The sequence below is a fragment of the Scomber japonicus genome, chromosome 12 (assembly GCF_027409825.1).
Source record: "Scomber japonicus isolate fScoJap1 chromosome 12, fScoJap1.pri, whole genome shotgun sequence".
In the NCBI taxonomy this organism is placed as follows: Eukaryota; Metazoa; Chordata; class Actinopteri; order Scombriformes; family Scombridae; genus Scomber; species Scomber japonicus.
In genome coordinates this window covers 33,381,916-33,506,783 of record NC_070589.1, presented here as the reverse complement: position 1 = coordinate 33,506,783, position 124,868 = coordinate 33,381,916, and the positions used below count along the sequence as shown (strand labels likewise).

The following is a 124,868-nucleotide window of genomic DNA, read 5'->3' as shown; positions in this document are numbered from 1 at the left end:
AGTAGTATAAACTAGCTCCACCTCCAGCAGCTACAACAGTAACATGCTGCTCTAACACTGATGCTTCACTATTAATAATCTAATGATGTCATATATAATAATATATCACTACTTTTACTGTAATACTGCATACTACATCACTATAATACTGCAGTACTTTTACTGTAATACTGCATACTACATCACTATAATACTGCAGTACTTTTATTGTAATACTGCATACTACATCACTATAATACTGCAGTACTTTTACTGTAATACTGCATACTACATCACTCATAATACTGCAGTACTTTTACTGTAATACTGCATACTACATCACTATAATACTGCAGTACTTTAATGTTTGGTGTGTTTATTATTGAAGCTATTTAGAAGCAGAGGGTTACGAGCACTGAGCTGTCTGCAGGACTTTGACCTTTGACCCAGTGATGTGACCCAGTTTTTATTTCTTCTTGTTAATATTTGATGTTTTTTATTGATAGTTTGATCTTCAGTGTGTTTGGTGCTCTCCTTTACTTTATCAGCTTAATTACAATGTTTCAATATTTAAGAGTAGCAGTATAATAATAATAATAAAGTGTATTATTTCCTTATGTTAATATTTGCATTTGGTAGCTACAGTAGAGCTTCTGTCTATTGTGTTCTTCATACTGTGTAATTAATGTCTCTTCATTTTTCATTTCAGTGTTTCAGACCACAAACAATCCTGTACAATAGTTATTAATAAAGAGTTGTTGTATGAAGCCATTAACCAGCTCATATGTACAGTGACCTCATGTTTATATAATTACACTACATCTTTATGTACAGTTCTGATGTGGGAGAGGTGGACGTCACTTTTTCTGTTTATTAGATTTGGAATTAAACTTCACAGTCCACCAGTTTTTAGCTCTCCAAATCATAAAAGTGAGACAAGAACATACAACATACACAAGCAGTAACATATTAAACTGAGACAATGAGGAAGTCTATGTTCCCTTAACTACTCTGGTTGAACTGATTATTAGGCACAGTAAAACTTGATATTTTAAGTCCACCAAATATTTTAGTTGAACTGACTTTGGAAAATGAGCTGAGGTAAAACCTCAAATCATTTTTACAGTGCACAAACTGAATGCTGTTTCCCTTTCTGCACATTTCAAACGTCATCATTATACACAGACTGTTCACACCATTTATTGCCAGTGGTGTTAATAACACTGTTATAAGTAGACAGCGTTACAATGGCTTTACTTTTTTGAGTAACGAGTAATCAAATTAATTAAAGTTTACCCCGTTACAACACTGTTACCATTACTGCCAAAACAATATTACTGCAGACCTCACTGAAGCAGTTTTCCCCTGAACAGGCGCTTCTCTCTCTCTCTCTGTCTTCCTGCCAAAGAGTGGCTGCACTTAGGGGCATAACCAAAGACAGAGTAGTGCTTGTTCAACACACACACTCCCCCCCCTGATTAACTAGGTTGTAATCATAGACTGTATGTAAGAAAGGTTATGTAGTGTATTTTCTGCTACATATCTATGTATTTCTAATATTGTATTTCTAGCCAAGAGTTCTGCTTCTTTATAGGCCTTAAGTATGAACCTCCGTTCACAACAGCCATAGACTGGGGATGACAGCTGGTACCATCCTGTATAATGGTCATTAATATTTGGAGGTTGTCAAACAGTAAAGGCATTAAAATTTGGAATATAAACAAGTATAGCTTTGTGTCCTTTTAAGGATGAAAAGCAGAGTGCTCATGCTTGGGATAATGTATACATTTGTGGGGCGTAAACTTAGTATAAAAGATTGTACACGCAGGCAGACTAGAGAGACAGAAGGAAGGCTCCATTGGACAGGGACACCTTAGCAGCCTCAAATTGATAAAGTTCTGTCTCCACTGATTGGTAATAAAGAAAACTCAAAAGAGCGTCGACTTGGTCCTTAATTCGTTCTTCATTCACTCAGAAGCGGTATAACAAGCGATATACTACATTACATAACAGACATCCCAACTCTCCCGGAAGTTCCAGGAGTCTCCCCCATATTGATAGCGGCTCCTTGACTCCCCGGAAATGACACAATAGAGAGCGCGTGAGAGAGCAAAGTGTCCTGATAGCTCTGTGTTGCTGGTTAATAGACCAATCTTTATCTCTCTGAAACATCTGCAGCCACAGTGCTCTCACACACAGTCATGAATATCTTGATCAGAACTCTTCAATAACACGAGTGCTGATCATGTTTAAGCTCTCTCCTCATTTTTCTTTCACTTCACTAAGATCATGTTGACCTGAATGAGTTTAGAGACCCTGCAGCTCTAATCTGGAAAAACAACAATAAAACAGAATCAGTGTATTTACAGCAGAAAGGTTTGTGATGCTCTGAGAGCGCTCTGTGCTTTCTATTTCTAAGAGGTTAACTAATATATTGATTATAAATGTGATCAGGTTCTAGTGAAGAGGTTAACTAATATATTGATTATAAATGCATATGAACCCAAATATGGGAGATTATTAGTGAGGAAGTTAATGCTGTTAGTAAAACCACAAATATGAACACAGGTGGAAAACATCCATCCTGTGTGTATTCTGTCATTGTGTGTCCGTCTCCTCGTCTCCATGGTAACAGCCGGTTAATAACTGTCCTTCAACTTATTATTTATAGACACAGTTACTGTCAGCAACATTACCGTCAGGTTTGGTGAATCACAATGCGTGTGCTAAAATAACTAATTAGCATTTCCTCCTCTCTGTATTTTACACACTGAGGTTAAAACACCTCATAATACATATTTATTATTAACGTATTAAATAAACAGTGTGTTTTATCTTTTTGCACATTTAAAAGACTCAAACCTCAGAGCGCTGCGTTAGTAGATCAGGTGCACATTATTTTGCAGGTGATGTCACGTTTACACGTTTTACACACAGACCTTTAATAAATCAGACCCAAAGAGTATAAACTGAAGTCCAGACTAGCTGCTCGTCACTGTCTGGGTTCCTTGTGCCTTTAAGTTCCTGCATTTGTGTTCATGTTGAGCAGATTCAATGTTTTGCATCTAATATCCCAAAAAGATATGAAATAGATTTTAATAAATACATTTTGTAGAGAAATTCCTGAATCCTCAGACTTTTCTTCTGCTACCAAGTTTGTACTTATTCAGTAAAATATCTCAACAACTGTTTGATGGCTTGTCAAGAAATGACTTTCACACATTCATGTTTCCCTCAGAATAATGAGTTTGATCCTCTGACGTTTCATAGTGACATCATCTGGTTACATTTTTAATGTGTCCAATACTTTGATTTATGACCAAATACTTGTAAAACTAATGAATTGACACCAGCAGTAGTTTAAAGTAACTAAGTACATTTAAACAGAAAACAGTGAAAGATCTCCATCATACTCTAGTATCCCAGAGCACAAAGTGACATCATCAAATGTTTTGTTTTATTCAACAAAGAGTCTAAAACTCAAAGATATTCAGCATTAATGCACCAACACAACCCATCTGCTGCAAAGTGATCAAAATAAATCATCTACAAACATGTAAATCATTACGGTTGGGAGACAATGCTGCAGCTGCTTCCTGTTTCTTTCCTGTCTCTAAACTTTAAATGTGTGTGTGAACTTTATATTCTCTCTGAGGGACAAACTCCATTCTTCCTGTTTATTCATGGACAGGACGGAGTAGCTGCTGGAGAGAACTGGAGGGATTTCCCAGAAATGGTGTGACTACAGACCACAGATGCCTGTGTGAGGGGAGACTGGGGACAGTTGAAACACTTTTTGCATTTCTCCCACTTACTCAGAGACTATTTGGACTAGACCAACCATGTTTTAATATATTTAACTTACATATGTCTACTAAATACCCATTTCATTTAAAGATGATTACTTGTGACATATCATTCATAATATTTATTTAAAATTAAGAAGTCAGACCTGGAAGGAAGAATGGAATGATTTGCAATGCAGTAAACCTTTATTAAACATGTATGCATTGTACAAAACTGCAAATGATGTAAAAACAGATTGTTGTTATAGTCCAGTGAATGTGAACTGCAACACTGGGTGATGTCATTGTGTCTCCGTCTCCTCGTCTCCATGGTAACAGCCGGTTAATAACTGTCCTTCAACTTATTATTTATAGACACAGTTACTGTCAGCAACATTACCGTCAGGTTTGGTGAATCACAATGCGTGTGCTAAAATAACTAATTAGCATTTCCTCCTCTCTGTATTTTACACACTGAGGTTAAAACACCTCATAATACATATTTATTATTAACGTATTAAATAAACAGTGTGTTTTATCTTTTTGCACATATGAAAGACTCAAACCTCAGAGCGCTGCGTTAGTAGATCAGCTGCACATTATTTTGCAGGTGATGTCACGTTTACACGTTTTACACACAGACCTTTAATAAATCAGACCCAAAGAGTATAAACTGAAGTCCAGACTAGCTGCTCGTCACTGTCTGGGTTCCTTGTGCCTTTAAGTTCCTGCATTTGTGTTCATGTTGAGCAGATTCAATGTTTTGCATCTAATATCCCAAAAAGATATGAAATAGATTTTAATAAATACATTTTGTAGAGAAATTCCTGAATCCTCAGACTTCTCTTCTGCTACCAAGTTTGTACTTATTCAGTAAAATATCTCAACAACTGTTTGATGGCTTGTCAAGAAATGACTTTCACACATTCATGTTTCCCTCAGAATAATGAGTTTGATCCTCTGACGTTTCATAGTGACATCATCTGGTTACATTTTTAATGTGTCCAATACTTTGATTTATGACCAAATACTTGTAAAACTAATGTTTTTACACCAGCAGTAGTTTAAAGTAACTAAGAACATTTAAACAGAAAACAGTGAAAGATCTCCATCATACTCTAGTATCCCAGAGCACAAAGTGACATCATCAAATGTTTTGTTTTATTCAACAAAGAGTCCAAAACTCAAAGATATTCAGCATTAATGCACCAACACAACCCATCTGCTGCAAAGTGATCAAAATAAATCATCTACAAACATGTAAATCATTAAGGTGGGGAGAAAATGCTGCAGCTGCTTCCTGTTTCTTTCCTGTCTCTAAACTTTAAGTGTGTGTGTGTGTGTGTGTGTGTGTGTGTGTGTGTGTGTGTGTGTGTGTCCGTGTGTGTCCGTGTGTGTCCGTGTGTGTGTGTCGAACCTGAGCCCCACCCTGAGCCCCACTCTCAGTGAAACTGAGGACAGAAACAGCAAAACACCACAATATTCTGTATTTTACAGCTGATTCCAATTTAATTAAATAACATGATTCCATCCATGTTTTCTACAAAGTGGAAATCATAAAGCCCGACACTGTCACACTATGAACTTCTCCAGATATAGACAGGCAGATAGATAAAGTACTTTAATAATCCCAAAGAGAAATTAAGGTGTTAAAGCAGCCACTGAACATAACTCAAAGAAAAACTATGAGGTTGTAACAAATACAGCAAACTAACAACATGCACAATTTAATGTACAATACCGACATAGTTCAACTCAAATAAATAAATAACTATAATTAATAACATTAGAACATAGACAAGACACATAAACACAACTAGAATATTAGAATAATAAAGTGTAGACTGAAAGCGGTTGATATGACACAGCCCCACCCAAAAACATTTACACCAGCTGACACAACCAAAACATTTCAGTTAAATATCCTTCTCTTAAATTAGAGATAAATTATATATAATTAAGATTGATTACAAAACTCTGAGTATTATTTAATTATTGATTATAAATATCCAACTGAAATCATCAATACATCTGCAGCCACAGTGCTCTCACACACAGTCATGAATATCTTGATCAGAACTCATCAATAACACGAGTGCTGATCATGTTTAAGCTCTCTCCTCATTTTTCTTTCACTTCACAAAGATCATGTTGACCTGAATGAGTTTAGAGACCCTGCAGCTCTAATCTGGAAAAACAACAATAAAACAGAATCAGTGTACTTAAGCAGAAAGGTTTGTGATGCTCTGAGAGCGCTCTGTGCTTTCTAACTTTATATTCTCTCTGAGAGACAAACTCCATTCTTCCTGTTTATTCATGGACAGGACGGAGTAGCTGCTGGAGAGAACTGGAGTGATTTCCCAGAAATGGTGTGACTACAGACCACAGCTGCCTGTGTGAGGGGAGACTGGGGACAGTTGAAACACTTTTTGGACTAGACCAACCATGTTTTAATATATTTAACTTACATATGTCTACTAAATACCCATTTCATTTAAAGATGATTACTTGTGGCATATCATTCATAATATTTATTTAAAATTAAGAAGTCAGACCTGGAAGGAAGAATGGAATGATTTGCAATGCAGTAAACCTTTATTAAACATGTATGCATTGTACAAAACTGCAAATGATGTAAAAACAGATTGTTGTTATAGTCCAGTGAATGTGAACTGCAACACTGGGTGATGTCATTGTGTCTCCGTCTCCTCGTCTCCATGGTAACAGCCGGTTAATAACTGTCCTTCAACTTATTATTTATAGACACAGTTACTGTCAGCAACATTACCGTCAGGTTTGGTGAATCACAATGCGTGTGCTAAAATAACTAATTAGCATTTCCTCCTCTCTGTATTTTACACACTGAGGTTAAAACACCTCATAATACATATTTATTATTAACGTATTAAATAAACAGTGTGTTTTATCTTTTTGCACATATGAAAGACTCAAACCTCAGAGCGCTGCGTTAGTAGATCAGCTGCACATTATTTTGCAGGTGATGTCACGTTTACACGTTTTACACACAGACCTTTAATAAATCAGACCCAAAGAGTATAAACTGAAGTCCAGACTAGCTGCTCGTCACTGTCTGGGTTCCTTGTGCCTTTAAGTTCCTGCATTTGTGTTCATGTTGAGCAGATTCAATGTTTTGCATCTAATATCCCAAAAAGATATGAAATAGATTTTAATAAATACATTTTGTAGAGAAATTCCTGAATCCTCAGACTTTTCTTCTGCTACCAAGTTTGTACTTATTCAGTAAAATATCTCAACAACTGTTTGATGGCTTGTCAAGAAATGACTTTCACACATTCATGTTTCCCTCAGAATAATGAGTTTGATCCTCTGACGTTTCATAGTGACATCATCTGGTTACATTTTTAATGTGTCCAATACTTTGATTTATGACCAAATACTTGTAAAACTAATGATTTTACACCAGCAGTAGTTTAAAGTAACTAAGTACATTTAAACAGAAAACAGTGAAAGATCTCCATCATACTCTAGTATCCCAGAGCACAAAGTGACATCATCAAATGTTTTGTTTTATTCAACAAAGAGTCTAAAACTCAAAGATATTCAGCATTAAAACCACTTGAGGAAAGTGAGACCAACTTAATTGACATACAGTATCTCACAAAAGTGAGTACACCCCTCACTTTTTTGCAAATATTTTATTATATCTTTTCATGGGACTACATTATAGAAATGAAACTTTGTTATGCGTGTACAGCTTGTATAGCTTATAGATTTACTGTTAAATTGTATCAAAGTTTCATTTCTATAGTGTTGTCCCAAGAAAAGATATATTAGAATATTTGCAAAAATGTGAGGGGTGTACTCACTTCTGTGAGATACTGTATTTATTGACATGTACAAAAAAAAGGATAATAGGAAACTTGTCTCAAAGTTGTACTCCTGTATCCAATCTAATAAAATACACTCAACAGATAAGATTAGATTAAAATGGGAGAAAGAATCTCAAACTGTCATCACAGAAGAAGAGTGGTTGAATATTTGCTCTGTACAGTCAACCTCCACCAGTTCTGGTCTGTGGAGAGATTTCTGCTGGCGGAACCTGGTCAGATATTTCATAACCCCTAAGTTAAGATGTGTGCAAACAGGGGAGACGGCCAGGGGACTGTGTTGGAGGAACTGTGGTGAACAGCTAGCAGACCATTTTCACATATTTTGGGGCTGCCCAGCTGTTCAGCCATACTGGCAAAAGATTACACAGGTAATACAAAACATTTTTGGTGATGGAATTAACAGTTCTTTTTCCACAATCTACCTGGGTAATATTGCACCCCATATATTGGGGCCAGACAAATATCTTCTAAAAATACTGTTAGCAGCCAGTAAAAAAACTATAACTCGAAGTTGGCTGCAGGCCACACCTCCGGCAGAGTCCGACTGGATCAACATTGTGACCAACATTCAGAACATGGAACGAATGACTTTTTCGCTAAATCTACAGTTTGAGAAATATCTGCACTTTTGGGAAAAATGGATTGTGTATATGTCCACAAGAGATGCTCACTGAGCCGTCATTGTATTTGTAACTCCAGTATAAGGTATAATGTCTGAATGGATGTATAGGTGACCAACTGTTTGTTCTATGTATTTCTGTATATTGTCTATGTTCTTTCTATAAAAATAAAGTACAAGTGATCAAAATAAATCATCTACAAACATGTAAATCATTAAGGTGGGGAGAAAATGCTGCAGCTGCTTCCTGTTTCTTTCCTGTCTCTAAACTTTAAGTGTGTGTGTGTGTGTGTGTGTGTGTGTGTGTGTGTGTCCGTGTGTGTCCGTGTCCGTGTGTGTGTGTCGAACCTGAGCCCCACCCTGAGCCCCACTCTCAGTGAAACTGAGGACAGAAACAGCAAAACGCCACAATATTCTGTATTTTACAGCTGATTCCAATTTAATTAAATAACATGATTCCATCCATGTTTTCTACAAAGTGGAAATCATAAAGCCCGACACTGTCACACTATGAACTTCTCTAGATATAGACAGGTGGATAGATAAAGTACTTTAATAATCCCAAAGAGAAATTAAAGTGTTAAAGCAGCCACTGAACATAACTCAAAGGAAAACTATGAGGTTGTAACAAATACAGCAAACTAACAACATGCACAATTTAATGTACAATACCTACATAGTTCAACTCAAATAAATAAATAACTATAATTAATAACATTAGAACATAGACAAGAGACATAAACACAACTAGAATATTAGAATAATAATAAAGTGTAGACTGAAAGTGGTTGATATGACACAGCCCCACCCAAAAACATTTACACCAGCTGACACAACCAAAACATTTCAGTTAAATATCCTTCTCTTAAATTAGAGATAAATTATATATAATTAAGATTGATTACAAAACTCTGAGTATTATTTAATTATTGATTATAAATATCCAGCTGAAATCATCAAAACATCTGCAGCCACAGTGCTCTCACACACAGTCATGAATATCTTGATCAGAACTCATCAATAACACGAGTGCTGATCATGTTTAAGCTCTCTCCTCATTTTTCTTTCACTTCACTAAGATCATGTTGACCTGAATGAGTTTAGAGACCCTGCATCTCTAATCTGGAAAAACAACAATAAAACAGAATCAGTGTACTTAAGCAGAAAGGTTTGTGATGCTCTGAGAGCGCTCTGTGCTTTCTATCTTTATATTCTCTCTGAGAGACAAACTCCATTCTTCCTGTTTATTCATGGACAGGACGGAGTAGCTGCTGGAGAGAACTGGAGTGATTTCCCAGAAATGGTGTGACTACAGACCACAGCTGCCTGTGTGAGGGGAGACTGGGGACAGTTGAAACACTTTTTGGACTAGACCAACCATGTTTTAATATATTTAACTTACATATGTCTACTAAATACCCATTTCATTTAAAGATGATTACTTGTGACATATCATTCATAATATTTATTTAAAATTAAGAAGTCAGACCTGGAAGGAAGAATGGAATGATTTGTAGTGCAGTAAACCTTTATTAAACATGTATGCATTGTACAAAACTGCAAATGATGTAAAACAGATTGTTGTTATAGTCCAGTGAATGTGAACTGCAACACTGGGTTTCCTGAACAGTGCACAGACATCCCAGAATGACTCAGGTAGTGAGCAAAACCCCCTTCATGGAACTGAATTGATGTTCCCCTGTCACATTTAGAAAGCAGAGCAGGTGGACCCAAACATGGCTGAGTGATTAGTCTTTATTTAAGGCTCCAAACAAAAACAGGAAGACATCAAACAGATAACCAAGGCTCTAATACACAGGTGATTACAAACAGGTCACAGGTGAGTCAAATCACACACAGGTGAAACACATGAAGAATCAATGCAGGAGAACACAGGAAGTAAAAACAGAAAACACACACAAGGAGAAAACCTTTCAAAATAAAACAGGAACTAAAAAATAACAGCTGCTACAGACAGGATGTGACAACCCAAACTTTTTGGCAAGAAGCAGAGCAGGGGCTGTTTGCTTGTGTTCATCAGCTAGGTAAGCCCATAGACATATAAAGAATAGACGCCGCAGCGACCGCTACTGCCTATAGAGAATGTGAAGGTACGTCACGCCCCTTTGCATTATGGGGCGTCGGCGCCATCTTTGGAGGATCGCGGTTGTAAACACATTCCCATCGACTTGTCTCCCTAAAAAATCCTCAAAGTCGCTTAAACGTAACCATGGTGGGACAGTACTGCTGCATAAAAAAATGCCACAGTAGATCACATGATAGATCTGGCAAAAAACTGGACAATGGCGTTCGCTTTTTCTCCTTTCCCAAGTGGAAAAAAAACGAAGGACCACAAGTTGAGGAGCTGACCAAAAGACGGCGAATGGCGTGGACAGCAGCTGTAAGGAGAAAAGATGTAACATTTACCAACATCCCTGAACATATGAGAGTGTGTTCTCTTCATTTTCAGTCAGGTGAGTTCTGCTCTGCTTTTGCTGGTACAATCTGGTGTATATCTTTGGCCTAAAATGTGTGTGTTTTGACGCCTACGTTACCTATGTTCCCTGATCGCGGCTAACTTGGTTGCTAGCTCGGCGGCTAACTCAGCTAACTGGTTATGTTCCAAATTGTCTTTAGTCTTTGTTTCTATCTTAATGCTTGTGAACTCATGTTAGTATTTGCATTATTGGGTATAATTTATACAATTTCTGTATTCACAGGACAACCAGCATATGAAATGTTGGAAACTCATCATGATTGGACACCGTCTTTGCTCTTGGGGCACAACGAGGTGAAAGTTCCTGACAAAGACAGATTTGCACGTCACTTGAAGAGACATAAAAACCAAGCTGAGAAGACGGTGGAAAGGGCAGGGGACCAAGTGGACAGAATAGAGGAGAGCTCGCTAGAAGAGGAGGGGATGGTACAACTTCAAGTGGAGGACAGAGCACAACAAGAAGTGGAGGACAGTCATCACCAAGGAAAAGACAACACACAAGAAGAAGAGGACAGGGCACAACAGGAAGCAGGCACAGTGCTACATCCTGATGACCAGTGTGAAGAGGAGTGTGTGCAGTGCAAGCCTAGGTGCGACGAAATCAACCGTCTACTGGAGGAAAATAGGAATTTGAAGCGTAAACATGCCGAAAAAGAATTTACAGAGGAGTTTCTGAAGCGTGATGATAGCAGAGTAAAATATTACACTGGACTTCCAAATTATGAAACTTTTAATGTTTTGTTGTCCCATGTAACCCCCTTTCTGCCACAGGGAACAAAAAAGCTTACTCCATTTCAAATGATACTGGTCACTCTCATGTGTCTGAGATTGGATCTGCCATTGCAGCACATCGGTCACCTATTTGATGTGCACAGAGGAACAGTGAGTGCTGCATTTCACAAAACTCTTAATGTTCTGTATGCACGCCTGGCTCCAATAGTGCATTGGCCTGACAGAGACAGTTTACAAGTCAGTATGCCACACCAGTTTAGTGAGACATTTGGGAATCGCGTAGCTGCCATTATTGACTGTTTTGAAGTGTTCATTAAAAGACCATCAAACCTTCAGGCAAGGGCACAAACATTTTCACATTACAAGCACAGCCACACACTCAAATACCTCATTGGTATAACTCCTCAAGGAGTAATTTCATTCATTTCCAAAGGGTGGGGTGGACGCACGTGTGTGTATTCTGTCATTGTGTCTCCGTCTCCTCGTCTCCATGGTAACAGCCGGTTAATAACTGTCCTTCAACTTATTATTTATAGACACAGTTACTGTCAGCAACATTACCGTCAGGTTTGGTGAATCACAATGCGTGTGCTAAAATAACTAATTAGCATTTCCTCCTCTCTGTATTTTACACACTGAGGTTAAAACACCTCATAATACATATTTATTATTAACGTATTAAATAAACAGTGTGTTTTATCTTTTTGCACATATGAAAGACTCAAACCTCAGAGCGCTGCGTTAGATCAGCTGGACATTATTTTGCAGGTGATGTCACGTTTACACGTTTTACACACAGACCTTTAATAAATCAGACCCAAAGAGTATAAACTGAAGTCCAGACTAGCTGCTCGTTACTGTCTGGGTTCCTTGTGCCTTTAAGTTCCTGCATTTGTGTTCATGTTGAGCAGATTCAATGTTTTGCATCTAATATCCCAAAAAGATATGAAATAGATTTTAATAAATACATTTTGTAGAGAAATTCCTGAATCCTCAGACTTTTCTTCTGCTACCAAGTTTGTACTTATTCAGTAAAATATCTCAACAACTGTTTGATGGCTTGTCAAGAAATGACTTTCACACATTCATGTTTCCCTCAGAATAATGAGTTTGATCCTCTGACGTTTCATAGTGACATCATCTGGTTACATTTTTAATGTGTCCAATACTTTGATTTATGACCAAATACTTGTAAAACTAATGATTTTACACCAGCAGTAGTTTAAAGTAACTAAGTACATTTAAACAGAAAACAGTGAAAGATCTCCATCATACTCTAGTATCCCAGAGCACAAAGTGACATCATCAAATGTTTTGTTTTATTCAACAAAGAGTCCAAAACTCAAAGATATTCAGCATTAATGCACCAACACAACCCATCTGCTGCAAAGTGATCAAAATAAATCATCTACAAACATGTAAATCATTAAGGTGGGGAGAAAATGCTGCAGCTGCTTCCTGTTTCTTTCCTGTCTCTAAACTTTAAATGTGTGTGTGTGTGTGTGTGTGTGTGTGTGTGTGTGTGTGTGTGTGTGTGTGTGTGTGTGTGTGTGTGTGTGTGTGTCCGTGTGTGTCCGTGTGTGTCCGTGTGTGTCCGTGTGTGTCCGTGTGTGTGTGTCGAACCTGAGCCCCACCCTGAGCCCCACTCTCAGTGAAACTGAGGACAGAAACAGCAAAACACCACAATATTCTGTATTTTACAGCTGATTCCAATATAATTAAATAACATGATTCCATCCATGTTTTCTACAAAGTGGAAATCATAAAGCCCGACACTGTCACACTATGAACTTCTCCAGATATAGACAGGCAGATAGATAAAGTACTTTAATAATCCCAAAGAGAAATTAAAGTGTTAAAGCAGCCACTGAACATAACTCAAAGAAAAACTATGAGGTTGTAACAAATACAGCAAACTAACAACATGCACAATTTAATGTACAATACCGACATAGTTCAACTCAAATAAATAAATAACTATAATTAATAACATTAGAACATAGACAAGAGACATAAACACAACTAGAATATTAGAATAATAATAAAGTGTAGACTGAAAGTGGTTGATATGACACAGCCCCACCCAAAAACATTTACACCAGCTGACACAACCAAAACATTTCAGTTAAATATCCTTCTCTTAAATTAGAGATAAATTATATATAATTAAGATTGATTACAAAACTCTGAGTATTATTTAATTATTGATTATAAATATCCAACTGAAATCATCAATACATCTGCAGCCACAGTGCTCTCACACACAGTCATGAATATCTTGATCAGAACTCATCAATAACACGAGTGCTGAAAGTGTATTATTTCCTTATGTTAATATTTGCATTTGGTAGCTACAGTAGAGCTTCTGTCTATTGTGTTCTTCATACTGTGTAATTAATGTCTCTTCTTTTTTCATTTCAGTGTTTCAGATCACAAACAATCCTGTACAATAGTTATTAATAAAGAGTTATTGTATGAAGCCATTAACCAGCTCATATGTACAGTGACCTCATGTTTATATAATTACACTACATCTTTATGTACAGTTCTGATGTGGGAGAGGTGGATGTCACTTTTTCTGTTTATTAGATTTGGAATTAAACTTCACAGTCCACCAGTTTTTAGCTCTCTGAATCATAAAAGTGAGACAAGAACATACAACATACACAAGCAGTAACATATTAAACTGAGACAATGAGGAAGTCTATGTTCCCTGAACTACTCTGATTGAACTGATTATTAGGCACAGTAAAACTTGATATTTTAAGTCCACCAAAAATTTTAGTTGAACTGACTTTGGAAAATGAGCTGAGGTAAAACCTCAAATCATGTTTACAGTGCACAAACTGAATGCTGTTTCCCTTTCTGCACATTTCAAACGTCATCATTATACACAGACTGTTCACACCATTTATGGCCAGTGGTGTTAATAACACTGTTATAAGTAGACAGCGTTACAATGGCTTTACTTTTTTCAGTAACGAGTAATCAAATTAATTAAAGTTTACCCCGTTACAACACTGTTACCATTACTGCCAAAACAATATTACTGCAGACCTCACTGAAGCAGTTTTCCCCTGAACAGGCGCTTCTCTCTCTCTCTCTGTCTTCCTGCCAAAGAGTGGCTGCACTTAGGGGCATAACCAAAGACAGAGTAGTGCTTGTTCAACACACACACTCCCCCCTCTGATTAACTAGGTTGTAATCATAGACTGTATGTAAGAAAGGATGTAGTGTATTTTCTGCTACATATCTATGTATTTCTAATATTGTATTTCTAGCCAAGAGTTCTGCTTCTTTATAGGCCTTAAGTATGAACCTCCGTTCACAACAGCCATAGACTGGGGATGACAGCTGGTTCCATCCTGCATAATGGTCATTAATATTTGGAGGTTGTCAAACAGTAAAGGCATTAAAATTTGGAATATAAACAAGTATAGCTTTGTGTCCTTTTAAGGATGAAAAGCAGAGTGCTCATGCTTGGGATAATGTATACATTTGTGGGGCGTAAACTTAGTATAAAAGATTGTACACGCAGGCAGACTAGAGAGACAGAAGGAAGGCTCCATTGGACAGGGACACCTTAGCAGCCTCAAATTGATAAAGTTCTGTCTCCACTGATTGGTAATAAAGAAAACTCAAAAGAGCGTCGACTTGGTCCTTAATTCGTTCTTCATTCACTCAGAAGCGGTATAACAAGCGATATACTACATTACATAACAGACATCCCAACTCTCCCGGAAGTTCCAGGAGTCTCCCGCATATTGATAGCGGCTCCTTGACACCCTGTGATGGCCACAGCCACACAAGGGTAAAATTTAATCCACTCACACTCCACTTTAGTTTGATTTCCTAATATAGGTTCATTTAATTTGCAGCCAACTACACCAAACTAACATTACATAATATCACATCACACAGTTGTTTTGATTTAGAAGTTTGTTTATTTTGTATTAATACTTTCTTTCTTGTGTTTGAGTTACTGTGGCTGTGAGGCCTCTTCCTGGTGGACCAGAAGGCGGAGCTAAGGGGAGTGCTCAAGGGTGGCCAAGCTAATTAGGCTGGACTACTTCCTGCTGTGCCATGGGGGGATTTGGGGTTTGGTTAGGTTGCTCTGTATTTAGTTGCAGTTGGCATCCATTTTGGTTTCCCCTTTTTTGTATTATTTGGTTTGGCTAAGCCACTATATATGTGTTCCCTTATGTTGTTTTGGTAGGTCTGTTCTGTTGAGTTAACACCTCAGTTCTTTGTTGTTATATTGAGTTAAGTTATCTTTTGTTGACCTCTTTTATAGTTTGCCTTGGTTTTTGTACAAGATTTCATTTTTGGGGGTAAATAAAACCCTATTCTTTTGAATTTATATTCCTGTGTCCTCATTTCTCACTGCTCGATCCCTGACACACCCGGAAATGACACAATAGAGAGTGCGTGAGAGAGCAAAGCGTCCTGATAGCTCTGTGTTGCTGGTTAATAGACCAATCTTTATCTCTCTGAAACATCTGCAGCCACAGTGCTCTCACACACAGTCATGAATATCTTGATCAGAACTCATCAATAACACGAGTGCTGATCATGTTTAAGCTCTCTCCTCATTTTTCTTTCACTTCACTAAGATCATGTTGACCTGAATGAGTTTAGAGACCCTGCAGCTCTAATCTGGAAAAACAACAATAAAACAGAATCAGTGTACTTACAGCAGAAAGGTTTGTGATGCTCTGAGAGCGCTCTGTGCTTTCTATTTCTAAGAGGTTAACTAATATATTGATTATAAATGTGATCAGGTTCTAGTGAAGAGGTTAACTAATATATTGATTATAAATGTGATCAGGTTCTAGAGGTTAACTAATATATTGATTATAAATGTGATCAGGTTCTAGAGGTTAACTAATATATTGATTATAAATGTGATCAGGTTCTAGTGAAGAGGTTAACTAATATATTGATTATAAATGCATATAAACCCAAATATGGGAGATTATTAGTGAGGAAGTTAATGCTGTTAGTAAAACCACAAATATTAACACAGGTGGAAAACATCCATCCTGTGTGTATTCTGTCATTGTGTCTCCGTCTCCTCGTCTCCATGGTAACAGCCGGTTAATAACTGTCCTTCAACTTATTATTTATAGACACAGTTACTGTCAGCAACATTACCGTCAGGTTTGGTGAATCACAATGTGTGTGCTAAAATAACTAATTAGCATTTCCTCCTCTCTGTATTTTACACACTGAGGTTAAAACACCTCATAATACATATTTATTATTAACGTATTAAATAAACAGTGTGTTTTATCTTTTTGCACATATGAAAGACTCAAACCTCAGTGCGCTGCGTTAGATCAGCTGGACATTATTTTGCAGGTGATGTCACGTTTACACGTTTTACACACAGACCTTTAATAAATCAGACCCAAAGAGTATAAACTGAAGTCCAGACTAGCTGCTCGTCACTGTCTGGGTTCCTTGTGCCTTTAAGTTCCTGCATTTGTGTTCATGTTGAGCAGATTCAATGTTTTGCATCTAATATCCCAAAAAGATATGAAATAGATTTTAATAAATACATTTTGTAGAGAAATTCCTGAATCCTCAGACTTTTCTTCTGCTACCAAGTTTGTACTTATTCAGTAAAATATCTCAACAACTGTTTGATGGCTTGTCAAGAAATGACTTTCACACATTCATGTTTCCCTCAGAATAATGAGTTTGATCCTCTGACATTTCATAGTGACATCATCTGGTTACATTTTTAATGTGTCCAATACTTTGATTTATGACCAAATACTTGTAAAACTAATGATTTTACACCAGCAGTAGTTTAAAGTAACTAAGTACATTTAAACAGAAAACAGTGAAAGATCTCCATCATACTCTAGTATCCCAGAGCACAAAGTGACATCATCAAATGTTTTGTTTTATTCAACAAAGAGTCTAAAACTCAAAGATATTCAGCATTAATGCACCAACACAACCCATCTGCTGCAAAGTGATCAAAATAAATCATCTACAAACATGTAAATCATTAAGGTGGGGAGACAATGCTGCAGCTGCTTCCTGTTTCTTTCCTGTCTCTAAACTTTAAGTGTGTGTGTGTGTGTGTGTGTGTGTGTGTGTGTGTGTGTGTGTGTGTGTGTGTGTGTGTCCGTGTGTGTCCGTGTGTGTCCGTGTGTGTGTGTCGAACCTGAGCCCCACCCTGAGCCCCACTCTCAGTGAAACTGAGGACAGAAACAGCAAAACACCACAATATTCTGTATTTTACAGCTGATTCCAATTTAATTAAATAACATGATTCCATCCATGTTTTCTACAAAGTGGAAATCATAAAGCCCGACACTGTCACACTATGAACTTCTCCAGATATAGACAGGCAGATAGATAAAGTACTTTAATAATCCCAAAGAGAAATTAAAGTGTTAAAGCAGCCACTGAACATAACTCAAAGAAAAACTATGAGGTTGTAACAAATACAGCAAACAAACAACATGCACAATTTAATGTACAATACCGACATAGTTCAACTCAAATAAATAAATAACTATAATTAATAACATTAGAACATAGACAAGAGACATAAACACAACTAGAATATTAGAATAATAAAGTGTAGACTGAAAGTGGTTGATATGACACAGCCCCACCCAAAAACATTTACACCAGCTGACACAACCAAAACATTTCAGTTAAATATCCTTCTCTTAAATTAGAGATAAATTATATATAATTAAGATTGATTACAAAACTCTGAGTATTATTTAATTATTGATTATAAATATCCAACTGAAATCATCAATACATCTGCAGCCACAGTGCTCTCACACACAGTCATGAATATCTTGATCAGAACTCATCAATAACACGAGTGCTGATCATGTTTAAGCTCTCTCCTCATTTTTCTTTCACTTCACTAAGATCATGTTGACCTGAATGAGTTTAGAGACCCTGCAGCTCTAATCTGGAAAAACAACAATAAAACAGAATCAGTGTACTTAAGCAGAAAGGTTTGTGATGCTCTGAGAGCGCTCTGTGCTTTCTAACTTTATATTCTCTCTGAGAGACAAACTCCATTCTTCCTGTTTATTCATGGACAGGACGGAGTAGCTGCTGGAGAGAACTGGAGTGATTTCCCAGAAATGGTGTGACTACAGACCACAGCTGCCTGTGTGAGGGGAGACTGGGGACAGTTGAAACACTTTTTGGACTAGACCAACCATGTTTTAACATATTAAACTTACATATGTCTACTAAATACCCATTTCATTTAAAGATGATTACTTGTGGCATATCATTCATAATATTTATTTAAAATTAAGAAGTCAGACCTGGAAGGAAGAATGGAATGATTTGCAATGCAGTAAACCTTTATTAAACATGTATGCATTGTACAAAACTGCAAATGATGTAAAAACAGATTGTTGTTATAGTCCAGTGAATGTGAACTGCAACACTGGGTGATGTCATTGTGTCTCCGTCTCCTCGTCTCCATGGTAACAGCCGGTTAATAACTGTCCTTCAACTTATTATTTATAGACACAGTTACTGTCAGCAACATTACCGTCAGGTTTGGTGAATCACAATGCGTGTGCTAAAATAACTAATTAGCATTTCCTCCTCTCTGTATTTTACACACTGAGGTTAAAACACCTCATAATACATATTTATTATTAACGTATTAAATAAACAGTGTGTTTTATATTTTTGCACATATGAAAGACTCAAACCTCAGAGCGCTGCGTTAGTAGATCAGCTGCACATTATTTTGCAGGTGATGTCACGTTTACACGTTTTACACACAGACCTTTAATAAATCAGACCCAAAGAGTATAAACTGAAGTCCAGACTAGCTGCTCGTCACTGTCTGGGTTCCTTGTGCCTTTAAGTTCCTGCATTTGTGTTCATGTTGAGCAGATTCAATGTTTTGCATCTAATATCCCAAAAAGATATGAAATAGATTTTAATAAATACATTTTGTAGAGAAATTCCTGAATCCTCAGACTTTTCTTCTGCTACCAAGTTTGTACTTATTCAGTAAAATATCTCAACAACTGTTTGATGGCTTGTCAAGAAATGACTTTCACACATTCATGTTTCCCTCAGAATAATGAGTTTGATCCTCTGACGTTTCATAGTGACATCATCTGGTTACATTTTTAATGTGTCCAATACTTTGATTTATGACCAAATACTTGTAAAACTAATGATTTTACACCAGCAGTAGTTTAAAGTAACTAAGTACATTTAAACAGAAAACAGTGAAAGATCTCCATCATACTCTAGTATCCCAGAGCACAAAGTGACATCATCAAATGTTTTGTTTTATTCAACAAAGAGTCTAAAACTCAAAGATATTCAGCATTAAAACCACTTGAGGAAAGTGAGACCAACTTAATTGACATATTTATTGACATGTACAAAAAAAAGGATAATAGGAAACTTGTCTCAAAGTTGTACTCCTGTATCCAATCTAATAAAATACACTCAACAGATAAGATTAGATTAAAATGGGAGAAAGAATCTCAAACTGTCATCACAGAAGAAGAGTGGTTGAATATTTGCTCTGTACAGTCAACCTCCACCAGTTCTGGTCTGTGGAGAGATTTCTGCTGGCGGAACCTGGTCAGATATTTCATAACCCCTAAGTTAAGATGTGTGCAAACAGGGGAGACGGCCAGGGGACTGTGTTGGAGGAACTGTGGTGAACAGCTAGCAGACCATTTTCACATATTTTGGGGCTGCCCAGCTGTTCAGCCATACTGGCAAAAGATTACACAGGTAATACAAAACATTTTTGGTGATGGAATTAACAGTTCTTTTTCCACAATCTACCTGGGTAATATTGCACCCCATATATTGGGGCCAGACAAATATCTTCTAAAAATACTGTTAGCAGCCAGTAAAAAAACTATAACTCGAAGTTGGCTGCAGGCCACACCTCCGGCACAGTCCGACTGGATCAACATTGTGACCAACATTCAGAACATGGAACGAATGACTTTTTCGCTAAATCTACAGTTTGAGAAATATCTGCACTTTTGGGAAAAATGGATTGTGTATATGTCCACAAGAGATGCTCACTGAGCCGTCATTGTATTTGTAACTCCAGTATAAGGTATAATGTCTGAATGGATGTATAGGTGACCAACTGTTTGTTCTATGTATTTCTGTATATTGTCTATGTTCTTTCTATAAAAATAAAGTACAAAAAAAAAAAAAAAAAGATATTCAGCATTAATGCACCAACACAACCCATCTGCTGCAAAGTGATCAAAATAAATCATCTACAAACATGTAAATCATTAAGGTGGGGAGAAAATGCTGCAGCTGCTTCCTGTTTCTTTCCTGTCTCTAAACTTTAAGTGTGTGTGTGTGTGTGTGTGTGTGTGTGTGTGTGTGTGTGTGTGTGTGTGTGTGTGTGTCCGTGTGTGTCCGTGTGTGTGTGTCGAACCTGAGCCCCACCCTGAGCCCCACCCTGAGCCCCACTCTCAGTGAAACTGAGGACAGAAACAGCAAAACACCACAATATTCTGTATTTTACAGCTGATTCCAATTTAATTAAATAACATGATTCCATCCATGTTTTCTACAAAGTGGAAATCATAAAGCCCGACACTGTCACACTATGAACTTCTCCAGATATAGACAGGCAGATAGATAAAGTACTTTAATAATCCCAAAGAGAAATTAAAGTGTTAAATCAGCCACTGAACATAACTCAAAGGAAAACTATGAGGTTGTAACAAATACAGCAAACTAACAACATGCACAATTTAATGTACAATACCGACATAGTTCAACTCAAATAAATAAATAACTATAATTAATAACATTAGAACATAGACAAGAGACATAAACACAACTAGAATATTAGAATAATAAAGTGTAGACTGAAAGCGGTTGATATGACACAGCCCCACCCAAAAACATTTACACCAGCTGACACAACCAAAACATTTCAGTTAAATATCCTTCTCTTAAATTAGAGATAAATTATATATAATTAAGATTGATTACAAAACTCTGAGTATTATTTAATTATTGATTATAAATATCCAACTGAAATCATCAATACATCTGCAGCCACAGTGCTCTCACACACAGTCATGAATATCTTGATCAGAACTCATCAATAACACGAGTGCTGATCATGTTTAAGCTCTCTCCTCTTTTTTCTTTCACTTCACTAAGATCATGTTGACCTGAATGAGTTTAGAGACCCTGCAGCTCTAATCTGGAAAAACAACAATAAAACAGAATCAGTGTACTTAAGCAGAAAGGTTTGTGATGCTCTGAGAGCGCTCTGTGCTTTCTATCTTTATATTCTCTCTGAGAGACAAACTCCATTCTTCCTGTTTATTCATGGACAGGACGGAGTAGCTGCTGGAGAGAACTGGAGTGATTTCCCAGAAATGGTGTGACTACAGACCACAGCTGCCTGTGTGAGGGGAGACTGGGGACAGTTGAAACACTTTTTGGACTAGACCAACCATGTTTTAATATATTTAACTTACATATGTCTACTAAATACCCATTTCATTTAAAGATGATTACTTGTGACATATCATTCATAATATTTATTTAAAATTAAGAAGTCAGACCTGGAAGGAAGAATGGAATGATTTGTAGTGCAGTAAACCTTTATTAAACATGTATGCATTGTACAAAACTGCAAATGATGTAAAACAGATTGTTGTTATAGTCCAGTGAATGTGAACTGCAACACTGGGTTTCCTGAACAGTGCACAGACATCCCAGAATGACTCAGGTAGTGAGCAAAACCCCCTTCATGGAACTGAACTAATGTTCCCCTGTCACATTTAGAAAGCAGAGCAGGTGGACCCAAACATGGCTGAGTGATTAGTCTTTATTTAAGGCTCCAAACAACAACAGGAAGAAGTCAAACAGATAACCAAGGCTTTAATACACAGGTGATTACAAACAGGTCACAGGTGAGTCAAATAAGACACAGGTGAAACACATGAAGAATCAATGCAGGACAACACAGGAAGTAAAAACAGAAAACACACACAAGGAGAAAACCTTTCAAAATAAAACAGGAACTAAAAAATAACAGCTGCTACAGACAGGATGTGACAACCCAAACTTTTTGGCAAGAAGCAGAGCAGGGGCTGTTTGCTTGTGTTCATCAGCTAGGTAAGTCCATAGACATATAAAGAATAGACGCCGCAGCGACCGCTACTGCCTATAGAGAATGTGAAGGTACGTCACGCCCCTTTGCATTATGGGGCGTCGGCGCCATCTTTGGAGGATCGCGGTTGTAAACACATTCCCATCGACTTGTCTCCCTAAAAAATCCTCAAAGTCGCTTAAACGTAACCATGGTGGGACAGTACTGCTGCGTAAAAAAATGCCACAGTAGATCACATGATAGATCTGGCAAAAAACTGGACAATGGCGTTCGCTTTTTCTCCTTTCCCAAGTGGAAAAAAAACGAAGGACCACAAGTTGAGGAGCTGACCAAAAGACGGCGAATGGCGTGGACAGCAGCTGTAAGGAGAAAAGATGTAACATTTACCAACATCCCTGAACATATGAGAGTGTGTTCTCTTCATTTTCAGTCAGGTGAGTTCTGCTCTGCTTTTGCTGGTACAATCTGGTGTATATCTTTGGCCTAAAATGTGTGTGTTTTGACACCTACGTTACCTATGTTCCCTGATCGCGGCTAACTTGGTTGCTAGCTCGGCGGCTAACTCAGCTAACTGGTTATGTTCCAAATTGTCTTTAGTCTTTGTTTCTATCTTAATGCTTGTGAACTCATGTTAGTATTTGCATTATTGGGTATAATTTATACAATTTCTGTATTCACAGGACAACCAGCATATGAAATGTTGGAAACTCATCATGATTGGACACCGTCTTTGCTCTTGGGGCACAACGAGGTGAAAGTTCCTGACAAAGACAGATTTGCACGTCACTTGAAGAGACATAAAAACCAAGCTGAGAAGACGGGGGATAGGGCAGGGTACCAAGTGGACAGAATAGAGGAGAGCTCGCTAGAAGAGGAGGGGATGGTACAACTTCAAGTGGAGGACAGAGCACAACAAGAAGTGGAGGACAGTCATCACCAAGGAAAAGACAACACACAAGAAGAAGAGGACAGGGCACAACAGGAAGCAGGCACAGTGCTACATCCTGATGACCAGTGTGAAGAGGAGTGTGTGCAGTGCAAGCCTAGGTGCGACGAAATCAACCATCTACTGGAGGAAAATAGGAATTTGAAGCGTAAACATGCCGAAAAAGAATTTACAGAGGAGTTTCTGAAGCGTGATGATAGCAGAGTAAAATATTACACTGGACTTCCAAATTATGAAACTTTTAATGTTTTGTTGTCCCATGTAACCCCCTTTCTGCCACAGGGAACAAAAAAGCTTACTCCATTTCAAATGATACTGGTCACTCTCATGTGTCTGAGATTGGATCTGCCATTGCAGCACATCGGTCACCTATTTGATGTGCACAGAGGAACAGTGAGTCCTGCATTTCACAAAACTCTTAATGTTCTGTATGCACGCCTGGCTCCAATAGTGCATTGGCCTGACAGAGACAGTTTACAAGTCAGTATGCCACACCAGTTTAGTGAGACATTTGGGAATCGCGTAGCTGCCATTATTGACTGTTTTGAAGTGTTCATTAAAAGACCATCAAACCTTCAGGCAAGGGCACAAACATTTTCACATTACAAGCACAGCCACACACTCAAATACCTCATTGGTATAACTCCTCAAGGAGTAATTTCATTCATTTCCAAAGGGTGGGGTGGACGCACGTGTGTGTATTCTGTCATTGTGTGTCCGTCTCCTCGTCTCCATGGTAACAGCCGGTTAATAACTGTCCTTCAACTTATTATTTATAGACACAGTTACTGTCAGCAACATTACCGTCAGGTTTGGTGAATCACAATGCGTGTGCTAAAATAACTAATTAGCATTTCCTCCTCTCTGTATTTTACACACTGAGGTTAAAACACCTCATAATACATATTTATTATTAACGTATTAAATAAACAGTGTGTTTTATCTTTTTGCACATATGAAAGACTCAAACCTCAGTGCGCTGCGTTAGATCAGCTGCACATTATTTTGCAGGTGATGTCACGTTTACACGTTTTACACACAGACCTTTAATAAATCAGACCCAAAGAGTATAAACTGAAGTCCAGACTAGCTGCTCGTTACTGTCTGGGTTCCTTGTGCCTTTAAGTTCCTGCATTTGTGTTCATGTTGAGCAGATTCAATGTTTTGCATCTAATATCCCAAAAAGATATGAAATAGATTTTAATAAATACATTTTGTAGAGAAATTCCTGAATCCTCAGACTTTTCTTCTGCTACCAAGTTTGTACTTATTCAGTAAAATATCTCAACAACTGTTTGATGGCTTGTCAAGAAATGACTTTCACACATTCATGTTTCCCTCTGAATAATAAGTTTGATCCTCTGACGTTTCATAGTGACATCATCTGGTTACATTTTTAATGTGTCCAATACTTTGATTTATGACCAAATACTTGTAAAACTAATGATTTTACACCAGCAGTAGTTTAAAGTAACTAAGTACATTTAAACAGAAAACAGTGAAAGATCTCCATCATACTCTAGTATCCCAGAGCACAAAGTGACATCATCAAATGTTTTGTTTTATTCAACAAAGAGTCCAAAACTCAAAGATATTCAGCATTAATGCACCAACACAACCCATCTGCTGCAAAGTGATCAAAATAAATCATCTACAAACATGTAAATCATTACGGTGGGGAGACAATGCTGCAGCTGCTTCCTGTTTCTTTCCTGTCTCTAAACTTTAAATGTGTGTGTGTGTGTGTGTGTGTGTGTGTGTGTGTGTGTGTCCGTGTGTGTCCGTGTGTGTCCGTGTGTGTCCGTGTGTGTGTGTCGAACCTGAGCCCCACCCTGAGCCCCACTCTCAGTGAAACTGAGGACAGAAACAGCAAAACACCACAATATTCTGTATTTTACAGCTGATTCCAATTTTAATTAAATAACATGATTCCATCCATGTTTTCTACAAAGTGGAAAGTCCGACACTGTCACACTATGAACTTCTCCAGATATAGACAGGCAGATAGATAAAGTACTTTAATAATCCCAAAGAGAAATTAAAGTGTTAAAGCAGCCACTGAACATAACTCAAAGAAAAACTATGAGGTTGTAACAAATACAGCAAACTAACAACATGCACAATTTAATGTACAATACCTACATAGTTCAACTCAAATAAATAAATAACTATAATTAATAACATTAGAACATAGACAAGAGACATAAACACAACTAGAATATTAGAATAATAAAGTGTAGACTGAAAGTGGTTGATATGACACAGCCCCACCCAAAAACATTTACACCAGCTGACACAACCAAAACATTTCAGTTAAATATCCTTCTCTTAAATTAGAGATAAATTATATATAATTAAGATTGATTACAAAACTCTGAGTATTATTTAATTATTGATTATAAATATCCAACTGAAATCATCAATACATCTGCAGCCACAGTGCTCTCACACACAGTCATGAATATCTTGATCAGAACTCTTCAATAACACGAGTGCTGAAAGTGTATTATTTCCTTATGTTAATATTTGCATTTGGTAGCTACAGTAGAGCTTCTGTCTATTGTGTTCTTCATACTGTGTAATTAATGTCTCTTCTTTTTTCATTTCAGTGTTTCAGACCACAAACAATCCTGTACAATAGTTATTAATAAAGAGTTATTGTATGAAGCCATTAACCGTTTGCCTTGGTTTTTGTACAAGATTTCATTTTTGGGGGTAAATAAAACCCTATTCTTTTGAATTTATATTCCTGTGTCCTCATTTCTCACTGCTCGATCCCTGACACACCCGGAAATGACACAATAGAGAGTGCGTGAGGGAGCAAAGCGTCCTGATAGCTCTGTGTTGCTGGTTAATAGACCAATCTTTATCTCTCTGAAACATCTGCAGCCACAGTGCTCTCACACACAGTCATGAATATCTTAATCAGAACTCTTCAATAACACGAGTGCTGATCATGTTTAAGCTCTTTCCTCATTTTTCTTTCACTTCACTAAGATCATGTTGACCTGAATGAGTTTAGAGACCCTGCAGCTCTAATCTGGAAAAGCAACAATAAAACAGAATCAGTGTACTTACAGCAGAAAGGTTTGTGATGCTCTGAGAGCGCTCTGTGCTTTCTATTTCTAAGAGGTTAACTAATATATTGATTATAAATGTGATCAGGTTCTAGTGAAGAGGTTAACTAATGTATTGATTATAAATGCATATAAACCCAAATATGGGAGATTATTAGTGAGGAAGTTAATGCTGTTAGTAAAACCACAAATATTAACACAGGTGGAAAACATCCATCCTGTGTGTATTCTGTCATTGTGTGTCCGTCTCCTCGTCTCCATGGTAACAGCCGGTTAATAACTGTCCTTCAACTTATTATTTATAGACACAGTTACTGTCAGCAACATTACCGTCAGGTTTGGTGAATCACAATGCGTGTGCTAAAATAACTAATTAGCATTTCCTCCTCTCTGTATTTTACACACTGAGGTTAAAACACCTCATAATACATATTTATTATTAACGTATTAAATAAACAGTGTGTTTTATCTTTTTGCACATATGAAAGACTCAAACCTCAGAGCGCTGCGTTAGATCAGCTGCACATTATTTTGCAGGTGATGTCACGTTTGCACGTTTTACACACAGACCTTTAATAAATCAGACCCAAAGAGTATAAACTGAAGTCCAGACTAGCTGCTCGTCACTGTCTGGGTTCCTTGTGCCTTTAAGTTCCTGCATTTGTGTTCATGTTGAGCAGATTCAATGTTTTGCAGCTAATATCCCAAAAAGATATGAAATAGATTTTAATAAATACATTTTGTAGAGAAATTCCTGAATCCTCAGACTTTTCTTCTGCTACCAAGTTTGTACTTATTCAGTAAAATATCTCAACAACTGTTTGATGGCTTGTCAAGAAATGACTTTCACACATTCATGTTTCCCTCTGAATAATAAGTTTGATCCTCTGACGTTTCATAGTGCCATCATCTGGTTACATTTTTAATGTGTCCAATACTTTGATTTATGACCAAATACTTGTAAAACTAATGATTTTACACCAGCAGTAGTTTAAAGTAACTAAGTACATTTAAACAGAAAACAGTGAAAGATCTCCATCATACTCTAGTATCCCAGAGCACAAAGTGACATCATCAAATGTTTTGTTTTATTCAACAAAGAGTCCAAAACTCAAAGATATTCAGCATTAATGCACCAACACAACCCATCTGCTGCAAAGTGATCAAAATAAATCATCTACAAACATGTAAATCATTAAGGTGGGGAGACAATGCTGCAGCTGCTTCCTGTTTCTTTCCTGTCTCTAAACTTTAAGTGTGTGTGTGTGTGTGTGTGTGTGTGTGTGTGTGTGTGTGTGTGTGTGTGTGTGTGTGTCGAACCTGAGCCCCACCCTGAGCCCCACTCTCAGTGAAACTGAGGACAGAAACAGCAAAACACCACAATATTCTGTATTTTACAGCTGATTCCAATTTAATTAAATAACATGATTCCATCCATGTTTTCTACAAAGTGGAAATCATAAAGCCCGACACTGTCACACTATGAACTTCTCTAGATATAGACAGGTGGATAGATAAAGTACTTTAATAATCCCAAAGAGAAATTAAAGTGTTAAATCAGCCACTGAACATAACTCAAAGAAAAACTATGAGGTTGTAACAAATACAGCAAACTAACAACATGCACAATTTAATGTACAATACCGACATAGTTCAACTCAAATAAATAAATAACTATAATTAATAACATTAGAACATAGACAAGAGACATAAACACAACTAGAATATTAGAATAATAATAAAGTGTAGACTGAAAGCGGTTGATATGACACAGCCCCACCCAAAAACATTTACACCAGCTGACACAACCAAAACATTTCAGTTAAATATCCTTCTCTTAAATTAGAGATAAATTATATATAATTAAGATTGATTACAAAACTCTGAGTATTATTTAATTATTGATTATAAATATCCAACTGAAATCATCAATACATCTGCAGCCACAGTGCTCTCACACACAGTCATGAATATCTTGATCAGAACTCTTCAATAACACGAGTGCTGATCATGTTTAAGCTCTCTCCTCTTTTTTCTTTCACTTCACTAAGATCATGTTGACCTGAATGAGTTTAGAGAGCCTGCAGCTCTAATCTGGAAAAACAACAATAAAACAGAATCAGTGTACTTGAGCAGAAAGGTTTGTGATGCTCTGAGAGCGCTCTGTGCTTTCTAACTTTATATTCTCTCTGAGAGACAAACTCCATTCTTCCTGTTTATTCATGGACAGGACGGAGTAGCTGCTGGAGAGAACTGGAGTGATTTCCCAGAAATGGTGTGACTACAGACCACAGCTGCCTGTGTGAGGGGAGACTGGGGACAGTTGAAACACTTTTTGGACTAGACCAACCATGTTTTAATATATTTAACTTACATATGTCTACTAAATACCCATTTCATTTAAAGATGATTACTTGTGACATATCATTCATAATATTTATTTAAAATTAAGAAGTCAGACCTGGAAGGAAGAATGGAATGATTTGTAGTGCAGTAAACCTTTATTAAACATGTATGCATTGTACAAAACTGCAAATGATGTAAAACAGATTGTTGTTATAGTCCAGTGAATGTGAACTGCAACACTGGGTTTCCTGAACAGTGCACAGACATCCCAGAATGACTCAGGTAGTGAGCAAAACCCCCTTCATGGAACTGAACTAATGTTCCCCTGTCACATTTAGAAAGCAGAGCAGGTGGACCCAAACATGGCTGAGTGATTAGTCTTTATTTAAGGCTCCAAACAACAACAGGAAGACATCAAACAGATAACCAAGGCTTTAATACACAGGTGATTACAAACAGGTCACAGGTGAGTCAAATCACACACAGGTGAAACACATGAGGAATCAATGCAGGACAACACAGGAAGTAAAAACAGAAAACACACACAAGGAGAAAAACTTTCAAAATAAAACAGGAACTAAAAAATAACAGCTGCTACAGACAGGATGTGACAACCCAAACTTTTTGGCAAGAAGCAGAGCAGGGGCTGTTTGCTTGTGTTCATCAGCTAGGTAAGCCTACTTGGTTTTGTTCATTTTCTTCTGCTGATTTGTGACGGACAAATCTTCTCTGTAGTATTGATGATGAAACAGGAAGGTAGGTCACAGACAGATGGAGATTTAGAGTGGGCAGACAGGTGTGACCTGTTGACTCGTGATCAGGACACTTTGAATGTTTGCTTTGTAAAATTAAGGATTACTTTTATTGGCTGAAATTCCAGCAGTGCAGTTCACAACATGTACATTGCTTGTTTTGGATTGAGAATGCACCGGTTATTAACAAAAACACAGATGAAGAGTTGGTTTTGAGTTTTAGAGAATGAATTGATAAATATGTAATATGTGAGTTACCATCACAAGATCAGACATTATTGGATTACATTTTCTAAAGCAGGCATCCACTCAGACATTATCACTGTAATAATCACTGGTGAGTTTAAAGTTGAGATTTAAATGAATTAACTGATGTGCACTGTTGAATAGTCTGAGCCTAACTTTTCCCAAATTGAGGAAAAGTTAAGATAAAACATAAGTAATAATATTTATTGGATGATTCTGTTTTTGTACCACTTACACATATGAACAGCTGTTACACATCAAAGCAAAACTCTTAACACTGTTTAAACCCACTTTCAGGTTTATGTGGATTGTTGAGGATGATTATATTGTTTTCACTGCTGGCTCTGACAACAAAGCAGTGAAATCTCCTTTTCTATGTTTATTTTACAAAGTTAAAATGTAAGTAAATGTTCAAAAAACTGAATCTTTAAAATGAAGACACAATTTATGTCAAAGGTCAGCAGGTTCAACAATGGTCCAGTTTTTCTCAGCTCTGCTTACTGAGGGAGTCGATGTTGTACAGACAGTGAAAACATCCAAATATGTTGTTAACATGTTTTATTTCTTTATTTGTTTGAATTCATTCAGTAATAAAAAGGAAAGGTTAATAAAACAGTTTCAGGTTGTATTTGAGGGAATTTTTCATAATCACAAAATACAAAGAAAACAAAGATAATGAAATATACAGTAGAAAACAAATATAGAAAGTCTTCTTTAAATTCATATTTACTCTTCAATCTCCTCATTTATAATAAAAATGCACTTCAATTCACAAAATCCAAGTTACAAAATGTTTCAAATAAACAAAAAAATCGTAAAATATATTTTTTAACAGAGAACAAATAAAAAACAACTTGATGAGAAAAAATAAATTCAATATAAGAAAAGGGCAAGAGCAAACAACACATATTTAAATGAGATAAAATCAATTCAATGAAAATCAAAACTCAAATAAAATCAAGAAAAACTGATAAAAGATTAAAAGAGATCACTGAGTCAGCCGACCTGATCTCATCATTGGTTGTGCTGTTTCCAAACTGTCAGGTTAAACTTCAGGAAATAAGTTTAAAATAATGAAGAAGACATCTAAACGTTCTCTATTTAATATAATGGTGCAACCATAAAAACACAGAGTCAGTGTGAACATTGACATTTTAACAATGTAAAGTCAATGTAAATGTGCTCAATAGTTAATTTGCACCTGCAGTCCTGACACGACTAAAACGAGACAAACAGATAAAACACTTCATACATAATAGAGCTGCAATCAATATAAGAGGAAAAGAACAACTGGAGAAAATGTATCACAACTCTTTGTCCTTAAACAATCTTCAACAATCAATACAATCAAACAGGAATAAAACTGAGAGTCAATCTATAAAAACATCATTCATGAGTACATATCATATATAGCTGCTTATATAACTTCATGCACAATATATATGTGATACTGTCAGATTAAGAACTAGTTTAAATCATCAACTATTTAATGTAGCAGAACATGTCAAAGCAACAAGGTGATTTAATATTTCAGATATGAAGCATGAGAAACCAGCAGGTGTAGTTGTGACTGTTCATCTGGTGTTGTGTGTGTGTGTATATGTGAGATGTATCATTGAATCAAAACTGAGCTTTTCTGAGACGTTCTCCAGACTGTTTGAATCTAAAACAGCAGCTTGGTGTTTCAGTGTGTACGAGGAAAGTACATGTTCTTCTTCTATACTATACAAGAAAGTCAATGCATTAACTTAATTGGTTTAATTAGATACTAAGACAGTGTAAATATATTATTAAATGCACAGCAATGATGATGATTTAGGGATTATGAACTGAAAGGCTACATATATTTGAATTATAGGCTACATGATATATCAAAATTAAATTTATAATATTTTTATGCAGCTACAGTTTGACAAATGCTTATCTCTGAATAAAAGTAAAACATAAAAACATTAAAAAATGAGTATGTGACGCAGCTCAGAAGGCAGCCATCTTGAATTTGGTAATAAGAGACCTCTGCTTCCTGTATTGCCCTCCTGTTGACTTGGGTCCTTTGGCAGATTATTTTAAGCCAACAGTCTCAAACTTGGGTTTTAAGATGGACAGTGATTTTAAATTGGATCGGCAAATTAGTGCTGTGGTGAAGTCCAGCCTTTTTCACATTAGACAGCTGGCAAAAGTAAAGCCCTTCCTCACACTACAGCACTTTAAAACAGTAATCCATGCCTTCATCACATCCCGGCTGGATTACTGCAATGCACTTTATCTTGGAGTCAGTCAGTCCTCCCTCGCCTCATCCAACGTCTCCAGTTGGTGCAAAATGCAGCCGCTCGCCTCTTAACTGGAGTACGTAAGAGGGAGCACATAACACCCATCCTGGCCTCCCTCCACTGGCTACCTGTGCACTTTAGAGTCCATTTTAAGATTCTTTTATTTGTTTTTAAATCTTTAAATGGTCTGGCCCCGCTCTACCTCTCTGAGCTCCTTCACCCCCACGCTCCTGCTGGGTGCCTCAGGTCAGCTGATCTGCTGCTCCTGGAGGTACCGAGGTCAAAGCGGAAGCTCAGAGGGGATAGAGCATTTTTTGTTGCTGCTCCTAAATTATGGAACGAGCTTCCTTTAAATATTAGACAAGCCTCCTCACTGTCTGTTTTTAAAACTCGTCTTAAAACCCATTTTTATTCCTTGGCTTTCAACCGAGCATGAGACTCTGCTCCTGTTTTAGTGTTTTATGGTTTTATGATTTGTTTGTTTTATTGTTTTTAATTTGTTTTAAAAACAATAAACAATTATCTAAGTATTTATTTCCTGTTAATAGTTTTACGTTTCCTGTGTTGTTTTTATGTATTTATGTACAGCACTTAGTTTCAGCTGTGGTTGTTTTAAAGTGCTTTATAAATAAAGTTGAGTTGAGTTGAGTTGAGTAAAGTTAACTCTGAACCGGTGAGAATTATATAAACTCTGGGATAGTGTTGAATTTAACACTATGGGAGTTGAAATAACTGATGATGGTTTCTGGGAAATGGTCTCTTATCATCAGCCCAGTCTCACTCCCTGTTTGTCTTTCAGAACATAACACTTCATGTTGTGTTTCTGAGGCAAAGAAGGGGAACAACATGAACAACTCAACTCCTCCATGTGGCCTATATGGATGTTTTTGTATTTTGTATCATAATTTAACATAAGCTTTTAACTTATTGTTGATTATGGCACACTCATTAACAAGAAAATGAAAACTGGCACTCTATAAAAAAGTTGCCTACTTCTGCTTTAAGGTTTCCAGGAAATGGTCTCTTATCATCAGCCCAGTCTCACTCCCTGTTTGTCTTTCAGATCATAACATTAGCAAAACAGCTCTAAACATAGGTGGAGTACAACTGCCAACAACTGTTTTTCACGTCTTGTATATTGTGTTAATCATTTCTGGGAAATCAGGCTGCTTCTCTTCAGTACTGCCTCCTACTCATGGAATAAGATCAGGGGATGTTTCTGTGTCAGAGTGGATATAAAGACTGAAACTGCAGCACTGCCTCAGAGGATCACACACATCTCTACTGTGAGTACACTGATGTTCTTTTTCTTCATGTATAAACTCTGCTGTGTATCTTTACATGTGTCATCTGAGTCCTGCAGTTTCTGGATGTTTCACCATAGACTGTTCACTTTAAAAGTCATGCTACTGGTCTACAAATCACTGAATGGTTTAGGTCCAGAATACATGAATGAATGTTAGTAGAATATAAACCCAGTAGAGCTCTGAGATCTACTGACTCAGGTCAGATAGTTGAGCCCAGAGTTCAAACTAAACATGGTGAAGCAGCTTTTACACAACTGGAACAAACTACCAGCAGAACTGAAATCAGCCCCAACTGTGAACACTTTTAAATCCAGGTTAAAAACATTTCTCTTCTCCTGAGCTTATGATTGAGCTGTTTTAAAGCACTTTACATTTTAATCTTTCATTTTCACTCCATGTCCTTTTAATGATTTTAAAGCTAATTTATTATTTTATGCTGCAATCTTATATTTAATGCTCTATTCTAGCATTTTATTTATGTCTTTCTATTTTTCTGTACTTTGGTGTACAGGTGCTAGTTATCTTATTAAACAACACTGTATTTAATCATTGCATGTTGAATATTGTCTTTGGTATCTGTTTTTAATACATCCACTGACATCATTATCATAAGTTTTTTCATCCTGTATATTGTGTTGATCATTTCTGGGAAATCAGGCTGCTTCTCTTCAGTACTGCCTCCTACTCATGAAATAAGATCAGGGGGGCGTTTCTCTCTCAGAGAGGATATAAAGACTGAAACTGCAGCACTGCCTCAGAGGATCACACACATCTCTACTGTGAGTACACTGATGTTCTTTTTCTTTATGTATAAACTCTGCTGTGTATCTTTACATGTGACATCTGGGTCCTGCAGTTTCTGGATGTTTCACCATAGACTGTGTTCACTTAAAAGTGAACAGTCATGAAATGATGAAGTAATGTAATCCATTTTTAGAAAACATTTGACTGTACAGACAGAAGTTTTCTATGTGTATGGGAGTGAAATAGTGCTTTATTAACACTGTTTATCTTCATATGTCAGTGTTGGTTAGTCAGTCAGTCTGTCAGACATATATCTATAAATACTGAATGTGACACAGCAGTGCTGAGAGCTGACTGCAAAGGTCAGCATGCTAACATGACCAATGTCAGTTTTAACTTGTTGATGTTTATCAGATCAAATATTTACCATCATATTTCATCATGTCAGCATGATAAACTATACTAATCACAAACACACAGTGCAGCTGAGGATGATGATGGGAATGTCAGTTTTGCAGGTGTTTGGTATTTACAGTTTTTTCTGAATGTTTAAACACTAATAGTGATTCTTGAAGCACTATGTGTGAAACCATTAACACCTGAAGCCATGCATTTACCACATGTGCCAAACTGAACACACGTTCTCTGCTTTATACTCAGTTTGTAATATTATAACACACTTCTAATAAAACTAACACTGGTCTCTACATGCTACACTATTTTACCAGTTGCCTTTCCACATCCACACATGTGGAAACACTTTTTAAAAATCAGTTCACTCATAAATCAGAGTTTAAGCTCTATGCTGATGTGGATGAAGTCTTACAGTAAGACCCACAATGAAAGTGATATTTAACATCATTTTTTTGTCCTTTTTTTCCTAAAACAAATATTTTAGTTTTCTCCTACGATGCATTTGATGTTTGAGGAGTGTTCCAACATTGAAAAAAACATGAGAAAAAAAACCAACTTTTTCCTCCTCTTTGTATTGCTAGTTTATTTTCAGAAAACACATTCATACTTTACACATGTGGATAAATGTGTGTATGTGTGTTTACTACATGTAGGACAAACTGCTGCCCTGCACACAGAAAAGTCTTCATTTATACTGTCAGTGTGTAGTCGGTGCTTCGTGTGCTTATTCAAATGATGCTTTGTGTGACTGTATTGATGCAAAAAGTCATTTTTAAAAGAGTTTGAAGAGTTTTGTGAGAACAGTTTGTTTTTGCATGAGCTGTTTAAGGTTTGCTGGTTCGGTGCAAGGTTTTATGGTTAATGTTTAGTAAAACAGCTACAGTTTCAAAGTTCAATAGTACATCACTTTCCACAGAAATATAAAACTAGAAAATCATTAAATCATCAGTAACTTCAGAGGCAGAAAAAAACAATTTTGGTCGATTCAAACACCAGCTGTGACTGAAAAGCATTTTAACTCCATTATATGGTACTAATAAAAAACCAAACCAAACAATTAATGAGAGATAATATGATCCCCTGCTGTGTTTGCAGATTTTTGCTGTTTACACCAAATAGAAGAAATCTTCATTTAGACAGAACTTCCACAGTGATGTGTTCCTCTGCAGTGACTATGACTCATCACATATAAGGTAAATAACAAATGGTTTCATGTTTCCTATGTATTCATGATCTGTATAATAGTCATAAAGATGAATTCAGTTTTGAGATAGAATTACTGATCAGTATTGTTTTTCTAAAGCACTTCATTCATTTTGTATTGTAGGAGTTTTGGAGATAACAGTTTAAAACCTGAGCAGCTGTTGGATCCTGAGCCAGACGACTGGACTGAGAACAGCCAGCAGAGGTTTGTTGTTTTAATTCATCTCCAGCAGCTGTTTAGATGATGTAATATTAGTATTTTTACTAGAATGATTAGGAGCTGTAATCAGGAACACAATTCTTCACTGTAGCTGCTAAACTGATCCAAAACTGATCATATCAGAAAATCAAAATATAGGATTTCTCTCACTGCAGTGAGACTGAGACTCATAGTTGAATTCTCTCCTCAAATCACACTTAGACATCCCCAATAATGTCATTGTCAAGTTGTTCCGTTTTGTTTGGTTTGTCTGGATTATCCTCTGTACATTTTTCCCCAACTTGAAATGGATGACACTGATGGAGCTTAAGGCACTGGAATTTACTCAAAGACTTGGGACAAGACAACTTTGTTCCGTTTTAGTTTCTCCTTTTTATTTAGTTCAAGGTACAAGTCCAAGGAAATTGAAGACAGTTAGTACCAGGAAACAGAGCAGGAGTCTTTTGTCCCTTGGTTAGCTAGCAGTAGGTAAAAACCTGAAGGGAGATATGGCAGAATGAGGAACATGACAAATTAATCAGGCAGTAATGTGCAATGGTTTGTGCAAAATGCAAAATATGTAATGTGCAAAAAATGCTTAATATAAATATGCCATAAAAAATAAACATTTGTAATATAAGTTAGACATAAATATAAGCGTCTGCAGCATTCAAACAGTATTAAACACAAATGTCAAGCGTTAGTAACATCACGCCAACTTGGGCCTGGCCATTAACCTTACAAAGTTATAAGGGGTGAAACAAAAGAAGAAACTATTTACTTCCCCAGTGCGAAGACCAATGCTACCACATAATGCACTGTCACGAGACAAACAGTTTAAATTATGTCTCACTACAAACAACCAGTACTACCGCAATGTAAAACAAAAACCACAAGTGCTTACCGGCTGCCTCTCCAAATTTCAGTGTCATGCAAAGGATGTCCAAGATATCCAAGTCACACACAGCAAGCTTTTGTGTGTGACTCTCACCAGTGTTTTTCCCAACTGAGACACAAACCACCTAATTAAAACACCTGTGTGCCAATCAGCTTGATTGGGGACAGCTGACACTGATTAGTCGGCTCACGCTTCTCTTAATTAGCTTGCGTTTACCATGGCAAAGGCAACACCCATTTTTTCTACTGTTTTTCCCTTTTTTCCCCGTGTGCTTTTTCCAGTGAAACTAAAATCAGCTGCAGACCTAGTGTGACGCGACAGTCATTACATTTGTATTTCATTATTAGTATTTTAGTTATTACAAATTAAAAAACTGTGAGTGTGTTTGATTGACAGCAGGGTTAGGGTCAGACTGTATAAACAGAGACAAAGTAAATAAACTGCTGTAGATACAAACCATGAACAGACACTGTGTTGTGGTATTAAAGAGCAACAACCAAAGCAGCATATAATGGATCCAAAGTGATATTTGATATTAACTATGGACTTTTCCCTGTTCAGTGTTTGTTTGGTGGTTTGTTCAACAAGCTAAGCTGCAGGTGTGTTCATGTTTGTAAGTTAGATAAGAAGTTCAGACCTGTTGTACGTATCATGAATAGATCATCTCTGCCTCTCTTCACAAGAGGAAAAACACTTTGACTTACAGTTATAATGTCATAATCTGAATTCATTTGGAGTTTAAATATCCTACTGAAGTTAACAAAAGAATAACTATATAACACAAACATATATTTAAAGGAATATTAATATTCTGTTAACCATATTATCATTATCATGTCTGTTTCACTGAAAGGTTTTTTAGATTTTATGATATTTGTTGTTGGCATATTTTGGTGCAGCAGCTTTTACATTTCAGCAAATTTCTGTCACTCTGACAGCTGCAGTTCTCTGTCCAGTGTCATGATGTTATATCAAATTATATTACAACCTTTTTGGATATCAGCAGAGTCACAGGAGTGAACCAACATGCTTTTTTCCTGTTTTAGACTTTGAGATGGATCCTGAAGCAATGGAGATGGCAGCACTCGGCCGGCCATTCAGCCTCGGGATGCTGTATGACTGCCGCCAAGACTCACTCATCCCTGGTAAGAGGTCACATGTAAAGCATGTACATTCACTAAATCAACCTGTACAATTTTGTGTCGAGACCTGAACAATTTTTGCACTAACTGTTAAACTAGACATCATATACATTAATTGAATGAAGATTATGAAAATAAAATGCTCACTAGCAATGTCATCAAATCAATTTGAATGCAGAAACTATCTTAAAATATTACGTTTTACACTCAGAATAAAATGAATGGCAGCCATTTTGTTTGTTATTGCAGACAAAAACTTGAAAGTCACATGATTTGCCAATGTGAAGCCCAGAGACACATAATGTCAGCTTTAACACATCTCTTATTTCAGTCAGGGCCACTTTAGTTTTGTTGTCATTTATAGTACTTAGATTTAGTGGCATGGCTCTGGTCTGGAAGCAGCAAAGGTTTCACATACTGGGAACAATGACAACAGAAATGACATTTTTAAGTTAGACACAGCATGTGAGGAGGAGCTGCAGTGGAGGAGGGATGCCAGTCACTACCAGAGAAAGCAAGCGTCCTTAGACTGAAGCAGCTTAAATAAGGCACCATTTATGAGATTTGCCAATTGAGCCGTCAGGTGATGTGATCTGGGTTTGTGAGCTGAGCTTGACTTTGTGACCTGAACTAACACTGTGCTCAGTTTGTATCTAGATAACTTCTTCTCTTCTTTCTTGCAGGCATGACAATATGGGACAAACATGATCTGGAAAAAGAATTGAGAGAATGTCCAAAACCTAACAGTGAGTTTGAGATAGTTGCATCTGAATCAATTGAGGATAAATCTTCAGCATTAAATGTTGATGCATCCCTAAAGGCAAGTTTCCTGTGTGGACTGGTAAAGGTTGAAGGATCAGCTAAATACCTGAATGATCATAAGACATCCAAAAATCAGGCCAGACTAACACTGAACTACAAAACTACTACAAAGTTCCAAGAATTGTCAATGAGCCATCTTGGAAGAGGTAATGTGAAACATCCGTATGTCTTTGATAAAGGAATAGCAACACATGTAGTCACAGGAATCCTTTATGGGGCACAAGCCTTCTTTGTCTTTGACCGTGAGGTGTCTGATGAAGAAAGTCATCAAGACATTCAGGGAAACTTGAAGGTGATGATTAAAAAAATCCCCTGCCTCTCAATAGAGGGGGAAGGTTCCTTGAAAATGGAAGATGCGGACTTAGCAAAGGTTGAGAAATTCTCCTGCAAATTTCATGGAGACTTTTTACTCAAGAAACCACCGACTACCTTTCAGGATGCTGTACAAGTCTACCAAAGCCTGCCACAACTGCTGGGAACCAATGGAGAAAATGCTGTACCAGTGAAAGTCTGGCTGCTGCCACTTGTGACTTTAGATTCAAAAGCTGCACAACTTGTACGTCAGATAAGTATAAGATTAGTGCAGGAATGTCAGAGTGTCCTGGAGGACTTCACTGAGCTGGAAATGAGATGCAATGATGCAATAAGAACCACCACTGCACAGCAGTTCCCACAGATTGGTAAAAAACTTAAAACTTTTAAAGAATTTTGCTCCGAGTTCAAACTAGACTTCCAACAAACCTTGGCAAAGAAACTTCCATCAATCCGAGGAGGAGGGGAAGAGGAGGCTGTGCTGGCAGAGATCCTGAAGAAGAGATGCTCTTCTCCTTTCAACAACACAAGCCTGAACAAGTGGATGGACTGTAAAGAGAGAGAAAACTGCATCTTAAAATCATACACCAAAATGATGAAAAACACTAAGATTGTCCCATCTCAAGGTCAACTTAATGAGGAAACTCTGAGTGCGGAACATGCTGTGTGTTTTTTTTTCACCTCACTGGGAAGTGCTGAACCATACCTCTCAGCTTTATCAAACTACTTAAAACAAAAACCCAAACCAGACGACCCTCAAGATCCACGTTGTCATGACATAGAGAAGGAACAATGGTACGCCTCTAAAGAAGTATCAGATGCAATGAGGATCAAAGCAAAGCTGTTCAGTGATTTTGCGGAGGCCAACAAAGAGAATAAGAACATAAAGTTCCTGACAGTGGGTTTAACAAATGAGACACAGAAAGGTTCAAGCATCCACGTTCATAAAGACGGCTTTACTGACAGTGAGAACTTTGAGCCGCCTTCAAAGCCTGAAACAGTGACAGCAGGTGATGTAGCCCACAACAGTGTGACACTGAAGATCTCTCCACCAAGATTTGGAGCAGAGAACATCACCTCCTACTGTGTAGAGTACTGTGTCAGTGGAAAGGATGGATGGAAACAAACAACAGCAGCAGCAAAAGCTGAAGAAGTCACAGTGAGCGGTTTGACTCCTAACACAGAGTATATGTTCAGATGCAGAGCAGTGACCTCAGTAGGTGTTGGACCAGCTGGTGAAGTCAGTGGTCCTATTAAAACTTTACCTTGTAGCCCTCCTGGAAAACCTCAAGTTGAAACAAACTCAAGTGAATTTAAACGTCTTGCTTAATTCATGCAACATATTAGCAAGAGTATAAATTCTGGATCTCCCTCAATTTACAAACTGCCTCTGAAAGAAGAAGACATGGACATAGATGGTTGCCAGAGGTATAACTTTGGGAAAGAAAACATTAGACAGAATCGTACCCTAATACTTCTTGGAGCGACCGGATCAGGAAAGTCCACTCTCATCAATGGAATGATCAACTACATTGTTGGTGTAGAGTGGAAGGATGATTTCAGATTTAAATTAGTTGATGAGGATCAGTCCAAATCACAAGCTGAAAGCCAGACCTCTGAAATCACTGTGTACAAAATCAACCACCAAGAGGGGTTTCAAACCCCCTTCTCTCTGACTATTGTGGACACTCCTGGCTTTGGAGATACAAGAGGAGTTAAAAGAGACAAAGAAATCACAGAGCAAATCCGGAGGCTTTTCACCTCTAAGAATGGAGTCAGTGAGATTAATGCATTGTGTTTTGTTACTCAGGCCTCTCTTGCACGACTAACAGCAACACAGCGATATGTGTTCGATTCAGTGCTCTCCATTTTTGGTAAAGATGTGGCAGAGAACATTCAGATGCTGGTGACTTTCGCAGATAATAAGCAGCCACCGGTTCTTGAGGCAATAAACGTCTCTGGGGTTCCATGCCCAAAAAATGACATGGGGCTTCCAGTTCACTTCAAATTCAACAACTCTGCATTGTTTGCAGACAACAGATGCAGCAGTGACAAGACCTGTGGTGAAGATTCTGATGAGGATGATGACAACTTTGATGAAATGTTTTGGAACATGGGTGCCAAAAGCATGGCGAGGTTCTTCACTGCTTTGGGTCAAATGAAAACAAAAGCTTGCTGATGACCCAGGAGGTCCTTGAAGCAGCTGTTGAAGGTTTGCAACCCCAAGTTAAAGCTGGATTAGCAAAACTTGGAGAAATTAAGACAACAAAAGAAAAATTTAGAGCATGAAACAGTCATGACTTGAGTTTGAGGTGGATATTATTAAGTCAGTCCAAAAAAAGCTCACAAAGAAAGGAGAGTTCATTACCAACTGCCAGAAATGTTCAATGACATGCCACTACCCATGTGCAATAGCAGATAATCATGCAAAACGTGGCTGTGCATCAATGGATGGAACAGGAATGTGCACTGTCTGCCCTGGAAAATGCGTTTGGAGTGTGCATTTCAACCAGACATACAAGTGGGAGTATGTTCCAGTAAAAGAGAAGAGGACAGTGAAGGAGTTAAAAGACAAGTATGAAAATGCTACGAAAGAAAAGCTGACGATTCAAGAACTGATTGAGAAGCAAGAAGAAGAGATTGTTTACCTTCAAGAGACGATAGTGTCCCTCATGGATCAGTCAGCTCACTCTATAACTTGTCTACAAGAGATCGCCCTCAGGCCTAACCCTCTGACCACTCCAGAGTACATTGACATGATGATTGAAGAAGAAAAGTCAGAGGCCAAAGAGGGTTACAAGGCCCGAATTCAGTCTCTAAAGGCCATGAAGGACAGAGCAAAAATCATCTCCAAAATACCCAAATGAGCTGAGCTTACAAAAACAGAAGAGGAATTGTCAGATGAGATACAGAAGAAGCAAGAAAAGAAAACTTAAATAACTAAAATTGGAAATTTATTTGGATCTTAGGGAAGAACAAGACAACAGGTCTGCATTGTGAGGTTGTAATTCCTGTTACAACCAGAACAAAACTGATGGGTTAGGGTTACCACTAACACTTCAGGTTAGTATGGTAACTGGAAATCTGTCTTAACTTCTTGACATTAACAAGCTCTGTTGGCTAATTGGAAATGCTAACTAGCTGGTGGAGGTTAGATTAATTATTTAGGGATCATGAATATATCAAACATCATGGCCATCCATACAACAGTTTTATAATTGAACAAGAAACACACTGACCTGCATGTTGTGTAAGAATGAATATTTAGTTAAATATTGTAAAATGTTTCTTATCTATGTTTGTTTATTCAGTTCATTTAATAAAGTCAATCAGCAGGAGCCTTGGTGCCATCAGTTGTTGACACACAGATGTTTGGAGCAAAATAACGGTGAAAGTAGAATATGCTTATACAAATTGGCACCATTCATACTAAAGGTTTATCATTTAAAACATTGTTTTGTGTTTTGTAGTCTCTGTAATTTTTTTCATTTTTATGATGTTTGTACATACAAATACTTACTGCTTATTTTACATGAATAATTTCTTGATTTGGTTTAATTTGATCAAAGTGCAGAACAGATGGCAGACCTTCAGGTTTGCACTTTATGAAGTTTCATTGCTTTGTTTAGATGGCAAAGGTAATATTAACCAGGACAATGAGCTCCAGTAATTAACATTTTTCTCTCAGTAGATAATGAGGAGCATCTCTAACCACTTGCATAAAGAAACTGTCCATTTCTCGCCAATGATTAATACAGTTATGGTTAATAGTCCTAAAGAATCTGAAAGCAATCACATTATGATCAATGGTCATTTGTTATATTTTATGGCATTTTGTTTCTAACAGATCTCTCTTTTCTCTTGTTCAGTGTGTACATTCAGTGTTTATATGTGTGATGAGCTGCAGGTGGTGTCCTGTGATTGGATCATTTGAAGGAACAGCTGACATTAACTTTCCCTTCCACTCTTCCTTCTTCGAAAATGGAGGCTGTTCCTCTGCTGTTTGGATTTCTGTGTTTATTGATTGATTGTAAGTAGAACCAGCATGTGTTCATACTATAGGAGCTTATTGTAGATTTATGTTAAGTCTTCTTTTCATCTAAAATATGAAAGTAATACATTTCATGGACACAGTCATTTTAAAATGTAAATATTTAAAACTATTAGTAGCAGTTGATAGGAGTGAGAAGCCCTTTTCTTTTATAATCATTTTCTCCTGTTTTCAGTTAGGAGGTTAGGTCAGAGCTTTGTCATTTATTTCAATTTTGGTTTTTGTAAGGAAGTTTAAGGTTTGGACTTAGTAATGTTTTGTTTGTTGTTTTGGGCGTTTCTCATCTCTGAAGCTTTGTTAAAATACATAAACTGCTACTATGCTATTAAATATTTTATGATTGTATTTTAACTGTGACATATTTTGTGGTATTTGTCTCCCTTTATTGCTTTTTGTTGCCCAGTTGAACCTTCAATACAAGAGATGACATATAAATAATCATATTGAAATTTGATTTTTAAGATGTCAGTACTAGTGAAATATTGAAATATGAAAATATTATGTGTGAAATATTATGTGACTGAGATGTGATAATAAATCAGTTCTGTTGGACATGGATTGTTTTCTCTCCTTTTTTCTTATTGGCTCACACTGTTTACTGCAGGTCATGTTGATATTTTCATGTAAAGGTTTCATATGAGTTTAGGTTTCACATATCAGGTGCATCTTTAAAGTCTGAATATTTAGGTTCTTTCCTATGACAGAGTGTTAGGGCCAAACAAACAAACAGAAGAAAAAAAGAAAAAGAGAATGAAATGAACTGTGGAGGCTTGACCACAGCACCACAGGATCAAACCAAGTTAGTAGAGCGACTGACTGCCAGCAGCTGGAGTATGAAGGTGGTTTTCTGAAGTGGTGCATTCTCTCTTTTTTTCCTTTTTTTTTTGGCTTGGCCCTAATACTCTGTCGTACATGCCTGTATAGTTTGTTTTAAACGACTCTGCATTCAGTTATATGTTATATGTAAGATTAATTCTATAAGCTGTAAAAAAAGATAATGAATGTTTGTGTATCTTCATACTCAGACTTGATAAGTCCTATTTAAAGTGTTTTTTTAAGAAAGCAGGGTCTGTAGAAACAGAGGTTGGACATTCAACTTCTCTAATCAGTTTCTTTGAAGGTGATAAGAGCTTTACATAATTACAAACGTCTCATCATGTTAAACCTCACTGTGACATTTTTATATTTTTACTTCTTTCACTGACACATTTAGTTTTCTTGCTTTGACTCATTTCTATAAAACACTTCTGCAGCTCTGCTCTGCTGTTACTTTAGTGATGTAGAAATAAAGTTCACCAAGAAAGTCAGACTTTATCATGTAGCACGTTTATTGCTTCACACAACATTTAATCATTCATACATGAAGACATGCTCATGTTACATGGTGACATGTTGTAATTAAGCACATTAACCACAAAGAAAACCAAGCTAATTAAATATACAGGAGAAAAAAATAAAAAGTAAAAAGTCTAACTTAAAAAAATGTAAACACCTTTGTTTCCAAACTGTCAGGTTAAATTTCAGGAAATAAGTTTAAAATAATGAAGAAGACATCTAAACTTTCTCTATTTAATATAATGGTGCAGCCATAAAAACACAGAGTCAGTGTGAACATTGACATTTTAACAATGTAAAGTCAATGTAAATGTGCTCAATAGTTAATTTGCACCTGCAGTCCTGACACGACTAAAACAAGACAAACAGATAAAACACTTCATACATAATAGAGCTGCAATCAATATAAGAGGAAAAGAACAACTGGAGAAAATGTATCACAACTCTTTGTCCTTAAACAATCTTCAACAATCAATACAATCAAACAGGAATAAAACTGAGAGTCAATCTATAAAAACATCATTCATGAGTACATATCATATATAGCTGCTTATATAACTTCATGCACAATATATATATGTGATACTGTCAGATTAAGAACTAGTTTAAATCATCAGCTATTTAATGTAACAGAACATGTCAAAGCAACAAGGTGATTTAATATTTCAGATATGAAGCATGAGAAACCAGCAGGTGTAGTTGTGACTGTTCATCTGGTGTTGTGTGTGTATATATGTGAGATGTATCATTGAATCAGAGTACGTCCACACTGCGTTGCTTCATTTGTAAACACATCTTTTTCTCTGTGTTTCAGCCCTCAGTCCAGACTAAAACTGCATTTTCTCACCCAAAACTGAGCTTTTCTGAGACGTTCTCGTTTGAATCTAAAACAGCAGCTTGGTGTTTCAGTGTGTACGAGGAAAGTACACGTTCTTCTTCTATACTAAACAAGAGAGTCAATCTATTCATCAATAACATAACTCCACTGTAAAGAGATGAGATTTTAATCTTTAATTGGTTTAATTTGATACTAAAACAGTGAAATTACCTGAAATACAAACTGTATCGTATTTGATTCAAACATTTTCAACATTATAAACAAAATGAATTACACAATGTTGTTATGCTGCTTTAATTCAGCAAATGTTCATCTTAGAATAAAAGTAAAAACTGAGTATATGAAAAAAGACTAGTTTGGTAAGTCATGTGACGCAGCTCAGAAGGCAGCCATCTTGAATTTGGTAAATAAGGGACCTCCGCCTCCTGCATGGTTCTGATGATCCACTAGAAGGCAGCTAACATGAGCCTGATTAGATACAATACGTCTGTCAGATTATCATTGGTCTTGTTGATGATGTAGAGGTCTCCGATACAAATGGTGTTTTAGGCTATATTGTCTGATGCAAAGATTATTTATTTTATGGACTCTGGAGGAATGTCTCTCCTCTCACTACTTTAGCCATGATCTCTGCTTTTTCTCTCATGTCCATCAGGGCCCTAACTCGTTTCTTCCATCCTGGTCTGCCCTCAGATTTCTCTCCCTCTATAAGCATGTCAATGTACTCTGGAGTAGAGAGAGGATTTGGCTTCAGTGCTATCTCTTTGAGTCTGTTTAAACATTTTGTAGACCTCGTCATCAATTTCACCACCTCCGTCTGCGCATGATAATATTCAGCCTGAAATTTTTCAATCAAATCCTGAACAGGTTTCTTAGCCTCTGAGGCTTTTAGGTACTTTTCTTTCAGCTCTTTAACTGTTCGCTTTTCTTTAACCTCCTTATACTCCCATCTGTACTTCTGATTAAAATGTACAGACCAGTGACATCTGCCAGGGCACTCAGTACAGTTTCCATCTGATCCCATTACAGTGCATTTATATTTATCTGAATCATTTGCAATGGGACAAGAATAGTGGCAGGTTTGGTGACACTGCTGACAGTTGGTAAGGAATCCATTACCAGAATTATCTACTTGAACAGGCTTTTTGATTGTGACTTCAAACTCAAAATTCTCAGTCCTGCTGATCTCTGCCTCATGCTCTTTCAGTTGTTCAGATTTCTCTTTTATCTCCTCAAGCTTGGCTAACCCCACTTTAACCTGCTTCTGCAAATTTTCAACTAAATTTTCGAGCTACTGTCTTTCCTTCGTCATTGTCAAGGTACTCCACAATGTAGCAGGAGGGCTGCAAGGTAAAGTTTTAATGGGACCACTGACTTCACCAGCTGGTCCAACACCTACTGAGGTCACTGCTCTGCATCTGAACTTATACTCTGTGTTAGGAGTCAGACCGCTCACTGTGACTTCTTCAGCTTTTGCTGCTGTTGTCTGTTCCCATCCTTCCTCTCCACTGACACAGTACTCTACACAGTAGGAGGTGATGGTCTCTGCTCCAAATGTTGGTGGAGAGATCTTCAGTGTCACACTGTTGTGGGTTACATCACCTGCTGTCACTGTTTCAGGCTTTGAAGGAAGCTCAAAGTTCTCGCTGACAGTAAAGATGTCTTCAGATGCTTGAACCTTTCTGTGTCTCATTTGTTAAACCCACTGTCAGGAACTTTATGTTCTTATTCTCCTTGTTGGCTTCTGCAAAATCACTGAACAGCATTACTTTGATCCTCATTGCATCTGATACTTCTTTAGAGGCAAACCATTGTTCCTTCTCTATGTCATGACAACGTGGATCTTGAGGGTTGTCTGGTTTGGGTTTTTCTTTTAAGTAGTTTGATAAAGCTGAGAGGTACGGTTCAGCACTTCCCAGTGACATGAAAACAAAACACACAGCATGTTCTGCACTCAGAGTTTCCTCATCAAGTTGACATTGAGATGGGACAATCTTAGTGTTTTTCATCTTGTTGGTGAAAGACTGTAAAGTGTAGATTTCTCTCTCTTTACAGTCCATCCACTTGTTCAGGCTTGTGTTGTTGAAAGGAGAAGAACGTCTCTTCTTCAGGATCTCTGCCAGCACAGCCTCCTCTTCCCCTCCTCCCCGGATTGATGGAAGTATCTTTGCCAAGTTTTGTTGGAATTCCAGTTTGAACTCAGAGCAAAGTTCTTTAAAGGTTTTAAGTTTTTTACCAATCTGTGGGAACTGCTGTGCAGTGGCGGTTCTTATTGCATCATTGCATCTCATTTCCAGCTCAGTGAAGTCCTCCAGGACACTCTGGCATTCCTGCACTAATCTTATACTTATCTGACGGACGAGTTTAGCAGCTGATGAATCTAAAATCACAAGTGGCAGCAGCCAGACCTTCACTGGTACAGCATTTTCTCCATTGGTTCCCAGCAGTTGTGGCAGGCTTTGGTAGACTTGTACAGCATCCTGAAAGGTTGTTGGAGTTTTCTTCAGTAAAAAGTCTCCATGAAATTTACAGGAGAACTTCTCCACCTTTTCAATGTCCTTATCGTTCATTTTCAAGGAACCTTCCCCCTCTATTGAGAGGCAGGGGATTTTTTAAATCATCACCTTCATGTTGCCCTGAATGTCTTGATGACTTTCTTCATCAGACACCTCACGGTCAAACACAAAAAAGGCTTGTGCCCCATAAAGGATTCCTGTGACTACATGTGTTGCTATTCCTTCTTTAAAGACATACGGATGTGTCACATTACCTCTTCCAAGTTGATTCATTGACAGTTGCTGCATCTTTGTGGTTGCTTGGTACTTCAGTGTTACTCTGGCCTGATTTTTGTATGTTTTACTATCATTCAGATATCTGGCAGATCCTCCAACCTTTACCAGTCCACCTAAGAAACTTGCCTTCAGTGATGCTTCAACATTTAATGCTGAAGATTTATCTGCAATTGATTCAGATGCAACTATTTCAAAATTGTTATAGCACTGAGGTTTTTCTTGTATATTGTTTTTCAGATCATTAAGGTCCCACAATGTCATGCCTGCAAAAGAAGAAGCAAACATTAAGATCAACTTCCTTCATGAATGACTGATGTTCAGCTTTTTTTCTCTTTATTGAGGATTTTCGTGTTACATATATTTCAATAGTACAACAACATGAACACAATCTAAACACCTTTTTAACAGAAAGATAACCTGTCCCTCCAGGAAACTGTAATCTTGTCCTCACAAGAATTAATGCATATTCTAGCAAAGGCCACAATAATGTCACTGAACTTAAAAGTAGGCAGGGATGGATGTTATGCACTGTGGTTAAAAGAGAACTTGAGTATATAACAGCTTTTAGTGCAGATAATGGCTCTCCACTGATATGACTGTGCGTGTGTGTGTAACATGTTCAGAGCTGACAGCGTGACATTGGTCACCGAACATGTTAAATACTGAATGAGTCAGAGAAAACTTGGACTTCAGACGCTGACTTGCTCTTGTTTTGTGTCTGGCTTGTATTTCTAAGCAGAGCAGTTTCTAGTGTTTCAGGTTTTCTCCATATTTTAGCTCACAGATTAGTTAATGATGAGAAATGCTGAGTGCACAAAAGCCTCAAATCTTTTTGCACAGCAGCAGTAACACCTGATCTGTCAGTGTTTTTCTGCACATCTACACAGGCCAGCTGTTACACTCAGATTCATGTTCATATGTGGGATTGTTTACAATAAAACAGCTCTGATGGATGAATCCTGAGGTGCAATTTTACCACAAAAACCCCAACTCAGATTACATCACAGTTTTGAGAAGAATCAAGCAGTTTTGATCACAAAAATCACAACAACAGCGAACTGGTTACTGCTGATCACAAATCAGTCCAGGTGATCTAATAATAAAAAGCAACAGTAATTGTTCATGCCTTACATCTTACTAATACTAAGTTTTATTCTTGGGTTTTACTGAAATGCATTCACTCAATAGGTCGACAATTTAAAGGTCTCTTTTTCATCAATGTGAGTCTCTCATATCCAGCAACTCATTTGAATCCTTTATAACACGAAACAAAATACATAAAAACTCCTCGTTTTCTATTTCTAGTAGATCAGATCAGATTTTACTTCCAGAGCAGTGTACCAATCTATGTTAATATTAAGAATGTTTTGGTTGTTGTGAAGCATTAAATATTTGTACATGTGAATGTTTACCAGGGATGAGTGAGTCTTTACGGCAGTCATACAGCATCCCGAGGCTGAAAGGTCGGCCGAGCGCTGCCATGGCCCATGGTCAGCATCCATTGCTCAGTGTGAACTGGAAAACACGGACAACAGCTTGTTAGTTCTTCTTGTTGTTTGTCACCTTGTAATATTATAATTTAGACTCTGCTACATTTATTTGGCCACTGGACTAAAATAGCTAACTGTATATAAAGTAGTGTAAACTAGCTAACTGTATATAAAGTAGTGTAAACTAGCTAACTGTATATAAAGTAGTATAAACTAGCTAACTGTATATAAAGTAGTGTAAACTAGCTAACTGTATATAAAGTAGTATAAACTAGCTAACTGTATATAAACTAGTATAAACTAGCTAACCGTATATAAAGTAGTGTAAACTAGCTAACTGTATATAAAGTAGTGTAAACTAGCTAACTGTATATAAAGTAGTATAAACTAGCTAACTGTATATAAAGTAGTATAAACTAGCTAACTGTATATAAAGTAGTGTAAACTAGCTAACTGTATATAAAGTAGTATAAACTAGCTCCACCTCCAGCAGCTACAACAGTAACATGCTGCTCTAACACTGATGCTTCACTATTAATAATCTAATGATGTCATATATAATAATATATCACTACTTTTACTGTAATACTGCATACTACATCACTCATAATACTGCAGTACTTTTACTGTAATACTGCATACTACATCACTCATAATACTGCAGTACTTTTACTGTAATACTGCATACTACATCACTATAATACTGCAGTACTTTTACTGTAATACTGCATACTACATCACTATAATACTGCAGTACTTTAATGTTTGGTGTGTTTATTATTGAAGCTATTTAGAAGCAGAGGGTTACGAGCACTGAGCTGTCTGCAGGACTTTGACCTTTGACCCAGTGATGTGACCCAGTTTTTATTTCTTCTTGTTAATATTTGATGTTTTTTATTGATAGTTTGATCTTCAGTGTGTTTGGTGCTCTCCTTTACTTTATCAGCTTAATTACAATGTTTCAATATTTAAGAGTAGCAGTATAATAATAATAATAAAGTGTATTATTTCCTTATATTAATATTTGCATTTGGTAGCTACAGTAGAGCTTCTGTCTGTTGTGTTCTTCATACTGTGTAATTAATGTCTCTTCTTTTTTCATTTCAGTGTTTCAGACCACAAACAATCCTGTACAATAGTTATTAATAAAGAGTTGTTGTATGAAGCCATTAACCAGCTCATATGTACAGTGACCTCATGTTTATATAATTACATTACATCTTTATGTACTGTACTGTTTATTAGATTTGGAATTAAACTTCATTGTCCACCAGTTTTTAGCTCTCCAAATCATAAAAGTGAGACAAGAACATACAACATACACAAGCAGTAACATATTAAACTGAGACAATGAGGAAGTCTATGTTCCCTGAACTACTCTGATTGAATTGATTATTAGGCACAGTAAAACTTGATATTTTAAGTCCACCAAATATTTTAGTTGAACTGACTTTGGAAAATGAGCTGAGGTAAAACCTCAAATCATTTTTACAGTGCACAAACTGAATGCTGTTTCCCTTTCTGCACATTTCAAACGTCATCATTATACACAGACTGTTCACGCCATTTATGGCCAGTGGTGTTAATAACACTGTTATAAGTAGACAGCGTTACAATGGCTTTACTTTTTTGAGTAACGAGTAATCAAATTAATTAAAGTTTACCCCGTTACAACACTGTTACCATTACTGCCAAAACAATATTACTGCAGACCTCACTGAAGCAGTTTTCCCCTGAACAGGCGCTTCTCTCTCTCTCTCTGTCTTCCTGCCAAAGAGTGGCTGCACTTAGGGGCATAACCAAAGACAGAGTAGTACGTGTTCAACACACACACTCCCCCCTCTGATTAACTAGGTTGTAATCATAGACTGTATGTAAGAAAGGATGTAGTGTATTTTCTGCTACATATCTATGTATTTCTAATATTGTATTTGTAGCTAAGAGTTCTGCTTCTTTATAGGCCTTAAGTATGAACCTCCGTTCACAACAGCCATAGACTGGGGATGACAGCTGGTACCATCCTGTATAATGGTCATTAATATTTGGAGGTTGTCAAACAGTAAAGGCATTAAAATTTGGAATATAAACAAGTATAGCTTTGTGTCCTTTTAAGGATGAAAAGCAGAGTGCTCATGCTTGGGATAATGTATACATTTGTGGGGCGTAAACTTAGTATAAAAGATTGTACACGCAGGCAGACTAGAGAGACAGAAGGAAGGCTCCATTGGACAGGGACACCTTAGCAGCCTCAAATTGATAAAGTTCTGTCTCCACTGATTGGTAATAAAGAAAACTCAAAAGAGCGTCGACTTGGTCCTTAATTCGTTCTTCATTCACTCAGAAGCGGTATAACAAGCGATATACTACATTACATAACAGACATCCCAACTCTCCCGGAAGTTCCAGGAGTCTCCCGCATATTGATAGCGGCTCCTTGACTCCCGGAAATGACACAATAGAGAGTGCATGAGAGAGCAAAGCGTCCTGATAGCTCTGTGTTGCTGGTTAATAGACCAATCTTTATCTCTCTGAAACATCTGCAGCCACAGTGCTCTCACACACAGTCATGAATATCTTGATCAGAACTCATCAATAACACGAGTGCTGATCATGTTTAAGCTCTTTCCTCATTTTTCTTTCACTTCACTAAGATCATGTTGACCTGAATGAGTTTAGAGACCCTGCAGCTCTAATCTGGAAAAACAACAATAAAACAGAATCAGTGTACTTAAGCAGAAAGGTTTGTGATGCTCTGAGAGCGCTCTGTGCTTTCTATTTCTAAGAGGTTAACTAATATATTGATTATAAATGTGATCAGGTTCTAGTGAATAGGTTAACTAATGTATTGATTATAAATGCATATAAACCCAAATATGGGAGATTATTAGTGAGGAAGTTAATGCTGTTAGTAAAACCACAAATATGAACACAGGTGGAAAACATCCATCCTGTGTGTATTCTGTCATTGTGTGTCCGTCTCCTCGTCTCCATGGTAACAGCCGGTTAATAACTGTCCTTCAACTTATTATTTATAGACACAGTTACTGTCAGCAACATTACCGTCAGGTTTGGTGAATCACAATGCGTGTGCTAAAATAACTAATTAGCATTTCCTCCTCTCTGTATTTTACACACTGAGGTTAAAACACCTCATAATACATATTTATTATTAACGTATTAAATAAACAGTGTGTTTTATCTTTTTGCACATATGAAAGACTCAAACCTCAGAGCGCTGCGTTAGATCAGCTGGACATTATTTTGCAGGTGATGTCACGTTTACACGTTTTACACACAGACCTTTAATAAATCAGACCCAAAGAGTATAAACTGAAGTCCAGACTAGCTGCTCGTCACTGTCTGGGTTCCTTGTGCCTTTAAGTTCCTGCATTTGTGTTCATGTTGAGCAGATTCAATGTTTTGCATCTAATATCCCAAAACGATATGAAATAGATTTTAATAAATACATTTTGTAGAGAAATTCCTGAATCCTCAGACTTTTCTTCTGCTACCAAGTTTGTACTTATTCAGTAAAATATCTCAACAACTGTTTGATGGCTTGTCAAGAAATGACTTTCACACATTCATGTTTCCCTCAGAATAATAATAATAATAATAATAATAATAATAATAATATTAATAAGTTTGATCCTCTGACGTTTCATAGTGACATCATCTGGTTACATTTTTAATGTGTCCAATACTTTGATTTATGACCAAATACTTGTAAAACTAATGATTTTACACCAGCAGTAGTTTAAAGTAACTAAGTACATTTAAACAGAAAACAGTGAAAGATCTCCATCATACTCTAGTATCCCAGAGCACAAAGTGACATCATCAAATGTTTTGTTTTATTCAACAAAGAGTCCAAAACTCAAAGATATTCAGCATTAATGCACCAACACAACCCATCTGCTGCAAAGTGATCAAAATAAATCATCTACAAACATGTAAATCATTAAGGTGGGGAGAAAATGCTGCAGCTGCTTCCTGTTTCTTTCCGGTCTCTAAACTTTAAGTGTGTGTGAACTTTATATTCTCTATGAGGGACAAACTCCATTCTTCCTGTTTATTCATGGACAGGACGGAGTAGCTGCTGGAGAGAACTGGAGGGATTTCCCAGAAATGGTGTGACTACAGACCACAGCTGCCTGTGTGAGGGGAGACTGGGGACAGTTGAAACACTTTTTGGACTAGACCAACCATGTTTTAATATATTTAACTTACATATGTCTACTAAATACCCATTTCATTTAAAGATGATTACTTGTGGCATATCATTCATAATATTTATTTAAAATTAAGAAGTCAGACCTGGAAGGAAGAATGGAATGATTTGTAGTGCAGTAAACCTTTATTAAACATGTATGCATTGTACAAAACTGCAAATGATGTAAAAACAGATTGTTGTTATAGTCCAGTGAATGTGAACTGCAACACTGGGTGATGTCATTGTGTCTCCGTCTCCTCGTCTCCATGGTAACAGCCGGTTAATAACTGTCCTTCAACTTATTATTTATAGACACAGTTACTGTCAGCAACATTACCGTCAGGTTTGGTGAATCACAATGCGTGTGCTAAAATAACTAATTAGCATTTCCTCCTCTCTGTATTTTACACACTGAGGTTAAAACACCTCATAATACATATTTATTATTAACGTATTAAATAAACAGTGTGTTTTATCTTTTTGCACATTTAAAAGACTCAAACCTCAGAGCGCTGCGTTAGATCAGGTGCACATTATTTTGCAGGTGATGTCACGTTTACACGTTTTACACACATACCTTTAATAAATCAGACCCAAAGAGTATAAACTGAAGTCCAGACTAGCTGCTCGTCACTGTCTGGGTTCCTTGTGCCTTTAAGTTCCTGCATTTGTGTTCATGTTGAGCAGATTCAATGTTTTGCATCTAATATCCCAAAAAGATATGAAATAGATTTTAATAAATACATTTTGTAGAGAAATTCCTGAATCCTCAGACTTTTCTTCTGCTACCAAGTTTGTACTTATTCAGTAAAATATCTCAACAACTGTTTGATGGCTTGTCAAGAAATGACTTTCACACATTCATGTTTCCCTCAGAATAATGAGTTTGATCCTCTGACGTTTCATAGTGCCATCATCTGGTTACATTTTTAATGTGTCCAATACTTTGATTTATGACCAAATACTTGTAAAACTAATGAATTGACACCAGCAGTAGTTTTTAGTAACTAAGTACATTTAAACAGAAAACAGTGAAAGATCTCCATCATACTCTAGTATCCCAGAGCACAAAGTGACATCATCAAATGTTTTGTTTTATTCAACAAAGAGTCTAAAACTCAAAGATATTCAGCATTAAAACCACTTGAGGAAAGTGAGACCAACTTAATTGACATATTTATTGACATGTACAAAAAAAAGGATAATAGGAAACTTGTCTCAAAGTTGTACTCCTGTATCCAATCTAATAAAATACACTCAACAGATAAGATTAGATTAAAATGGGAGAAAGAATCTCAAACTGTCATCACAGAAGAAGAGTGGTTGAATATTTGCTCTGTACAGTCAACCTCCACCAGTTCTGGTCTGTGGAGAGATTTCTGCTGGCGGAACCTGGTCAGATATTTCATAACCCCTAAGTTAAGATGTGTGCAAACAGGGGAGATGGCCAGGGGACTGTGTTGGAGGAACTGTGGTGAACAGCTAGCAGACCATTTTCACATATTTTGGGGCTGCGCAGCTGTTCAGCCATACTGGCAAAAGATTACACAGGTAATACAAAACATTTTTGGTGATGGAATTAACAGTTCTTTTTCCACAATCTACCTGGGTAATATTGCACCCCATATATTGGGGCCAGACAAATATCTTCTAAAAATACTGTTAGCAGCCAGTAAAAAAACTATAACTCGAAGTTGGCTGCAGGCCACACCTCCGGCAGAGTCCGACTGGATCAACATTGTGACCAACATTCAGAACATGGAACGAATGACTTTTTCGCTAAATCTACAGTTTGAGAAATATCTGCACTTTTGGGAAAAATGGATTGTGTATATGTCCACAAGAGATGCTCACTGAGCCGTCATTGTATTTGTAACTCCAGTATAAGGTATAATGTCTGAATGGATGTATAGGTGACCAACTGTTTGTTCTATGTATTTCTGTATATTGTCTATGTTCTTTCTATAAAAATAAAGTACAAAAAAAAAAAAAAAAAGATATTCAGCATTAATGCACCAACACAACCCATCTGCTGCAAAGTGATCAAAATAAATCATCTACAAACATGTAAATCATTAAGGTGGGGAGAAAATGCTGCAGCTGCTTCCTGTTTCTTTCCTGTCTCTAAACTTTAAGTGTGTGTGTGTGTGTGTGTGTGTGTGTGTGTGTGTGTGTGTGTGTGTGTGTGTGTGTGTCCGTGTGTGTCCGTGTGTGTGTGTCGAACCTGAGCCCCACCCTGAGCCCCACCCTGAGCCCCACTCTCAGTGAAACTGAGGACAGAAACAGCAAAACACCACAATATTCTGTATTTTACAGCTGATTCCAATTTAATTAAATAACATGATTCCATCCATGTTTTCTACAAAGTGGAAATCATAAAGCCCGACACTGTCACACTATGAACTTCTCCAGATATAGACAGGCAGATAGATAAAGTACTTTAATAATCCCAAAGAGAAATTAAAGTGTTAAAGCAGCCACTGAACATAACTCAAAGAAAAACTATGAGGTTGGTAACAAATACAGCAAACTAACAACATGCACAATTTAATGTACAATACCTACATAGTTCAACTCAAATAAATAAATAACTATAATTAATAACATTAGAACATAGACAAGAGACATAAACACAACTAGAATATTAGAATAATAAAGTGTAGACTGAAAGCGGTTGATATGACACAGCCCCACCCAAAAACATTTACACCAGCTGACACAACCAAAACATTTCAGTTAAATATCCTTCTCTTAAATTAGAGATAAATTATATATAATTAAGATTGATTACAAAACTCTGAGTATTATTTAATTATTGATTATAAATATCCAACTGAAATCATCAATACATCTGCAGCCACAGTGCTCTCACACACAGTCATGAATATCTTGATCAGAACTCATCAATAACACGAGTACTGATCATGTTTAAGCTCTCTCCTCATTTTTCTTTCACTTCACTAAGATCATGTTGACCTGAATGAGTTTAGAGACCCTGCAGCTCTAATCTGGAAAAACAACAATAAACAGAATCAGTGTACTTAAGCAGAAAGGTTTGTGATGCTCTGAGAGCGCTCTGTGCTTTCTATTTCTAAGAGGTTAACTAATATATTGATTATAAATGTGATCAGGTTCTAGAGGTTAACTAATATATTGATTATAAATGTGATCAGGTTCTAGTGAAGAGGTTAACTAATATATTGATTATAAATGTGATCAGGTTCTAGTGAAGAGGTTAACTAATATATTGATTATAAATGTGATCAGGTTCTAGAGGTTAACTAATATATTGATTATAAATGCATATAAACCCAAATATGGGAGATTATTAGTGAGGAAGTTAATGCTGTTAGTAAAACCACAAATATTAACACAGGTGGAAAACATCCATCCTGTGTGTATTCTGTCATTGTGTCTCCGTCTCCTCGTCTCCATGGTAACAGCCGGTTAATAACTGTCCTTCAACTTATTATTTATAGACACAGTTACTGTCAGCAACATTACCGTCAGGTTTGGTGAATCACAATGCGTGTGCTAAAATAACTAATAAGCATTTCCTCCTCTCTGTATTTTACACACTGATGTTAAAACACCTCATAATACATATTTATTATTAACGTATTAAATGAACAGTGTGTTTTATCTTTTTGCACATATGAAAGACTCAAACCTCAGAGCGCTGCGTTAGTAGATCAGCTGCACATTATTTTGCAGGTGATGTCACGTTTACACGTTTTACACACAGACCTTTAATAAATCAGACCCAAAGAGTATAAACTGAAGTCCAGACTAGCTGCTCGTCACTGTCTGGGTTCCTTGTGCCTTTAAGTTCCTGCATTTGTGTTCATGTTGAGCAGATTCAATGTTTTGCATCTAATATCCCAAAAAGATATGAAATAGATTTTAATAAATACATTTTGTAGAGAAATTCCTGAATCCTCAGACTTTTCTTCTGCTACCAAGTTTGTACTTATTCAGTAAAATATCTCAACAACTGTTTGATGGCTTGTCAAGAAATGACTTTCACACATTCATGTTTCCCTCAGAATAATGAGTTTGATCCTCTGACGTTTCATAGTGACATCATCTGGTTACATTTTTAATGTGTCCAATACTTTGATTTATGACCAAATACTTGTAAAACTAATGATTTTACACCAGCAGTAGTTTAAAGTAACTAAGTACATTTAAACAGAAAACAGTGAAAGATCTCCATCATACTCTAGTATCCCAGAGCACAAAGTGACATCATCAAATGTTTTGTTTTATTCAACAAAGAGTCCAAAACTCAAAGATATTCAGCATTAATGCACCAACACAACCCATCTGCTGCAAAGTGATCAAAATAAATCATCTACAAACATGTAAATCATTAAGGTGGGGAGAAAATGCTGCAGCTGCTTCCTGTTTCTTTCCGGTCTCTAAACTTTAAGTGTGTGTGAACTTTATATTCTCTCTGAGGGACAAACTCCATTCTTCCTGTTTATTCATGGACAGGACGGAGTAGCTGCTGGAGAGAACTGGAGGGATTTCCCAGAAATGGTGTGACTACAGACCACAGCTGCCTGTGTGAGGGGAGACTGGGGACAGTTGAAACACTTTTTGGACTAGACCAACCATGTTTTAATATATTTAACTTACATATGTCTACTAAATACCCATTTCATTTAAAGATGATTACTTGTGGCATATCATTCATAATATTTATTTAAAATTAAGAAGTCAGACCTGGAAGGAAGAATGGAATGATTTGCAATGCAGTAAACCTTTATTAAACATGTATGCATTGTACAAAACTGCAAATGATGTAAAAACAGATTGTTGTTATAGTCCAGTGAATGTGAACTGCAACACTGGGTGATGTCATTGTGTCTCCGTCTCCTCGTCTCCATGGTAACAGCCGGTTAATAACTGTCCTTCAACTTATTATTTATAGACACAGTTACTGTCAGCAACATTACCGTCAGGTTTGGTGAATCACAATGCGTGTGCTAAAATAACTAATAAGCATTTCCTCCTCTCTGTATTTTACACACTGAGGTTAAAACACCTCATAATACATATTTATTATTAACGTATTAAATAAACAGTGTGTTTTATCTTTTTGCACATTTAAAAGACTCAAACCTCAGAGCGCTGCGTTAGATCAGGTGCACATTATTTTGCAGGTGATGTCACGTTTACACGTTTTACACACATACCTTTAATAAATCAGACCCAAAGAGTATAAACTGAAGTCCAGACTAGCTGCTCGTCACTGTCTGGGTTCCTTGTGCCTTTAAGTTCCTGCATTTGTGTTCATGTTGAGCAGATTCAATGTTTTGCATCTAATATCCCAAAAAGATATGAAATAGATTTTAATAAATACATTTTGTAGAGAAATTCCTGAATCCTCAGACTTTTCTTCTGCTACCAAGTTTGTACTTATTCAGTAAAATATCTCAACAACTGTTTGATGGCTTGTCAAGAAATGACTTTCACACATTCATGTTTCCCTCAGAATAATGAGTTTGATCCTCTGACGTTTCATAGTGACATCATCTGGTTACATTTTTAATGTGTCCAATACTTTGATTTATGACCAAATACTTGTAAAACTAATGAATTGACACCAGCAGTAGTTTAAAGTAACTAAGTACATTTAAACAGAAAACAGTGAAAGATCTCCATCATACTCTAGTATCCCAGAGCACAAAGTGACATCATCAAATGTTTTGTTTTATTCAACAAAGAGTCTAAAACTCAAAGATATTCAGCATTAAAACCACTTGAGGAAAGTGAGACCAACTTAATTGACATATTTATTGACATGTACAAAAAAAAGGATAATAGGAAACTTGTCTCAAAGTTGTACTCCTGTATCCAATCTAATAAAATACACTCAACAGATAAGATTAGATTAAAATGGGAGAAAGAATCTCAAACTGTCATCACAGAAGAAGAGTGGTTGAATATTTGCTCTGTACAGTCAACCTCCACCAGTTCTGGTCTGTGGAGAGATTTCTGCTGGCGGAACCTGGTCAGATATTTCATAACCCCTAAGTTAAGATGTGTGCAAACAGGGGAGACGGCCAGGGGACTGTGTTGGAGGAACTGTGGTGAACAGCTAGCAGACCATTTTCACATATTTTGGGGCTGCCCAGCTGTTCAGCCATACTGGCAAAAGATTACACAGGTAATACAAAACATTTTTGGTGATGGAATTAACAGTTCTTTTTCCACAATCTACCTGGGTAATATTGCACCCCATATATTGGGGCCAGACAAATATCTTCTAAAAATACTGTTAGCAGCCAGTAAAAAAACTATAACTCGAAGTTGGCTGCAGGCCACACCTCCGGCAGAGTCCGACTGGATCAACATTGTGACCAACATTCAGAACATGGAACGAATGACTTTTTCGCTAAATCTACAGTTTGAGAAATATCTGCACTTTTGGGAAAAATGGATTGTGTATATGTCCACAAGAGATGCTCACTGAGCCGTCATTGTATTTGTAACTCCAGTATAAGGTATAATGTCTGAATGGATGTATAGGTGACCAACTGTTTGTTCTATGTATTTCTGTATATTGTCTATGTTCTTTCTATAAAAATAAAGTACAAAAAAAAAAAAAAAAAAGATATTCAGCATTAATGCACCAACACAACCCATCTGCTGCAAAGTGATCAAAATAAATCATCTACAAACATGTAAATCATTAAGGTGGGGAGAAAATGCTGCAGCTGCTTCCTGTTTCTTTCCTGTCTCTAAACTTTAAGTGTGTGTGTGTGTGTGTGTGTGTGTGTGTGTGTGTGTGTGTGTGTGTGTGTGTGTGTCCATGTGTGTCCGTGTGTGTCCGTGTGTGTGTGTCGAACCTGAGCCCCACCCTGAGCCCCACCCTGAGCCCCACTCTCAGTGAAACTGAGGACAGAAACAGCAAAACACCACAATATTCTGTATTTTACAGCTGATTCCAATTTAATTAAATAACATGATTCCATCCATGTTTTCTACAAAGTGGAAATCATAAAGCCCGACACTGTCACACTATGAACTTCTCCAGATATAGACAGGCAGATAGATAAAGTACTTTAATAATCCCAAAGAGAAATTAAAGTGTTAAAGCAGCCACTGAACATAACTCAAAGAAAAACTATGAGGTTGTAACAAATACAGCAAACTAACAACATGCACAATTTAATGTACAATACCTACATAGTTCAACTCAAATAAATAAATAACTATAATTAATAACATTAGAACATAGACAAGAGACATAAACACAACTAGAATATTAGAATAATAAAGTGTAGACTGAAAGCGGTTGATATGACACAGCCCCACCCAAAAACATTTACACCAGCTGACACAACCAAAACATTTCAGTTAAATATCCTTCTCTTAAATTAGAGATAAATTATATATAATTAAGATTGATTACAAAACTCTGAGTATTATCTAATTATTGATTATAAATATCCAACTGAAATCATCAATACATCTGCAGCCACAGTGCTCTCACACACAGTCATGAATATCTTGATCAGAACTCATCAATAACACGAGTGCTGATCATGTTTAAGCTCTCTCCTCATTTTTCTTTCACTTCACTAAGATCATGTTGACCTGAATGAGTTTAGAGACCCTGCAGCTCTAATCTGGAAAAACAACAATAAAACAGAATCAGTGTACTTAAGCAGAAAGGTTTGTGATGCTCTGAGAGCGCTCTGTGCTTTCTATCTTTATATTCTCTCTGAGAGACAAACTCCATTCTTCCTGTTTATTCATGGAGAGGACGGAGTAGCTGCTGGAGAGAACTGGAGTGATTTCCCAGAAATGGTGTGACTACAGACCACAGCTGCCTGTGTGAGGGGAGACTGGGGACAGTTGAAACACTTTTTGGACTAGACCAACCATGTTTTAATATATTTAACTTACATATGTCTACTAAATACCCATTTCATTTAAAGATGATTACTTGTGGCATATCATTCATAATATTTATTTAAAATTAAGAAGTCAGACCTGGAAGGAAGAATGGAATGATTTGTAGTGCAGTAAACCTTTATTAAACATGTATGCATTGTACAAAACTGCAAATGATGTAAAACAGATTGTTGTTATAGTCCAGTGAATGTGAACTGCAACACTGGGTTTCCTGAACAGTGCACAGACATCCCAGAATGACTCAGGTAGTGAGCAAAACCCCCTTCATGGAACTGAACTAATGTTCCCCTGTCACATTTAGAAAGCGGAGCAGGTGGACCCAAACATGGCTGAGTGATTAGTCTTTATTTAAGGCTCCAAACAAAAACAGGAAGAAGTCAAACAGATAACCAAGGCTTTAATACACAGGTGATTACAAACAGGTCACAGGTGAGTCAAATAAGACACAGGTGAAACACATGAAGAATCAATGCAGGACAACACAGGAAGTAAAAACAGAAAACACACACAAGGAGAAAACCTTTCAAAATAAAACAGGAACTAAAAAATAACAGCTGCTACAGACAGGATGTGACAACCCAAACTTTTTGGCAAGAAGCAGAGCAGGGGCTGTTTGCTTGTGTTCATCAGCTAGGTAAGTCCATAGACATATAAAGAATAGACGCCGCAGCGACCGCTACTGCCTATAGAGAATGTGAAGGTACGTCACGCCCCTTTGCATTATGGGGCGTCGGCGCCATCTTTGGAGGATCGCGGTTGTAAACACATTCCCATCGACTTGTCTCCCTAAAAAATCCTCAAAGTCGCTTAAACGTAACCATGGTGGGACAGTACTGCTGCGTAAAAAAATGCCACAGTAGATCACATGATAGATCTGGCAAAAAACTGGACAATGACGTTCGCTTTTTCTCCTTTCCCAAGTGGAAAAAAAACGAAGGACCACAAGTTGAGGAGCTGACCAAAAGACGGCGAATGGCGTGGACAGCAGCTGTAAGGAGAAAAGATGTAACATTTACCAACATCCCTGAACATATGAGAGTGTGTTCTCTTCATTTTCAGTCAGGTGAGTTCTGCTCTGCTTTTGCTGGTACAATCTGGTGTATATCTTTGGCCTAAAATGTGTGTGTTTTGGCGCCTACGTTACCTATGTTCCCTGATCGCGGCTAACTTGGTTGCTTGCTCGGCGGCTAACTCAGCTAACTGGTTATGTTCCAAATTGTCTTTAGTCTTTGTTTCTATCTTAATGCTTGTGAACTCATGTTAGTATTTGCATTATTGGGTATAATTTACACAATTTCTGTATTCACAGGACAACCAGCATATGAAATGTTGGAAACTCATCATGATTGGACACCGTCTTTGCTCTTGGGGCACAACGAGGTGAAAGTTCCTGACAAAGACAGATTTGCACGTCACTTGAAGAGACATAAAAACCAAGCTGAGAAGACGGTGGAAAGGGCAGGGGACCAAGTGGACAGAATAGAGGAGAGCTCGCTAGAAGAGGAGGGGATGGTACAACTTCAAGTGGAGGACAGAGCACAACAAGAAGTGGAGGACAGTCATCACCAAGGAAAAGACAACACACAAGAAGAAGAGGACAGGGCACAACAGGAAGCAGGCACAGTGCTACATCCTGATGACCAGTGTGAAGAGGAGTGTGTGCAGTGCAAGCCTAGGTGCGACGAAATCAACCATCTACTGGAGGAAAATAGGAATTTGAAGCGTAAACATGCCGAAAAAGAATTTACAGAGGAGTTTCTGAAGCGTGATGATAGCAGAGTAAAATATTACACTGGACTTCCAAATTATGAAACTTTTAATGTTTTGTTGTCCCATGTAACCCCCTTTCTGCCACAGGGAACAAAAAAGCTTACTCCATTTCAAATGATACTGGTCACTCTCATGTGTCTGAGATTGGATCTGCCATTGCAGCACATCGGTCACCTATTTGATGTGCACAGAGGAACAGTGAGTGCTGCATTTCACAAAACTCTTAATGTTCTGTATGCACGCCTGGCTCCAATAGTGCATTGGCCTGACAGAGACAGTTTACAAGTCAGTATGCCACACCAGTTTAGTGAGACATTTGGGAATCGCGTAGCTGCCATTATTGACTGTTTTGAAGTGTTCATTAAAAGACCATCAAACCTTCAGGCAAGGGCACAAACATTTTCATATTACAAGCACAGCCACACACTCAAATACCTCATTGGTATAACTCCTCAAGGAGTAATTTCATTCATTTCCAAAGGGTGGGGTGGACGCACGTGTGTGTATTCTGTCATTGTGTCTCCGTCTCCTCGTCTCCATGGTAACAGCCGGTTAATAACTGTCCTTCAACTTATTATTTATAGACACAGTTACTGTCAGCAACATTACCGTCAGGTTTGGTGAATCACAATGCGTGTGCTAAAATAACTAATTAGCATTTCCTCCTCTCTGTATTTTACACACTGAGGTTAAAACACCTCATAATACATATTTATTATTAACGTATTAAATAAACAGTGTGTTTTATCTTTTTGCACATATGAAAGACTCAAACCTCAGTGCGCTGCGTTAGATCAGCTGCACATTATTTTGCAGGTGATGTCACGTTTACACGTTTTACACACAGACCTTTAATAAATCAGACCCAAAGAGTATAAACTGAAGTCCAGACTAGCTGCTCGTTACTGTCTGGGTTCCTTGTGCCTTTAAGTTCCTGCATTTGTGTTCATGTTGAGCAGATTCAATGTTTTGCATCTAATATCCCAAGAAGATATGAAATAGATTTTAATAAATACATTTTGTACAGAAATTCCTGAATCCTCAGACTTTTCTTCTGCTACCAAGTTTGTACTTATTCAGTAAAATATCTCAACAACTGTTTGATGGCTTGTCAAGAAATGACTTTCACACATTCATGTTTCCCTCAGAATAATGAGTTTGATCCTCTGACGTTTCATAGTGACATCATCTGGTTACATTTTTAATGTGTCCAATACTTTGATTTATGACCAAATACTTGTAAAACTAATGATTTTACACCAGCAGTAGTTTAAAGTAACTAAGTACATTTAAACAGAAAACAGTGAAAGATCTCCATCATACTCTAGTATCCCAGAGCACAAAGTGACATCATCAAATGTTTTGTTTTATTCAACAAAGAGTCCAAAACTCAAAGATATTCAGCATTAATGCACCAACACAACCCATCTGCTGCAAAGTGATCAAAATAAATCATCTACAAACATGTAAATCATTACGGTGGGGAGACAATGCTGCAGCTGCTTCCTGTTTCTTTCCTGTCTCTAAACTTTAAATGTGTGTGTGTGTGTGTGTGTGTGTGTGTGTGTCCGTGTGTGTCCGTGTGTGTCCGTGTGTGTCCGTGTGTGTCCGTGTGTGTGTGTCGAACCTGAGCCCCACCCTGAGCCCCACCCTGAGCCCCACTCTCAGTGAAACTGAGGACAGAAACAGCAAAACACCACAATATTCTGTATTTTACAGCTGATTCCAATTTAATTAAATAACATGATTCCATCCATGTTTTCTACAAAGTGGAAATCATAAAGCCCGACACTGTCACACTATGAACTTCTCCAGATATAGACAGGCAGATAGATAAAGTACTTTAATAATCCCAAAGAGAAATTAAAGTGTTAAAGCAGCCACTGAACATAACTCAAAGAAAAACTATGAGGTTGGTAACAAATACAGCAAACAAACAACATGCACAATTTAATGTACAATACCGACATAGTTCAACTCAAATAAATAAATAACTATAATTAATAACATTAGAACATAGACAAGAGACATAAACACAACTAGAATATTAGAATAATAATAAAGTGTAGACTGAAAGTGGTTGGATATGACACAGCCCCACCCAAAAACATTTACACCAGCTGACACAACCAAAACATTTCAGTTAAATATCCTTCTCTTAAATTAGAGATAAATTATATATAATTAAGATTGATTACAAAACTCTGAGTATTATTTAATTATTGATTATAAATATCCAACTGAAATCATCAATACATCTGCAGCCACAGTGCTCTCACACACAGTCATGAATATCTTGATCAGAACTCATCAATAACACGAGTGCTGAAAGTGTATTATTTCCTTATATTAATATTTGCATTTGGTAGCTACAGTAGAGCTTCTGTCTATTGTGTTCTTCATACTGTGTAATTAATGTCTCTTCTTTTTTCATTTCAGTGTTTCAGACCACAAACAATCCTGTACAATAGTTATTAATAAAGAGTTATTGTATGAAGCCATTAACCAGTTCATATGTACAATGACCTCATGTTTATATAATTACACTACATCTTTATGTACAGTTCTGATGTGGGAGAGGTGGATGTCACTTTTTCTGTTTATTAGATTTGGAATTAAACTTCATTGTCCACCAGTTTTTAGCTCTCCAAATCATAAAAGTGAGACAAGAACATGCAACATATACAAGCAGTAACATATTAAACTGAGACAATGAGGAAGTCTATGTTCCCTGAACTACTCTGGTTGAACTGATTATTAGGCACAGTAAAACTTGATATTTTAAGTCCACCAAATATTTTAGTTGAACTGACTTTGGAAAATGAGCAGAGGTAAAACCTCAAATCATTTTTACAGTGCACAAACTGAATGCTGTTTCCCTTTCTGCACATTTCAAACGTCATCATTATACACAGACTGTTCACACCATTTATGGCCAGTGGTGTTAATAACACTGTTATAAGTAGACAGCGTTACAATGGCTTTACTTTTTTGAGTAACGAGTAATCAAATTAATTAAAGTTTACCCTGTTACAACGCTGTTACCATTACTGCCAAAACAATATTACTGCAGACCTCACTGAAGCAGTTTTCCCCTGAACAGGCGCTTCTCTCTCTCTCTCTGTCTTCCTGCCAAAGAGTGGCTGCACTTAGGGGCATAACCAAAGACAGAGTAGTACGTGTTCAACACACACACTCCGCCCTCTGATTAACTAGGTTGTAATCATAGACTGTATGTAAGAAAGGTTATGTAGTGTATTTTCTGCTACATATCTATGTATTTCTAATATTGTATTTCTAGCCAAGAGTTCTGCTTCTTTATAGGCCTTAAGTATGAACCTCCGTTCACAACAGCCATAGACTGGAGAGGACAGCTGGTTCCATCCTGCATAATGGTCATTAATATTTGGAGGTTGTCAAACAGTAAAGGCATTAAAATTTGGAATATAAACAAGTATAGCTTTGTGTCCTTTTAAGGATGAAAAGCAGAGTGCTCATGCTTGGGATAATGTATACATTTGTGGGGCGTAAACTTAGTATAAAAGATTGTACACGCAGGCAGACTAGAGAGACAGAAGGAAGGCTCCATTGGACAGGGACACCTTAGCAGCCTCAAATTGATAAAGTTCTGTCTCCACTGATTGGTAATAAAGAAAACTCAAAAGAGCGTCGACTTGGTCCTTAATTCGTTCTTCATTCACTCAGAAGCGGTATAACAAGCGATATACTACATTACATAACAGACATCCCAACTCTCCCGGAAGTTCCAGGAGTCTCCCGCATATTGATAGCGGCTCCTTGACACCCTGTGATGGCCACAGCCACACAAGGGTAAAATTTAATCCACTCACACTCCACTTTAGTTTGATTTCCTAATATAGGTTCATTTAATTTGCAGCCAACTACACCAAACTAACATTACATAATATCACATCACACAGTTGTTTTGATTTAGAAGTTTGTTTATTTTGTATTAATACTTTCTTTCTTGTGTTTGAGTTACTGTGGCTGTGAGGCCTCTTCCTGGTGGACCAGAAGGCGGAGCTAAGGGGAGTGCTCAAGGGTGGCCAAGCTAATTAGGCTGGACTACTTCCTGCTGTGCCATGGGGGGATTTGGGGTTTGGTTAGGTTGCTCTGTATTTAGTTGCAGTTGGCATCCATTTTGGTTTCCCCTTTTTTGTATTATTTGGTTTGGCTAAGCCACTATATATGTGTTCCCTTATGTTGTTTTGGTAGGTCTGTTCTGTTGAGTTAACACCTCAGTTCTTTGTTGTTATATTGAGTTAAGTTATCTTTTGTTGACCTCTTTTATAGTTTGCCTTGGTTTTTGTACAAGATTTCATTTTTGGGGGTAAATAAAACCCTATTCTTTTGAATTTATATTCCTGTGTCCTCATTTCTCACTGCTCGATCCCTGACACACCCGGAAATGACACAATAGAGAGTGCGTGAGAGAGCAAAGCGTCCTGATAGCTCTGTGTTGCTGGTTAATAGACCAATCTTTATCTCTCTGAAACATCTGCAGCCACAGTGCTCTCACACACAGTCATGAATATCTTGATCAGAACTCTTCAATAACACGAGTACTGATCATGTTTAAGCTCTTTCCTCATTTTTCTTTCACTTCACTAAGATCATGTTGACCTGAATGAGTTTAGAGACCCTGCAGCTCTAATCTGGAAAAACAACAATAAAACAGAATCAGTGTACTTACAGCAGAAAGGTTTGTGATGCTCTGAGAGCGCTCTGTGCTTTCTATTTCTAAGAGGTTAACTAATATATTGATTATAAATGTGATCAGGTTCTAGTGAAGAGGTTAACTAATATATTGATTATAATTTATAAATGCATATAAACCCAAATATGGGAGATTATTAGTGAGGAAGTTAATGCTGTTAGTAAAACCACAAATATTAACACAGGTGGAAAACATCCATCCTGTGTGTATTCTGTCATTGTGTCTCCGTCTCCTCGTCTCCATGGTAACAGCCGGTTAATAACTGTCCTTCAACTTATTATTTATAGACACAGTTACTGTCAGCAACATTACCGTCAGGTTTGGTGAATCACAATGCGTGTGCTAAAATAACTGATTAGCATTTTCTCCTCTCTGTATTTTACACACTGAGGTTAAAACACCTCATAATACATATTTATTATTAACGTATTAAATAAACAGTGTGTTTTATCTTTTTGCACATATGAAAGACTCAAACCTCAGAGCGCTGCGTTAGTAGATCAGGTGCACATTATTTTGCAGGTGATGTCATGTTTGCACGTTTTACACACAGACCTTTAATAAATCAGACCCAAAGAGTATAAACTGAAGTCCAGACTAGCTGCTCGTCACTGTCTGGGTTCCTTGTGCCTTTAAGTTCCTGCATTTGTGTTCATGTTGAGCAGATTCAATGTTTTGCAGCTAATATCCCAAAACGATATGAAATAGATTTTAATAAATACATTTTGTAGAGAAATTCCTGAATCCTCAGACTTTTCTTCTGCTACCAAGTTTGTACTTATTCAGTAAAATATCTCAACAACTGTTTGATGGCTTGTCAAGAAATGACTTTCACACATTCATGTTTCCCTCAGAATAATAAGTTTGATCCTCTGACGTTTCATAGTGACATCATCTGGTTACATTTTTAATGTGTCCAATACTTTGATTTATGACCAAATACTTGTAAAACTAATGATTTTACACCAGCAGTAGTTTAAAGTAACTAAGTACATTTAAACAGAAAACAGTGAAAGATCTCCATCATACTCTAGTATCCCAGAGCACAAAGTGACATCATCAAATGTTTTGTTTTATTCAACAAAGAGTCTAAAACTCAAAGATATTCAGCATTAATGCACCAACACAACCCATCTGCTGCAAAGTGATCAAAATAAATCATCTACAAACATGTAAATCATTAAGGTGGGGAGACAATGCTGCAGCTGCTTCCTGTTTCTTTCCTGTCTCTAAACTTTAAGTGTGTGTGTGTGTGTGTGTGTGTGTGTGTGTGTGTGTGTGTGTGTGTGTCCGTGTGTGTCCGTGTGTGTCCGTGTGTGTGTGTCGAACCTGAGCCCCACCCTGAGCCCCACTCTCAGTGAAACTGAGGACAGAAACAGCAAAACACCACAATATTCTGTATTTTACAGCTGATTCCAATTTAATTAAATAACATGATTCCATCCATGTTTTCTACAAAGTGGAAATCATAAAGTCCGACACTGTCACACTATGAACTTCTCCAGATATAGACAGGCAGATAGATAAAGTACTTTAATAATCCCAAAGAGAAATTAAAGTGTTAAAGCAGCCACTGAACATAACTCAAAGAAAAACTATGAGGTTGTAACAAATACAGCAAACTAACAACATGCACAATTTAATGTACAATACCGACATAGTTCAACTCAAATAAATAAATAACTATAATTAATAAAATTAGAACATAGACAAGAGACATAAACACAACTAGAATATTATAATAATAAAGTGTAGACTGAAAGCGGTTGATATGACACAGCCCCACCCAAAAACATTTACACCAGCTGACACAACCAAAACATTTCAGTTAAATATCCTTCTCTTAAATTAGAGATAAATTATATATAATTAAGATTGATTACAAAACTCTGAGTATTATTTAATTATTGATTATAAATATCCAACTGAAATCATCAATACATCTGCAGCCACAGTGCTCTCACACACAGTCATGAATATCTTGATCAGAACTCATCAATAACACGAGTGCTGATCATGTTTAAGCTCTCTCCTCATTTTTCTTTCACTTCACTAAGATCATGTTGACCTGAATGAGTTTAGAGACCCTGCAGCTCTAATCTGGAAAAACAACAATAAAACAGAATCAGTGTACTTAAGCAGAAAGGTTTGTGATGCTCTGAGAGCGCTCTGTGCTTTCTATCTTTATATTCTCTCTGAGAGACAAACTCCATTCTTCCTGTTTATTCATGGAGAGGACGGAGTAGCTGCTGGAGAGAACTGGAGTGATTTCCCAGAAATGGTGTGACTACAGACCACAGCTGCCTGTGTGAGGGGAGACTGGGGACAGTTGAAACACTTTTTGGACTAGACCAACCATGTTTTAATATATTTAACTTACATATGTCTACTAAATACCCATTTCATTTAAAGATGATTACTTGTGACATATCATTCATAATATTTATTTAAAATTAAGAAGTCAGACCTGGAAGGAAGAATGGAATGATTTGTAGTGCAGTAAACCTTTATTAAACATGTATGCATTGTACAAAACTGCAAATGATGTAAAACAGATTGTTGTTATAGTCCAGTGAATGTGAACTGCAACACTGGGTTTCCTGAACAGTGCACAGACATCCCAGAATGACTCAGGTAGTGAGCAAAACCCCCTTCATGGAACTGAACTAATGTTCCCCTGTCACATTTAGAAAGCGGAGCAGGTGGACCCAAACATGGCTGAGTGATTAGTCTTTATTTAAGGCTCCAAACAAAAACAGGAAGAAGTCAAACAGATAACCAAGGCTTTAATACACAGGTGATTACAAACAGGTCACAGGTGAGTCAAATAAGACTGAATGCAGGAGAACACAGGAAGTAAAAACAGAAAACACACACAAGGAGAAAACCTTTCAAAATAAAACAGGAACTAAAAAATAACAGCTGCTACAGACAGGATGTGACAACCCAAACTTTTTGGCAAGAAGCAGAGCAGGGGCTGTTTGCTTGTGTTCATCAGCTAGGTAAGTCCATAGACATATAAAGAATAGACGCCGCAGCGACCGCTACTGCCTATAGAGAATGTGAAGGTACGTCACGCCCCTTTGCATTATGGGGCGTCGGCGCCATCTTTGGAGGATCGCGGTTGTAAACACATTCCCATCGACTTGTCTCCCTAAAAAATCCTCAAAGTCGCTTAAACGTAACCATGGTGGGACAGTACTGCTGCGTAAAAAAATGCCACAGTAGATCACATGATAGATCTGGCAAAAAACTGGACAATGACGTTCGCTTTTTCTCCTTTCCCAAGTGGAAAAAAAACGAAGGACCACAAGTTGAGGAGCTGACCAAAAGACGGCGAATGGCGTGGACAGCAGCTGTAAGGAGAAAAGATGTAACATTTACCAACATCCCTGAACATATGAGAGTGTGTTCTCTTCATTTTCAGTCAGGTGAGTTCTGCTCTGCTTTTGCTGGTACAATCTGGTGTATATCTTTGGCCTAAAATGTGTGTGTTTTGGCGCCTACGTTACCTATGTTCCCTGATCGCGGCTAACTTGGTTGCTTGCTCGGCGGCTAACTCAGCTAACTGGTTATGTTCCAAATTGTCTTTAGTCTTTGTTTCTATCTTAATGCTTGTGAACTCATGTTAGTATTTGCATTATTGGGTATAATTTACACAATTTCTGTATTCACAGGACAACCAGCATATGAAATGTTGGAAACTCATCATGATTGGACACCGTCTTTGCTCTTGGGGCACAACGAGGTGAAAGTTCCTGACAAAGACAGATTTGCACGTCACTTGAAGAGACATAAAAACCAAGCTGAGAAGACGGTGGAAAGGGCAGGGGACCAAGTGGACAGAATAGAGGAGAGCTCGCTAGAAGAGGAGGGGATGGTACAACTTCAAGTGGAGGACAGAGCACAACAAGAAGTGGAGGACAGTCATCACCAAGGAAAAGACAACACACAAGAAGAAGAGGACAGGGCACAACAGGAAGCAGGCACAGTGCTACATCCTGATGACCAGTGTGAAGAGGAGTGTGTGCAGTGCAAGCCTAGGTGCGACGAAATCAACCATCTACTGGAGGAAAATAGGAATTTGAAGCGTAAACATGCCGAAAAAGAATTTACAGAGGAGTTTCTGAAGCGTGATGATAGCAGAGTAAAATATTACACTGGACTTCCAAATTATGAAACTTTTAATGTTTTGTTGTCCCATGTAACCCCCTTTCTGCCACAGGGAACAAAAAAGCTTACTCCATTTCAAATGATACTGGTCACTCTCATGTGTCTGAGATTGGATCTGCCATTGCAGCACATCGGTCACCTATTTGATGTGCACAGAGGAACAGTGAGTGCTGCATTTCACAAAACTCTTAATGTTCTGTATGCACGCCTGGCTCCAATAGTGCATTGGCCTGACAGAGACAGTTTACAAGTCAGTATGCCACACCAGTTTAGTGAGACATTTGGGAATCGCGTAGCTGCCATTATTGACTGTTTTGAAGTGTTCATTAAAAGACCATCAAACCTTCAGGCAAGGGCACAAACATTTTCACATTACAAGCACAGCCACACACTCAAATACCTCATTGGTATAACTCCTCAAGGAGTAATTTCATTCATTTCCAAAGGGTGGGGTGGACGCACGTGTGTGTATTCTGTCATTGTGTCTCCGTCTCCTCGTCTCCATGGTAACAGCCGGTTAATAACTGTCCTTCAACTTATTATTTATAGACACAGTTACTGTCAGCAACATTACCGTCAGGTTTGGTGAATCACAATGCGTGTGCTAAAATAACTAATTAGCATTTCCTCCTCTCTGTATTTTACACACTGAGGTTAAAACACCTCATAATACATATTTATTATTAACGTATTAAATAAACAGTGTGTTTTATCTTTTTGCACATATGAAAGACTCAAACCTCAGTGCGCTGCGTTAGATCAGCTGCACATTATTTTGCAGGTGATGTCACGTTTACACGTTTTACACACAGACCTTTAATAAATCAGACCCAAAGAGTATAAACTGAAGTCCAGACTAGCTGCTCGTTACTGTCTGGGTTCCTTGTGCCTTTAAGTTCCTGCATTTGTGTTCATGTTGAGCAGATTCAATGTTTTGCATCTAATATCCCAAGAAGATATGAAATAGATTTTAATAAATACATTTTGTACAGAAATTCCTGAATCCTCAGACTTTTCTTCTGCTACCAAGTTTGTACTTATTCAGTAAAATATCTCAACAACTGTTTGATGGCTTGTCAAGAAATGACTTTCACACATTCATGTTTCCCTCAGAATAATGAGTTTGATCCTCTGACGTTTCATAGTGACATCATCTGGTTACATTTTTAATGTGTCCAATACTTTGATTTATGACCAAATACTTGTAAAACTAATGATTTTACACCAGCAGTAGTTTAAAGTAACTAAGTACATTTAAACAGAAAACAGTGAAAGATCTCCATCATACTCTAGTATCCCAGAGCACAAAGTGACATCATCAAATGTTTTGTTTTATTCAACAAAGAGTCCAAAACTCAAAGATATTCAGCATTAATGCACCAACACAACCCATCTGCTGCAAAGTGATCAAAATAAATCATCTACAAACATGTAAATCATTAAGGTGGGGAGACAATGCTGCAGCTGCTTCCTGTTTCTTTCCTGTCTCTAAACTTTAAATGTGTGTGTGTGTGTGTGTGTGTGTGTGTGTGTCCGTGTGTGTCCGTGTGTGTCCGTGTGTGTCCGTGTGTGTCCGTGTGTGTGTGTCGAACCTGAGCCCCACCCTGAGCCCCACCCTGAGCCCCACTCTCAGTGAAACTGAGGACAGAAACAGCAAAACACCACAATATTCTGTATTTTACAGCTGATTCCAATTTAATTAAATAACATGATTCCATCCATGTTTTCTACAAAGTGGAAATCATAAAGCCCGACACTGTCACACTATGAACTTCTCCAGATATAGACAGGCAGATAGATAAAGTACTTTAATAATCCCAAAGAGAAATTAAAGTGTTAAAGCAGCCACTGAACATAACTCAAAGAAAAACTATGAGGTTGGTAACAAATACAGCAAACAAACAACATGCACAATTTAATGTACAATACCGACATAGTTCAACTCAAATAAATAAATAACTATAATTAATAACATTAGAACATAGACAAGAGACATAAACACAACTAGAATATTAGAATAATAATAAAGTGTAGACTGAAAGTGGTTGGATATGACACAGCCCCACCCAAAAACATTTACACCAGCTGACACAACCAAAACATTTCAGTTAAATATCCTTCTCTTAAATTAGAGATAAATTATATATAATTAAGATTGATTACAAAACTCTGAGTATTATTTAATTATTGATTATAAATATCCAACTGAAATCATCAATACATCTGCAGCCACAGTGCTCTCACACACAGTCATGAATATCTTGATCAGAACTCATCAATAACACGAGTGCTGAAAGTGTATTATTTCCTTATATTAATATTTGCATTTGGTAGCTACAGTAGAGCTTCTGTCTATTGTGTTCTTCATACTGTGTAATTAATGTCTCTTCTTTTTTCATTTCAGTGTTTCAGACCACAAACAATCCTGTACAATAGTTATTAATAAAGAGTTATTGTATGAAGCCATTAACCAGTTCATATGTACAATGACCTCATGTTTATATAATTACACTACATCTTTATGTACAGTTCTGATGTGGGAGAGGTGGATGTCACTTTTTCTGTTTATTAGATTTGGAATTAAACTTCATTGTCCACCAGTTTTAAGCTCTCCAAATCATAAAAGTGAGACAAGAACATGCAACATATACAAGCAGTAACATATTAAACTGAGACAATGAGGAAGTCTATGTTCCCTGAACTACTCTGGTTGAACTGATTATTAGGCACAGTAAAACTTGATATTTTAAGTCCACCAAATATTTTAGTTGAACTGACTTTGGAAAATGAGCAGAGGTAAAACCTCAAATCATTTTTACAGTGCACAAACTGAATGCTGTTTCCCTTTCTGCACATTTCAAACGTCATCATTATACACAGACTGTTCACACCATTTATGGCCAGTGGTGTTAATAACACTGTTATAAGTAGACAGCGTTACAATGGCTTTACTTTTTTGAGTAACGAGTAATCAAATTAATTAAAGTTTACCCTGTTACAACACTGTTACCATTACTGCCAAAACAATATTACTGCAGACCTCACTGAAGCAGTTTTCCCCTGAACAGGCGCTTCTCTCTCTCTCTCTGTCTTCCTGCCAAAGAGTGGCTGCACTTAGGGGCATAACCAAAGACAGAGTAGTACGTGTTCAACACACACACTCCGCCCTCTGATTAACTAGGTTGTAATCATAGACTGTATGTAAGAAAGGTTATGTAGTGTATTTTCTGCTACATATCTATGTATTTCTAATATTGTATTTCTAGCCAAGAGTTCTGCTTCTTTATAGGCCTTAAGTATGAACCTCCGTTCACAACAGCCATAGACTGGAGAGGACAGCTGGTTCCATCCTGCATAATGGTCATTAATATTTGGAGGTTGTCAAACAGTAAAGGCATTAAAATTTGGAATATAAACAAGTATAGCTTTGTGTCCTTTTAAGGATGAAAAGCAGAGTGCTCATGCTTGGGATAATGTATACATTTGTGGGGCGTAAACTTAGTATAAAAGATTGTACACGCAGGCAGACTAGAGAGACAGAAGGAAGGCTCCATTGGACAGGGACACCTTAGCAGCCTCAAATTGATAAAGTTCTGTCTCCACTGATTGGTAATAAAGAAAACTCAAAAGAGCGTCGACTTGGTCCTTAATTCGTTCTTCATTCACTCAGAAGCGGTATAACAAGCGATATACTACATTACATAACAGACATCCCAACTCTCCCGGAAGTTCCAGGAGTCTCCCGCATATTGATAGCGGCTCCTTGACACCCTGTGATGGCCACAGCCACACAAGGGTAAAATTTAATCCACTCACACTCCACTTTAGTTTGATTTCCTAATATAGGTTCATTTAATTTGCAGCCAACTACACCAAACTAACATTACATAATATCACATCACACAGTTGTTTTGATTTAGAAGTTTGTTTATTTTGTATTAATACTTTCTTTCTTGTGTTTGAGTTACTGTGGCTGTGAGGCCTCTTCCTGGTGGACCAGAAGGCGGAGCTAAGGGGAGTGCTCAAGGGTGGCCAAGCTAATTAGGCTGGACTACTTCCTGCTGTGCCATGGGGGGATTTGGGGTTTGGTTAGGTTGCTCTGTATTTAGTTGCAGTTGGCATCCATTTTGGTTTCCCCTTTTTTGTATTATTTGGTTTGGCTAAGCCACTATATATGTGTTCCCTTATGTTGTTTTGGTAGGTCTGTTCTGTTGAGTTAACACCTCAGTTCTTTGTTGTTATATTGAGTTAAGTTATCTTTTGTTGACCTCTTTTATAGTTTGCCTTGGTTTTTGTACAAGATTTCATTTTTGGGGGTAAATAAAACCCTATTCTTTTGAATTTATATTCCTGTGTCCTCATTTCTCACTGCTCGATCCCTGACACACCCGGAAATGACACAATAGAGAGTGCGTGAGAGAGCAAAGCGTCCTGATAGCTCTGTGTTGCTGGTTAATAGACCAATCTTTATCTCTCTGAAACATCTGCAGCCACAGTGCTCTCACACACAGTCATGAATATCTTGATCAGAACTCTTCAATAACACGAGTACTGATCATGTTTAAGCTCTTTCCTCATTTTTCTTTCACTTCACTAAGATCATGTTGACCTGAATGAGTTTAGAGACCCTGCAGCTCTAATCTGGAAAAACAACAATAAAACAGAATCAGTGTACTTACAGCAGAAAGGTTTGTGATGCTCTGAGAGCGCTCTGTGCTTTCTATTTCTAAGAGGTTAACTAATATATTGATTATAAATGTGATCAGGTTCTAGTGAAGAGGTTAACTAATATATTGATTATAATTTATAAATGCATATAAACCCAAATATGGGAGATTATTAGTGAGGAAGTTAATGCTGTTAGTAAAACCACAAATATTAACACAGGTGGAAAACATCCATCCTGTGTGTATTCTGTCATTGTGTCTCCGTCTCCTCGTCTCCATGGTAACAGCCGGTTAATAACTGTCCTTCAACTTATTATTTATAGACACAGTTACTGTCAGCAACATTACCGTCAGGTTTGGTGAATCACAATGCGTGTGCTAAAATAACTGATTAGCATTTTCTCCTCTCTGTATTTTACACACTGAGGTTAAAACACCTCATAATACATATTTATTATTAACGTATTAAATAAACAGTGTGTTTTATCTTTTTGCACATATGAAAGACTCAAACCTCAGAGCGCTGCGTTAGTAGATCAGGTGCACATTATTTTGCAGGTGATGTCATGTTTGCACGTTTTACACACAGACCTTTAATAAATCAGACCCAAAGAGTATAAACTGAAGTCCAGACTAGCTGCTCGTCACTGTCTGGGTTCCTTGTGCCTTTAAGTTCCTGCATTTGTGTTCATGTTGAGCAGATTCAATGTTTTGCAGCTAATATCCCAAAACGATATGAAATAGATTTTAATAAATACATTTTGTAGAGAAATTCCTGAATCCTCAGACTTTTCTTCTGCTACCAAGTTTGTACTTATTCAGTAAAATATCTCAACAACTGTTTGATGGCTTGTCAAGAAATGACTTTCACACATTCATGTTTCCCTCAGAATAATAAGTTTGATCCTCTGACGTTTCATAGTGACATCATCTGGTTACATTTTTAATGTGTCCAATACTTTGATTTATGACCAAATACTTGTAAAACTAATGATTTTACACCAGCAGTAGTTTAAAGTAACTAAGTACATTTAAACAGAAAACAGTGAAAGATCTCCATCATACTCTAGTATCCCAGAGCACAAAGTGACATCATCAAATGTTTTGTTTTATTCAACAAAGAGTCTAAAACTCAAAGATATTCAGCATTAATGCACCAACACAACCCATCTGCTGCAAAGTGATCAAAATAAATCATCTACAAACATGTAAATCATTAAGGTGGGGAGACAATGCTGCAGCTGCTTCCTGTTTCTTTCCTGTCTCTAAACTTTAAGTGTGTGTGTGTGTGTGTGTGTGTGTGTGTGTGTGTGTGTGTGTGTGTGTCCGTGTGTGTCCGTGTGTGTCCGTGTGTGTGTGTCGAACCTGAGCCCCACCCTGAGCCCCACTCTCAGTGAAACTGAGGACAGAAACAGCAAAACACCACAATATTCTGTATTTTACAGCTGATTCCAATTTAATTAAATAACATGATTCCATCCATGTTTTCTACAAAGTGGAAATCATAAAGTCCGACACTGTCACACTATGAACTTCTCCAGATATAGACAGGCAGATAGATAAAGTACTTTAATAATCCCAAAGAGAAATTAAAGTGTTAAAGCAGCCACTGAACATAACTCAAAGAAAAACTATGAGGTTGTAACAAATACAGCAAACTAACAACATGCACAATTTAATGTACAATACCGACATAGTTCAACTCAAATAAATAAATAACTATAATTAATAAAATTAGAACATAGACAAGAGACATAAACACAACTAGAATATTATAATAATAAAGTGTAGACTGAAAGCGGTTGATATGACACAGCCCCACCCAAAAACATTTACACCAGCTGACACAACCAAAACATTTCAGTTAAATATCCTTCTCTTAAATTAGAGATAAATTATATATAATTAAGATTGATTACAAAACTCTGAGTATTATTTAATTATTGATTATAAATATCCAACTGAAATCATCAATACATCTGCAGCCACAGTGCTCTCACACACAGTCATGAATATCTTGATCAGAACTCATCAATAACACGAGTGCTGATCATGTTTAAGCTCTCTCCTCATTTTTCTTTCACTTCACTAAGATCATGTTGACCTGAATGAGTTTAGAGACCCTGCAGCTCTAATCTGGAAAAACAACAATAAAACAGAATCAGTGTACTTAAGCAGAAAGGTTTGTGATGCTCTGAGAGCGCTCTGTGCTTTCTATCTTTATATTCTCTCTGAGAGACAAACTCCATTCTTCCTGTTTATTCATGGAGAGGACGGAGTAGCTGCTGGAGAGAACTGGAGTGATTTCCCAGAAATGGTGTGACTACAGACCACAGCTGCCTGTGTGAGGGGAGACTGGGGACAGTTGAAACACTTTTTGGACTAGACCAACCATGTTTTAATATATTTAACTTACATATGTCTACTAAATACCCATTTCATTTAAAGATGATTACTTGTGACATATCATTCATAATATTTATTTAAAATTAAGAAGTCAGACCTGGAAGGAAGAATGGAATGATTTGTAGTGCAGTAAACCTTTATTAAACATGTATGCATTGTACAAAACTGCAAATGATGTAAAACAGATTGTTGTTATAGTCCAGTGAATGTGAACTGCAACACTGGGTTTCCTGAACAGTGCACAGACATCCCAGAATGACTCAGGTAGTGAGCAAAACCCCCTTCATGGAACTGAACTAATGTTCCCCTGTCACATTTAGAAAGCGGAGCAGGTGGACCCAAACATGGCTGAGTGATTAGTCTTTATTTAAGGCTCCAAACAAAAACAGGAAGAAGTCAAACAGATAACCAAGGCTTTAATACACAGGTGATTACAAACAGGTCACAGGTGAGTCAAATAAGACTGAATGCAGGAGAACACAGGAAGTAAAAACAGAAAACACACACAAGGAGAAAACCTTTCAAAATAAAACAGGAACTAAAAAATAACAGCTGCTACAGACAGGATGTGACAACCCAAACTTTTTGGCAAGAAGCAGAGCAGGGGCTGTTTGCTTGTGTTCATCAGCTAGGTAAGTCCATAGACATATAAAGAATAGACGCCGCAGCGACCGCTACTGCCTATAGAGAATGTGAAGGTACGTCACGCCCCTTTGCATTATGGGGCGTCGGCGCCATCTTTGGAGGATCGCGGTTGTAAACACATTCCCATCGACTTGTCTCCCTAAAAAATCCTCAAAGTCGCTTAAACGTAACCATGGTGGGACAGTACTGCTGCGTAAAAAAATGCCACAGTAGATCACATGATAGATCTGGCAAAAAACTGGACAATGACGTTCGCTTTTTCTCCTTTCCCAAGTGGAAAAAAAACGAAGGACCACAAGTTGAGGAGCTGACCAAAAGACGGCGAATGGCGTGGACAGCAGCTGTAAGGAGAAAAGATGTAACATTTACCAACATCCCTGAACATATGAGAGTGTGTTCTCTTCATTTTCAGTCAGGTGAGTTCTGCTCTGCTTTTGCTGGTACAATCTGGTGTATATCTTTGGCCTAAAATGTGTGTGTTTTGGCGCCTACGTTACCTATGTTCCCTGATCGCGGCTAACTTGGTTGCTTGCTCGGCGGCTAACTCAGCTAACTGGTTATGTTCCAAATTGTCTTTAGTCTTTGTTTCTATCTTAATGCTTGTGAACTCATGTTAGTATTTGCATTATTGGGTATAATTTACACAATTTCTGTATTCACAGGACAACCAGCATATGAAATGTTGGAAACTCATCATGATTGGACACCGTCTTTGCTCTTGGGGCACAACGAGGTGAAAGTTCCTGACAAAGACAGATTTGCACGTCACTTGAAGAGACATAAAAACCAAGCTGAGAAGACGGTGGAAAGGGCAGGGGACCAAGTGGACAGAATAGAGGAGAGCTCGCTAGAAGAGGAGGGGATGGTACAACTTCAAGTGGAGGACAGAGCACAACAAGAAGTGGAGGACAGTCATCACCAAGGAAAAGACAACACACAAGAAGAAGAGGACAGGGCACAACAGGAAGCAGGCACAGTGCTACATCCTGATGACCAGTGTGAAGAGGAGTGTGTGCAGTGCAAGCCTAGGTGCGACGAAATCAACCATCTACTGGAGGAAAATAGGAATTTGAAGCGTAAACATGCCGAAAAAGAATTTACAGAGGAGTTTCTGAAGCGTGATGATAGCAGAGTAAAATATTACACTGGACTTCCAAATTATGAAACTTTTAATGTTTTGTTGTCCCATGTAACCCCCTTTCTGCCACAGGGAACAAAAAAGCTTACTCCATTTCAAATGATACTGGTCACTCTCATGTGTCTGAGATTGGATCTGCCATTGCAGCACATCGGTCACCTATTTGATGTGCACAGAGGAACAGTGAGTGCTGCATTTCACAAAACTCTTAATGTTCTGTATGCACGCCTGGCTCCAATAGTGCATTGGCCTGACAGAGACAGTTTACAAGTCAGTATGCCACACCAGTTTAGTGAGACATTTGGGAATCGCGTAGCTGCCATTATTGACTGTTTTGAAGTGTTCATTAAAAGACCATCAAACCTTCAGGCAAGGGCACAAACATTTTCACATTACAAGCACAGCCACACACTCAAATACCTCATTGGTATAACTCCTCAAGGAGTAATTTCATTCATTTCCAAAGGGTGGGGTGGACGCACGTGTGTGTATTCTGTCATTGTGTCTCCGTCTCCTCGTCTCCATGGTAACAGCCGGTTAATAACTGTCCTTCAACTTATTATTTATAGACACAGTTACTGTCAGCAACATTACCGTCAGGTTTGGTGAATCACAATGCGTGTGCTAAAATAACTAATTAGCATTTCCTCCTCTCTGTATTTTACACACTGAGGTTAAAACACCTCATAATACATATTTATTATTAACGTATTAAATAAACAGTGTGTTTTATCTTTTTGCACATATGAAAGACTCAAACCTCAGTGCGCTGCGTTAGATCAGCTGCACATTATTTTGCAGGTGATGTCACGTTTACACGTTTTACACACAGACCTTTAATAAATCAGACCCAAAGAGTATAAACTGAAGTCCAGACTAGCTGCTCGTTACTGTCTGGGTTCCTTGTGCCTTTAAGTTCCTGCATTTGTGTTCATGTTGAGCAGATTCAATGTTTTGCATCTAATATCCCAAGAAGATATGAAATAGATTTTAATAAATACATTTTGTACAGAAATTCCTGAATCCTCAGACTTTTCTTCTGCTACCAAGTTTGTACTTATTCAGTAAAATATCTCAACAACTGTTTGATGGCTTGTCAAGAAATGACTTTCACACATTCATGTTTCCCTCAGAATAATGAGTTTGATCCTCTGACGTTTCATAGTGACATCATCTGGTTACATTTTTAATGTGTCCAATACTTTGATTTATGACCAAATACTTGTAAAACTAATGATTTTACACCAGCAGTAGTTTAAAGTAACTAAGTACATTTAAACAGAAAACAGTGAAAGATCTCCATCATACTCTAGTATCCCAGAGCACAAAGTGACATCATCAAATGTTTTGTTTTATTCAACAAAGAGTCCAAAACTCAAAGATATTCAGCATTAATGCACCAACACAACCCATCTGCTGCAAAGTGATCAAAATAAATCATCTACAAACATGTAAATCATTAAGGTGGGGAGACAATGCTGCAGCTGCTTCCTGTTTCTTTCCTGTCTCTAAACTTTAAATGTGTGTGTGTGTGTGTGTGTGTGTGTGTGTGTCCGTGTGTGTCCGTGTGTGTCCGTGTGTGTCCGTGTGTGTCCGTGTGTGTGTGTCGAACCTGAGCCCCACCCTGAGCCCCACCCTGAGCCCCACTCTCAGTGAAACTGAGGACAGAAACAGCAAAACACCACAATATTCTGTATTTTACAGCTGATTCCAATTTAATTAAATAACATGATTCCATCCATGTTTTCTACAAAGTGGAAATCATAAAGCCCGACACTGTCACACTATGAACTTCTCCAGATATAGACAGGCAGATAGATAAAGTACTTTAATAATCCCAAAGAGAAATTAAAGTGTTAAAGCAGCCACTGAACATAACTCAAAGAAAAACTATGAGGTTGGTAACAAATACAGCAAACAAACAACATGCACAATTTAATGTACAATACCGACATAGTTCAACTCAAATAAATAAATAACTATAATTAATAACATTAGAACATAGACAAGAGACATAAACACAACTAGAATATTAGAATAATAATAAAGTGTAGACTGAAAGTGGTTGGATATGACACAGCCCCACCCAAAAACATTTACACCAGCTGACACAACCAAAACATTTCAGTTAAATATCCTTCTCTTAAATTAGAGATAAATTATATATAATTAAGATTGATTACAAAACTCTGAGTATTATTTAATTATTGATTATAAATATCCAACTGAAATCATCAATACATCTGCAGCCACAGTGCTCTCACACACAGTCATGAATATCTTGATCAGAACTCATCAATAACACGAGTGCTGAAAGTGTATTATTTCCTTATATTAATATTTGCATTTGGTAGCTACAGTAGAGCTTCTGTCTATTGTGTTCTTCATACTGTGTAATTAATGTCTCTTCTTTTTTCATTTCAGTGTTTCAGACCACAAACAATCCTGTACAATAGTTATTAATAAAGAGTTATTGTATGAAGCCATTAACCAGTTCATATGTACAATGACCTCATGTTTATATAATTACACTACATCTTTATGTACAGTTCTGATGTGGGAGAGGTGGATGTCACTTTTTCTGTTTATTAGATTTGGAATTAAACTTCATTGTCCACCAGTTTTAAGCTCTCCAAATCATAAAAGTGAGACAAGAACATGCAACATATACAAGCAGTAACATATTAAACTGAGACAATGAGGAAGTCTATGTTCCCTGAACTACTCTGGTTGAACTGATTATTAGGCACAGTAAAACTTGATATTTTAAGTCCACCAAATATTTTAGTTGAACTGACTTTGGAAAATGAGCAGAGGTAAAACCTCAAATCATTTTTACAGTGCACAAACTGAATGCTGTTTCCCTTTCTGCACATTTCAAACGTCATCATTATACACAGACTGTTCACACCATTTATGGCCAGTGGTGTTAATAACACTGTTATAAGTAGACAGCGTTACAATGGCTTTACTTTTTTGAGTAACGAGTAATCAAATTAATTAAAGTTTACCCTGTTACAACACTGTTACCATTACTGCCAAAACAATATTACTGCAGACCTCACTGAAGCAGTTTTCCCCTGAACAGGCGCTTCTCTCTCTCTCTCTGTCTTCCTGCCAAAGAGTGGCTGCACTTAGGGGCATAACCAAAGACAGAGTAGTACGTGTTCAACACACACACTCCGCCCTCTGATTAACTAGGTTGTAATCATAGACTGTATGTAAGAAAGGTTATGTAGTGTATTTTCTGCTACATATCTATGTATTTCTAATATTGTATTTCTAGCCAAGAGTTCTGCTTCTTTATAGGCCTTAAGTATGAACCTCCGTTCACAACAGCCATAGACTGGAGAGGACAGCTGGTTCCATCCTGCATAATGGTCATTAATATTTGGAGGTTGTCAAACAGTAAAGGCATTAAAATTTGGAATATAAACAAGTATAGCTTTGTGTCCTTTTAAGGATGAAAAGCAGAGTGCTCATGCTTGGGATAATGTATACATTTGTGGGGCGTAAACTTAGTATAAAAGATTGTACACGCAGGCAGACTAGAGAGACAGAAGGAAGGCTCCATTGGACAGGGACACCTTAGCAGCCTCAAATTGATAAAGTTCTGTCTCCACTGATTGGTAATAAAGAAAACTCAAAAGAGCGTCGACTTGGTCCTTAATTCGTTCTTCATTCACTCAGAAGCGGTATAACAAGCGATATACTACATTACATAACAGACATCCCAACTCTCCCGGAAGTTCCAGGAGTCTCCCGCATATTGATAGCGGCTCCTTGACACCCTGTGATGGCCACAGCCACACAAGGGTAAAATTTAATCCACTCACACTCCACTTTAGTTTGATTTCCTAATATAGGTTCATTTAATTTGCAGCCAACTACACCAAACTAACATTACATAATATCACATCACACAGTTGTTTTGATTTAGAAGTTTGTTTATTTTGTATTAATACTTTCTTTCTTGTGTTTGAGTTACTGTGGCTGTGAGGCCTCTTCCTGGTGGACCAGAAGGCGGAGCTAAGGGGAGTGCTCAAGGGTGGCCAAGCTAATTAGGCTGGACTACTTCCTGCTGTGCCATGGGGGGATTTGGGGTTTGGTTAGGTTGCTCTGTATTTAGTTGCAGTTGGCATCCATTTTGGTTTCCCCTTTTTTGTATTATTTGGTTTGGCTAAGCCACTATATATGTGTTCCCTTATGTTGTTTTGGTAGGTCTGTTCTGTTGAGTTAACACCTCAGTTCTTTGTTGTTATATTGAGTTAAGTTATCTTTTGTTGACCTCTTTTATAGTTTGCCTTGGTTTTTGTACAAGATTTCATTTTTGGGGGTAAATAAAACCCTATTCTTTTGAATTTATATTCCTGTGTCCTCATTTCTCACTGCTCGATCCCTGACACACCCGGAAATGACACAATAGAGAGTGCGTGAGAGAGCAAAGCGTCCTGATAGCTCTGTGTTGCTGGTTAATAGACCAATCTTTATCTCTCTGAAACATCTGCAGCCACAGTGCTCTCACACACAGTCATGAATATCTTGATCAGAACTCTTCAATAACACGAGTACTGATCATGTTTAAGCTCTTTCCTCATTTTTCTTTCACTTCACTAAGATCATGTTGACCTGAATGAGTTTAGAGACCCTGCAGCTCTAATCTGGAAAAACAACAATAAAACAGAATCAGTGTACTTACAGCAGAAAGGTTTGTGATGCTCTGAGAGCGCTCTGTGCTTTCTATTTCTAAGAGGTTAACTAATATATTGATTATAAATGTGATCAGGTTCTAGTGAAGAGGTTAACTAATATATTGATTATAATTTATAAATGCATATAAACCCAAATATGGGAGATTATTAGTGAGGAAGTTAATGCTGTTAGTAAAACCACAAATATTAACACAGGTGGAAAACATCCATCCTGTGTGTATTCTGTCATTGTGTCTCCGTCTCCTCGTCTCCATGGTAACAGCCGGTTAATAACTGTCCTTCAACTTATTATTTATAGACACAGTTACTGTCAGCAACATTACCGTCAGGTTTGGTGAATCACAATGCGTGTGCTAAAATAACTAATTAGCATTTCCTCCTCTCTGTATTTTACACACTGAGGTTAAAACACCTCATAATACATATTTATTATTAACGTATTAAATAAACAGTGTGTTTTATCTTTTTGCACATATGAAAGACTCAAACCTCAGAGCGCTGCGTTAGTAGATCAGGTGCACATTATTTTGCAGGTGATGTCATGTTTGCACGTTTTACACACAGACCTTTAATAAATCAGACCCAAAGAGTATAAACTGAAGTCCAGACTAGCTGCTCGTTACTGTCTGGGTTCCTTGTGCCTTTAAGTTCCTGCATTTGTGTTCATGTTGAGCAGATTCAATGTTTTGCAGCTAATATCCCAAAACGATATGAAATAGATTTTAATAAATACATTTTGTAGAGAAATTCCTGAATCCTCAGACTTTTCTTCTGCTACCAAGTTTGTACTTATTCAGTAAAATATCTCAACAACTGTTTGATGGCTTGTCAAGAAATGACTTTCACACATTCATGTTTCCCTCAGAATAATAAGTTTGATCCTCTGACGTTTCATAGTGACATCATCTGGTTACATTTTTAATGTGTCCAATACTTTGATTTATGACCAAATACTTGTAAAACTAATGATTTTACACCAGCAGTAGTTTAAAGTAACTAAGTACATTTAAACAGAAAACAGTGAAAGATCTCCATCATACTCTAGTATCCCAGAGCACAAAGTGACATCATCAAATGTTTTGTTTTATTCAACAAAGAGTCTAAAACTCAAAGATATTCAGCATTAATGCACCAACACAACCCATCTGCTGCAAAGTGATCAAAATAAATCATCTACAAACATGTAAATCATTAAGGTGGGGAGACAATGCTGCAGCTGCTTCCTGTTTCTTTCCTGTCTCTAAACTTTAAGTGTGTGTGTGTGTGTGTGTGTGTGTGTGTGTGTGTGTGTGTGTGTGTGTGTCCGTGTGTGTCCGTGTGTGTCCGTGTGTGTGTGTCGAACCTGAGCCCCACCCTGAGCCCCACTCTCAGTGAAACTGAGGACAGAAACAGCAAAACACCACAATATTCTGTATTTTACAGCTGATTCCAATTTAATTAAACAACATGATTCCATCCATGTTTTCTACAAAGTGGAAATCATAAAGTCCGACACTGTCACACTATGAACTTCTCCAGATATAGACAGGCAGATAGATAAAGTACTTTAATAATCCCAAAGAGAAATTAAAGTGTTAAAGCAGCCACTGAACATAACTCAAAGAAAAACTATGAGGTTGTAACAAATACAGCAAACTAACAACATGCACAATTTAATGTACAATACCTACATAGTTCAACTCAAATAAATAAATAACTATAATTAATAACATTAGAACATAGACAAGAGACATAAACACAACTAGAATATTATAATAATAAAGTGTAGACTGAAAGCGGTTGATATGACACAGCCCCACCCAAAAACATTTACACCAGCTGACACAACCAAAACATTTCAGTTAAATATCCTTCTCTTAAATTAGAGATAAATTATATATAATTAAGATTGATTACAAAACTCTGAGTATTATTTAATTATTGATTATAAATATCCAACTGAAATCATCAATACATCTGCAGCCACAGTGCTCTCACACACAGTCATGAATATCTTGATCAGAACTCATCAATAACACGAGTGCTGATCATGTTTAAGCTCTCTCCTCATTTTTCTTTCACTTCACTAAGATCATGTTGACCTGAATGAGTTTAGAGACCCTGCAGCTCTAATCTGGAAAAACAACAATAAAACAGAATCAGTGTACTTAAGCAGAAAGGTTTGTGATGCTCTGAGAGCGCTCTGTGCTTTCTATCTTTATATTCTCTCTGAGAGACAAACTCCATTCTTCCTGTTTATTCATGGACAGGACGGAGTAGCTGCTGGAGAGAACTGGAGTGATTTCCCAGAAATGGTGTGACTACAGACCACAGCTGCCTGTGTGAGGGGAGACTGGGGACAGTTGAAACACTTTTTGCATTTCTCCCACTTACTCAGAGACTATTTGGACTAGACCAACCACGTTTTAATATATTTAACTTACATATGTCTACTAAATACCCATTTCATTTAAAGATGATTACTTGTGACATATCATTCATAATATTTATTTAAAATTAAAATAACAACTTTTTCCTCTTATTGTATTGCTAGTTTATTTTCAGAATACACATTCATACTTTACACATGTGGATAAATGTGTGTATGTGTGTTTACTACATGTAGGACAAACTGCTTCAGTCTTCATTTATACTGTCAGTGTGTAGTCGGTGCTTTGTGTGCTTATTCAAATGATGCTTTGTGTGACTGTATTGATGCAAAAACACTTTTTTAAAAGAGTTTTGCGAGAACAGTTTGTTTTTGCATGAGATGTTTAAAGGTTTTCTGGTTTGGTGAAAGGTTTTATGGTTAGTGTGTAGAGTTTAGCAAAACAGCTACAGTTTCAAGATAATGTCTAAACAATCAGAACAACTGTAAACACAACTCACTACTTTACACTCAGTTTGTAATATTATAACACACTTTGATTAAAACTTAAATATTGGTCTCTACATTCTACACAACTGAAATAAACACCCCAAAAATAATAATAAGATATATATAAGAATGACATGATCCCCTGCTGTGTTTGCAGATTTCTGCTGTTTACACCAAATAGAAGAAATCTTCATTCAGACAGAACTTCCACAGTGACGTGTTCCTCTGCAGTGACTCTGACTCATCACATATAAGGTAAATAACAAATGGTTTCATGTTTCCTATATATTCATGATCTGTATAATAGTCATAAAGATGAATTCAGTTTTGAGATAGAATTGCTGACTATCAGTATTGTTTTTCTAAAGCACTTCATTCATTTTGTATTGTAGGAGTTTTGGAGATAACAGTTTAAAACCTGAGCAGCATTTTGAAATCAACAGCTGTTGGATCCTGAGCCAGACGACTGGACTGAGAACAGCCAGCAGAGGTTTGTTGTTTTAATTCATCTCCAGCAGCTCTTTAGATGATGTAATATTAGTATTTTTACTAGAATGATTAGCAGCTGTAACCAGGAACACAATTCTTCACTGTAGCTGATGAACTGATCCAAAACTGATCATATCAGAAAATCAAAATCTAGGATTTCTCTCACTGCAGTGAGACTGAGACTCATCGTTGAATTCTGTCCTGAAATATCACACTTAGACATCCCCAATAATGTCATTACATTTTTTATTTCATTGTTAGTATTTTAGTTAGTATTACAAATTAAAAAACTGTGAGTGTGTTTGATTGACAGCAGGGTTAGGGTCAGACTGTATAAACAGAGACAAAGTAAATAAACTGCTGTAGATACAAACCATGAACAGACAGTGTGTTGTGGTATTAAAGAGCAACAACCAAAGCAGCATATAATGGATCCAAAGTGATATTTGATATTAACTATGGACTTTTCCCTGTTCAGTGTTTGTTTGGTGGTTTGTTCAGCAAGCTAAGCTGCAGGTGTGTTCATGTTTGTAAGTTAGATAAGAAGTTCAGACCTGTTGTACGTGTCATGAATAGATCATCTCTGCCTCTCTTCACAAGAGGAAAAACACTTTGATTTACAGTTATAATGTCATAATCTGAATTCATTTGGAGTTTAAATATCCTACTGAAATTAACAAAAGAATAACTATATAACCCAAACATATTTAAAGGAATATTAATATTCTGTTAACCATATTATCATTATCATGGCTGTTTCACTGAAAGATTTTTTAGATTTTAAGATATTTGTTTCCTGTTGTTGCAGCTCTCTGTCCAGTGTCATGATGTTATATCAAATTATATTACAACCTTTTTGGATATCAACAGAGTCACAGGAGTGAACTAACATGCTATTTTTTCCTGTTTTAGACTTTAAGATGGATCTCGAAGCCAGCAGAACAATGGAGATGGCAGCACTCGGCCGGCCATTCAGTCTTGGTATGCTGTATGACTGCCGCCAAGACTCACTCATCCCTGGTAAGAGTTCACATGTAAAGCATCTACATTTACTAAATGCACCTGTATGATTTTGTGGTGAGACCTGAACAATTCTTTGTACTAACTGATAAACTAGACATCATATACATTAATTGAATGAAGATTATAAAAAATAAAATGCACATTTCTCACTAGCAATGTCATCAAATCAATTTTAATGCAGAAACTATCTTAAAATATTACATTTTACACTGAGAATAAAATGAATGGCAGCCATTTTGTTTGTTTTAGCATACAAAAACTTGAAAGTCACATGATTTGTCAATGTGAAGCCCATAGACACATAATGTCACCTTTAACATTTCTCTTATTTCAGTCAGGGCCACTTCAGTTAAAGCTAATTTTTTAGTGGTGTGGCTCTGGTCTGGAAGCAGCAACAGTTTCACATACATGGAACAATGATAACAGAAATGAGATTTTTAAGTTAGACACATCATGTGAGCAGGAGCTGCAGTGGAGGAGGGATGCCAGTCACTTCCAGAGGAAGCAAGCGTCAGTAGACTGAAGCAGCTTAAATAAGGCAGTGTGTATGAGATTTGCCAATTGAGCCGTCGGGTGATGTGATCTGGGTTTGTGAGCTGAGCTTGACTTTGTGACCTGAACTAACACTGTGCTCAGTTTGTATCTAGATAACTTCTTCTCTTCTTTCTTGCAGGCATGACACTATGGGACAAAAATGATCTGGAAAAAGAATTGAGAGAAAGTCCAAAACCTAACAGTGAGTTTGAGATAGTTGCATCTGAATCAATTCAGGATAAATCTTCAGCATTAAATGTTGAGGCATCCCTAAAGGCAAGTTTCCTGGGTGGACTGGTAAAGGTTGAAGGATCAGCTAAATACCTGAATGATCATAAGACATCCAAAAATCAGGCCAGACTAACACTGAACTACAAAACTACCACAAAGTTCCAAGAATTGTCAATGAATCATCTTGGAAGAGGTAATGTTAAACATCCGTATGTCTTTGATAAAGGAATAGCAACACATGTAGTCACAGGAATCCTTTATGGGGCACAAGCTTTCTTTGTCTTTGACCGTGAGGTGTCTGATAAAGAAAGTCATCAAGATATTCAGGGAAACTTGAATGTGATGATAAAAAAAATCCCTTGCCTTGCAATAGAAGGGGAAGGTTCCTTGAAAATGGAAGATGAGGACTTAGCAAAAGTTGAGAAATTCTCCTGCAAATTTCATGGAGACTTTTTACTCAAGAAACCACCAACAACCTTTCAGGATGCTGTACAAGTCTACCAAAGCCTGCCACAACTGCTGGGAACCAATGGAGAAAATGCTGTACCAGTGAAAGTCTGGCTGCTGCCACTGGTTAGTTTAGATTCATCAGCTGCTAAACTTGTCCGTCAGATAAGTATAAGATTAGTGCAGGAATGCCAGAGTGTCCTGGAGGACTTCACTGAGCTGGAAATGAGATGCAATGATGCAATAAGAACCACCACTGCACAGCAGTTCCCACAGATTGGTAAAAAACTTAAAACTTTTAAAGAATTTTGCTCTGAGTTCAAACTAGACTTCCAACGAACCTTGGCAAAGATACTTCCATCAATCCGGGGAGGAGGGGAAGAGGAGACTGTGCTGGCAGAGATCCTGAAGAAGAGACATTCTTCTCCTTTCAACAACACAAGCCTGAACGAGTGGATGGACTGTAAAGAGAGAGAAAACTGCATCTTAAAATCATACACCAAAATGATGAAAAACACTAAGATTGTCCCATCTCAATGTCAACTTGATGAGGAAACTCTCAATGCAGAACATGCTGTGTGTTTTGTCTTCACCTCACTGGGAAGTGCTGAACCATACCTCTCAGCTTTATCAAACTACTTAAAAGAAAAACCCAAAGCAGACGACCCTCAAGATCCACATTGTCATGACATAGAGAAGGAACAATGGTACCTTTCAAACAATGTATCAGATGCAATGAGGATCAAAGCAAAGCTGTTCAGTGATTTTGCAGAGGCCAACAAAGAGAATAAGAACATAAAGTTCCTGACAGTGGGTTTAACAAATGAGACACACAAAGGTTCAAGCATCTACGTTTATAAAGACGGCTTTCCTGTCAGTGAGAACTTTGAGCCTCCTTCAAAGCCTGAAACAGTGACAGCAGGTGATGTAACCCACAACAGTGTGACACTGAAGATCTCTCCACCAAGATTTGGAGCAGAGAACATCACCTCCTACTGTGTAGAGTACTGTGTCAGTGGAGAGGATGGATGGAAACAAACACCAGCACCAAAAGCTGAAGAAGTCACAGTGAGTGGTCTGACTACTAACACAGAGTATATGTTCAGATGCAGAGCAGTGACCTCAGTAGGTGTTGGACCAGCTGGTGAAGTCAGTGGTCCCATTAAAACTTTACCTTGTAGCCCTCCTGGAAAACCTCAAGTTGAAACTAACTCAAGTGAGATAACAGTTAGCTGGGAGAAACCTGCAGAGATTGCACAAGATGTCCACATTGTGAGCTACATTGTAGAGTACACCCAAACAGAGAAAGAGGTGAAAGAAGAAGATGTCCAGTGGAACCAAATGGTGTCAAGAGCTGAAAAGAGGATAATTTCAGAGCTTCAGTCAGAGACAGAATATGCTGTCAGGGTCAGGTGTGACTGTGGTGTAGCTGGTAGAAGCAAAGAAAGCATCACTGTGAATGTCTGCACAACAAAACGTGAATTTGCACGTCTCGCTGAATTCATGAAACATATTAGCAAGAGAATAAATTCTGGATCTCCCTCAATTTACTGTCTGCCTCTGAAAGGAGAAGACATGGACATAGATGGTTGCCAGAGGTATAACTTTGGCAAAAAAAACATGAGACAAAATCGTACCATAATGCTTCTTGGAGCAACCGGATCAGGAAAGTCCACTCTCATCAACGGAATGATTAACTACATTGTTGGTGTAGAGTGGAAGGACGATTTCAGATTTAAATTAGTTGATGAGGATCAGTCCAAATCACAAGCTGAAAGCCAGACCTCTGAAGTCACTGTATACAAAATCAACCACCAAGAGGGGTTTCAAACCCCCTTCTCTCTAACTATTGTGGACACTCCAGGCTTTGGAGATACAAGAGGAGTTAAAAGAGACAAAGAAATCACAGAACAAATCCGGAGGCTTTTCACCTCTAAGAATGGAGTCCGTGAGATTGATGCAGTGTGTTTTGTTACTCAGGCCTCTCTTGCACGACTAACAGCAACACAGCGATATGTGTTCGAATCAGTGCTCTCCATTTTTGGTAAAGATGTGGCAGAGAACATTCAGATGCTGGTGACTTTCGCAGATGGTAAGCAGCCACCGGTTCTTGAGGCAATAAACGTCTCTGGGGTACCATGCCCCAAAAATGACATTGGGCTTCCAGGTCATTTCAAATTCAACAACTCTGCATTGTTTGCAGACAACAGATGCAGCAGTGACAAGACCTGTGATGAAGAGTCTGATGAGGATGATGACAACTTTGATGAAATGTTTTGGAACATGGGTGCCAAAAGTATGATGAGGTTCTTCACTGCTTTGGGTCAAATGAAAACCAAAAGCTTACTGATGACCCAAGAGGTTCTGAAAGAACGAAAGCACCTTGAAGCAGCTGTTGAAGGTTTGCAACCCCAAGTTAAAGCTGGATTAGCAAAACTTGAAGAAATTAAGACAACGAAAGAAAAAATTAAAGAGCATGAAACAGTCATGACTTCAAATGAAAACTTTGAGATTGAGGTAGATATTATTAAGGCAGTCCAAATAAACCTCACAAAGAAAGGAGAGTTCATTACCAACTGCCAGAAATGTTCAATGACATGCCACGACCCATGTGCAATAGCAGATGATACAAAAAAACATGGCTGTGCATCAATGGATGGAACAGGAATGTGCACTGTCTGCCCTGGAAAATGCGTTTGGAGTGTGCATTTCAACCAGACATACAGGTGGGAGTATGTTCCAGTAAAAGAGAAGAGGACAGTGAAGGAGTTAAAAGACAAGTATGAAAATGCTACGAAAGAAAAGTTGACGATTCAAGAACTGATTGAGAAGCAAGAAGAAGAGATTGTTTACCTTCAAGAGACGATAGTGTCCCTCATGGATCAGTCAGCTCATTCTATAACTCGTCTACAAGAGATCGCCCTCAGGCCTAACCCTCTGACCACTCCAGAGTACATTGACATGCTGATTGAAGGAGAAAAGTCAGAAGCCAAAGAGGGTTACAAGGCCCGAATTCAGTCTTTGGAGGCCATGAAGGACAGAGCAAAAATCATCTCCAAAATACCCAAACGAGATAAGCTTACAAAAACAGAGGAGGAATTGTCAGAAGAAAAACAGAAGAAACAAGAAAAGAAAAGTTTCATGACTAGAGTTGGAAATTTATTTGGATTTTAGGAAAGAACAACACAATATGCAACTATACTGCCAGCATTGTGAGGTAGTACTTCCTATAACAACCAGAACAAAACTGATGATGAAAAATTCAAGTCAAAATCAAGTTATCATGTAAAAGTTAGCATGATATCTTACACGTAACACTTTAGGTTAGTATGGTAACTGGAAATTAACTTCTTGACATTAACAAGCTCTGTTGGCTTATTTGAAATGCCAACTAGCTGGTGGAGGTTAGATTAATTATTTAGGGATCATGAATATATCAAACGTCATGGCCATCCATCCAACAGTTTTATAATTGAACAAGAAACAAAATGCTTCTTATCTATGTTTGTTTATTCAGTTCATTTAATAAAGTCCATCAGCAGAAGCATTGGTGCCATCTGTTGTTGAAACACAGATAAGCAAAATAACAGTGAAACTAGAATATGCTTATACAAATTGGCACTAAAGGTTTATCATTTAAGACATTGTTTTGTGTTTTGTAGTCTCTGTAACCTTTTATGATGTTAGTACATACAATACTGCTCCTTTTACATGAATAATTTCTTGATTTGGTTTAATTTGATCAAACTGCAGAACAGATGGCAGAGCTTCAGATTTGCACTTTATGAAGTTTCATTGCTTTGTTTAGATGGCAAAGGTAATATTAACCAGGACAATGAGCTCCAGTAATATTTCTTTCTCAGAGGATGAGGAGCATCTCCAACCACTTGCATAAAGAAACTGTCCATTTCTTGCCAATGATTAATTACAGTTATGGTTAATACTCCTAAAGAATCTGAGAGCAATCACATTATGATCAATGGTCATGTGTTATATTTTATGGCATTTTATTTCTAACAGATCTCTCTCTTCTCTTGCTCAGTGTGTACATTCAGTGTTTATATGTGTGATGAGCTGCAGGTGGTGTCCTGTGATTGGATCATTTGAAGGAACAGCTGACATTAACTTTCCCTTCCACTCTTCCACCTCAACAATGGAGGCTGTTCCCTCTGCTGTTTGGATTTGTGTGTTTATTGATTGATTGTAAGTAGAACCAGCATGTGTTCATACTATAGGAGCTTCTTGTAGATTTATGTTAAGTCTTCTTTTCACCTAAAATATGAAAATAATCAATTTCATGGACACATTCATTTTAAAATGCAAATATGTAAAACTAGTAGCAGTTGGTAGGAGTGAGAAGCCCTTTTCTTTCATATCATTTTCTCCTGTTTTCAGTTAGGAGGTTAGGTCAGAGCTTTGTCATTTATTTCAATTTTGTTTTTTGTAAGGAAGTTTAAGGTTTGGGCTTAGTAATGTTTTGTTTGTTGTTTTGGGCGTTTCTCATCTCTGAAGCTTTGTTAAAATACATAAACTGCTACTATGCTATGAAATATTTTATTATTGTATTTTAACTATGACATATTTTGTGGTATTTGTCTCCTTTTACTGATTTTTGTTGCCCAATTGAACCTTCAATACAAGAGATGACATATAAATAATCATATTTGACTTTTAAGATGTCAGTACTAGTGAAATATTGAAATATGAAAATATTATGTGTGAAATATTATGTCACTGAGATGTGATAATAAAGCAGTTCAGTTGGACATGGATTGTTTCTCTCCTTTTTTCTTATTGGCTCACACTGTTTACTGCAGGTGATGTTGATATTTTCAGGTCATGTAAAGGTTTCATATGAGTTTAGGTTTCACATATCAGGTGAAACCATTAAGGACCTTCTGTAGAATATTATTATTATTACTATTTATGTTATATGTTATATGTTAATATTTAGGTTCTTGCCTGTATAGTCTGTTTTAAATTACTCCGCATTCAGTTATATGTTTACAAACTTAATGTTATAAAATGTAAAATAGCAACAACAACAAAAGATAATGAATGTTTCTGTGTCTTCATACTCAGACTTGATAACTCATATTTAAGTAGGGTTTTTTTTTAAGAAAACAGGGTCTGTAGAGACAGAGGTTGGACATTCAACTTCTCTAATCAGTTTCTTTGAAGTAGGTACGAGCTTTGAATAATTATGTCACCATACTGTGAATTAAAAGTTACTGTAATTACAATTGTTTTTGCTTATAGGTAGCATTCACATCAACATTCAGCATTCAAGGGTATTGGACCCACCTTTAATGAAATTTAACTTGTGCACAGTACTTTTAACCTCACATGACCAACTTTGCATTCATAACATGAACTCTCACAAGCTGTCAACATGAGAAATATGTAATAACTCTACTATACATGCATAATGTGAACACAGCATGGCCTTAAGTAACGAAGCAGACTACCAGACATAACTTTTCAAAATAAAAATGATTCACTGAAACATCGATACAAGTAATACCAGCAGTTGCCCAGCAGATGTCGCCATTTAATAAAAAATACTTTTCTGCATCAAATACTTTCAAAACTGAATATTGCTCACTGCTTCAGGAAATACACTTTTATATTAAACACTTTTACTTGACGTATTTTACACTGTTGTTGGTACTTTAACTGAAATAAAACAGGTAACTTCCTGTTCACTACTGAAGGGAACTAAATGTGTTTAAAAACTTCTAAGAGATAACTTACAGATGCTTTCTTAAAACTCAAAAACAGCTGTCTATCTGGCTCAATAATTAAAACATTAAATAGTGACATTTCCTCACTCTGCTTTAAGGACAGATACACACATAAACCCTACGTAGTAACTATAGGACGGAATTATTAATTAAGACAACAGTCAAAATCGACAGACCTCCGTCTATATAGAAATGTATTCTTGTGCATTTAGCATTTAGAGTTAGTGGAAAGTGGATGTTGCTACAGTGCGCCATTTGGACCGGCAGATGGCGGTAATGAGTCAAATTTTATTAAACGGTCTTGTGCATTTTAGAGTTAGTGGAAAGTAGATTAAGCTGCCAATATTTATGCACACGTACTTAAATATGATTTACACAGCTGTATTAGTAAAAAGTCTTAATAGTTCTTGTGCATTTTTAGAATTAGTGGAAAGTAGATGTTGCTGCGTTGCGCCACTTGGAGCTGCAGATGGCGGTAATGAGCAAACTTTAGGATCCAACCACATCAAGAAGAAGAAGAAGAAGACGAAGTGTAAAGGTCACCAGGAAGCTTCCCTCGTGTTAGACAACAGCACATTTTTACAAACAATTACCTTAAAAACACATCTGTTCTTTATTTAGGAGGAGTCCGCTGGATGAATAGGTAAGTTAACCTGACATTATCTGGATTATTATGAATGTTTATAGTGAAATACGTAAAGACGGTTTCTGGTTAATGTTAACATTGTTAGTTCATATTTACCCCGTTTATACTAATTAATGTTCTTATTATGACATTATAGCTGTTCATGTTGTTACCCAAGCAACTATATTAGATGATACACAAGTTTAATTAATATTATATAAACCAGAAATAGTTAAAATATTAACTAAGAGTGGTGGAAGATGTATTGTTTGTTGTTTCTTTAACTAAAAGTATCAAGACAGCTGTTTATAAATACTCAATCTAAAGTAATAATGTAGTATTATGAGTGATGTAGTATGCAGTATTACAGTAAAAGTACTGCAGTATTATAGTGATGTAGTATGCAGTATTACAGTAAAAGTACTGAAGTATTGTGAGTGATGTAGTATGCAGTATTACAGTAAAAGTACTGCAGTATTATAGTGATGTAGTATGCAGTATTACAGTAAGAGTACTGCAGTATTATGAGTGATGTAGTATGCAGTATTACAGTAAAAGTACTGCAGTATTATGAGTAATGTAGTATGCAATATTACAGTAAAAGTACTGCAGTATTGTGAGTGATGTAGTATGCAGTATTACAGTAAAAGTACTGCAGTATTATGAGTGATGTAGTATGCAGTATTACAGTAAAAGTACTGCAGTATTATGAGTGATGTAGTATGCAGTATTACAGTAAAAGTACTGCAGTATTGTGAGTGATGTAGTATGCAGTATTACAGTAAATGTACTGCAGTATTATGAGCGATGTAGTATGCAGTATTTCAGAAAAAGTACTGCAGTATTATGAGCGATGTAGTATGCAGTATTTCAGAAAAAGTACTGCAGTATTATGAGTGATGTAGTATGCAGTATTACAGTAAAAGTACTGCAGTATTATGAGTGATGTAGTATGCAGTATTTAAGTAAAAGTACTGCAGTATTATGAGTGATGTAGTATGCAGTATTACAGTAAAAGTACTGCAGTATTATAGTGATGTAGTATGCAGTATTACAGTAAAAGTACTGCAGTATTATGAGTGATGTAGTATGCAGCATTACAGTAAAAGTACTGCAGTATTGTGAGTGATGTAGTATGCAGCATTACAGTAAAAGTACTGCAGTATTATGAGTGATGTAGTATGCAGTATTACAGTAAAAGTTGTGCTTTGGTCCCTCTGACTGATGTATTATTATATATGACATATTGGATCATTAGATTATTAATAATGAAGCATGAGTGTTTAAGGCAGCTTTATTTATATAATGCATTTCATACACAGGAAACTCAATGTGCTTTTACATAAAAACAAAATATCAGATGATTTAACAGTAAGAACTGGAAACATAATTAAAAAACAAACCCAATTATAATAAAAAAGAAAAGTACAATTGAACAGTAAAAATTAGAAAACATTAAAACATACAATTAAAAAAAAAAACATATAATGAAACTAAAACAAAGTACAGAAAAGTAGAATCTCTTTTCTCTTGCTCAGTGTGTACATTCAGTGTTTATATTTGTGATGAGCTGCAGGTGGTGTCCTGTGATTGGATCATTTGAAGAAACAGCTGACATTAACTTTCCTTCCACTCTTCCACTTCAACAATGGAGGCTGTTCCTCTGCTGTTTGGATTTGTGTGTTTATTGATTGATTGTAAGTAGAATCAGCATGTGTTCATACTATAGGAGCTTCTTGTAGATTTATCTTAAGTCTTCTTTTCATCTAAAATATGAAAATAATAAATTTCATGGACACATTCATTTTAAAATGTAAATATTTAAAACTAGTAGTAGCAGTTGGTAGGAGTGAGAAGCCCTTTTCTTTTATAATCATTTTCTCCTGTTTTCAGTTAGGAGGTTAGGTTAGAGCTTTGTCATTTAATTCAATTTTGTTTTTTGTAAGGAAGTTTAAGGTTTGGGCTTAGTAACGTTTTGTTTGTTGTTTTGGGCATTTCTCATCTCTGAATCTTTGTTAAAATACATAAACTGCTACTATGCTATGAAATATTTTATGATTGTATTTTAACTATGACATATTTTGTGGTATTTGTCTACTTTTATTGATTTTGTTGCCCAATTGAACCTTCAATACAAGAGATGACATATAAATAATCATATTTGACTTTTAAGATGTCAGTACTAGTGAAATATTGAAATATGAAAATATTATGTGTGAAATATTATGTGACTGAGATGTGATAATAAATCAGTTCAGTTGGACATGGATTGTTTTCTCTCCTTTTTTCTTATTGGCTCACACTGTTTACTGCAGGTGATGTTTATATTTTCAGGTCATGTAAAGGTTTCATATGAGTTTAGGTTTCACATATTAGGTGCAACCATTAAGGACCTTCTGTAGAATATTATTATTACTATTTATGTTATATGTTATATGTTAATATTTAGGTTCTTGCCTGTATTGTTTGTTTTAAATAACTCTGCGTTCAGTTATATGTTTACAAACTAAATTTCATAAGAAAAAAGATAATGAATAGGTATTTCTGTGTCTTCATACTCAGACTTGATAACTCCTATTTAAGTAGTTTTTTTTTTTTAAGAAAACAGGGTCTGTAGAGACAGAGGCTGGACATTCAACTTCTCTAATCAGTTTCTTTGAAGTAGGTACAAGCTTTACATAATTATGACACCATACTGTAATTAGAAGTTTTTGCTTATAGTTGGCATTCACATCAACATCCAGCATTCAAGGGTATTGGACCCACCTTTAATGAAATTTAACTTGTGCACAGTACTTTTAACCTCACATGACCAACTTTGCATTCATAACGTGAACTCTCACAAGCTGTCAACATGAGAAATATGTAATAACTCTACCATCCATCTCATATAATGTGAACACAGCACGGCCTCAAGTAACGAAGCAGACTACCAGACACAACATTGACTTTTCAAAACAAATGATTCACTGAAACATGTTTCATCCATACAAAGTAATACCAGCAGTTGCCCAGCAGATGTCGCCATTTAATAAAAAAACTTTTCTGCATCAAATACTTTCAAAGTATTTTATTTTAATTTTATTGACGTATTTTTGCACTGTTGTTGGTACTTTAACTGAAATAAAACAGGTGACTTCCTGTTCACTACTGAAGGGAACTAAATATGTTTAAAAACTTCTAAGAGATAAATTACAGATGCTTTCTGAAAACTCAAATACAGCTGTCCATCTGGCTCAATAATTAAAACACCTGCAGCACAATAAGATGGTTTTCAAGCTGTTGTCTCTTATTTCCTCAGTAAAACAAAGATAGTAAAAAAAAATAGTGACACATCTCCTCACTCTGCTTTAAGGACAGATACACACGTGAACCCTACGTAGTAACTATAGGACGGATTCACAATTATTCATTAAGACAACAGTCAAAATCGACAGTCCTCCGTCTATATAGAAATGTATTCTTGTGCATTTAGCATTTAGAGTTAGTGGAAAGTGGATGTTGCTGCAGTGCGCCATTTTGACCGGCAGATGGCGGTAATGAGTCAAATTTTATTAAACGTTCTTGTGCATTTTTAGAGTTAGTGGAAAGTAGATTAAGCTGCCAATATTTACGCAGACTTACTTAAATATGATTTACACAGCTGTATTAGTAAAAAGTCTTAATACTTCTTGTGCATTTTTTGAATTAGTGGAAAGTAGATGTTGCTGCGTTGCGCCACTTGGAGCTGCAGATGGCGGTAATGAGCAAACTTTAGGATCCAACCACATCAAGAAGAAGAAGAAGACTAAGTGGAAAGGTCACCAGGAAGCTTCCCTCGTGTTAGACAACAGCACATTTTTACAAACAATTACCTTAAAAACACATCTGTTCTTTATTTAGGAGGAGTCCGCTGGATGAATAGGTAAGTTAACCTGACATTATCTGTATTATTATGAATGTTTATAGTGAAATACGTAAAGACGGTTTCTGGTTAATGTTAACATTGTTAGTTCATATTTACCCCGTTTATACTAATTAATGTTATTATTATGACATTATAGCTGTTCATGTTGTTACCCAAGCAACAATATTAGATGATACACATGTTTAATTAATATTATATAAACCAGAAATAGTTAACATATTAACTAAGAGTGGTGGAAGATGTGTTGCTTGTTGTTTCTTTAAGTAAAAGTATCAAGACAGCGCTTTATAAATACTCAATCTCATGAAAAGTACTTCAGTATTATAGTGATGTAGTATGAAGTATTACAGTAAAAGTACTGCAGTATTATGAGTGATGTAGTATGCAGTATTACAGTAAAAGTACTGCAGTATTATGAACGATGTAGTATGCAGTATTACAGTAAAAGTACTGCAGTATTATGAGTGATGTAGTATGCAGTATTACAGTAAAAGTACTGCAGTATTATGAGTGATGTAGTATGCAGTATTACAGTAAAAGTACTGCAGTATTATGAGCGATGTAGTATGCAGTATTACAGTAAAAGTACTGCAGTATTATAGTGATGTAGTATGCAGTATTACAGTAAAAGTACTGCAGTATTATGAGCGATATAGTATGCAGTATTACAGTAAAAGTACTGCAGTATTATGAGTGTAGTAGTATGCAGTATTACAGTAAAAGTACTGCAGTATTATGAGCGATGTAGTATGCAGTATTACAGTAAAAGTACTGCAGTATTATGAGTGTAGTAGTATGCAGTATTACAGTAAAAGTACTGCAGTATTATGAGCGATGTAGTATGCAGTATTACAGTAAAAGTTGTGGTTTGGTCCCTCTTACTGATATATTATTATATATAACATATTGGATCATTAGATTATTAATAGTGAAGCATGAGTGTTTAAGGCAGCTTTATTTATATAGTGCATTTCATACACAAGGGAAACTCAATGTGCTTTTACATAAAAACAAAATATCAGATGATTTAACAGTAAGAACTGGAAACATAATTAAAAAAACAAACCCAATTATAATAAAAAAAGAAAAAAATACTATTGAATAGTAAAAATTAGAAAACATTAAAACATACAATTTAAAAAAAAGAACCCAAAACCAAGAACAGACAAATAGAAAGAGAGAAAGAAAACAAACAGCTAGACTAAAACAGAGCATAAAATAATGAGGCTCAGCAGTCTTAACATGTTTTGGTTCAAACTCCTCAAGTGTGAATATTTTCTGGTTTCTTTAGTCTCCTATGACAGTAAACTGTAAAGTCTTTGGTTTGTGGACAAAACAAAACATTTGATAGCTTCATCTTGGGAAACGGTGATCAACAGTTTTCACCAAAGCAACTAATCAATCAGTCAAGAAAACATTCAGATGAATCATGAACATAGTAGTTAATTGCTGCCTTAATCTTAACCTGACTCTCTCATCTCCAGGTCTCCATGGCTTCCTACACCTGCATCAGCTGCCGGGTGGCTTTCGCAGACGGCGAGGTCCAGCGAGCGCACTACAAAACCGACTGGCACCGCTACAACCTGAAGCGCAAGGTGGCCGACATGCCACCAGTCACCGCTGAAAACTTCCAGGAGCGTGTCATGGCGCAGCGGGCTGCCGCCGAACAGCAGCTAAGCGACGCGGCAATGGGTGAAGGCTGCGCCGTCTGCAACAAGAAGTTCTCCAGCGCCAACGCCTATCAGAACCACCTGCAGTCCCACAAACACCAGCAGGCGGAGAAGGCAGCCGTGCTCGCCGCCCAGAGGAAAGTGGACAAGATGAACGAGAAGAATTTGGAGAAGGGGCTCGGTGACGAAAAGCCGGACCACGACGCCAGGAACGAGGCGCTGCAGCAGGCCCTGAAGGAGCAGCAGAGGCCAAGCCCGGCCAAACACGAGAAGGCTCAGACGTCGCAGGGAGAGAAGAAGCCCGGGGCGGAGAAGCCGGAGAAACCTCCCAGGTTGATGTGGCTGGAGGAACAAGCCAAGAGGAGAGAGAAAGAAGAAGGAGCCACAGCAGAGGAAGGTGAGGAGGTGAAATAAAACCATAAAGAACATCACTGATATACTTCTTCATGTTGTGACTAAGGATGTGTATGAGGTGGGTAAAACGGATGAATAACCGAATATTCGCTGCATGCCGACATTCACTTGAGCTCAATAAATAATGCATCAAAAACAAACTACTAACACAAACTCATTAATTAAAAGGAACAATCTTACAGGCTGATGGCGCTTTTCCACTATACAGTTCTAGCTCGGCTCGACTCGACTCGGTTTGGTACCAGGAACAACCTTGTCCATTACTATAGTACCAATAGTCTTTCATTCAGTTTTTAACTACAATTTCCTCTGGTTTATTCATTTCTACAACTGACATTTAGAAAACAAGATAATCAAAATACAAAATATGATATTTGATCAATATTGAAGATTTTTAGGATCTCCTCCAGACACTAAAATGATCTGTTTTTATTTATATTAGTGTCAAACTAATTGTGATGACTGAAACCTTGCTTGTAGATACTTGTTATAAAACTGAGATTTAAGGTGAAAGTAGGGCTGGGCGATGATGGCAAAAATCAAAATCAGGATTAATTGAATTTTTAACCTGGATTATGATTAATGAAGGATTATCTCCACCCTTGATGAACAATGATTCTTTAGTTTAGTATTTTCCACTGCTGCCCTCACACATGAGGATCTTTAGGGAGTGAAAATAAAGATGTTTTAACCTTCCTGTCGTTCTTCCTTCCGGGTCAAATTGACCCCGTCTGTTTTGACTGTTCCTTCTTTCCTTTCTTTCTTTCTCTCTTTCTTTCTTTCTTTCTTTCTTTCTTTCTTCTGTCCTTCCTTCCTTCCTTCTCTCTTTCTTTCCTCCCCCTTTCTTCTTTCCTCTGTTATTCTTTCCTTCCTTCCTTTCCTCCCTCCCTCCCTCCCTCTCTCCTACTTTCCTTCCTTTCCTCCCTCCCTCCCTCTTTCCTACCTTCCTTCCTTCCTTCCTTTCCTCCCTTCCTTCTTCCCTCCTTTCCTTCCTACCTTCCTTCCTCCTTTCCTTCCTTCTTCCTCCCTTCCTCCCTTGACTCGAGGACAACAGGAGGGTTAAGGTGTGACGCTGTGGTTAAAGATCATGGTTTGGGTTCAAATCATCACTGGAGACAAGTTTTCAAACTCCTTAAAGATATGCAACCTTTGCTGTCATGGCAACAGTGAACACCACCATTAACTGATATGAGCAAGATTTAGCCGATTAGAGTTTCTAAATGTGGTTTCGATTAATTGCCCAGACCTAGGTGAAAGCAGATGAATGTGAAAGAAGAAGAAGGAAAACGTGTTTGAGTGGAGTTTCTTTGATGTAACGAGACTTTGAATTACACTTAAAATCTTTAAATTAAGTAAAAAAAACTTCCCATCATTTGTTCCTTTTATTATTTTATGCTGACATCATGTTCCTGTGCTAATCTTCCAGAAGATTGGGAGGATGTTGAGGAGGAAGAGGAGGAGGATGAGGACGATGACGAGATGGAGGACGATGAAGACGCAGAGGAGACGATGGATCAGGAGGAAGGAGGAGACCCGGCGGCTCTGTCGGACGCTCACCCAGCCGCTCTGCCGGGATCCATCGCCGTCACAGACTGCCTCTTCTGCTCTCATCATTCCAAGTCGCTGATGAAGAACGTCGCCCACATGACCAAAGTCCACAGCTTCTTCATCCCCGACGTGGAGTTCATCGTCGACCTCAGAGGCCTCGTCCGATACCTGGGTGAGTTTGGAGCTGAGGAACGCTGCGTTATGTTCACGAGGACAACGTCTGCTCAGCGTGAAGCTTCAGTCGACTGTAAACTCCAACGTTTCGTCTTTTTTCTGAGAGTAAATAGACTTTGTCAGAATGTTGTGATCTTCTGACCCCTTTAGATTTACTGGAACTAAAGTCAAATTTGGTTTTATTGCCAACTATAAAGGACAGATTCAATTCAAGTGTGTCTTAAAGCAGCTGCCAGGTCTCTGTAATCATTCCTCCTGTTCATACTGACTATTAAAACCTTTAAATGTGCTTTCAATGTAAAGTGATGGAGGATTAAATACCACAGTGTTTCCACACAGTCATTTAAAAGTAGATGATCAGCTTCTATTGAGCTTCAGAAGTCTGAGTTATTATAGTTAGTATAGTTATTAGTCATATCAAGTGATATCTGACACATTTACTGAGTGGAGGAGTAGTACTCTATGTATTATAAGTAGTAACAGTAGAAGTAGTATGTTTTGTAGTACTAGTAGTAGTAGAAGCAAAACTAGCATTACAAAAGGTAGTACTTTTTGTAGTAGTAACAGTAGTAGTAGTAGTAGTAGTACTTTTTGTAGTAGTTTTTACAGTAGTAGTTGTAGTAGTAGTAGTGGAAGTAGTACTTTTTGTTGTTGTTGTAGTAGTAGCAGAAGTAGTACTTTTTGTAGTAGTAGTAGTACTTTTTGTACTTTTTGTAGTAGTAGTAGTACTAGTAACAGTAGTGGCACTAGTTTTTACAGTAGTAGTAGCAGTACTTTTTGTAGTAGTTTTTACAGTAGTAGTTGTAGTAGTAGTAGTGGAAGTAGTACTTTTTGTTGTTGTAGTAGTAGCAGAAGTAGTACTTTATGTAGTAGTAGTTTTTACAGTAGTAGTAGTACTAGTAGTAGTAGAAGCAGAACTAGCATTACTAAAGGTAGTAATAGTAACAGTAGTAGTAGTAGTGGAAGTAGTAGTTTTTGTTGTTGTTGTAGTAGTAGCAGAAGTAGTACTTTTTGTAGTAGTAGTAGTACTTTTTGTAGTAGTAGTAGTAGTACTAGTAACAGTAGTGGCACTAGTTTTTACAGTAATAGTAGCAGTACTTTTTGTAGTAGTTTTTACAGTAGTAGTTGTAGTAGTAGTAGTGGAAGTAGTACTTTTTGTAGTAGTAGTAGTACTTTTTACAGTAGTAGTAGTAATAGTAGTGGAAGTAGTACTTTTTGTTGTTGTAGTAGCAGAAATAGTACTTTTTGTAGTAGTGGTAGTAGTAGTAGTAGTAGTAGTAGTACTAGTAACAGTAGTGGCACTAGTTTTTACAGTAGTAGTAGTAGTAATAGTTTTTACAGTAGTAGTAGTAGTAGTACTTTTTTTGTTGTTGTAGTAGTAGCATAAGTAGTACTTTTTGTAGTAGTAGTACTTTTTGTAGTAGTAGTATTAGTTCTAGTAACAGTAGTGGCACTAGTTTTTACAGTAGTAATAGTAGTAGCAGTACTTTTTGTAGTAGTTTTTACAGTAGTAGTTGTAGTAGTAGTAGTAGTAGTGGAAGTAGTACTTTTTGTTGTTGTTGTTGTTGTTGTAGTAGCAGAAGTAGTACTTTTTGTTGTTGTTGTAGTAGTAGCAGAAGTAGTACTTTTTGTAGTAGTAGTAGTACTTTTTGTAGTAGTAGTAGTACTAGTAACAGTAGTGGCACTAGTTTTTACAGTAGTAGTAGCAGTACTTTTTGTAGTAGTTTTTACAGTAGTAGTTGTAGTAGTAGTAGTGGAAGTAGTACTTTTTGTTGTTGTTGTAGTAGTAGCAGAAGTAGTACTTTTTGTAGTAGTAGTAGTAGTTTTTACAGTAGTAGTAGTAATAGTAGTGGAAGTAGTACTTTTTGTTGTTGTAGTAGCAGAAATAGTACTTTTTGTAGTAGTAGTAGTAGTTCTAGTAACAGTAGTGGCACTAGTTTTTACAGTAATAGTAGTAGTAGCAGTACTTTTTGTAGTAGTAGTAGTACTAGTAACGGTAGTGGTACTAGTTTTTGTAGTAGTAGTAGTAGTAGTACTAGTAACAGTAGTGGTACTAGTTTTTACAGTAGTAGTAGCAGTACTTTTTGTAGTAGTAGTACTAGTAACAGTAGTGGTACTAGTTTTTGTAGTAGTAGTAGTAGTACTAGTAACAGTAGTGGTACTAGTTTTTACAGTAGTAGTAGTAGTAGCAGCAGTACTTTTTGTAGTAGTAGTAGTAGTAGTACTACTAACAGTAGTGGTACTGGTTTTTACAGTAGTAGTAGTAGCAGCAGTACTTTTTGTAGTAGTAGTAGTAGTACTAGTAACAGTAGTGGTACTAGTTTTTACAGTAGTAGTAATAGCAGCAGTACTTTTTGTAGTAGTAGTAGTAGTACTAGTAACAGTAGTGGTACTAGTTTTTACAGTAGTAGTAGTAGCAGCAGTACTTTTTGTAGTAGTAGTAGTAGTACTAGTAACAGTAGTGGTACTAGTTTTTACAGTAGTAGTAGTAGCAGCAGTACTTTTTGTAGTAGTAGTAGTAGTACTAGTAACAGTAGTGGCACTAGTTTTTACACTAGTAGTAGTAGTAGTAGTAGCAGTACTTTTTGTAGTAGTAGTAGTAGTAGGCTAGTACTAGTAGCAGTAAAGACAATAATAAGACCTCGCCTTACATTTGGTATTAGAAGTATGAGTTCTGATCTGCTTCCTGTTCTCTCTGTTGTTACATGAAGCTCAGACTAATGTTGTGTTGTTCTGGTTCCTCAGGAGAGAAAGTCGGTGCTGGGAACGTTTGTTTGTGGTGTAACGAGAAGGGCCGCTCGTTTTACTCAGCAGAAGCCGTACAGAGTCACATGACCGACAAAAGCCACTGTAAGCTCTTCACAGACGGCGACGCTGCGCTGGAGTTCGCCGACTTCTACGACTTCAGGTAACGCGTTGTTTCTTTCTAACTCTGGGAATGGATGGATGGATGAATGGATGGATTAATTAATTAATTAATGGATGAATGATGGATGGATGGGTGGATGGATGGATGGATGGATGGACGAATGAATGGATGAATGATGGATGGATGGATGAATGGGTGGATGGATGGATGGATGGACGAATGAATGGATGAATGAATGGATGGATGAATGGATGGATGAATGAATAGATGAATGGATGGATGGACGGATGGATCGATGAATGGATGAATGAATGGATGGATTAATGAATGAATTGATGGATGAATGAATGGTTGAATGACTGGATGGATGAATGAATAGATGAATGGATGAATGGACGGATGCATCGATGAATGGATGAATGAATGGATGGATTAATGAATGAATGGATGAATGATGGATGAATGAATGGTTGAATGACTGGATGGATGAATGGTTGGATGGATGAATGATGGATGAATGAATGAATGAATGGATGGATGGATGAATGATGGATGAATGAATGGATGAATGGATGGATGAATGGATGAATGAATAAATGAATGAATGAATGAATGACTGGATGGATGAATGGTTGGATGGATGAATGATGGATGGATGAACGAATGGATGGATTAATGGATGAATGAATGGATGGTTGGATGGATGGATGAATGAATGAATGAACTCTCCTCCCACAGTTCCAGCAGGTATTAACGCTGCGTCTTTGTGTTTGTGGCCCAACAGGAGCAGCTACCCAGAGAAGAAGGAGGGAGACGATGCTGAGATGGACGACGATGAAGAGCTGCCTGACGATAAGAGTCTGGAGTACGACGACGAAACGCTGGAGCTGACTCTGCCTTCAGGTGACTTTATTATATTATACATTATATCACAATAAAACAAAGATTAATAATGGATCTTAACTCCAAATACAGAATAAATAGCTTTTATACAGATCTGAATATCTGTATTAGAAAGTATATAAATCTAATTTGTTTTAAGTCTTTTACCTTTTCCTCTTTTAACCCTTTATTGGGCAAATAATTATATTTGGTAACTTCCTTCCTTCCTACCTTCCTTCCTTCCTCCCTTCAATCCTTCCTTCCATCCTTCCTTCCTACCTACCTTCCTTCTTTCCTCCCTTCAATCCTCCCTTCCTTTCCTTTCTCCCTTCGTTCTTTCTTCCCTTCCTCCCTCCTTCTCTCTTTCTTTCCTCCCCCCTACCTTCCTCCCTTCTTTCTTTCCTCTGTCCTTCCTGCCTCACTCACCTCCTACCTTCCTTCTCTCCGTCCTTCCTTCCTTCCTTCCTTCCTTCCTTCCTTCCTTCCTTCCTTCCTTCCTTCCTTCCTCCCTTCCATCATTCCTTCCTTTAAGTATTTTAATGAGTGCCCTATAAAGGGTTAATATCAATCAATCAAACTTTATTTGTAAATTCAACTAAATATCTAATAAAAGATATAAATTATTATCAGTTTTTTATTTTTGACCTGTCATTATGGGATGTTAGAAATTTAACCCTTTACATACTGTCCATATTACGAGTCATAATTAGTCTCAACACCAATTCACATTCATTCAGTCACATCAATTAATTTATTACAAACATTATATCAGAATAAACAAAGATTAGGAGTTAAACTTAACTCAAAGTACAGAATAAACAGCTTTTATACAGATCTGAATTAGATCTGCTTGATTATGGAAAAAATCATAATCCCGATTATTTTGGTCAAGATTGAAATCACGATTATTAAAATGATTTTTTTTTTAAAACTTTATAAACATGCTGCATTTATTGTTCATTCAGTTTAATTAATTTTCTCTCCCAGCAGCAGCTTTTTATCTGCCGCTTAACGCAACACACAGCAGAACATGTACAGAGATATTAGGGCTGAGCTGGTTACCATGACGACAGTTCACACATCACTTCCTGGTTTTTAATAAAATATATTCTGTAAATATATAAAATATGAATGTTAAGATGTCAGAACATCATGTGGAGAAATGTTAAATGCTACTTGTCATGTTTTCTTTAATATTGGACCAAATTGTTAATTGTGGGTTTGAATTCTTTGTCTTTAAGTGTTAATACTTTATTATTAGTTAGATTCTCAGTATGAATAAAACATTGTCTGCAGAGATATTTGTGTCTCCTGAAAGCTTTAGTAGACGTGTTGAGGCCGTAACATGTGACCAACGTTTCCTCAGGGGCAAAGATCGGCCATCGCTCCCTCATGAGATACTACAAGCAGCGGTTCGGCCACCAGAGGGCGCTCACTCTGTCCCACAACCAGAACGCTGTGGGCCGAGTGCTGAGGCAGTACAAAGCCCTCGGCTGGGGGGGAGACGCAGGTAAGAGTCTGTCTGTCTGTCTGTCTGTCTGTCTGTCTGTCTGTCTGTCTGTCTGTCTGTCTGTCTGTCTGTCTGTCAGTCATGTCATGTCATGTCATGTCATGTCATGTCATCTATCTATATATCTGTCTGTCTGTCATACATAGTGATATAAACACAGGAAATGCTGTCATAACGCTCATAAGATAGAAGAAGAAAGTACAAATTCAGAATACCCAAATAAAATAAAAGATAATAAAGATGAATAGAATATAATAAAATAAAGTCACTATAAAATAAAACCAGTAATGTGTTTATTACAATGAAAACAAACATGAGAAAGTAAAATAATAAAACAGTTAAAAAGGAAATGTTATATAAAGTAAAGTAGGTTATGAAATATAAAATAAAATATAATATGTATATTTCAAGTAGTAAAACAGATTAAAACATCAAATTTAAAGACAGATGAATATTTTTCTTTCATTATAGTTTTTTTAATGTATTTATTGTGATATTTATTCATTTGTCCTTTATTACATTTATATTTTTCCCCTTTTTTGACGCAGTGACGTTTTAACATTTATTTGTAATTATTTTTATAATAATAATAGTCCTACCAGAAATATATTATAACCAGTTATTGTGGAAAAACTTTATTTAAAAAGTGAATTAATTATAAAAATGAAATTACTAAAAAACTGATAATGACAATAATTTGATTTGTGTTATAAAATAAATGTTTCTGAGGACAAGAATAAAATGTCATTTTCAAATAGAATAAATCTAGTAAATAATAATTCTCACATGTGCTACTTTCAGATTTAAACCATCTTCATTTATAGTAAAGTTTATTTGTACAGCCCTTTATATTTAACCCTCCTGTCCTCAAGTCAAGGAAGGAAGGAAGGAAGGAAGGAATGATGGGAGGGAGGAAGAAGGGAGGGAGGAAGAAAGGAAAGAAGGGAGGGAGGGAGGAAAGAAGGGAGGAGGCAGGGAGGAAAGAATGAAGGAAGGGAGGAGGAAAGAAGAAAGGAAGGAATGATGGGAGAGAGGGAGGGAGGAAGGAAGGAAGAAAGGAAGGAATGATGGGAGGGAGGGAGGAAAAGAAAGAAGGGAGGAGGGAACGAAGGAAAGGAGGGAGGAAAAGAAGGGAGGAGGGAACGAAGGAATGATGGGAGGGAGGAAGGAATGATGGAAGGGAGGGAGGAAAGAATGAAGGAAGGGAGGAGGAAGGAAGAAAGGAAGGAATGGAGGAAATGAGGGAGGGAGGGAGGAAGGAAGGAATGATGGGAGGGAGGAAAGAAAGGAGGAGGGAGGAAAGGAAAGAAAGGAAAGAAAGGAGGAGGGAGGGAGGAAAGGAGGAACGAAGGAAGAAGGAAAGGAGAGAGGAAGGAAGGGACACGGGCCTCATGTTTGACATCTTTGCAATAGAATATTAAAAGTAAAGAACAATAATAACTCTGTCTCTCTCTCTCTCCCTCACTCCCTCTGTCTCTCTCTCTCTCTCTCTCTCTCTCTCTCTCTCTGTCTCCCTCCCTCCCTCCCTCCTCTCCCCCCTCCCTCCCTCCTTCCCTCCCTCCCTCCCTCTGTCTCTCTCTCTCCTCCCTCCCTCCCTCCCTCCCTCTCTCTCTCTCCTCCCTCTCTCTCTCTCTCTCCCTCCCTCTCTCCCTCTCTCCCTGTCTCTCCCTCCCTCCCTCCCTCTCCCCCCCCCCCCCCCCCCCCCCCCCCCCCCCCCCCCCCCCCCCCCCCCCACGTCTCTCTCTCTCTCTCTCAGGCCACGGCTCGTTCTACCAGAAGCAGAAAGACATGCAGTACGTACAGATGATGAAGTCTAAGTGGATGCTGAAGATGGGCGTGAGTCACAACGCCACCAAGCAGAAACACTTCAGAGCCCAAGTTATGTTCTAAACCCGCAGCTGCTGGACCGCCACCTTCATCACCTTCATCACCACCATCATCATCATCATCATTAAGCATCAGACCAGACTTCAAACATGGCAGCAGCAGAGTGTAACGAGGAGGAAGTGCAGCCAGCGTTGTTACTTTGGGACATGTGTGTAACGCTGAATGAATGCATCAGCGGAGGAGGAGAATCATCTTTTATATAATTATTGTGAAGCTTATATGGATTGTGTAAAAAAACTATACAGTATCAATATTAAAGAGGAAGTCTCCCTATTTTCCTCTATTCAATTCCATTTTTAATAAACTGATGACAGGATTACATCATTAAACTTGCTGCTAATACTTAAATACTTGTTCCATATTTATTGGATGCTTGATGAGTGCTGAATACAACACGTGTTTATTCTGCTTTATGTTTCATTTCAGATGGAAAAACCCTTCAAACTACACAATCAGGGAATATTGTACTTTCTACTCCACTACATTTAAACTCTTTAAATCTTCACTACTTTTAAAATCCAACACATTGTTAAAGATGAAACCAGTCAGCAGTGTGTAGTCGGCTCACATGTCAGATGTCTATGAGTTGTTAACAGCTCCACCAAATACTGATTTATTTCCCTATGACCTCATGTGCCGGGTTATTAAAACGATAGATAGAAGGAAGGGAAGAAGAAGAAGGAAGGAGGGAAGGAAGGAAAAAGAGACAAGCAGGAAGGAGGGAAGGAAAAGGAGACAAGCAGGAAGGAGGGAAGGAAAAGGAGACAAGCAGGAAAGAAGGAGGGAAGGAAAAGGAGGCGAGCAGGAAAGAAGGAGGGAAGGAAAAGGAGACAAGCAGGAAAGAGGGAAGAAAGAAGGAAGTAGGGAAGGAAAAGGAGACAAGCAGGAAGTAGGAAAGGAAAAGGAGGCAAGCAGGAAAGGAAAGGAAGGAGGGAAGGAAAAGGAGATGAGCAGGAAAGAGGGAAGGAAGGAAAAGGAGGCAAGCAGGAAAGGAAAGGAAGGAGGGAAGGAAAAGGAGACAAGCAGAAAAGAGGGAAGGAAGGAAAAGGAGACAAGCAGGAAAGAGGGAAGATGGGCAGATGGAAGGAAGGAAAGACGACAGATGGAAAGAAGGAAGACAGGAAGTAAAGTGGGCCAGATTAGGCCCCTTTTCGGACCAGTTCTGGCCCACAGACCTCATATTTGACTCCCCTGCTCTAATGTTTCTCTTCATACTTTTTATTTTGGACACTCTGAGCTTTCTTCTCCTCTGTCGTCGTCTCTGTTGCTGAAGTCTTTTTCTTTGAGTTTCTCCTCCCTGAAGCTTTTTCCAGGTGCGTCAGATTTATCAATGACTCCGGCTCTTGGTTCTCGTGAGGATGATGTCATTGGAAAGCTGATCGTGCCGGAGCAGGAAGCCGACCCACCGCACACACACGCCGCCCCTTTAATGAGCTCACTCACTCCATTTGTTTGTGGTCCTCCACTTTATCTTTGGCAGGCTCTCCACTTCCTTCAGCAGCCGGGGAGAGTGTTTGCGGCGCGATGGTTTAGGGCACTCTGCCCGAACACTACGCCACTGTTTGACAGAGGAAGAGGAGGAGGAGGAGGAGGAGGAGGAGGAGGAGGAGGAGGAGGGGGGGAGGGGGGGGATGGGGGGGGGGTGTAGACAGGCGGACGGCGAGAAGGAGACTAATTGATCAGGACGACGTGAGGAGAGAAAAGAGAGGGATGATCAGCGTGGGAGTCAGAGAGGAAAACAGCTGGACTGATGTTTGTTTCTGAAGGATGGTCGTCACATACAGCCAGACCATCGATTTAAGGAAGGGAAGAGAAGAAAGGAAGGGAGGAAGGAAGGAAAGAGAAAAAGAAAAAGAAAGGAAGGAAGAGCAGACAAGAAAAAATAAAAAAGAAAGGGAGGATGGAAGAGCAGACTAAAAGAAACAAAGAGAAAGAATTGAAAGGTGGAAGGAAGGGAGGAAGAAAGAGAAAGGGAGAATGGAAGATGGTAGGAAGAAAGGAAGGAAGAGCAGACAAGAAAGAAAGGAAGAGAAAAAAGAAAAACAATGGAAAGATGAAATGAAGGAAGGAAGAGTGGACAAGAAAGAAAAAGAAAGGGAGGATGGAAGAGCAGACTAAAAAGAAAGGAAGAGAAAGAATTGAAAGGTGGAAAGAAAGGGAGAATGGAAAGATGGTAGGAAGAAAGGAAGGAAGAGCAGACAAGAAAGAAATGAAGAGAAAAAAGAAACAATGGAAAGATAAAAGGAAGGAAGGAAGAGTGGACATGAAAGAAAGAAAAAGAAAGGGAGAATGGAAATATATCGATTTAAGGAAGAGAAGACAGAAAGGAAAGAAAAAGAAAGGACAGCATGGAATAAAGGAAGCATGGAAGGAAGAGAAAGAAGTGATAGATGGCAGGAAGGGAGGAAGAAAGAGAGAATGGAAAGATGGTAGGAAGAAAGGAAGAGAAAAAAGAAAAAAACAATGGAAAGATGAAAGGAAGGGAGGAAGGAAGAAATGAAGGAAGGAAGAGTGGACAAGAAAAAGAAAGGGAGAATGGAAATATATCGATTTAAGGAAGAGAAGACAGAAAGGAAAGAAAAAGAAAGGATGGAATATGGGAAGGAAGGAAGAGCAGACAAGAAAAAAGAAAAGGGAGGTAGAAAGAAAAAGACAGGAAGAAAGGGAGGATGGAAGAGCATTCTAAAAAGAAAGGAAGAGAAAGAATTGAAAGATGGCAGGAAGCGAGGAAGAAAGAGAAAGGGAGAATGGGAAGATGGTAGGAAGAAAGGAAGAGAAAAAAGAAAGAAACAATGGAAAGATGAAAGGAAGGGAGGAAGGAAGAAATGAAGGAAGGAGTGGACAAGAAAGAAAGAAAAAGAAAGGGAGAATGGAAATATATCGATTTAAGGAAGAGAAGAGAAGAAAGGAAAGAAAAAGAAAGAAAGAAAGGACAGATGAAATAAAGGAAGCATGGAAGGAAGAGCAAGAAAGAAGAAGAAAGGAAGAGAAAGAATTGAAAGATGGAAGGAAAGGAGGAAGAAAGAGAAAGGGAGAATGGAAAGATGGTAGGAAGGAAGGAAGAGAAAAAAGAAAAAAACAATGGAAAGATGAAAGGAAGGGAGGAAGAAAGAAATGAAGGAAGGAAGAGTGGACAAGAAAGAAAAAGAAAGGGAGAATGCAAAGATGGTAGGAAGAAAGGAAGGAAGAGCAGACAAGAAAAAGGAAGAGAAAAAAGAAACAATGGAAAGATGAAAGGAAGGGAGGAAGGAAGAAATGAAGGAAGGAAGAGTGGACAAGAAAGAAAGAAAAAGAAAGGGAGAATGGAAATGTATCGATTTAAGGAAGAGAAGACAGAAAGGAAAGAAAAAGAAAGAAAGAAAGGACAGATGGAATAAAGGAAGCATGGAAGGAAGAACAAGAAAGGAAGAGAAAGAATTGAAAGGTGGAAGGGAGGAAGAAAGAGAAAGGGAGAATGGAAATATGGTAGGAAGAAAGGAAGAGTGGACAAGAAAGAAAGAAAAAGAAAGGGAGAATGGAAATGTATCGATTTAAGGAAGAGAAGACAGAAAGGAAAGAAAAAGAAAGAAAGAAAGGACAGATGGAATAAAGGAAGCATGGAAGGAAGAACAAGAAAGGAAGAGAAAGAATTGAAAGGTGGAAGGGAGGAAGAAAGAGGAAGGGAGAATGGAAAGATGGTAGGAAGGAAGGAAGAGAAAAAAGAAAGAAACAATGGAAAGATGAAAGGAAGGGAGGAAGGAAGACATGAAGGAAGGAAGAGTGGACAAGAAAGAAAAAGAAAGGGAGAATAGAAATATGGTAGGAAGGAAGGAAGAGAAAGAATTGAAAGATGGAAGGAAGGAAGGAAGGGAGGAAGGAAGGAAAAGAAGACAGGAAGCAAAGGGGGCCGGATTGGACCCCTCAGCGGCCTGGCTCTGGCCCACGGGCCTCATGTTTGAACCCAGTTTTGGATGATTTGCTCTTTTGAGTATTTTCTATTAAACAGCTGTACTAGACTCAGAGAGAGCAGCTGGTACCTGGTTACCTGCTCTGCCGAGGTTTCAGGTGTACGAAGGAGTTTAAGGGCCAGGCAAGAAACCACCCCCCCCCCCCCCCCCCCCCCAAAGAAACAGACAAAAAGAAAGAAAAAGAGAAGGCTTTACGTTATTGATATGATACATTTATCATTTATGAATATAGTTGCATCATTTCAGAAAAGTCAGAATTCAGACTTTATTCCAAAACCTAAAATTTAGTTTTTCCTCAGAATTCCTCCCTAAATTTTTTTTTTTTTTTTTTCTCCGAATTCTCTTTTTTTCAGAAATGAAAAGAAAAATCCTCCCTAAAATCTTTTTTTTTTTGGCTTTTTTTCTGCCTAGATTTTTTGCCAGTTTTTTCTTTTTCTCACCTGTTTTTTTTTTTTTTTTGCCTGGCTTTTTTTTTTTTTCTTGTGCCAGAGTTTGTTTTTTTGTCTAGCCCTATAAAGCCTATTCGTTCTCTTATTTCTTTTTTTGCCTTTTTTTTTTTTTATTGTTGTGCCAGAGTTTGGGTTTTTCTTTCCTGGCTTCTTTTTCTTCCTGTTTTTTTTTTTTGTGGTAGATTTTTTTTTTATTCTTGGCCCTAATCCACCGTCGTATTAAGCCTATTCATTCTCCTTTTTCTTTTTTTTTGGCCTGGCTTTTTTTTTCTTGTGCCAGAGTTTGTTTTTTTGTCTAGGCCTAACTCCATCATATAAAGCCTATTCGCTCTCTTTTTTCTTTTTCTTCCTGGCTTTTTTTTTTTTTACCTGTTTTTTTGTCTTCTGCCGGACTTGTTTTTTTTTTTTTGCCAGTCTCTTTTTTTGGCTTCCTTTTTATTTCTTGTGCTGGACTTTTTTTCCCGCCTCCATGTCTCCATTGTGTCTGTGTGTTTCATGCAGCCGTGCTATGACGACCCCGCTCATGTTGAGGAGGTTCCAGTAAAGCCGAGTGAAGCTGGAAAAGCTCCATTAGAGTCATTAGAGCTCAGAGCCAATCAGGGTGGACTCCAGGTTGGACCTTTTTTCCAAACATGTCCCTTCTTTTCTCCTTCAGCATGTCAGAGTTTAATCAGACCTGAATCTGAATGTAATGACCGTTGTGGCGTCGATCGCCTCTATGTTGCCTAGCAACTGTCAATCAAATCTGATCTAACTACACCCACGTAGTGCTGATGAAGATGATCAGCTGCGTCTCTGATTGGTAACCTGACTTTTTTCCCCCTAAATTTCAACTTTGATTGGTTCTTATTGTTTCTGTTTATGAGGAAGACCACAAACATGACCTGTTTGACCTTTGACCTTCTGCTAAAGAGCTGCGATGCATCTGAACCAGGGTTTTTATAGTTCACTAAAACTAAAACTAGCAATGAAAAAATCATTTAGTTAACTGAAATTAAAATAAAAACTATAATGAACAATGTAAAACTAACTAAAACTAAACTGAACTGCAGATAAATTCAGCTTTGTTACTTCCTGTCCGGTTACTTCCTGTCCTGCAGCAGCCGCTATGCTTCGTGGTTAAAGAATGAAATTAAAAGGACGTACAGTATATATGATATGATAAACCATATTTAGTGTCACACATTCTTTCATCCTTTTCAGCTTCTACAAGTCAAGACTTTCTCTTAATACCTGAAAAATTAAAAATACATAAAAACTAAACTAAAACTACTAAATCACTTGTTGAACTCACTAAAACTAAACTGAAACTAGTCAATTCCTTCAAAATAAAACAAAACTGAAACTAGTCAATTCCTTCAAAATAAAACCAAACTAAAACTGGTCAATTCCTTCAAAATAAAAACCAAACTAAAACTGGTCAATTCCTTCAAAATAAAACCAAACTAAAACTGGTCAATTCCTTCAAAATAAAACCAAACTAAAACTACTAAATCACTCGTTGAACTCACTAAAACTAAACTGAAATAAAAAAAGCAAACTGAAAAACTAAAGAAAAATAAAAACTGAAGAAAATTTCAAAACTATAATAACCCTGATCTGAACCAGAAGAACATTTTAGTAATGACTCATCAATCTTAATAACTGCAGACTTATTGGCTTGTTACAAAGACATTACAAAGAAACTCACAACCCTTAATTAATAACCATCTGCAGCATTTATGATGCATAATAATAAAATTAATAAAACCAGTTTTTACAAATCCTAATTCATCCTAATCATGTTCATGCACAATTAGGCCATATGAAGTACACTGGGACAAGAATTATTTTATTTTTTGCTCATTTGAAATATGAAAGTATGACGGACACAGAGAGAGAGAGAGAGAGAGAGAGTAAATATGATTGGTGTTGAATCCAAGCAGGGGGGGTCATGTAATAGAAATCATGTGACTCCGTCGGTCTTATGTCATAAATGGGGACAGAAAGAAATAGTTACACACGAAGTAACCCTTGTGAAGTCCACTTAAAGGTAGTCATGGGAACGCTTCAGTCCTCTCTCCCATTGGCTCCCACGTAACTCGAACCCTGCCTGTCGTAGATAGATTCCCATAATATAATAAATTCCTATAATAGAGTTCCTCTGAAACATCAGGCACCACGCTGTCAGACAGAAGGTAGAAACCAACAGTCAATCCAGCCACAGTCCATCTCAGTCACCCATCCAGGAAAGAAAGAGAGAAGGAGGGAAGGAAAGGAGGGAAGGAAGAAGGAAGGGAAGGAGGGAAGTAAAGGAGGGACGAAGGAAGGAGGGGAAGGAAGAAGGAAGGGAAGGAGGGAGGAAAAACAGAGCGAAGGAGGGAAGGAAAGGAGGGAGGAAGGAGGGAAGGAAGAAGGAAGGGAAGGAGGAAAGGAGGGAGGGAGGAAAGGTGGAAAGGAGTTTCCCTCGGCCCTCCCTGCTCTCAGCACAATCCCGATCTCCCTCCGAGCCCTGGAGAGAAGGAGGGAAGGAAGAAGGAAAGAAGGAAGGAAGGGAGGAAGGAAAGAAAGAAGGGAAGGAGGGAAGTAAAGGAGGGAGGAAGGAAAGGAGGGAGGAAAAACAGAGAGAAGGAGAGAAGGAAAGGAGGGAGGAAAAACAGAGAGAAGGAGGGAAGGAAAGGAGGGAGGAAGGAAGAAGGAAGGGAAGGAGGGAGGTAAAGGAGGGAGGAAAAACAGAGAGAAGGAAAGGAGGGAGGAAAAACAGAGAGAAGGAGAGAAGGAAAGGAGGGAGGAAGGAGGAAAGGAAGAAGGAAGGGAAGGAGGGAACCCATCCCTCCCTCCTGAACAAAGCGTGTCTCGGCCCTCCCTGCTCTCAGCACGATCCCGATCTCCCTCCGAGCCCTGGGGACCTGGTATTGATCGGTGCCTCGTAGGTACTGATTGGACATGAGTGGATAATTTCCTTTGCTGCATTAGAGTCCATTACTGGCCCGCTCCCCGGAAAGCAATAGACATCCTCAAAAGAAAAAAAAAAAAGAAAGAAAGAAAAGAAAGAAGGAGAAGAAGAGGAGATTCTTCTTGGAAAAGCAGTCTCCTCTGACAAATGATTTGCTGTCCGAGGCTCCTTGAACTTTATTATCGGGTCCATTTGAAGCTTGATAATAAGATCCTGAGCAACAGCAAAGGAGGTCGGCTCAACCAGTGAGACATTTAGCGTCCTTTAAAGCTTTCAACAGCTTCCTGTCGTCCTCCCGGGTCAAATTGACCCTGTCCGTTTTGACTGAGATTGGTCGTCCCTCATCTGTTCAGTTTTGTGGCTTTCTGAGGACTGTTGGTCAGATATTAAATATTCAGGGATTTAAACTAGCAACTTTCTCGTCATAAGGCAAGGCCCCCCCCCCCCCACACACACACACTAATCATAAAAACAAAGTACAGAAAAATAGAAAGAGAGAAATAAAATGTTAGAATAGAGCATTAAATATAAGATTGTAGCATAAAATAATGATTAGCTTTAAAATCATTAAAAGGACATAGAGTGCAAATGAAAGATTAAAATGTAAAGTGCTTTAAAAGAGTTCAGTCATAAGCTCAGGAGAAGAGAAATGTTTTTAACCTGGATTTAAAAATGTTCAGTTCTGCTGGTAGTTTGTTCCAGTTGTGTAAAAGCTGCTTCATCATGTTTAGTTTGAACTCTGGGCTCAACTATCTGACCTGAGTCAGTAGACATCAGGGCTCTGGGCTCAACTATCTGACCTGAGTCAGTAGATCTCAGAGCTCTACTGGGTTTATATTCTACTAACATGTCATTCATGTATTCTGGACCTAAACCATTCAGTGATTTGTAGACCAGTAGCAGAACTTTAACTGGGAGCCAGCCAAGTAAAGTTTTAATGCTAATTAGGACATCCAGTTTCTTTTTGATGCTTATTCGTGCATCGTTTACATGATTTCATATATTTAAAATCTATTCTATAGCTGACTGGGAGCCAGTGTAAAGACTTTAGAACTGGAGTAATGTGCTCTGATCTCTTTGTTCTGGTTCAAACTCGAGCTGCAGCGTTCTGAATGAATAAGATCCTTTTTCTTACAGGCTCTTTATTCCTCTTAGCTTGTTTTTTGTATCCGATGTTGTGAACATTCAGTCCATCCATTCAGACGTCACTACTACGCTGTGGGTGAATTAGAGTTGTCCATTTTAAACTGTGTGTGAAACATAATAATACTGTGGATTATATTTTGGGAAGCTAATTAAAAAGACGTCTCTTTTGTTTAAAATTAATGAACACCACTGAAGTATCACGCTGCTCCAGTTAACGCCCTTTAGTCCAACATGGTTTTGATCACAGCTGTTTGTTTGGCGCTTCAATAATTTCTCCTCCATCTGGACTTTTGGAATAACAAAATATCAAACTTCTTAATGTCTGTGGTTTATTTTATTACTTTAGTCTTTAGTTTAACTCCTGTTCAGCTTCCACAAAGTCACACCAGTCTGTTTTATTTCTATCTGCAGTGTTACTCTTGTATAATTCAGTAGAGATGAAGCTTCTCAGAATGATAGCGCTGGTCTTTATTTCATTATAAAGGAAATATTTAATTTAACGTTTTATAAAGTCACAGTCTCTTTCTCCAAGGACTCGTGTGTGGTGCTGAACCACATTTTGAGAAACTCCAATTCAGGATTTGAGCCCAAATTAAATACTACTCCTTTACTTCCCTCCTTCTCTTCCTTCTTCCTTCCCTCCTCCCTCCTTTCCTTCCCTCCTTCTCTCTTTCCTTCCTTCCTCCTTTCCTTCCTCCCTCCTTTACTTCCCTCCTTCCCTTCCTTCTTCCTTCCTTCTTCCTCCCTCCCTTCCTTCCTTGACTCAAGGACAACAGGAGGGTTAAGGAAGTTGTGTAGATTCAGTAATGCTCCTTCCTTCCTTCTTTCCTTCCTCCCTCCCTCCTTTTCTTCCTGCCTTCTTTCCTTCCTTCTTCCTTCCTTCCCTCCTTCTCTCTGTTTTTCTTCCCTCTTTTCCTTCCTCCCTCCTTTACTTCCCTCCTTCCCTTCCTTCTTCCTTCCCTCCTTCCTCCATGGAAGACATAATTGATTATGAAATTATTGTGGAGCCTTCCTGCAAAAAACACATATTTATCAATTTAACCCTCCTGTCGTCCTCCCGGGTCAAATTGACCCCATCTCTCTTTTGACTGTTCCTTCTTTCCTTCCTTCCTCCCTCTTTCGTTAATTTTTCCTTCGTTCTTCCCCTCCTTCCCTCTTTCTTTGCTCCCTCCTCCTTCCATATTTCTTACCTCGCTTCTTTCCATCCATCCATCCTTCCTTGCTTCCTTCCTTTCCCTCCTCTTTTCCTTCCTCCCTCCCTCCTTACTCCTTTCCTTCTTTCCTTCCTTCCTCCTTCCTTCCTTTCTTTCATTCTCTCCTTACTTCCTTCTTCTTTTCCTTCCTTCCTTCCTCTTTTCCTTGTTTCCTTCCTTTCTTCCTCCTTCCTCTCTTCCTTCTTCCCTTTGTTCCTCCCTTCTTCCTTCCTTCCTTCCTTCCTCCTTTCCTCCCTCCCTCCTTACTCCCTTCCGTCTTTCCTTCCTTCCTTCCTTGACCTGAGGACAACAGGAGGGTTAAACTATTATAAACTGATGATCCTGATTTAGCGGATATTTGTGTCTTCCTCAAAAGCACTTGAGACAAATCATCTGTAGCCTCGTTGGCTTTTAAAGGGTGGTCTTTCCTTTTAGCCAATGACCACGCTGCTGCCACGTAAGAGGGCAGGAAGAAGAAGAGGAGCAGTAAACATCAGGGAAGTCCTCTCATAAAGAGCCGTAGTAGCTCCCTCAGAAGTCCCTGTTGGCTCATAAAAGACCCCTAAAAGCCCACAAAAGAAACAGTCCAATAAAGTCAGGACCCTCGTCATTAACCTCTAAAGACACACCAGGAATCCTTTAAATAGCAAGAACCCTGAACAAAAACTGAGTCCTCTTCCTAATGATGTCCTTTAAGACTCCCTGAAGACCCCAAAACCATATTTAACAACAAGTATACCTATAATTTGTATTTAATAATTACATTTAAAGTCTGTGTAAAGTAAGAATAAATATGTGTTTTGAGTTTGACATACCACAGAAAAGTGTGTTGTTAACCACCCTGCTAAATTTGAATGATTAAAAAAAATCGCCAAATATATGAAATTATGCTTCAAAGTTGTGTAAAAATCTGCCTCTTTCTCTGCTGCCAAACGCTGTGGGCGTGACCTCCGAGTCCGCTGAAGCCCCGCCCCCTACCAAGTGTCACCTGTCAATCAAAGTCACCACCTCTACCCGAAACATGGACGCTACATCTGAGAGCTTTCTGCTGCTAGCTCAGCTGCTAACTCGGCTGCTAGCTCGGCTGCTAACTCGGCAGCTAGCTTGGCGGCTAGTTCAGCTGCTAGCTCGGCGGCTAACTCAGCTAACTGGCTAACTGTAGACTGTAGTAGTAGTAGTGTGTGCTGAATGTATTTCTACCTCTACAGCAGCAGGGGCGGGTTTATGCTAATCACTAAATCCTGAACACAGAAATGTTGAAACACAGTTTGTGAAGCCTAGCTCCACAATTCAAATCTAAATGGTTGAAATGCTTTTTACACCTTTTTTAGAAATACATTTATGACCTATTTAACTGAAATTTTGCCACATCTCTCCACAGACACACTGCAGCTGTGATGTGATGTGATGCAGCTCGTCTCTTCCTTACAGAGCCGGCTGTGCAGTAGTAGTGCCTGCATGGGTCTGGAAAGTTATCTCCTCCATCATATTAATGGGATAATAACGTGATTGATTGGGCATCTCCCCAGGGGGGGGATGGGCTTCTTTTTCTGCTTCCTGAGACTGAAAGACTCATCACAGGACTAGAGAGATGACTTGGAAGCAGAGCTGATTCTAGGATCCAAGTAAGAAGTCGACATAAAACATAAAATACCCTACAAGTGTTCAAACCTGCTGCTAAATGACTCATTTCACTGCATAACATAAATTACAATAAGAGGTATTAATTAGGGCTGTCAAACGATTAATTTTTAAATCGAGATTAATCGCAGAATTTCCATAGTTAATCGCTATTAATCGTGTTTTGAGTTGCATGTTTAAAATCCTGTTATTTTCCATGTGAAGGCAGTTTTAAGCCCATAATGTAAAGCATTTCTTACCAGAGTGTCTTAACTGGGAATCAATCACGGCTCTGCTGCGACTCCCACACTCCAAAATGGTCCTTTGGTGGAGCTGAGGCTGGCTTGGCTGCACCTGGGTGTTTAGCGTGGAGGTGCTAACTCAAACTCCACGTACTCCGGTGGTAGTTAAACTCCGTTTGACACAGGTTGCATTTTACTTTTGACTTGTCAACTGAAGCGTCTGGAAGTGTTTTAAAGTTAAACAAGCCGTTCAAAAGTCCAGTAGCTCTCTTACTTTCCATCAGCGCGGTAGGTTTACTGCAGGAGGCCACTTCAAAGCATAGCGC

General features: G+C 37.6%; 2 protein-coding genes across 2 annotated transcripts; both read left to right on the top strand.

Annotated features, from left to right (window-relative positions):
• The first annotated feature begins 34,341 nt into the window (after window positions 1–34,341).
• LOC128369803 (cytolytic toxin-alpha-like) lies at window positions 34,342–93,365 on the top strand. Its single transcript, XM_053330879.1, has 7 exons — window positions 34,342–34,347; window positions 35,896–35,919; window positions 89,449–89,466; window positions 89,500–89,546; window positions 90,458–90,565; window positions 91,242–93,187; window positions 93,348–93,365. The coding sequence occupies exons 5-7, from the start codon at window positions 90,466–90,468 to the stop codon at window positions 93,363–93,365; spliced, it is 2,064 nt and encodes a 687-aa protein (XP_053186854.1). The 5' UTR covers window positions 34,342–34,347; window positions 35,896–35,919; window positions 89,449–89,466; window positions 89,500–89,546; window positions 90,458–90,465.
• Window positions 93,366–101,948: 8,583 nt separating this feature from the next.
• Window positions 101,949–113,150, top strand: znf622 (zinc finger protein 622). Its single transcript, XM_053329510.1, has 7 exons — window positions 101,949–102,053; window positions 103,541–104,123; window positions 105,567–105,860; window positions 108,608–108,770; window positions 109,516–109,634; window positions 110,980–111,123; window positions 112,880–113,150. Exons 2-7 carry the CDS (start codon window positions 103,547–103,549, stop codon window positions 113,011–113,013), a joined length of 1,431 nt encoding a protein of 476 aa, XP_053185485.1. The 5' UTR covers window positions 101,949–102,053; window positions 103,541–103,546; the 3' UTR covers window positions 113,014–113,150.
• Window positions 113,151–124,868: the final 11,718 nt, after the last annotated feature.

Bases quoted from the DNA above. Each gene is read 5' to 3' on its own strand.
- LOC128369803 (XM_053330879.1), top strand. From the start codon at position 90,466: ATGGATCTCGAAGCCAGCAGAACAATGGAGATGGCAGCACTCGGCCGG. The intron at 90,566-91,241 runs GTAAGAGTTCAC...TCTTTCTTGCAG, and splicing joins CCAAGACTCACTCATCCCTG to GCATGACACTATGGGACAAA.
- znf622 (XM_053329510.1), top strand. From the start codon at position 103,547: ATGGCTTCCTACACCTGCATCAGCTGCCGGGTGGCTTTCGCAGACGGC. The intron at 105,861-108,607 runs GTGAGTTTGGAG...CTGGTTCCTCAG, and splicing joins AGGCCTCGTCCGATACCTGG to GAGAGAAAGTCGGTGCTGGG. The intron at 111,124-112,879 runs GTAAGAGTCTGT...TCTCTCTCTCAG, and splicing joins CGGCTGGGGGGGAGACGCAG to GCCACGGCTCGTTCTACCAG.